The 138,660-nt window shown below is 40.3% G+C and overlaps 4 protein-coding genes and 1 long non-coding RNA gene across 6 annotated transcripts; 3 read left to right on the top strand and 2 right to left on the bottom strand.

The window, feature by feature from the left end:
• The first annotated feature begins 12,503 nt into the window (after positions 1–12,503).
• LOC135461588 (uncharacterized) lies at positions 12,504–28,573 on the top strand. Its single transcript, XR_010443375.1, has 3 exons — positions 12,504–12,621; positions 24,049–24,214; positions 28,496–28,573. It is a non-coding gene; the product is annotated as an uncharacterized LOC135461588 (long non-coding RNA).
• A 3,546-nt stretch (positions 28,574–32,119) lies between these two features.
• Positions 32,120–37,329, bottom strand: LOC135464203 (uncharacterized). Its single transcript, XM_064741710.1, has 6 exons — positions 36,576–37,329; positions 35,856–36,236; positions 34,215–35,696; positions 33,249–34,100; positions 32,515–33,134; positions 32,120–32,140 (listed from the first exon to the last, which is right to left on the bottom strand). The coding sequence occupies exons 1-6, from the start codon at positions 37,327–37,329 to the stop codon at positions 32,120–32,122; spliced, it is 4,110 nt and encodes a 1,369-aa protein (XP_064597780.1).
• Positions 37,330–37,420: 91 nt separating this feature from the next.
• LOC135464213 (mucin-2-like) lies at positions 37,421–51,635 on the top strand (the record flags this gene model as incomplete). The annotated part of the gene is made up of 10 exons (XM_064741720.1): positions 37,421–38,267; positions 38,448–39,617; positions 39,888–40,286; positions 41,367–41,552; positions 42,093–42,407; positions 43,527–44,898; positions 45,399–45,436; positions 45,597–46,090; positions 46,166–51,280; positions 51,576–51,635. Coding segments are annotated over 10 exons (9,996 nt in total), but the record flags the coding sequence as incomplete, so codon positions are not given.
• A 2,904-nt stretch (positions 51,636–54,539) lies between these two features.
• Positions 54,540–107,007, top strand: LOC135464224 (uncharacterized). The gene is given in 68 exon segments (XM_064741731.1): positions 54,540–55,970; positions 57,052–57,170; positions 57,588–57,911; positions 58,171–58,375; positions 59,903–60,162; positions 61,539–61,749; positions 62,119–62,373; positions 62,623–62,754; positions 63,527–63,546; positions 63,608–63,659; positions 63,662–63,724; positions 64,440–64,685; positions 65,083–65,293; positions 65,739–65,926; positions 66,390–66,551; positions 68,574–68,684; positions 70,116–70,247; positions 70,699–70,818; positions 71,450–71,569; positions 72,358–72,603; positions 72,823–72,951; positions 73,424–73,549; positions 74,181–74,300; positions 75,258–75,377; positions 75,622–75,876; positions 76,264–76,389; positions 77,381–77,500; positions 77,876–78,004; positions 78,289–78,401; positions 79,483–79,541; positions 80,076–80,257; positions 81,382–81,469; positions 82,197–84,385; positions 85,483–85,591; positions 85,871–86,055; positions 86,619–86,825; positions 87,175–87,434; positions 87,812–88,031; positions 88,397–88,651; positions 88,874–88,999; positions 89,387–89,590; positions 90,535–90,780; positions 91,365–91,581; positions 91,697–91,869; positions 92,100–92,261; positions 92,815–92,928; positions 93,179–93,304; positions 93,761–93,889; positions 94,330–94,446; positions 94,792–95,037; positions 95,354–95,473; positions 95,740–95,865; positions 96,507–96,617; positions 97,682–97,801; positions 98,269–98,514; positions 98,896–99,018; positions 99,606–99,728; positions 100,241–100,369; positions 100,762–100,874; positions 101,189–101,247; positions 102,025–102,206; positions 102,455–102,542; positions 102,997–103,028; positions 103,386–103,521; positions 103,706–103,947; positions 104,668–104,759; positions 105,549–105,599; positions 106,317–107,007. Coding segments are annotated over 68 exon segments (13,533 nt in total). The 5' UTR covers positions 54,540–54,604; the 3' UTR covers positions 106,362–107,007.
• A 2,076-nt stretch (positions 107,008–109,083) lies between these two features.
• Positions 109,084–137,274, bottom strand: LOC135461557 (contactin-like). 2 transcript variants are annotated; one of them, XM_064738707.1, is made up of 25 exons: positions 137,124–137,274; positions 132,664–132,737; positions 131,997–132,091; positions 130,578–130,663; positions 130,006–130,160; positions 129,385–129,492; positions 128,116–128,451; positions 127,583–127,678; positions 126,920–127,150; positions 126,131–126,236; positions 125,578–125,762; positions 125,119–125,391; positions 124,395–124,688; positions 123,660–123,823; positions 123,011–123,137; positions 115,811–115,975; positions 115,427–115,567; positions 114,054–114,148; positions 113,606–113,695; positions 113,005–113,152; positions 112,322–112,443; positions 111,965–112,151; positions 111,312–111,427; positions 110,090–110,264; positions 109,084–109,428 (listed from the first exon to the last, which is right to left on the bottom strand). In XM_064738707.1, the coding sequence occupies exons 1-25, from the start codon at positions 137,135–137,137 to the stop codon at positions 109,310–109,312; spliced, it is 3,702 nt and encodes a 1,233-aa protein (XP_064594777.1). In that variant the 5' UTR covers positions 137,138–137,274; the 3' UTR covers positions 109,084–109,309. The 2 variants fall into 2 exon arrangements, with proteins under 2 accessions (XP_064594777.1, XP_064594776.1); XM_064738706.1 differs by having other exon boundaries at positions 132,664–132,740.
• Positions 137,275–138,660: the final 1,386 nt, after the last annotated feature.

Below are 138,660 nucleotides of genomic sequence, written 5' to 3' on the forward strand. Positions count from 1 at the left end.
ATAAATTTTTAAATTAAAGAGCAAAAAAGATTTGACACATTTCCATCGCTTTCCCAAACATTTAAACTAACGAAGTAAAAGAGTCGTCAGTTAGCTTTCAGTATTATTTCGGTAATATGGTGTTAATGTCTACCTATAAGTTTATATTTCTGTCCTACTTATAGCATGTGCAGCCCAACTGGATCATAATGCCATAATATGATACTAAACATGACACCTCAACGGACACCTAGAACATAAAATAATTCCAGTGAATGCTGAGCTTTATGCTTAGAAGGCCAGGGTGGTATTTTGAGTATTTTAAAATCAGTCGTTAAATTTCGCTCTTTAACTTAAGGCAATTGCTGTAACTACAAGACCATTGGTATGACCGGCGTTATACCGTAGGCTGTTAGTCCCACTCTTGTGATAAGACGCCGTGGTGGTGCAAATAAATCGTGCGTGGCCTGTTACAAATCCTTTTGTTAAAAATGCGTGGCAGACAAGCTAAAATGCCAACTAGTTTTTAAGTTTTTAGGTTATATAAAATTCGATATAAACTTATATATTTGGGACAAAGAATTTCTGAATACTTCGCCCTTATTGCTTATGGTGAGCGTGGTGACTAAATGAATAAAGGATCTACACCCTGGCGGGGTGGTTCGTACCACACGACTTTTCGATATGGCAATATGACATTTCAATACTGTCGTGAGGAAGTTTGCCAGTATCTTGCCAGTTAAACTCATGAAACTACATTGGAAAAGTGAGCTTATCATGAAAAAAGTTAGCGTATCATGAAATGTAAAACCTTGAAAGATAAACTCACGCGCATTACTAGATAAAAAAATATGACGAAAAGCTGCCAAGAACAACACTAGAACTTCAACAGAAATGCTGCTTGTTTTTTTTATTATTTGGTGGTTAAAGGTCAGTTGTGTGACGGTACTGTGAGGAGCCGTGGCACCCGAGCCTATCAGCATATAGATATGTGGACCTACCAGTGCGTGCTGGTCACAAAGGCAAAGAGACATGATATCTTGAAAAAAATTATATATATGTCATAGCGTTTAGGCGCGTGACACAAACATTATCTCTCGGTAGGCTGCGAACAGAAAGCAAAAAAAAATCGTTTGAGTGGGCCTGGTGAATATTTGATTAATCATGTTGTGTAATGTATTGGGTGCACTCACAATGCGAATATTTGCTTTCAGAGGGGCGTGCTCCATATCTGACTCACACAGTTTGCCTTATCATAAAAAAAACTTACAGGTAACGCTGTTTGAAAGACTAAATCCTCAAAACATTACACAAATAACCAAACCTCCGCTGAAATGCGCTGAACTCGTTACACAAGTTTGGGCGTGAACGATAAAGGGGGCCATGTTGCAAATCTCGACAAAACACAGTGTGTTTAGGCTATAGCATCATTTATCCATCATGTGGCACGGACAGGCCAGCACTTACCATGATTATGTGACCCAGAGCTAGCATTAGTAGGGCTATCTTTTCATCACCTTTTCACGCAAATTGGGTGGTTAGACGTGCTTGCTTTTCAACCGGCCTTGGACAGAAAATGTGTAGATTCTATCCTTCTCACTGCTTAAGCTGTCTTGGTTCCAATAAGCAGCCGACGGCATTCGTGTAACCTTTTTCGCAGCATAACGTTTGTTGAAGACCACTTGTCTTCCACGAATTTGGTGCACATATCTGTATGTCTCGTGGGAAAATACGTCAGTAACTTGCCAAAAGTCATTGGTTTCCACTCATTAAACTGACCGACATTGTAGTGAGAAAATGGAAAAATCCTAAGTAATTGCGTGAAACAATAGTCACATACAAAGTAGGCATAGATAAATAAATTTGATCCAGCTTCGTATTAAACATCAAACACAACGTGCCATGGTACCCATCGAACTGTAAAACCTGGTAAAACGTGGTAGAAAACAAAACCTCTGATATTGTCTCAGTTAACTATACCCCATCGTCTCAGCTAACTATACCCCATTGTTTCACATTATGATACAATCCCATAATTCAAACACTGTCGACTTGTATATCACAGAACATGAGGACATTTCTAGTATGTTCAGTGGGAGTGGTTAGGCAGTTGGGTTGAAAATTTACAATGTATCCAGTACTATAATCTACGTTCAAAATGGCATTCCCAGATACAGAGATGTGACTGTCGTTGTAAAAAGGCTTATTGGCTTATTAAGAAACTATTATAACTTATGGCTACTGGCACATAGACAGCGATATGAACTGAGGGCATGCCAAATAGACAAATATTGCGTAATCATCCGTGAGATGCTCTATACAGACGACTGCTTAAATATATGTGAACTCACCGGAAACTCTGCAGGACGATCAGCCAAACACACAGATATTTCCAGTACTGATTGACTGGGCTTTAAGGAAAACACATTTTAACTAAAAAATAATAACATTTATTGTCGAAATAATATATTTATGAAATATTAAAGGGGGCCTCCGTAGCTCAGTTGGTTAGCGCGCTAGCGCTGCGTAATAACCCAGAAGCCTCTCACCAATGCAATTGCTATGGCTTCAAGTCCAGCTCATGCTGGCTTCCTCTCCGGCCGTAAGTGGGAAGGTCTTTCAGCAACCTGCGGATAATCGTGGGTTTCCCCCGGCTCTGTCCGGTTTCCTCCCACAATAACCGCCTATTTTCGTATAAGTGAAATATTCTTGAGTGCGGCGTAAAACACCAATCAAATAAATAAATAAATGAAATATAAAAAAAATCCGTTGGAACCAAAAATGTATTATCAGGAATCAACCTGTCCTACCAAAATTACGAAATACATTCTTTTAGAGGCAAACAAATTACAGATTGACGAGGCAGATGATATCTTTTGTGTGCATATAACAAAGCACACAAAAGCTGGTATCTACTTATCCAAATCTAAACAGCTTTATGCTTGATTTTCCAGACTAACGGCCGACTTTCTACCGGTTTCTCTGAGAGACAACCCTTTTGTCCGGAATTACTCAAAAGATATAATTATCTAAAGATAAGAAACGCTGATGGCAATGACAGGCAAAATACTTTATGTACAATAATAAACGACAAAATTGTCGTGTTTTTTCATAATAACGATTTTACTGGTTAACCTGTGAAAATACCCTTAAATGATAAAGAATATCTCTTTTGTTGTAAGCTATGTGTAATTTAATTACCGGAGAATCAGGTACAGCTAACGTAATAACAGAGCATGTTCTTCGTCTAGACGAAGATTGTTTGCTCGTAAATAAAGAACAATCAAACAAGACACGTGAAAGCATTTTGTTGTTTATCTGGATATAAAATCTTCCCATTTGAATCAATGATGAGGTTCATAAAAAGAGCGTTCATATTGCCCTGGTTGTGTGCGCGAACCACTTATTGCCCTAAAAAATCCGACCAAATGTTTGAAGCACTTTTTAAAAGGAGTTTTAGAAAAGACTCATCATGAGTCATAAGAATGCAAGAATGATTTACATAAAATGTTCTGATTGCTCCATCTGTCTAGGTAAAAATATCATTCTTTGCTCAATGCTTTGTGATATAATCATAACAACTTTGATTTAATCTTCGGTAAGTTGCGCCAAAATAACCCTGTTTGGACGCTCTCTTCCAGCATAGATATTCCCACTACAGCGGAATTTAGGTCGTTAATCACAGTCTTTGGCAGAGACAACGGAGAAAATCGTTCTAAATTAACTGAGCTTTTAACATTGTGGATTTTTCCTTTTTGCTGGGCCCTACAAAAAGTTCTGTTTACTTGCATACCCTTTTTGTTACATTTAACGGTACCCCAGGCATGGCGAATACGTTTGACTTCGGCTTGACATTCGACAGCTGAGAATGCACGTAAACAAGTGCCAACAGAATTACACCGAAATTTGTTCAGTCAAAATCCACGGTGTAAATTCAGCATGTCGGAGAACTATAAATTCACCATGTCGGAGAACCACAGATTCACTATTCAGGCTTTAGATACCTAATATACGCCCTTATAAAGAAGATCTCCTAGGTGCATCAAAGACATGTCCTACAGTCAAAACATTTAATAATGCAGATCTAATACATCCTTGTCGTATGGAGTTACACATAGACAAATATTTTGTAACATGTCCATTACATTTTATTTCATGTCTGATGTCACGGTATAAACTGCCATTGATTCATTTCTAAACGTTTATCTCAACACAAAATTCGCACAAATCTTTTTGACTCCCCAAAAAACCCTTTCGTTACACCTTACTATTTTGTAACCTACAAAACATGTCTGAAACGACATAGAGTATCGGCTATACCACTATCAGGAAGGAATACAGCACCGTCGATTTCCGTGAACAACAAGTTCATTAACCAATCAGTGCACTTGCCATAGTGACATGTCCCTTGAGTATAAGTTACTATGGACGTTCCGCTTGGCAATTGTGACCTAGGGCTTGTTAGTCGCAACGGTGCATCAAACATATTTATGAGGTCAAGCACTCTGTGCCGGGACATGAAATCGTTCTGAATATTTACTATTTTTCTTCCGTTTTCTTGAAAGCATTTTGAAAGCTTTAAGAGGTGTAAAGGGAAAAGTTTTCACTGGATGTTGTTGAAATTTGGTGATTTTAAGATCAAGGTTATGAGGCAAATTTGGGCTGTTTTTGGTTAACTTTGGAAACGTCAAATGGCGGTCAAGACGTTGTGGTGGTCTTCAGCGCTGGACGCATTGTATATTATATCTGGTAGTGTGGGGTTCAAAACCATTTGATTATTTTTCATTTTTGTCATGCTTTTTCTGCATAAGTTGGAGGAATACTGTTACAGTTCGTACATGCATGTCGAATTTGTTGAATTGCCCATTGTCTATGTACTTCTGCCGTTAAATCGAGCTATTCGTAGTGTAGCGGTTCAGATGTTGTTGGTATTTGTCTTATGTGCTTTTGTTTCTTATGATGTCTTCTCAAGCATGCAGGTACCTATGAGTGCGACACCATTCAATCACTTTAATCCTGTTTGATATTCAACGTGGCGAGCGAAGCTTGTTAAATGAACAAACCAATCAGGATTCTTTCCCCTGAACTCGGAGACGCCGCTACTATTTGGATCCGATTTCATAACATTCCCTGAACTCGGGCTATTATCCAGTATGACTTACGCATGAGATTTGAAATTCCTGTACGAAATGAAAGTTCTCCAACAACAGATTTTCATTGAATCAGATGATAAATATTTATTATGACGAGGGAGGAACCAGCACTTGACACAAGTACCAAACAGTTGAGTGTCATATGGTACAGAGTCTCAGTTAAGTGTCATATGAGACAGAATCTCAGTTAAGTGTCATATGGGACAGAATCTCAGTTAAGTGTCATATGGGACAAAGTCTTACAAGACTCTTGTCTCAAATTATGATGCCAAAGTTCAATTGATTTATTCTGGCATATAATCCACTGTGGTCCACTTTTGATATCTCAGATAATTTCTACTTGCATGGCACTGGAGCTGGATTCTCAGTTATCGTGAGACTGATGAGTCCCAGAATTTTGGGACTGGGAAAATTCCCAGATTTTTGACACTGTATTCCCGGCGTCCTGGGACTGATTCCCACCAAGTGTCAACTGTCAACTGTCTCTGAATTCTCAAACTGGATCACAAATCACTTTTGCCGATACTGGGACTATTTCCCAATTCACGGTACAAGAATTTTCCCACTCTTAATAAAATAGCTACTTACTGCGAATGCTTATCAGCAATTTGGTGACTACTCTCGGCAAATTCCAAGGCCATCTGCAGACGCTGAAAAATTCGCCTATTTATAGATTTCCACATGGTGTAGGAGGAGCCATGAACCGAATCAGGAGACTCGGATTGGTCACAAGAGACACTTTTGACAGTTTATAAACACAGATGACACGATGATCATCGCGATCGCAGCCAAGAACTCCAAAAAAATGGCTTTGTTTGGAGCCAAAATGTAAATGTCAGTGTCTGAAAAGTCCATATTTTTATCCATATTACTCAAAAAGTATAAGCAATTTCCACACAAGGGTATTAAATGATAAATTCGTTTTCAAACTGTGGTGGGAAAATCCTGGTCCGCTTTCTAAAAGCCTCTAAGTTCGGGTTCTACAGACATCCTAATGACCATAAATGTACAAAAATGGCGGCAACACAAACTTCTGCTTTCGAGGTTGAACTGAGGACAATGCATGTCATATTTTATGTCTGAAACAAGAACGAAAATAGAAGGTAAATATTTTCCAGATAAGGCAGTGGCATAGAATTTCGTAACTTCTACATTACCATCATTACATTGCTGAAAAATACTTATAATTATCCCAAATATGTAGGAACGCCCATAAAATAACAACATCACTCGTCCATGAAACAAATAAACGTAAGTTTAAAACTTCCCACAAGAATAAATGAACGCTATATTGTCAAAATATTGACTTTGTAAATTAATTAGTATAGCCTCAGATGACGATCTTAACAAAGCTTCCGTGAAAATTCATTAAGAAATGAATATATGAAACTTCCCTGCGTTAAATTTATTTCCTAAATCCTACTTCCTTAAATTCCGCTACAGTAGTCATCTGTTCATAAACAGATGTTTGCCAAAGCCAAATTTCTCCGGTCGTGGCAAATTTGTTTAGTGTATTACTTTCATAGTGTTTTCTTATTTGACATTCAGTTCGGCGTTGATGCTTTGTCACTGGTATCGCCGTAAGGAAGGTGACAGCTTTAATTACTTTTTGTTACGGTGACATAAAAAATTTAATTAGCTGATTTAAAGTGTCAATTTGTTCAATTTTTTAAATATACCAAATTATATATCCAGGCCACACGGGATGTATACATGACCATGTAAAAAGTGGCATGGGATAATGCTCTATATTTAAACATTAGTAAAAGTCGGAGCCCCAAGCTGAATTTTATATGTTTTTGCGAGTTCATTTTTTTTAGAACAATACCGAGAGTAGGACAGTCTGTCCTGCAGCAACTGGGAGTTACGTGGTGTAAAACACGGTGGTGTAATTGGAATTGATTAAAGAAATTCTGTTTTGTGACGTACAGCTAGTTTAAGTGTCTATAGCTCGACCTACACCGGTCATGCGACTTTGGAACATTATATCAACATTCTGTTTAAGCACCAATGCATTGGCACGAACCGTTCAACGCAATCAAACCGCCTTTCAGATACATGCATTGGATAGTATTTCAGGTTTCGAGTTTTAACCCAGGAGCTTCTCGCCAATGCGGTCCGCACGAGTTCAAGTCCAGCTCATGCTGAATTCCTCTCCGGTCATACGTGGTAAGGTCTGTTAGCAGCCTACGGATGGCCCAGGGTGTGCCCCGCTCTCTGCTCGATTTCCTCTCACCATAATGCTCGCCGCCGTCGTATAAGTGAAATATTTCTGAGTAATGCGAAAAGCACCAAACAAATAAATAAATGAAAATATTTCGAGTTTAAAGAATAATTTTGTTTTTATGCCTGCAATTTCTAACCCTTCATTCTGATGTCACTGATAATTGATATCTGCTTCTCTTTGCTCTCTCAGATATCATTAAAACCTTATGGCTCTTCACTTTGTTCTTTCAGATATCATTGAAAATTGATGGCTCCCACTCCTTGTTTTCTCTAATATCACTGAAAACTTTTCTTCTTTTTCCCCAGTAAAATTCTTGAGTATGACGTTAAATACCCAGCTGTAAAAGTGACATGCTGAAAAAAAAATTTGGGATAGAAAAAAAAATTATGTGGTGAAAGAACGTGGTTTTTTAACGAAAATCGAGGCCCCAAGTTTACAAGTTCACATAATTGACCAGTCATAAGGGTTACGCTATGATCTCATCTATATATAGGGGCTATACTGTTTGTGTGTCAGTGCCATTGTGCTTTTGCGAATTAACTTTTATCGTTTGCAAATTATACGTTCTCAGTCCAAAAATATTCATTTAGACGACGAGGAACGCCAACACGACTTATAGTATAACCTTCAACAATCTGGGATTATTATTTGTAAAGTTAACCAAATAATACAATAAGATTAAAGCTACATGTATTCAAATAGTGTCTGACATATAACTGTAGCAGTTGAGATGAAAAGGGCGGGGCTGCACGCTATATTTTGTATTTCACTTTTTATTTTAACCGGTTACAGCAACCACATCTTTGATAATGGGGTCAGTAGTACCTTGAAAGAAATATAGAGAATGAAAATGTATACACTTGTACCGGTTGTTCTTTACGTAGTGAATTTAGTGAAACCACTCCATACTAGAGTTTATACGCAAAAATGTTTCACTTATACGGCGGGAAGAAATCGCGCAGGGCCCGAGGGAAACCCACAACAATCCTTAGGTTATATATGGTGTTAAAAAGAATGTTGCTCATAATTCACTGGTGTTCACATGCCACATTAGCCATCATGGTTCATAACTAACGACGCAGATACGCTAAGTCTTTATAGCTGGTTTCTATAGATGTTACCAGGTCACACGATGTCAGAACAGATATATCAAAAATTAATCAGTTGTCTCATATAGAGTTACAATATTACAGTTGGGTGAAATATAACCTTCCTTACTTCAACAATAGTACCAGAATAGCTCAGTATATAAAGACTGCTTCCATTAGACCGTGCACATTCATCGTGGATCTGCAAGGGAAAACCGCACGTATTATCTGTGGCAGGAATTTGCGTTTGATAAGTTAACTTGTGGCGACGTAATGCCTACAATGCTGGTTGTCATGGTAGTTAAGTACTCTTAACGGTAAGAGGGTTTCTTCCAAGTGGACCCTGTTCTTTACCGTCGGAAACATGTGTTTGGCGAACCTTAAAAGTTAAAAATTGTGAATGGTTGGATAATATTAGAAGTTTGCCGATTCCAGCTACATTAATATGGCTACTCGTGCCTTAATCGTTGTAAACGATCTCAAAATGGTGTCTTGCTTGTAGTTACTAGTTCAAGCTTATGAGCTCTTCCTTCGTGGCGATAAAGAACACCTTGCAGCCTACTGGCATGCAGTCTAATACAGTAACGTGTCAGATATTTTTCTAAGATGGTTAACTGGAATTGAACCAACAGTTTTTTCGGTATTGCCAGTTTAATGTCACATCTTTTTGGATGAAATAACAGAAAAAAATGAAGTATGATTTTTTTGATTATTTTGAACGGTTCATTTAAATATGTTTGAACGAGGTGATGTCTCTTCCTCGGTCATAACGATCTAAAGCTATGTGCTCGCTTGCACTTTACTGTACATCCTTTATTTATTTATTTATTTGACTGGAGTTTTATGCTGTACTCAAGAATATTTCCTGCCGTACGACAGACAAGTAAGCTGATAACACATTTATGTAGTACGCGTGTACTGCAGCTTGACAGTAATGAAAACGGTCTATTTGACCGCGATTTGGGTGTCATTGAGAGGCCCGTTAGTACGTCCACCATGCATTGTGAAACTGCAGTGGAATGGTAACAAGTTGATAACGTTGAGTAGTGTGTGCCCAGCCCTCGGCTGGGACAGGCCATCAGCTCTAAACCTGGTCACTCTAGTGTATAAGTTAATAGATCTTCTGTTCTGCGATAAGCACCAACTGAAGTTAACGAAAATAAAGACTTTCTTACATATGAAACGACTGAAAATGGTAGCAGAAAAATAGACTACATATGTTTGCTTTTTGGTCCCATCTTGTCTTCTTCAATAAAAAATTCGTTCATGCTAAGGAAATGCATTCATGCCATGACAATTATCTTCAATTTTAGTTCTGTTCATTTCTTTAAAGCTTGATCAACACCGACATGGTTTGATGTACCTTGTGGCAAACTCTCCAAAGCTCTGATGAAAAATAATTTCCACAGGAGCCGAATTCAGTTAGGGTAATTTACCATCTTAACCGAGGCGTACATATCAGTCCAAAAACAACGCACTGAGGGTGAGAAAGAAATAGGCACATTGATCAACAATCTTATCTATTACCACAGCTAGCACAGCTAGTCGCCGGTACTGTCTGCACCTTTCCAGACAGTTACATTCATATGTTTAATTCCTGTATTTCGTATCCGGGTTCCGTTTTCTCTGTCCCATTGATCAGTCAAATAAAGGATAAACATATTACAGTTGGGGTTAAGTGTTAGATAGTTTAATTTTCCCTATAGCAGAGCCAGCTTGGCTCTAAAGTAAATGTCGCGAGATTTAAGTGAAATGTTCAAGAGCGTGAAATCATGGTGAGGTCATATGACCTCCTCCTGCCTCAGTCGCACTAACTAAGTCACAGTGTGAAGTTAACTTCACAGTTGGTTGTGTAAGACCTTCTGAATCTCGACAATTCACTTGACAATGCACGCATTTATATAGCACTTCATCATACAATCTACGCTGGGCTCACACAGCGAAGGGTGGCGATTAGCTTACGGCTTGAAGTGTTAAAAAGAAAGAAACCCCCGCAAGAATTTCCCTGGGTCAAGAGGCGATGAGAGCCTCTTTAAGCCTGTTTAATTTTATGGTTAGTTGTCCCCTTCGGTTATCTCCGTCTGAGAAAGTCTCACACTGCTTCAGTTACGAACCACTGGGCACACCTCTGGAAAATGCGATAACTGTCGTGGTTCAAATTACACACCTTAAGGCTATTTAAACGTGCTCACTAAAAACACCGTCTACTTTGTCCTGGGCCTTATTCAAAATTGAGGTATTCTTACCATTCAGACTTAACGCGTGACATAATTTCTGTTCTAGAACTGGTTCATTTTAAGCTGAGCGTGCATGATGAAAACCTAGGTCAAGCCATGCGCACAAAACACTAGTTATTTGTCTTCCGGTTTGGATATAATGCACTCAAACGCTCAGCATCAGTCTATGGTGACCTGAATGGACCATACTATAATGTTATATCGTAAACCGAATTTTTTAACTTTTATTTTGAACTTTGGATGAAACTGCTTTTTCTACTGCCTAGTCATGTAAGTAACAGAGCTATTCTAACATCGTTTCTCCTACCATAATGCTACCAGCTGTCGTATAGGTGAAATATTCTTGAGTTATATATATTAATATTAATATTTATTTATTTATTAAATACATTGTTATGATAAACCGTTTGTCATTGACTTTTGAAGTGCTTAAGTGGGCCCTGACCCAAAGGAAAGAAAATGAAACCAAATTGGAGAGAGTTTGTGCGAAACAATGGTGTTTTTTCTGAACTGAGTGACACCCAGACACGATGTTATTTGTTCAGCACATGTTGAGGCTGAAAACACTTTAGATAAGCTAAGCAGTGTAGTTATCACACTACCATGTGACGTCAGATTCCTTTGGTCACTGTGTACCTATTAAGAAAAATATGACTTGTGTAATGTTATTCAACATCACGTTACGCGTGGACTACAGGTCGACAGTGTAACCTGTGTTGATGAAGTTATTAAAATATAAAGCTAAGTTACATTTTGGGCTAAATAACTATACCTGAGTCAAGGTGCGATATGAATTATAATTTAGTCCCCTTGAATTCAGAAATTACATTCTTTTGTGCCATGTAATGGCCGCCAGGTTTTGCAAGACCATGGTAACCCGATCAGATTTTGAGTACACTTACTTTCACTCCGCAAACATCTGTGAACAGAAAATCTAAATACTGTAGGTAAATATCAACATGAATAGTCCTCCATGGCTGTACATTTCTTCGTGTAGCTGACAAAATCGCTTTGTTGGCTTTTTCATAAATGTCTACGCTTTCATTCATTCGAGTGAGAAATGCCATCACTGGATAAGAGGACAACTGCAATTTTCATCAGATTCGGAGAAGAGTACAAGCAGTGTTTGTATATAAGTGAACATATGGGAAAAAAACAAGAGTATATTATCATCTTAAGGACAATGAATATGTTTCCTTCCTTGCCATTAAATCATAGCAACAATTCTCTGAGAATAACTTTCAATCAGTCTTTTACAGGTTAAGCGGACATGTCTCCATTCACCCTTGGAAATTTGATATTGCCGAACACTTTCTTGAGTAGCTGCCGAGTTGTCTAAGGAAGCAACTTTTTGTCAGTTTTATCCGTTGTCTGACTTAGTAGGGGAGTTGTTAAGCAGTAGTTCATGCCGGGAATATATAAAGCAGTTTTGTTAGCAGCAATATTGTCTAAGTACATGTTTAAGCTACGATATTTGTAAGTAATGCTTACTGAATCGCTTCAACACAGTTACCTACAAACCTACAGGCCAATTCAAACAAGCATTAGACTTGATATAACGCATGCCTGCTTCAACTTATACTGGATATTAGCTAGGACGTTCAGGTCTTTATAATCATAGTTGTTGGACATAAATTGTCCATGTAGGCCTATATTGGTAGATCACTGGTATCGAATTCCCTACCGAAAAAGGTCTTCTCCGTGCTTGACTTGTCGCTCAGCCTTCATGTCAGCGATAACCCTCGAAGCGAGACTTTGGTTTTGACATGTACATGAACGCACCGGATATACCCATAACTGTATATGATATCCTGTGTCATTCATTTATGTGCATATGTCACCTTCCAATCCAGAGCTAACTAGGCCAAGGCTTATTCTTCGAATCACATTTTGAATTTTGTCCGTTAAACAACCGGAAAGGTATAACAGCATGAAAGGTAAGAAAACTACAAACAATTCATAACGCTTGTTTTAGTTGCGCCATGACATATTTTGCTGGAATGACCAAATCCACATATAGTTATCTAAAATATTTGATTTACTCAAATGCCTGCAAATTTGCTACCTCAAATACGAACATTTAGGCATACGTGGTTTCTTATTGTTGTTATCATCTATAGGCTTTACTTACTGTAAAGACCGAGACGTTGTTCTGGTAGTGCTCATGTCTTTTTCGGTGTTTGCCTGGACGTTTTCTCACAGGTATACACCACATAAACGAAACTCATTGGCGTATTATTTGTAAACATCATTTGAAACATTGCTGGTAAAGAGATGAAGGATTAGCAATGTGAACTTCTTTTAGTTTTATTTTTTGTACGGAAGCACGCTTAAAATGAAACGTACAAACTGCATCTGAAGTGTACAACGAATAATAATACTGAGCTCTTATGTACAGAATTATTTCAACGTAAATTCGCACTTCAAAAATACGAATTCACACTATTTCAAAGACTACATATATCCAATATGCTTTGTTTGTGATTTAATTCCGATCGCCGTTTCGTTATTAATTGTTGGTGTATGTTCGTACTTCCTATAGGTGATTAGTACAAGAGCAATTATTGCTTCCATATTTGTGAAAGACGAATGGTCTTAAACTATTGATAGATTGTGTAAATGACCAACGTCGACCGCACATTGTCACGAAGTAGTGAGACCAGTGAAATGTAAAAAAAGCCTTTGGCCAAGCCCGTTTGTTTTAATCTAACCTCAAGTGACCTAACGATGTGAACGCAAACTCTTCTAACCTTTAGCTCACGGCACACTCCATTTAGGTGAGATGTGAACAGCGGTTGTCCCTGTTGCGTTTATACCTGACTGTCAAGTGCGTACGTGTGATGTGAACAGTAGATGTGCCACTTGTTGTATGTACGTGTGATGTGACCAGTAGATATGCCGCGTTTGTCCATAACTGACTGTCATGTGTGTACGTGTGATGTAAACAGCAGTTGTGACCTTTGTATCAATAACTGACTGTCGTCTGTGTATGTGTGATGTGACCAGCAGTTGTGACACTTGTGTCTATAGCTCACTGCCATGTATGTAAGTGTGTTGTGAACAGTACATGTGGCATTTGTGTTTATAGCTAACCGCCATGTATGCACGTGTGATGTGACCAGCAGTTGTGCAACTTGTGGCTATCGTTGACTGTCACGGATGTACGTGTGATGTGATCAGCAGTTGTGACACTTGTGTCTATAGCTCACTGCCATGTATGTAAGTGTGTTGTGAACAGTACATGTGGCATTTTTGTCTATAGCTAACCGCCATGTATGCACGTGTGATGTGACCAGCAGTTGTGCAACTTGTGGCTATCGTTGACTGTCATGGATGTACGTGTGATGTGACCACCAGTTGTGACACTTGTGTCCATAGCTCACTGCCATGTATGTAAGTGTGTTGTGAACAGTACATGTGGCATTTGTGTCTATAGCTGACTGTCGTCTGTGTATGTGTGATGTGACCAACAGTTGTGACACTTGTGTCTATAGCTCACTGCCGTGTATGTAAGTGTGTTGTGAACAGTACATGTGGCATTTGTGCCTATAGCTGACTGTCGTCTGTGTATGTGTGATGTGACCAACAGTTGTGACACTTGTGTCTATAGCTCACTGCCATGTATGTAAGTGTGTTGTGAACAGTACATGTGGCATTTGTGTCTATAGCTGACTGTCGTCTGTGTATGTGTGATGTGACCAACAGTTGTGACACTTGTGTCCATAGCTCACTGCCATGTATGTAAGTGTGTTGTGAACAGTACATGTGGCATTTGTGTCTATAGCTGACTGTCGTCTGTGTATGTGTGATGTGACCAACAGTTGTGACACTTGTGTCTATAGCTCACTGCCGTGTATGTAAGTGTGATGTGACCAGTAGATGTGCCACATGTGTCTACAGCTGACCGCCATGTATGCACGTGTGATGTGACCAGCAGTTGTGCAACTTGTGGCTATCGTTGACTGTCACGGATATACGTGTGATGTGATCAATAGTTGTGACACTTGTGTATGTGTACGTGTGATGTGACCAGTGCGTGTGGCATTTGTGTCAATAGCTGACTATGATGTATGTACCTGTGATGTAAGCAGCAGTTGTGACACTTGTGCCTATAGCTGACTGTCGTCTGTGTATGTGTGATGTGACCAGCAGTTGTGACACTTGTGCCTATAGCTGACTGTCATGTATGTACGCGTGTTGTGACCAGTACGTGTGGCATTTTTGTCTATAGCTGACTGTCATGTATGTTCCTGTGATGTGAACAGCAGTTGTGACCTTTGTTTCTATAGCTGATTGTCGTGTGTGTAAGTGTGATGTGACTAGCAGTTGTGACATTTGTGTCTATAGCTGACTGTCATCTATGTAGGTACGTGTGATGTGACCAGTGCGTGTGGCATTTGTGTCCATAGCTGACTATCATGTATGTACGTGTGATGTGACCAGCAGGTGTGACACTTGTGCCTATAGCTGACTGTCATGTATGTACGCGTGTTGTGACCAGTACGTGTGGCATTTTTGTCTATAGCTGACTGTCATGTATGTTCCTGTGATGTGAACAGCAGTTGTGACCTTTGTTTCTATAGCTGATTGTCGTGTGTGTAAGTGTGATGTGACTAGCAGTTGTGACATTTGTGTCTATAGCTGACTGTCATCTATGTAGGTACGTGTGATGTGACCAGTGCGTGTGGCATTTGTGTCCATAGCTGACTATCATGTATGCACGTGTGATGTGACCAGCAGTTGTGCAACTTGTGGCTATCGTTGACTGTCACGGATATACGTGTGATGTGATCAATAGTTGTGACACTTGTGTATGTGTACGTGTGATGTGACCAGTGCGTGTGGCATTTGTGTCAATAGCTGACTATGATGTATGTACCTGTGATGTAAGCAGCAGTTGTGACACTTGTGCCTATAGCTGACTGTCGTCTGTGTATGTGTGATGTGACCAGCAGTTGTGACACTTGTGCCTATAGCTGACTGTCATGTATGTACGCGTGTTGTGACCAGTACGTGTGGCATTTTTGTCTATAGCTGACTGTCATGTATGTTCCTGTGATGTGAACAGCAGTTGTGACCTTTGTTTCTATAGCTGATTGTCGTGTGTGTAAGTGTGATGTGACTAGCAGTTGTGACATTTGTGTCTATAGCTGACTGTCATCTATGTAGGTACGTGTGATGTGACCAGTGCGTGTGGCATTTGTGTCCATAGCTGACTATCATGTATGTACGTGTGATGTGACCAGCAGGTGTGACACTTGTGCCTATAGCTGACTATCATGTATGTACGTGTGATGTGACCAGCAGTTGTTACACATGTCTATAGCTAACTGTCATGTGTGTACGTTTGATGTGACCATTTCCTCTGACGTTTGTGTCTATAGCTGACTGTTATGTAAGTACGCGTGATGTGACCAGTGCATGTGACATCTGTGTCTATAGCTGACTGCCATGTATGTACGTGTGATGTGACAAGCAGTTGTGACGCTTGTGTGTATAGCTGACTGTCATATGTGTATCTGTGATGTGGCCAGTACATGTGGCATTTGTGTTCATAGCTGACTGTCTGTGTACGTGTGGTGTGAATAGCAGTTGTGACACTTTTGTCTACAGCTGACTGTTTTGTGTGTACGTGTGATGTGACCAGCATTTGTGACACTTGTGTTTATAGCTGAATGTCATCTGTGTACGTGTGATGTGACCAGCAGGTGTGACACTTGTGTTTATAGCTGACTATCATGTATGTACGTGTGATGTGACCAGTACGTGTTGCATTTGTGTCAACAGCTGACTATCATGTATGTACCTGTGATGTAAGCAGCAGTTGTGACACTTGTGTCTATAGCTGATTGTCATGTGTGTACGTGTGATGTGACAAGCAGTTATGACACTATTTCTATAGTTGACTGTCATGTGTGTACGTGATTTATTTATTGATTTGATTGGTGTTTTACGCCGTACTCAAGAATATTTTACTTATACGACGGCGGCCAGCATTTTGGTAGGAGGAAAGCGGACACAGCCCGGGGAAACCCACGGCCAAGCGCAGGTTGCTGGAAGGCCTTTCCACATATGGTGGGAGAGGAACCCAGCATGAGCTGGACTTGAAGTCACAGCGACCGCATTGGTCAGAGGCTCCTGGGTCATTACGCTGCGCTAGGGCGCTAACCAACTGAGCAATGGAGGCCCCTGGGTGTACGTGTGATGGGACCAGTAGATGTACCAGTGTGCTCTTGTAAAGTGTAATGTTTTGTAATGCTTAATGAAAGAGCGGGCCACTGCAGAAAGATTAAGATGTTTTTCTTCAGTTCTTCGGAAAGACGAGTCGACTGTTCGAACCGGGAATAGAACATTTTGACTTTTGTTTCTCCCGCTCTCATTCTTGACTCGGCTTTAGTGACAATAATTGCCGACATTGCTTCGTGGCCTTTTGTACAGTCATAAGGTCGCTATACACTGCGTGTTTTGCCACTCGATCCGACACGACTGTGACCGACTCAGAAATCCCTCCAAATCGACGACAAATTTCCTACTGTTTATGTCACCAGGACCATCATCGAAGAAGCCGGCTTTTGTTGACCCAGTGTAAACCGCTTCATCGAGACAAACACGACCCAACGTGACCTGGCTCGACGTAGCAGCCAGAGTCGAATTGGGTTGGGCCAGTGTGACCGTTACGTTCATGTGTAAATGAAAAATTCTGGAATACGATGTCAACCTACCAGATTAGATTAGTGTACCGGTTTGTGCAGCGTGATTATTAGAGGAGACGGATGTCTGGCTTGTGCACTTGTCATCTGATAGTGATTTGTTTGTCCACAAAGTCAGATAAAATTGCTTAACGCTTTCACATTTACTATTTTCAAGGACATGCACTGAAGCCGGACAAGCCCTTTATCGCCATGTTACAATATGACTTACAGTATTGCTTTCCGATACTGGTATAGTATCGGGGGCGATATAAAGTGACACTTAGGATTGATGAGATCATTAGAAAACATAGCTGTATTAACCTCTATCTCTCAGTTCTTGTCGACCTCCATTGTGACACTTGCGTTGCCCCCTGACTAGTATATGATGGCGATGGAACAATCTTGCTATGTTACGATGTTGGCTTAATCCGGCATCTGTGAACAAGACGTGTTTCGTTGAGACAAAGGATTCAAGATATGTACAGCAGTCCCTCGTCAGCAGACGCCCGTAATAATTATGGGTAGGCTTAACCCAGTGCATTCTGTCCATCATGTAGTATGTGTTACACTGTAACTAGGCCTGACCCATGCATGTTTCTGAGCATTGCATCGAGGTGCCCATGATGTAACACACCTGTTTTTATGCGTAATCAATGTACCTTCAAATCAGTTATTTGCCTCTACCCCTCTGTCTTATCAGAGATGACCCACTGGGAAGAAAACCTTTTGTTTTCTATTGAAAACAACTGGCATTTTTACCCATAAAGCTTTATTCTCTCAACCTAGATCTTTTAATGCAAATGAATTTTTTCAAACCTCGCAGGCACAAAACTTTACCAAAATGAATCAGTCTTCGCTATACCCATGTAAGTTTTGAAAAATTACCAATGTCAAGAGCCTATGTATTAACAAATCTGTACTACTTAAAGTACTAAAAGGCTTTTAAAATTTGAAAAACTTATCATGCGCCCCGCATTATAATATTTTAGGGACTTTTTAACCATATCTCATGCACAGGCAAGGATAATATTTTGCGAAAGGTAAGTATTTAGTCTAATGTAAGATAGTAGCAAAACTTCGATCGGATTTGTGCCGACTGCTTTTTGCCAATAATGTCCAGTATAGTATATAATGAATTCTAGGTCGCAAAAACATATATTAGATACTATATTATATGATATCCAGCGACGATGTGACATAACTGTAGTATATAGGAAGTCCACATGTACAATCGACTACAACATTCCAAATGCCTAATGAGGCATCCCATGGTATACTTCGTGGGATCAGGCCTTCCATGGTATACTTCGTGGGATCAGGCCTTCAAGGGTATACTTCGTGGGATCAGGCCTTCCATGGTATACTTCGTGGGATCAGGCCTTCCAGGGTATACTTCGTGGGATCAGGCCTTCCAGGGTATACTTCGTGGGATCAGGCCTTCCAGGGTATACTTCGTGGGATCAGGCCTTCCATGGTATACTTCGTGGGATCAGGCCTTCCATGGTATACTTCGTGGGATCAGGCCTTCCATGGTATACTTCGTGGGATCAGGCCTTCTATGGTATACTTCATGGGATCAGGCCTCCCATGGTATACTTCGTGGGATCAGGCCTTCCATGGTATACTTCGTGGGATCAGGCCTTCCAGGGTATACTTCGTGGGATCAGGCCTTCCATGGTATACTTCGTGGGATCAGGCCTTCCATGATATACTTCGTGGGATAAGCCTAAAACCATGCTATAAGCCAAAATGCCCCTGCACGGCACCTCGATTACAAACCTTCATCCTTTTGAGTTGAAATGCATCGAGATTTGGAAATCGTTCACAATATCGGAGAATAAGGCTCTCGATATAATTGAAATTACGAATGCAAATAAAAACATGGGACAATATCTGAACAGTAATCTAATGTTAAATGATGTTCTCCATTTGTAAAGCTTTTGTCTTGTTAATTTGTCTTGTTAAAGGCCAACAGCCTGATCGGAAACATAGTAAACCTATCTGAGGGCATTGTTTTCACAAATATATGCACCCATCTCGAGTCAGCTGGTCTCCCACATTCGTCCTCATTGGTCAAGACTGAAGATCACGGTTTTAATTGTCTGATCCCCTGACCAACTGGTTGAAATCTACCACAGCCATTGCAAAATCCCACACAATGCGCATGGCCTTAATGGACTTCTGGAAAGCTTTGCGGCATCGAGGATAACTCTTCAAACTAAAATAACATTGTGTTGTTGTTGGTCAGTTTGCTTCTTCTCTGGAAGCTCTGGCGCGGGTATTCCCCAGGACTTTGTCTTAGATCCGCTTCTCTTTTTCTAGGATATATAAGTGACATGGATTCTTTCCATCTCTTAACATAAAATCAAAGACTTACAACGAAAAGAGTAAAAATAATGAAGCAAATGGTCACACATGAGCGGTGAAATACGGCCCCATGTCAATGTACCTCAGTTAGGGCTTTATTCTACTGGTTCCCCTAAATGCATAAATAGTGGCAAATTGCACATCCCGTAAAAGCAGAATTAGATTTAAAAAGAGCATTGATGTTAATTGCCATTTATTAGACGTCAGTGGTTTTGAATTACTCATTTAATTACACATTCAATATACAACAACATTAAAACAACGCAGACCAGGCCTCTGGGATGCACAGTACACCAGCAGAATCCACATTTAATGCTGTAGAAACAGAAATAATTATGGACCATGTTCTTAAAAAGCTGTCTGAATGGTCAAAGCAATTGTTCTTGAGCTAAAATCCTCTTGAGATAAAAACGTTCATCAACGCCATTACAAATCAAGTAGAAAACCTGCGCTTGATTCTGGAAGGGGGTCTCATTCCGTGAGACCCACAAACACCTTGGGCTCACGTTTCAAAGCAATCTTAAATGACGTAGCCATTAATATGAAATACATGTACATAGCTCTGCTGGTAGAAATTCTGAGGAAATTAAAATATAATTCAGACAGAATTGTAGTATATAAAATTCGCTTCAGCTTTATTAACATAGTAGGCTACTGGAATATATAATCTGTATATCCCCAATTCTGTCTGCTTGTAATCCCCATGTGACAATAAGCTTTCGACAACACTCGTCTGACCGTTTGCGAAGTCTAACATTTGTTGCAGACAACTTGTCCTCCACCAATATAGTGCACATATCTGTACGTCACATATGGTAAAGTTCGTCAGCAACTTGTCAAAAGTCGGTGGTTTATAATGCGAAAGCCTTCCTGAAATGTTGACTTTATGATGGAGGACATTTATCGCTAAATATCTTCAAAAACAAGCTCTGCAAAGCAAAAGTTGTACTGAGAGTCCAGAGTGTATATACGCACTCATCTAGGCCAAAGTGACCCAGTGACAAGCTCTTTCTTTTGGTGTTTAGTAAATTTTTTTTACCATATTTCAGACCGAAGACAACAATAAAACATGTTTGGAAATACAGTATAAATGTAAAAAAGTAGTGAGGTCATTTCGCATCGCGAAGCCCGTAAATACTCTGTGGACTCCCAGTACAATTTTCACTTTGCAGCGTGGCTTATTTTCGAAGATATTTACCGACAAAGGTTCTCAATCAGGAAGTCCATATTTAGGAGGGCATTCGCATTGTAACTCTCCTGGCTGCGCCGCTCAGTAGATAGATGAATTACATAGATTGCAACTAATGTGTGAGCAAATGTGGTATAATCTCACTGTGAATATTTATACTGTGACAGTAAGGCGCGGCAAAAGACAAATGAGATCCATGCAAACAGCTTCCAAAAAGCACTGTAATATATAGGCTATAGATAATGAATATACCAAACGCTGTGAGGCGTTTGATCGTCCTAGGTCGAGTCAGAACTGCTCACAGCCTGTTTGTCGACGTCAGTGAAAAATTACTGACAGCTTATCTGACAAACTGCCATTCGAATTTCAATGCGTATATGTTAAACAGATCATGCTAGTAAATTTCTCACAAGACAAGTCTCTGGGAGTCTGATTTGGTCACATGTCGATGACCATCGATGACAGGAATTTCAAACTAGGCGTGAGTAAAACTACTAAATACATGCAAACCTCTAACTTAATGGGGTAAATTTATTTTATGTCCAAATAATCTATTCAAGCTTTTTTTCTTGTAAAGCTGTGCACATGCCAAGCCTTCACTGCGTGTCAAATTTTCGCATTCTCTAACCAATGACTTTTTGGGGTAAATGTACATAAATCACAATAATTGTTTACTGTAGTCTTATATACAACATGTCGGTGTAAATGAAATGTCAAACCAAAATTTAGGACCATAACGACCCATGCAGAAATTTACCATCTTGAGACCTTTTACACAAATCATCTTTAGTTCAAAATCCTCGTTTCTCTTTCTGGTAGGACTTAGGTTATAACTCCGTTGGGTAAAATTCTAGTATGTCTTTTGGAGATGTTTAGACAATGAGGCCAAAGGTTCACATTTCACTAATGCTAAATGTTACAAATACAACTTTGTCGAAAAATTAAAACTTAGACAATGTGACTGTTCAGCGCCTATATGCTTTTGCATTATGTCAAATCTGTACAGTTTAAATGCAATAGGGGAACCTCTGGGTGGTTAACGTGCTAGCGCAGCACAATGACCCAGGAGACTCTCACCAATAACTATGAGTTCCAGTCTAAGTCTTCCTCTCCGGTCGTTCGTGGAAAGTTTTGGCAGCAAAATGAACCACTGATCACATAAATAAATGTACTCAATGGTTTTTAGAACAAGATCACTGAGATTAGCATCTTTGGTGGAGCTGTCGAATATGGAATAACAGAAGTGTTACGTAAGCCATAAAAAAGACATCTTGACAGATTGATGTATCTTCAGCGGTAATTTTATACGGTAAATATAACCCCCCTATGGCGCGGAGAGCAGTAAATCTTCTCCTCTGTCTTCACTCACATAATATATACAGAATCCAACCGTTTTCGTTCAAAAGCTTTGGGCGTTTAATTATTGCGTTTTTCTCACAATCATATAGAGATCATGAACTGTAAGGTAATGTAAACACATTTTTGTTCCACAGGAATGAGCCGCGCACGATGTTGTTTGTATGGTAATAGTTCACTCTGAGGTAGATATCTTCCTGTATGGTCTGTAGTAACGTACTTAATACGCTTTACAAAATGATTAGAAACCTCTCCATAGTACAGCGAATCTGTGGTAGATATCTTCCTGTATGGTCTGTAGTAATGTGCTTAATAGGCTTTACAAAGTAATTAGAAACCTTATCTTCCCTATGGTATGTAGCAATGTACTTAGTACGCTTTACAAAGTGATTAGACACCTCTCCATAGTAGAGCGAATCTGCGGTAGAGATCTTCCTGTATGGTCTGTAGTAATGTACTTAATACGCTTTACAAAATGATTAGAAACCTCTCCATAGTACAGCGAATCTGTGGTAGATATCTTCCTGTATGGTCTGTAGTAATGTACTTAATACGCTTTACAAAATGATTAGAAACCTCTCCATGATACAACGAATCTGTGACAGATATCTTCCTGTATGGTTTGTAGTAATGTACTTAATACTCTTTACAAAGTGATTAGACACCTCTCCATAGTACAGCGAATGCGTGGTAAATATCTTCTTGTATGATCTGTAGCAATGTGCGCTTCACAAAATGATTAGACACTATGGTATGTAGCAATGTACTTAATATGCTTTACAAAGTGATTAGACACCTCTCCATAGTAGAGCGAATCTGCGGTAGATATTTTCCTGTATGGTCTGTATCAATGTGCTTGATACGCTTCATAAAATGATTAAAAACCTCTCCATAGGAGAGCGAATCTGCGATAGATATCTTCCTGTATGGTCTGTAGCAGTGTACTTAATACGCTTCACAAAGTGATTAGAAACCTTTTCATAGGAGAGCGAATCTGCGATAGATATCTTCCTGTATGGTCTGTAGCAGTGTACTTAATACGCTTCACAAAGTGATTAGAAACCTTTTCATAGGAGAGCGAATCTGCGATAGATATCTTCCTGTATGGTCTGTAGCAGTGTACTTAATACGCTTCACGAAGTGATGAGAAACCTTTTCATAGGAGATCGAATCTGCGATAGATATCTTCCTGTATGGTCTGTAGCAGTGTACTTAATACGCTTCACGAAGTGATGAGAAACCTTTTCATAGGAGAGCGAATCTGCGATAGATATCTTCCTGTATGGTCTGTAGCAATGTACTTAATACGCCTCACGAAGTGATGAGAAACCTTTTCATAGGAGAGCGAATCTGCGATAGATATTTTCCTGTATGGTCTGTAGCAGTGTTCTTAATACGCTTCACGAAGTGATTAGAAACCTTTTCATAGGAGAGCGAATCTGCGATAGATATCTTCCTGTATGGTCTGTAGCAGTGTACCTAATACGCTTCACAAGTGATTAGAAACCTCACCATATTAGGATATGTACTTAATAAATACTGAAATTTTGTAGACAGGATTTTAGCATAGATCGTTCAAAAATATCTCAAATACCACGGGCTAATACCTGTTTTAATGCAAGTACCAACGCTCCCACCGGCATAATGTATTACTCAATACTACAAACAATGTTATCGTGTGAAAATTTTACTATATGTGAACTTTGGCATATCCTGTATAGTGCCTAGCATAAATGTCACGTACTTATTTTATATTACAGATAGGTGGACTTCTGAGAAGTAATCAAGGCCTAGATTTAGCACCTGAAGTGTGCAAAGTCTGCCCATGCGCAAATAACGGAATCTAAACAAGATACAAGTTACGGTGCTCTTACTGACACAGTACTAGGCTTGTACCAAAACCAACACATTATGATTTCGATAAAGGTGAGTTATCTGCGTATTGATTAGATCGGTAATAGTTATCTCGCTCCCTGTCGAAGTTTGAGATTCAAAATTTGTCACTCCCTTTTTTCAGTCTCGGATATTTGTCGAACACAATCCATATCTAAAACCATGACTCACTGACGTGCCAGTAATGGAGTCCTATTATATATTACAGTACTCACCAAATGAACAGGATTGTGTTACCAACCGCTGAATTGATTCTCAGGCCACACCCAACTTCTTTTCACGTACAATTCATGATCTATGCTCGTTGTCGAATAGAGGAGAAACCACAGTGGGTGTATATTAGAATGCAAACAAAGAACTCAGTATGAGCAGTTGTGTAATCTGATAGCCTTATACCCTGTCTACACAAGTCGATAGTTAACAGCCGTTTGTTTGACAATTCCAGGACACATGAAATACAAGTGAATAAGTCTTACAGTTTGCCCCTTGAAAAACGGCATGCTTCAAACCCTGACTGTTCATTCATGGAAGCTTTATTAAATTGAAGATCAGGTTTTTGAGGGCATGTAGCATTAGAGGAATGCTAGTCGTATACAATAGCATGTACATTCATAAAGTAAATCGATTAATGATATAAACTAGAAGTTGTTCCGAGAGCGTAAAACAATGCCAAAGCTAAATGTGCAAATTCCCTCATTACAACTTGACCCTCATCGACCGCATGACAAATTCCCTCATTACAACTTGACCCTCATCGACCGCATGACAAATTCCCTCATTCAACCCGGCCGTCATTGACCGCATGACAAATTCCCTCATTACACCCAGCCGTCATCGACCGCATGACAAATTCGCTCATTCAACCCGGCCGTCATCGACCGCATGACAAATTCCGTCATTACACCCAGCCGTCATCGACCGCATGACAAATTCGCTCATTCAACCCGGCCGTCATCGACCGCATGACAAATTCCCTCATTACACCCGGCCGTCATCGACCGCATGACAAATTCCCTCATTACAACTCGGCCCTAAAATTCGATTAAAATTCTTTAATTTTGGATCCAGATCTGGACCACCAACAAAATATAATACATTAGTACTTGACGAGGCCAAGTTTGGCACAAAATTAATTTATAGCGCATAGCGTTTTATGTAAAGTTGCCAGCAGACAGACGGACCGACAACAAATAAATGCCATTGGAAGAATAACCTCCTGCGTGGAGGTAAGGAATGAAATATAAAATACTCGATCTTACCCCAGAAGTTATATTGTAACCATTTTATTTCTTGAAATCATTATAATTTACAAATGGATCATTGTCATTGCTGACTGACTTCCACAGGTCAGCTTCTTTATATATAAAATGTTTCTTTTCACAATTCCTACCAAATACATGCAATAAATATATAGTCCATGTTTTGATGGTCCACAGTAGATTGATTATTACAATTATGTATAATCAAATTTTTAAGGTAGGTTCTGAGATAATTCAGTTTTGAAAGCGGGGCGCTTTTAGATGTTGAAAATCAGGCTCCGATAGAGACCAAATGAGATTTTAAAACATTTAGACTGTGTTAACTGAACATCTTTCTTTAGTGTGAAAATAACATTCAGCGGCTTCAACTTTTATTAAAACAAAAGACAAAAAACCAATTTCACATTTTAAACGAAAACTTGAATTTTATGCAACACATCTGAAGAAATCTAAAGCCAGATTTGCTGGAAATAAGCAACATTTAATGGTTGGAATTGTTCTTCTAAAGAATCTGACTAAGTGTGCAGGATATAGTGGTATGGTGCATTGATTTGTTCTTGCTTGGTTAAATGTTCTGATTTCAAGTTGTTTTATTCGTGGTTTAGTCCAGCTTTTCGTTACCATGGCAACTTGCGTTTTCAGCAGTTTTCACCAGTAATGTACACGTAACAAGAAAGCGCTAAAGCCCTACACGCTGCTGTATAGACTTTATGAAAGGCAGTAGGTCTAGTGTCTCTCCCTCACGTACATCCCAAGATGAAGTACGATGACTTGCTAAGAATGGACGTATTATAATGCGTATATCTAGCGGAGGTAAGCATGAATACAGAAGCCACTCATGTGCATTACAAATGTGCGTCAGTAAATTACCGATAACACTTTATAATGTTGAAGGCTTACAGGGTAGAGTAAACCAGGGAAGCGGCGACAGTGTGATAACTAACAAATGGTCACGCATACATGTCTCGGAAATACGGCCTCTTGGCAATTTACCTCAGTTATAGGGTTTTATTCTAAACGTTCATGTAAATGCTTACAGAGAAGAAAATTACACGCCTCCTAGCACCATAGCTTAAGCTGGTGTAACTTGAACTTATTAGACGTCACTAGTCCAGAAGTACTCATGATTTTTTCTAATTACATTTCGTAAGCATCGATACGGAAAACAATGTCAAGGGACCAGCCCCCCGGGGTGCTCTATCCACCCAGTGTATGGTTTATTCACCGCCCTTGTTTATGCATGGATGCAATATAAAAGACTTATAGGGTGGAGAGTAAAAGTGATATTACTAACAATTTATCAGCCGTCACGAGCCTAAAGTTATTCAAAATGCTGTGTGGTTACCACATTTATTATACAATCACATTTATATATTGGAACGGTTATCCAGCAGAATCCTTGTTTCGGTGGGAATACAACATAAAGTCAGTAATTATATAACTTGTTCCTTTTTCATCTGACACTGTATTCTTGTGTTATATTGGTGAACAAAACTGAAAATGAAAAGTAATACTACAATACCTGTACCACTATTGTAAACTTATTATTATTATTGGTCGACTCTCTCTGAACATCAGGATCTAGCATTTGTACTGTGGGATTCTTCTCCAGTACCGGCACTTTAAAGGTGAAGAAAACATAAAAATTACATAAAATTCAGATGAAAGAGTGGAAAAAGTTAGTTGTAAATGTGGTCTACAATATTTTTTTCGATGTTTCTTTGAAGACAAAAAAGACACTTCAAAATATTTTCTGTCTGGCGGGTAGTTGGGCCACCTTGGTTTATATAGCATTTGTGTAATAATGTTAAAAATCAGTATGTAATAAATGCACTAGAATTTGGTCTTTTCAGCTAACAAATATGTTCAACCTGGATCTTTGTCATATTTATATTTTCAATATGTTCATAAATATTATCATAATTCAGCTTAAATACATATGTTTAGATATTAACAACAAATTTACATTGAAATAAATTTGTGAGAAATGCATCACATCCTTATTTAGAACATTATTACGCAATGACAAGAAATACCTAAAGGTGGTTCCAAATACCCACTATACAAAAATATTTTCAAATACAATTTTCTCTGGGAAAAAATATAAAAAAATATTAAGAACCATATTTGCAAGTGATTTTTGACGCTCTTTCATGCTATCATTTTTGTGTATTCTTCTCCTAAAATGATTTCCGTTGATACTGATTCTGCCGAACGGAATACTTTTTACCTTACATTTACAGTCCTCAGCTTTATTTATTTAAAACACTAGGTTTAGAAATTCGCGGATCATAATTTTTAACAATGTGACGGTATATAAAGTCACACAACGTGAAATCACAGCCGTAGTCACCCCAAATGCACACAGACTAATCGTTTCCACTTTTTTTCATAACTTCAGAGTACTTGAAATTTTTGGAAGCGCAAGGACCTTTTTGTGCTCAGTGGCTGATGTATATAAAGCGTCACCCTTGTCATATTCATATTCATATACGATAGGCCGGTGTTCAGTGATGCCACTTACTCAAATCACTCCTCCCCCCAAAGCCAGCATATTCCATTCAAGCTCAACGTAAGGTTTCACTTACAGCGTTAAACCCCAATAAAACAAATAAAATACAGACCTTTATCCAAATATTTTAGTATCAGGAACAGTCAGGCTTTTCACCGAGCATAACAGGAGAATAAATTAAATCTTTGAACACGCTTTCAGAATGAGCAGGCATTTTTTTACCTATTTATTTATGTATTGTGAGGCATATCTGGGGTGTTTATAGGCTGTAGTGCTACCCAAATGGATGGAAATGAAAAGTGGTATTGATGGACATACAGTCACTTCTGATAATGAGTAACCGTGATCTAGATGCCACTGTCAATCAACTGACCGTTCAACTTTCTCTTCGCTGTATCATCTTCAAAGCTAATAAAACATGATTATCCTGAACATTTCTTTACATTATTGATTGATTCTTTACATTAAAATTGAAGTGAAATACTCAATATAATATGCAATAACTGAAACTGTAATATTTGTCACATGATCATTTATTTTTAGGTTCGAGACGGAATCGGCTGGATTCACCCCCCAAGCACACGACCAGGTAATTTGCAACTTCCTGTTTTGGCAAGATAATTTTAGCCCCTCGCTCTTATCTGGTTTGGATGCGTTGTCATGTGTTAGACCTTACACTATACAAAATATCAGTATGTATACATATACGTAATATTTTGCTGTACTTTAGGACAGGCGAAAGTATTCAAAATACTTTATGAAGACAAGACTACAAAATTACTTTGCAAATGTCACTGCCTGACGCAGATTTCCAGAAAAGGCTTACCATTTAGTTGCGCACACTCATTTTAACTCTAGAACTCTTTGGCTAGTTCTTGCACGTTTACTCCAATTTAGCTGCGCCAAAAACAAGAGAGGATGATGTACTTTCACGACAGCCTGACTATCTAACTACGCAACAGACTGTAAATTGTATCAGAAAAGTACTGTTAATCTATGGGAAAATGCACTTTATCCCAACTAGCAGAAAATTTGACTGTAAAAATACACTGTTAGTTATAGCACATATGACATTTACACTTTGTGACTATGTGTAGGTATTGATCCTCTCATCTTCACAAAGATCTACAAATAATGTAGACCTACTCTCATTCCCTATATGCACTGTTAGACATTGTGACTATGTGTGGGTATTGATCCTCTCATCTTCACAAAGATCTACAGATAATGAAGACCTACTCTCATTCCCTATATGCACTGTTAGACATTGTGACTATGTGTGGGTATTGATCCTCTCGTCTTCACAAAGATCTACAGATAATGTAGACCTACTCTCATTCCCTATACGCACTGTTAGACATTGTCACTATGTGCGGGTATTGATCCTTTCATTTTCACTAAGATCTACAGATAATGTAGACCTACTCTCATTCCCTATATGCACTGTTATACATTGTCACTATGTGCGGGTATTAATCCTCTCGTCTTTACAAAGATCTACGGATAATGTAGACTTACTCTCATTCCATATATGCACTGTTAGACATTGTGACTATGTGTGGGTATTGATCCTCTCGTCTTTACAAAGATCTACAGATAATGTAGACCTACTCTCATTCCCTATATGCACTGTTATACATTGTAACTAAGTGCGGGTATTGATCCCCTCATCTTCACAAAGATCTACGCATCATGTAGACCAACCCTCATTCCCTATATGCAAAGTTAGACATTGTAACTATGTGTGGGTATTGATTCTCTTATCTTCACAAAGATCTCTGCATAATGTAGACCAACTCTCATTCCCTATATGCTATGTTAAACACTGTGACTTTGTGTAGGAACTGATCCTCTTATCTTATTCCCTACTTTGTGTAGGAACTGATCCTCTCAACTTCAACAAGATCTGCAAATAATGTAGACCTACTCTCATTCCCTATACGCACTGTTAGACATTGTGACTATATGTGGATATTGATCCTCTCATCTTCTTAAAGATCTGCAGATAATATAGGCCTACACTCATTCCCTATATGCACTGTTAAACATTGTGACTATATGTGGATATTGATCCTCTCATCTTCACAAAGATCTGCAGATAATAAAGGCCTACACTCATTCCCTATATGCACTGTTAGACATTGTAACTATGTGCCGGTATTGATCCTCTCATTTTCACTAAGATCTACAGATAATGTAGACTTCCTCTCATTCCCTATATGCACTGTTATACATTGTAACTATGTGCGGGTATTGATCCTCTTATCTTCACAAAGATCTGCACATAATGTTTTCCTACTCTCATTCCCTATATACACTGTTAGACATTGTAACTATGTGTGGGTATTGATCCTCTCGTCTTCACAAAGATCTGCAGATAATGTAGACCTACTCTCATTCCCTATACGCACTGTTAGACATTGTAACTATGTGCCGGTATTGATCCTCTCATCTTCACAAAGATCTGCCCATAATGTAGACCTACTCTCATTCCATATATGTACTGTTAGACATTGTGACTTTGTGTGGGTATTGACCCTCTCATCTTCACAAAGATCTGCAGATAATGTTTTCCTACTCTCATTCCCTATATGCACTGTTAGACATTGTAACTATATGCGGGTATTGATCTTCTCATCTTCACAAAGATCTGCACATAATGAAGACCCACTCTTTTTCCCTATATGTACTGTTAGACACTGTGACTATGTGTCCTCTCATCTGCAGATAACGTAGGCCCACTCCCATTCCCTGTATGCAATGTTAATTACGTCAGCCCTTTTAAGTTAACTTTTGCTTGTTTTACTTTTTTTTGCTGTCTTGAAGACATAGTACATAGATATAGCTAAAAACATAATTGTTTATATTTATTAAATATTTGACGGATATTGTTATCATTTTTGTGACATACATTGTACACCTGCCGTCTGTTTTCCCTTTTACTGCAGTTTAACTGTACCGGATCCCATATGACAGATACTTTGACAGTCATTCTATTTATTGATTTATTTATTTGATTGGTGTTTTACGCCGTACTCAAGAATGCTTTACTTATGCGACGGCGGCCTGCATTATGGTGGGAGGAAACCGGGCAGTGTCAAGGGGAAATCCACGACCATCAGCAGGTTGCTGGTACGTACGGCTGGAGAGGAAGCCAGCATGAGCTGGACTTAAACTCACAACGACAGCTTTGGTGAGAGGCTCCTGGGTCATTACTCTGCGCTAACGCCCTAGCCAAGTGAGCCATGGAGGCCCCCGACAGCCACTCTTGTTATTGACGTTATACACCTCCCATCCTCCAGTCGACACTTAGATGACTGTTGGGTCGAATTGTTACGACATATGATTCGTATTGCATGGTGTGGTAATAGGTAAATTGGTGTGAATTTCACGACAGGCCTTCGACAGTCACGAACAAGTTGCAATAACGTCACGAAACCGTTTATGACATTCTTTGAGTTTTTGAAGACCTTCCCGTTTGACAGACTTACGAATAATTAAGAGTGCGTTACCACACTGTCTATGGTAAACTGTTATTCATTCGTAATCATTTCAAATCTATTCTGGCCAAACTTCTCCAGCACGGCGCAGTGACTTAGGAGCCTACCACTTATGCGCCCGCTGTGAGTTCAAATCTAGCTCATGTTGGCTTTCCATCCGGCCGTTCGTGAGAAGGTCTTCCAGCAACCTGTGGATGGCCGTGGGTTTCCCCCGCGCTCTGCCCGTTTTCCTCCCAGCATAATAGTGGCCGCCGTCGAAGAAGTGAAGACCTTATCGAAAGTATTTATTTATGGTGGGGGGAAACCGTTTAGAGCCCGGGAGGAAAATGAAAGTAGGCCTATCATATATACAGGTCTTTGTGAAGTTGAGAACACATTATCGCCATGTCTGTTAAACAGTCATAACTGCTATAACTAACAGTATATTTTAACTCTAAAGTTTGCTCGTAGCTTGAGAAAAAGTGCATTTTCCTGTAGGCAGCCACCACAACGCCTGCAGCAGACAGCTCAGCCAAACATAAGCGTTACTTACCCCATGTATCTCTGTATACTTTCACTATTAAAGTAACCTTGTAAATAATAGCATAGTCCCCGTTGTCATCTACAGTTTATGTGTATCATTGTAGTTACCTACCTAAACACTCATTGCGCTTATGTACTGTAGTTTCTAATCTGTTATTACGAAATCCTGTGAAATAAAAATTAAAACAAATTTTTACAGCACCTAAGTTAATACCCAATGTACACTTGTTATTCCAGTGTCAGTAAATCTCCCAGAAATGTTCAGAATATACTAAAGTCACTAAATTGTTATTGTTGTCTTAAAATATTTCTACTTAAATTATGATGAGTTGTACCAACCGGCGTTTATTCACAAACAACAACCATAGCCAAACAAAAACATGTAATTTGAATAAGTCTACTGGCTAATCACTTATTTTACACGTGTTTTTATTTTTCAGGATTTATATCTCAGGTTGTATTCATATCAAAACTGTTAATAATACTCAGTGTAATAACAACAACTGTGGCTGACACAACCACAAAATTAACTACACATACCACAACAACTGTGACTGAATTATCGACAAAATCAGATACAGATACCACAACAACTGTCCCTGACACATCCACAAAATCAGCTAGAGGTACCTCAACAACTGTGCCTGACACATCCACACCATCGGCTACAGATACTACAACAACTGAGCCTGACACATCCACCAAATCAGCTACAGATACCACAACAAGTGTGCCTGACACATCCACCAAATCAGCCACAGATACCACAACAGCTGTGCCTGATACATCCACAAAATTAGCTACAGACACGACAATAACTGTGCCTGACACATCCACACCATCGGCTACAGATTCCACAACAACTGTGCCTGACACATCTACAAAATCAGCTACCGATACCACAACAACTGTGCCTGACACATCCTCTAAACTAGCTACAGACACGACAACAACTGTGCCTGACACATCTACAAAATCACCTACAGATACCACAACAACTGTGCCTGCCACATCCACAAAATCAGCTACAGACACCACATCAGCTGTGCCTGACACATCCACAAAAATAGCTACAGATACCACAACAACTCTGACTGATTTATCGACAATATCAGCTACAGATACCACAACAACTGTGCCTGACACATCCTCAATATCAGCTACAGTCACCACAACAACTGTGCCTGACACATCCACAAAAGTGGCCACAGGTACCACAACAACTGTATCTAAAACATCCACAATATCAGCTACACATACCACAACAACTGTGCCTGACACATCCTCAATATCAGCTACGGATACCACAACAACTGTGCCTGACAAATCCACAAAACTTTCTACAGACACAACAACTACTGTGCCCGACACATCCACAAAAATAGCTACAGATACCACAACAACTGTGCCTGACACATCCACAAAATCAGCTACAGGTACCTCAAAAACTGTGGCTGAAACATCCACATTATCAGCTACAGATACTACAACAACTGAGCCTGACACATCCACCAAATCAGCTACAGATACCACAAAAAGTGTGGCTGACACATCCAACAAATCAGCCACAGATACCACAACAGCTGTGCCTGACACATCCACAAAATCAGCTACAGACACGACAATAACTGTGCCTGACACATCCACAGCATCGGCTACAGATTCCACAACAACTGTGCCTGCCACATCTAGAAAATCATCTACAGACACCACAACAACTGTGCCTGACACATCCTCAAAACTAGCTACAGACACGACAACAACTGTGCCTGACACATCAACAATATCAGCTACAGATACCACAACAACTGTGCCCGAATCATCCACAAAATCAGCTACAGACACCACATCAACTGTGGCTAACACCACATCAACTGTGGCTGACACATCCACAAAATCAGCTACAGATACCACAACAACTGTGCCTGACACATCCACAATATCAGCTACAGATACCACAACAACTGTGCTTGACACATCCACAAAACTGGCTACAGACACCACAACAAGTGTGGCTGATATATCCACAAAATTAAATACAGTCACCACAACAACTTTGCCTAAAACATCCACAATATCAGCTACAGATACCACAACAACTGTGCCTGACACATCCTCAATATCAGCTACAGTCACCACAACAACTGTGCCTGACACATCCACAAAAGTGGCCACAGGTACCACAACAACTGTATCTAAAACATCCACAATATCAGCTACACATACCACAACAACTGTGCCTGACACATCCTCAATATCAGCTACGGATACCACAACAACTGTGCCTGACAAATCCACAAAACTTTCTACATACACAACAACTACTGTGCCCGACACATCCACAAAAATAGCTACAGATACCACAACAACTGTGCCTGACACATCCACAAAATCAGCTACAGGTACCTCAAAAACTGTGGCTAAAACATCCACATTATCAGCTACAGATACTACAACAACTGAGCCTGACACATCCACCAAATCAGCTACAGATACAACAAAAAGTGTGGCTGACACATCCAACAAATCAGCCACAGATACCACAACAGCTGTGCCTGACACATCCACAAAATCAGCTACAGACACGACAATAACTGTGCCTGACACATCCACACCATCGGCTACAGATTCCACAACAACTGTGCCTACCACATCTAGAAAATCATCTACAGACACCACAACAACTGTGTCTGACACATCCTCAAAACTAGCTACAGACACGACAACAACTGTGCCTGACACATCAACAATATCAGCTACAGATACCACAACAAATGTGCCCGAATCATCCACAAAATCAGCTACAGACACCACTTCAACTGTGGCTGACACAACATCAACTGTGGCTGACACATCCACAAAATCAGCTACAGATACCACAACAACTGTGCCTGACACATCCACAATATCAACTACAGATACCACAACAACTGTGCTTGACACATCCACAAAACTGGCTACAGACACCACAACAAGTGTGGCTGATATATCCACAAAATTAAATACAGTCACCACAACAACTTTGCCTGAAACATCCACAATATCAGCTACAGATACCACAACAACTGTGCCTGACACATCCATAATATCAGCTACAGTTACCACAACAACTGTGCCTGACACATCCACAAAAATAGCTACAGATACAACAACAACTGTGCCTGACAAATCCTCAATATCAGCTACGGATACCACAACAACTGTGCCTGACACATCCACCAAACTGGCCACAGGTACCACAAAAACTGTCTCTAAAACATCCACAATATCAGCTACACATACCAAAACAACTGTGCCTGACACATCCTCAATATCAGCTACAGATACCACAACAACTCTTACTGACTTATCGACAATATCAGCTACAGATACCACAACAACTGTGCCTGACACATCCACAACATCAGCTACAGGTACCTCAACAACTGTGGCTGACACATCCACATTATCAGCTACAGATACTACAACAACTGTGCCTGAAACATCCACAAAATCACCTACAGATACCACAACAACTGTGCCTGACACATCAACAAAAGTGGCCACAGGTACCACAACAACTGTCTCTAAAACATTTACAATATCAGCTACACATACCACAACAACTATGCCTAACACATCCTCAATATCAGCTACGGATACCACAACAACTGTGGCTGACACATCCACAAAATCAGCTATAGATACCACAACAACTGTGCCTGACACATCCTCAATATCAGCTACAGATACCACAACAACTCAGACTGACTTATCGACAATATCAGCCACAGATACCACAACAACTGTGTCTGACACATCCACGAAATCAGCTACAGGTACCTCAACAACTGTGGCTGACACATCCACATTATCAGCTACACATACTACAACAACTGAGCCTGACACATCCAAAAAATCAGCCACAGATACCACAACAGCTATGCCTGACACATCCACAAAATCAGCTACAGACACGACAATAACTGTGCCTGACACATCCACACCATCGGCTACAGATTCCACAACAACTGTGCCTGACACATCTACAAAATCAGCTACAGATACCACAACAACTGTGCCTGACACATCCTCAAAACTAGCTACAGACACGACAACAACTGTGCCTGACACATCAACAATATCAGCTACAGATACAACAACAACTGTGCCTGACACATCCACAAAATCAGCTACAGACACCACATCAACTGTGGCTGACACATTCACAAAATCAGCTACAGATACCACAACAACTGTGCCTGACACATCCACAATAACAGCTACAGATACCACAACATCTGTGGCTGACACATCCACAATATCAGCTACAGACACCACAACAGCTGTGGCTGACACATCCACAATATCAGCTACACATACTACAACAACTGTGCCTGATACATCCATAAAACTGGCTACAGACACCACAACAAGTGTACCTGATATATCCACAAAATTAAATACAGTCACCACAACAACTGTGCCTTACACATCCACAATATCAACTACAGATCCCACAACAACTGTGCCTGACACATCCTCAATATCAGCTACACATACCACAACAACTGTGCCTGAAACATCCACAAAACTGTCTACAGATACCACAATAACTGTGCCTGACACATCCACAATATCAGCTACACATACCACAACAACTGTGCCTGAAACATCCTCAGTATCAGCTATAGATACCACAACAACTGTGCCTGACACATCCACAAAAATAGCTACAGATACCACAAAAACTGTGGCTGACACATCCACAATACCAGCTACAAATACCACAACAACTGTGCCTGACACATCCACAAAAATAGCTACAGATACCACAACAACTTTGCCTGACACATACTCAATATTAGCTACGGATACTACAACAACTGTGCCTAACACATCTACAAAATCACCTACAGATACCACAACAACTGTGCCTGACACATCCACAAAATCAGCTACAGACACGACAGTAACTGTGCCTGACACATCCACACCATCGGCTACAGATTCCACAACAACTGTGCCTGACACATCTACAAAATCAGCTACAGATACCACAACAACTGTGCCTGACACATCCTCAAAACTAGCTACAGACACGACAACAACTGAGCCTGACACATCAACAATATCAGCTACAAATACAACAAAAACTGTGCCTGACACATCCTCAATATCAACTATACAAACTACAACAATTGTGCCTGATACATCCACAAAACTGGCTACAGACACCACAACAACTGTGGCTGATATATCCACAAAATCAGCTACAGTCACCACAACAACTGTGCCTGACACATCCACAATATCAGCTACAGATACCACAACAACTGTGCTGGACACATCCACAATATCAGCTACGGATACCATAACAACTGTGCCTGAGACATCCACAAAAGCAGCTATAGATACCACAACAACTGTTTCTGACACATCCACTAAATCAGCTACAAACACCACAACAACTGTGCCTGACACATCCACAAAACTAGCTATAGATACCACAACAACTGTGCCAGACACATCCACAATATCGGCTACATATACCACAACAGCTGTGCCTGACACATCTACAAAATCAGCTACAGACACCACATCAACTGTGCCTGAAACATCCAAAAAATCAGCTACAGACACTACATCAACTGTGCTTGACACATCCACAAAAGCGGCCACAGGTACCACAACAACTGTCTCTAAAACATCCACAATATCAGCTACACATACCACAACAACTGTGCCTGACACATCCTCAATATCAGCTACGGATACCACAACAACTGTGGCTGACACATCCACAAAATCAGCTATAGATACCACAACAACTGTGCCTGACACATCCAGAAAATCAGCTACAGACACCACAACAACTGTGCCTGACACATCCACAAAACTAGCTACAGGGACCACAACAGCTGTGCCTGACACATCCACAAAATCAGCTACAGATACCACAACAACTGAGCCTGACACATCCACAAAACTGTCTACAGTCACCACAACATCTGTGCCCGAAAAATCCACAAAATCAGCTACAGATACCACAACAACTGTGCCTGACACATCCACAAAATCAGCCACAGACACCACAACAACTGTTCCTGATACATCCACAAAGTTAGCTACAGATACCACAACAACTGTGCCTGACACATCCTCAATATCAACTTCACATACCACAACAACTTTGCCTGATACATCCACAAAACTGGCTACAGACACCACAACAATTGTGGCTGATATATCCACAAAATCAGCTACAGTAACGACAACAACTGTGCCTGACACATCCACAATATCAGCTACAGGTACCACAACAACTGTGCCTGACACATCCACAAAACCAGCTACAGATACCACAACAACTGTGCCTGACACATCCACAATAATAGCTACAGATACCACAACAACTGTGCCTGACACATCCTCAATATCAGCTACAGATACCACAACAACTGTGCCTGACACATCCACAATGTCAGTTACAGACACCACAACAACTGTGCCTGACACATCCACAAAAATAGCTACAGATACCACAACAACTGTGCCTGACACACCCTCAATATTAGCTACAGTCACCACAACAACTGTGCCTGACACATCCACAAAAGTGGCCACAGGTACCACAACAACTGTCTCTAAAACATCCACAACATCAGCTACACATACCGCAACAACTGTGCCTGATACATTCTCAATATCAGCTACAGATACCACAACAACTGTGCCTGACACATCCACAAAATCAGCTATAGATACCACAACAACTGTGATAGACACATCCACAAAACTAGCTACAGGGACCACAACAGCTGTGGCTGACACATCCACAATATCAGCTACAGATACCACAACAACTGTGCCTGACACATCCACAATATCAGCTACGGATACCACAACAGCTGTGGCTAAGACATCCACAAAACCAGCTACAGATACCACAACAACTGTTCCTGATACATCCACAAAATCAGCTACAAACACCACAACAACTGTGCCTGACACATCCACAAAACTAGCTATAGATACCACAACAACTGTGCCAGACACATCCACAATATCGGCTACATATACCACAAAAGCTGTGCCTGACACATCTACAAAATCAGCTACAGACACCACAATAGCTCCTCCTGACACATCTGCAATGTCAGCTACAGATACCACAACAACTGTGGCTGACACATCCACAATGTCAGTTACAGACACCACAACAACTGTGCCTGACACATCCACAAAAATAGCTACAGATACCACAACAACTGTCCCTGACACATCCACAAAATCAGGTACAGGTACCACAACATCTGTGGCTGACACATCCACAATATCAGCTACACATACCACAACAACTGTGCCTGACACATCCACAAAACTGTCTAGAGACACCACAACATCTGTGCCCGACAAATCCACAAAATCAGCTACAGATACCACAACAACTGTACCTGACACATCCACAAAATCAGCCACAGACACCACAACAACTTTTCCTGACACATCCACAAAATCAGCTACAGACACCACAACAGGTCCTCCTGACACATCTGCAATGTCAGCTACAGATACCACAACAATTGTGCCTGACACATCCTCAATATCAGCTACAGTAACCACAACAACTGTGCCTGACACATCCACAAAAGTGGCCACAGGTACCACAACAACTGTCTCTAAAACATCCTCAATATCAGCTACACATACCACAACAACTGTGGCTGACACATCCACAAAATCAGCTATAGACACCACAACAACTGTGCCTGACACATCCAAAAAATCAGCTACAGATACCACAACAACTGTGCCTGACACATTCACAATATCAGCTACAGATACCACAACAACTGTGCTTGACACATCCACAATATCGGCTACAGATACCACAACAACTGTGCCTGACACATCAACAATATCAGCTACAGATACCACAACAACTGTGCCTGACACATCCACAATATCAGCTACGGATACCATAACAACTGTGGCTAAGACATCCACAAAAGCAGCTATAGATACCACAACAACTGTTCCTGACTCATCCACAAATCTAGCTATAGATACCACAACAACTGTGCCAGACACATCCACAATATCGGCTACATATACCACAACAGCTGTGCCTGACACATCTACAAAATCAGCTACAGACACCACAACAGCTCCTCCTGACACATCTGCAATGTCAGCTACAAATACCACAACAACTGTGCCTGACACATCCACAAAATCAGCTACAGATACCACAACAACTGTGCCTGACACATCCACCAAATCAGCTTCAGATACCACAACAACTGTCCCTGACACATCCACAAAATCAGGTACAGGTACCACAACATCTGTGGCTGACACATCCACAATATCAGCTACAGATACCACAACAGTTGTGCCTGACACATCCACAAAATCAGCTATAGATACCACAACAACTGTGCCTGACACATCCACAAAATCAGCTACAGATACCACAACAACTGTGCCATACACATCCACAAAACTAGCTACAGGGACCACAACAGCTGTGGCTGACACATCCACAATATCAGCTACAGATACCACAACAACTGTGCTGGACACATCCACAATATCAGCTACAGATACCACAACAACTGTGGCTGAGACATCCACAAAATCAGCTACAGATACAACAACAACTGTTCCTAACACATCCACAAAATCAGCTACAGACACCACAACAACTGTGCCTGACACATCCACAAAACTAGCTATAGATACCACAACAACTGTGCCTGACACATCCACAATATCAGCTACGGATACCACAACAACTGTGGCTGAGACATCCACAAAACCAGCTACAGATACCACAACAACTATTCCTGACACATCCACAAAATCAGCTACAGAAAACACAACAACTGTGCCTGACACATCCACAAAACTGTCTACAGACACCACAACATCTGTGCCCGACAAATCCACAAAATCAGCTACAGATACCACAACAACTCCGCCTGACACATCCACAAAATCAACTATACTTACCACAACACCTATGCCTGACACATCCACCAAGTTAGCAACAGGTTCCGCAACAACTGTGCCTGACACATCTACAAAACCATCTACAGATTCCACAACACCTGTAACTGAGACATCAACAAAATTAGCTACAGATACCACAACACCTGTGGCTGAGATATCCACAAAATCAGCTGCAGATACCACACCAAGTGTGCCTGACACATCCACCAAGTTAGCTACAGGTTCCGCAACAACTGTGCCTGACACATCCCCAAAATCAGCTACAGATACCACAACCGCTGTGCCTGACACATCCACAAAATCATTCCCAGACACCACAACAACTGTGCCTGACACATCCACAAAAATAGCTACAGATACCACAATTACTGTGCCTGACACATCCTCAAAATCAGCTACGGAAACCACAACAACTGTGCCTGACACATCTACAATGTCAGCTACAGACACCACACCAACTGTGCCTGACACATCCACAAAATCAGCTACAGATACCACAACAACTGTGCCTGACACATCCTCAATATCAGGTACAGTCACCACAACAACTGTGCCTGACACATCCACAAAAGTAGCCACAGGTACCACAACAACTGTCTTGAAAACATCCACAATATCAGCTACACGTACCACAACAACTGTGCCTGATACATCCACAAAACTGGCTACAGACACCACAACAACTGTGGCTGATATATCCACAAAATCAGCTACAGACACCACAACAGCTCCTCCTGACACATCTGCAATGTCAGCTACAAATACCACAACAACTGTGCCTGACACATCCACAAAGTCAGCTACAGATACCACAACAACTGTGCCTGACACATCCACAATATCAGCTACACATACCACAACAACTGTGCCTAAAACATCCACAATATCAGCTACACATACCACAACAACTGTTCCTGAAACATCCACAAAATCAGCTACAGACACCACAACAGCTTCCTCTGACACATCTGCAATGTCAGCTACAGATACCACAACAACTGTGCCTGAAACATCCACAAAAACAGGTACAGGTACCAGAACATCTGTGCCCGACACATCCACAATATCAGCTACACATACCACAACAACTGTGCCTGACACATCCACAATACTGTCTACAGACACCACAACATCTGTGCCCGACAAATCCACAAAATCAGCTACAGATACCACACCAACTGTGCCTGACACATCCACCAAGTTAGCTATAGGTTCTGCAACAACTGTGCCTGACACATCCGCAAAATTAGCTACAGATACCACAACAGCTGTGCCTGACATATCCACAAAATCATTCACAGATACCACAACAACTGTGCCTGACACATCCACAAAAATAGCTACAGATACCACAACAACTGTGCTTGACACATCCTCAATATCAGCTACAGTCACCACAACAACTGTGCCTGACACATCTGCAAAAATGGCCACAGGTACCACAACAACTGTCTCTAAAACATCAGCATTATCAGCTACACATACCACAACAACTGTGCCTGACACATCCTCAATATCAGCTACGGATACCACAACAACTGTGGCTGACACATCCACAAAATCAGCTATAGATACCACAACAACTGTGCCTGACACATCCAGGAAATCAGTTACAGATACCACAACAACTGTGCCTGACACATCCACAAAACTAGCTACAGGGACCACAACAGCTGTGGCTGACACATCCACAATATCAGCTACAGATACCAAAACAACTGTGCTTGACACATCCACAATATCGGCTACAGATTCCACAACAACTGTGCCTGACACATCTACAAAATCAGCTACAGATACCACAACAACTGTGCCTGACACATCAACAAAATCAGCTACAGATACCACAACAACTGTGCCTGACACATCCTCAATATCAGCTACACATATTACAACAACTGTGCCTGATACATCCACAAAACTGTCTACAGACACCACAACAACTGTGGCTAATATATTCACAAAATCATCTACGGTAACCACAACAACTGTGCCTGACACATCCACAATATCAACTACAGATACCACAACAACTGTGCTGGACACATCCACAATACCAGCTACGGATACCATAACAACTGTGGCTGAGACATCCACAAAACCAGCTATAGATACCACAACAACTATTCCTGACACATCCACAAAACCAGCTTCAGACACCACAACAACTGTGCCTGACACATCCACAAAACTAGCTATAGATACCACAACAACTGTGCCTGACACATCCACAATATCGGCTACATTTACCACAACAGCTGTGCCTGACACATCTACAAAATCAGCTACAGACACCACAACAGCTCCTCCTGACACATCTGCAATATCAGCTACAGATACCACAACAACTGTGCCTGACACATCCACAAAATCAGCTACAGATACCACAACAACTGTGCCGGACACATCCACAAAAATAGCTACGGATACCACAACAACTGTGCCTGACACATCCAGAAAATCAGCTACAGATACCACAACAACTGTGCCTGACACATCCACAAAACAAGCTACAGATACCACAACAACTGTGCCTGACACATCCTCAATATCAGCAATAGATACCTCAACCACTGTGCCTGACACATCCGCAAAAGCAGCTACAGATACCACAACAACTGTTCCTGACATATCCACAAAATCAGCTACAGATACCACAACAACTGTGCCTGACACATCCACAATATCGGTTACATATACCACAACAACTGTGCCTGACACATCCACAAAACTAGCTATAGATACCACAACAACTGTGCCTGAGACAACCACAAAATCAGGTACAGACACCACAACAGCTCCTCCTGACACATCTGCAATGTCAGCTACACATACCACAACAACTGTGCCTGACACATCCACAAAATCAGCTACAGATACCACAACAACTGTGCCTGACACATCCACCAAATCAGCTACAGATACCACAACAACTGTCCCTGACACATCCACAAAATCAGGTACAGGTACCACAACATCTGTGGCTGACACATCCACAATATCAGCTACAGATACCACAACAACTGTGGCTGAGACATCCACAAAACCAGTTACAGATACCACAACAACTATTCCTGACACAACCACAAAGTTAGCTACAGATACCACAACAACTCCGCCTAACACATCTACAAAATCAACCATACTTACCACAACACCTATGCCTGACACATCCACCAAGTTAGCAACAGGTTCCGCAACAACTGTGCCTGACACATCTACAAGATCATCTACAGATTCCACAACACCTGTGACTGAGACATCCACAAAGTTAGCTACAGATACCACAACACCTGTGGCTGAGATATCCTCAAAATCAGCTACAGATGCCACACCAACTGTGCCTGACACATCCACCAAGTTAGCTACAGGTTCCGCAACAACTGTGCCTGACACATCCCCAAAATCAGCTACAGATACCACAACAGCTGTGCCTGACACATCCACAAAATCATTCTCAGATATCACAACAAATGTGCCCGACACATCCACAAAAATAGCTACAGATACCACATCTACTGTGCCTGACACATCCTCAATATCAGCTACGGATACCACAACAACTGTGCCTGACACATCTACAATGTCAGCTACAGAAACCACAACAACTGTGCCTGACACATCCACAAAAATAGCTACAGACACGACAATAACTGTGCATGACACATCCACACCATCGGCTACAGATTCCACAACAACTGTGCCTGACACATCTACAAAATCAGCTACAGATACCACAACAACTGTGCCTGACTCATCCTCAAAACCAGCTACAGACACGGCAACAACTATGCCTGACACATCAACAATATCAGCTACAGATACCACAACAACTGTGCCTGACACATCCACAAAATCAGCTACAGACACCACATCAACTGTGGCTGACACATCCACAAAATCAGCTACAGATACCACAACAACTGTGTCTGACACATCCACAATATCAGCTACAGATACCACATCAACTGTGCCTGACACATCCACAATATCGGCTACAGATACCACAACAACTGTGACTGACAAATCAACAAAATCAGCTACAGATCCCACAACAACTGTGCCTGACACATCCTCAATATTAGCTACACATACTACAACAACTGTGCCTGATACATCCATAAAACTGGCTACAGACACCACAACTAGTGTGGCTGATTTATCCACAAAATTAAATACAGTCACCACAACAACTGTGCCTGACACATCCACAATATCAGCTACACATACCACAACAACTGTGCCTGACACATCCACAATATCAACTACACATACCACAACAACTGTGCCTGACACATCCACAAAAATAGCTACAGATACCACAACAACTGTGACTGACACATCCACCATATCAGCTACACATACCACAACAACTGTGCCTGACACATCAACAAAAATAGCTACAGATACCAAAACAATTGTGGCAGACACATCCACAATATCAGCTACAAATACCACAACGACTGTGCTTGACACATCCACAATATCAGCAACGGATACCACAACAACTGTGGCTGAGACATCCACAAAAGCAGCTAAAGATACCACAACAACTGTGGCTGACACATCCACAAAATCAGCTACAGACACCACAACAACTGTGCCTGACACATCCACAATATCAGCTACACATACCACAACAACTGTTCCTGACACATCCACAAAATCAGCTACAGACACCACAACAGCTTCTCCTGACACATCTGCAATGTCAGCTACAGATACCACAACAACTGTGCCTGACACATCCACAAAATCAGGTACAGGTACCACAACATCTGTGCCCGACACATCCACAATATCAGCTATAGATACCACAACAACTGTGCCTGACACATCCACAAAACTGTCTACAGACACCACAACATCTGTGCCCGACAAATCCACAAAATCAGCTACAGATACCACAACAACTGTGCCTGACACATCCACAAAATTAGCTATAGATACCACAACAACTGTGCCTGACACATCCAGAAAATCAGCTACAGATACCACAACAACTGTGCCTGACACACCCACAAAACTAGCTACAGATACCACAACAACTGTTCCTGACACATCCTCAATATCAGCTACAGATACCACAACAACTGTGCCTGACACATCCACAATGTCAGCTACAGACACCACATCAACTGTGCCTGACACATCCACAAAACTAGCTATAGATACCACAACAACTGTGCCTGAGACATCCACAAAATCAGGTACAGACACCACAACAGCTCCTCCTGACACATCTGCAATGTCAGCTACAGATACCACAACAACTGTGCCTGACACATCCACAAAATTAGCTACAGATACCACAGCAACTGTGCCTGACACATCCACCAAATCAGCTACAGATACCACAACTGTCCCTGACACATCCACAAAATCAGGTACAGGTACCACAACATCTGTGGCTGACACATCCACAATATTAGCTACAGATACCACATCATCTGTGCCTGACACATCCACAAATTTGTCTACAGACACCACAACATCTGTGGCTGACAAATCCTCAAAATCAGCTACAGATACCACAACAACTGTGCCTGACACATCCACAAAATCAGCCACAGACACCACAAAAACTGTTCCTGATACATCCACAAAGTTAGCTACAGATACCACAACAACTCCGCCTGACACATCCACAAAATCAACTATACTTACCACAACACCTATGCCGGACACATCCACCAAGGTAGCAATAGGTTCCGCAACAACTGTGCCTGACACATCTACAAAATCATCTACAGATTCCACAACACCTGTGACTGAGACAACCACAAAATTAGCTACAGATACCACAACACCTGTGGCTGAGATATCCTCAAAATCAGCTACAGATACCACACCAACTGTGCCTGACACATCCACCAAGTTAGCTACAGGTTCCGCAACAACTGTGCCTGACACATCCCCAAAATCAGCTACAGATACCACAACAGCTGTGCCTGACATATCCACAAAATCATTCACAGATACCACAACAACTGTGCCTGACACATCCACAAAAATAGCTACAGATACCACAACTACTGTGCCTGACACATCCTCAATATCAGCTACAGAAACCACAACAACTGTGCCTGACACATCTACAATGTCAGCTACAGACACCACACCAACTGTACCTGACACATCCACAAAATCAGCTACAGATACCACAACAACTGTGCCTGACACATCCTCAATATCAGCTACAGTCACCACAACAACTGTGCCTGACACATCCACAAAAGTGGCCACAGGTTCCACAACAACTGTCTCTAAAACATCCACACTATCAGCTACACATACCACAACAACTGCGCCTGATACATCCACAAAACTGGCTACAGACACCACAACAACTGTGGCTGATATATCCACAAAATCAGCTACAGTCACCACAACAACTGTGCCTGACACATCCACAATATCAGCTACAGTTACCACAACAACTGTTCTGGACACATCCACAATATCAGCTACGGATACCATAACAACTGTGGCTGAGACATCCACAAAAGCAGCTATAGATACCACAACAACTGTTCCTGACACATCGACAAAATCAGTTACAGACACCACAACAACTGTGCCTGACACATCCACAAAACTAGCTATAGATACCACAACAACTGTGCCAGACACATCCACAATATCGGCTACATATACCACAACAGCTGTGCCTGACACATCTACAAAATCAGCTATAGACACCACAGCAGCTTTTCCTGACACATCTGGAATGTCAGCTACGGATACCACAACAACTGTGCCTGACACATCCACAAAATCAGCTACAGATACCACAACAACTGTGCCTGACACATCCACCAAATCAGCTACAGATACCACAACAACTGTCCCTGACACATCCACAAAATCAGGTACAGGTACCACAACATCTGTGCCTGACACATCCACAATATCAGCTACAGATACCACATCAACTCTGCCTGACACATCCACAAATTTGTCTACAGACACCACAACATCTGTGCCCGACAAATCCACAAATTCAGCTACAGATACCACAACAACTGTGCCTGACACATCCACAAAATCAGCCACAGACACCACAACAACTGTTCCTGATACATCCACAAAGTTAGCTACAGATACCACAACAACTCCGCCTAACACATCCACAAAATCAACTATACTTACCACAACACCTATGCCTGACACATCCACCAAGTTAGCAACAGGTTCCGCAACAACTGTGCCTGACACATCTACAAAATCATCTACAGATTCCACAACACCTGTGACTGAGACATCCACAAAGTTAGCTACAGATACCACAACACCTGTGGCTGAGATATCCTCAAAATCAGCTACAGATGCCACACCAACTGTGCCTGACACATCCACCAAGTTAGCTACAGGTTCCGCAACAACTGTGCCTAACACATCCCCAAAATCAGCTACAGATACCACAACAGCTGTGCCTGACACATCCACAAAATCATTCACAGATATCACAACAACTGTGCCCGACACATCCACAAAAATAGCTACAGATACCACATCTACTGTGCCTGACACATCCACAATATCAGCTACGGATACCACAACAACTGTCCCTGACACATCTACAATGTCAGCTACAGACACCACAACAACTGTGCCTGACACATCCACAAAAATAGCTACAGACACGACAATAACTGTGCCTGACACATCCACACCATCGGCTACAGATTCCACAACAACTGTGCCTGACACATCTACAAAATCAGCTACAGATACCACAACAACTGTGCCTGACTCATCCTCAAAACCAGCTGCAGACACGACAACAACTATGCCTGACACATCAACAATATCAGCTACACATACCACAACAACTGTGCCTGACACATCCACAAAATCAGCTACAGACACCACATCAACTGTGGCTGACACATCAAGAAAATCAGCTACAGATACCACAACAACTGTGCCTGACACATCCACAATATCAGCTACAGATACCACAACAACTGTGGCTGAGACATCCACAAAACCAGCTACAGATACCACAACAACTATTCCTGACACAACCACAAAATCATCTACAGACACCACAACAACTGTGCCTGACACATCCACAAAACTGTCTACAGACACCACAACATCTGTGCCCGACAAATCCACAAAATCAGCTACAGATACCACAACAACTCCGCCTGACACATCCACAAAATCAACTATACTTACCACAACACCTATGCCTGACACATCCACCAAGTTAGCAACAGGTTCCGCAACAACTGTACCTGACACATCTACAAAACCATCTACAGATTCCACAACACCTGTGATTGAGACATCCACAAAAATAGCTACATATACCACAACACCTGTGGCTGAGATATCCACAAAATCAGCTACAGATACCACACCAAGTGTGCCTGACACATCCACCAAGTTAGCTACAGGTTCCGCAACAACTGTGCCTGACACATCCCCAAAATCAGCTACAGATACCACAACAGCTGTGCCTGACATATCCACAAAATCATTCACAGATACCACAACAACTGTGCCTGACACATCCACAAAAATAGCTACAGATACCACAACTACTGTGCCTGACACATCCTCAATATCAGCTACGGAAACCACAACAACTGTGCCTGACACATCTACAATGTCAGCTACAGACACCACACCAACGGTGACTGACACATCCACAAAATCAGCTACAAATACCACAACAACTGTGCCTGACACATCCTCAATATCAGCTACAGTCACCACAACAACTGTGCCTGACACATCCACAAAAGTGGCCACAGGTTCCACAACAATTTTCTCTAAAACATCCACAATATCAGCTACACATACCACAACAACTGTGCCTGATACGTCCACAAAACTGGCTACAAACACCACAACAACTGTGGCTGATATATCCACAAAATCAGCTACAGTCACCACAACAACTGTGCCTGACACATCCACAATATCAGCTACAGTTACCACAACAACTGTTCTGGACACATCCACAAAATCAGCTACGGATACCATAACAACTGAGGCTGAGACATCCACAAAAGCAGCTTTAGATACCACAACAACTGTTCCTGACACATCCACAAAATCAGTTACAGACACCACAACAGCTGTGCCTGACACATCTACAAAATCAGCTATAGACACCACAGCAGCTCCTCCTGACACATCTGGAATGTCAGCTACGGATACCACAACAACTGTGCCTGACACATCCACAAAATCAGCTACAGATACCACAACTGTGCCTGACACATCCACCAAATCAGCTACAGATACCACAACAACTGTGCCTGACACATCCACAAAAATAGCTACAGACACGACAATAACTGTGCCTGAAACATCCACACCATCGGCTACAGATTCCACAACAACTGTGCCTGACACATCTACAAAATCAGCCACAGATACCACAACAACTGTGCCTGACTCATCCTCAAAACCAGCTACAGACACGACAACAACTATGCCTGACACATCAACAATATCAGCTACAGATACCAAAACAACTGTGCCTGACACATCCATAAAATCAGCTACAGACACTACATCAACAGTGGCTGACACATCCACAAAATCAGCTACAGATACCACAACAACTGTGCCTGACACATCCACAATATCAGCTACAGATACCACAACAACTGTGGCTGAGACATCCACAAAACCAGTTACAGATACCACAACAACTATTCCTGACACAACCACAAAATCATCTACAGACACCACAACAACTGTGCCTGACACATCCACAAAACTGTCTACAGACACCACAACATCTGTGCCCGACAAATCCACAAAATCAGCTATAGATACCACAACAACTCCGCCTGACACATCCACAAAATCAACTATACTTACCACAACACCTATGCCTGACACATCCACCAAGTTAGCAACAGGTTCCGCAACAACTGTGTTTGACACATCTACAAAACCATCTACAGGTTCCACAACACCTGTAACTGAGACATCCACAAAATTAGCTACAGATACCACAACACCTGTGGCTGAGATATCCACAAAATCAGCTACAGATACCACACCAAGTGTGCCTGACACATCCACCAAGTTAGCTACAGGTTCCGCAACAACTGTGCCTGACACATCCCCAAAATCAGCTACAGATACCACAACAGCTGTGAATGACATACCCACAAAATCATTCACAGATACCACAACAACTGTGCCTGACACATCCACAAAAATAGCTACAGATACCACAACTACTGTGCCTGACACATCCTCAATATCAGCTACGGAAACCACAACAACTGTGCCTGACACATCCACAATGTCAGCTACAGACACCACACCAACTGTGCCTGACACATCCACAAAATCAGCTACAGACACCACAACAACTGTGCCTGACACATCCTCAATATCAGCTACAGTCACCACAACAACTGTGCCTGACACATCCACAAAAGTGGCCACAGGTTCCACAACAACTGTCTCTAAAACATCCACAATATCAGCTACACATACCACAACAACTCTGCCTGATACATCCACAAAACTGGCTACAGACACCACAACAACTGTGGCTGATATATCCACAAAATCAGCTACAGTCACCACAACAACTGTGCCTGACACATCCCCAATATCAGCTACAGTTACCACAACAACTGTTCTGGACACATCCACAATATCAGCTACGGATACCATAACAACTGTGGCTGAGACATCCACAAAAGCAGCTATAGATACCACAACAACTGTTCCTGACACATCCACAAAATCAGTAACAGATACCACAACAACTGTGCCTGACACATCCACAAAATTAGCTACAGATACCACAGCAACTGTGCCTGACACATCCACCAAATCAGCTACAGATACCACAACTGTCCCTGACACATCCACAAAATCAGGTACAGGTACCACAACATCTGTGGCTGACACATCCACAATATTAGCTACAGATACCACATCATCTGTGCCTGACACATCCACAAATTTGTCTACAGACACCACAACAACTGTGCCCGACAAATCCACAAATTCAGCTACAGATACCACAACAACTGTGCCTGACACATCCACAAAATTAGCCACAGACACCACAACAACTGTGCCTGACACATCCACAATGTCAGCTACAGACACCACAACAACTGTGCCTGACACATCCACAAAACTAGCTATAGATACCACAACAACTGTGCCTGAGACATCCACAAAATCAGGTACAGACACCACAACAGCTCCTCCTGACACATCTGCAATGTCAGCTACAGATACCACAACAACTGTGCCTGACACATTCACAAAATTAGCTACAGATACCACAGCAACTGTGCCTGACACATCCACCAAATCAGCTACAGATACCACAACAACTGTCCCTGACACATCCACAAAATCAGGTACAGGTACCACAACATCTGTGGCTGACACATCCACAATATTAGCTACAGATACCACATCATCTGTGCCTGACACATCCACAAATTTGTCTACAGACACCACAACATCTGTGGCTGACAAATCCTCAAAATCAGCTACAGATACCACAACAACTGTGCCTGACACATCCACAAAATCAGCCACAGACACCACAAAAACTGTTCCTGATACATCCACAAAGTTAGCTACAGATACCACAACAACTGTGCCTGACACATCCACAAAATCAACTATACTTACCACAACACCTATGCCTGACACATCCACCAAGGTAGCAATAGGTTCCGCAACAACTGTGCCTGACACATCCACAAAATTAGCTACAGATACCACAACACCTGTGGCTGAGATATCCTCAAAATCAGCTACAGATACCACACCAACTGTGCCTGACACATCCACCAAGTTAGCTACAGGTTCCGCAACAACTGTGCCTGACACATCCCCAAAATCAGCTACAGATAGCACAACAGCTTTGCCTGACACATCCACAAAATCATTCACAGATACCACAACAACTGTGCCTGACACATCCACAAAATCAGCTACAGATACCACAACAACTGTGCCTGACACATCTACAATGTTAGCTACAGACACCACAACAACTGTGCCTGACACATCCACAAATAAAGCTACAGATACCACAACAACTGTGCCTGACACATCCACAATATCAGCTACAGTCACCACAACAACTGTGCCTGACACAACCACAAAAGTGGGCACAGGTACCACAACTGTCTCTAAAACATCCACAATATCAGCTACACATACCACAACAACTGTGCCTGACACATCCACAAAATTAGCTATAGATACCACAACAACTGTGCCTGACACATCCAGAAAATTAGCTACAGATACCACAACAACTGTGCCTGACACATCCACAAAACTAGCTACAGATACCACAACAACTGTGCCTGACACATCCAAAATATCAGCTACAGATACCACAACAACTGTGCCTGACACATCCACAATGTCAGCTACAGACACCACAACAACTGTGCCTGACACATCCACAAGAAAAGCTACAGATACCACAACAACTGTGCCTGACACATCCTCAATATCAGCTACAGTTACCACAACAACTGTGCCTGACACATCCACAAAAGTGGCCATAGGTACCACAACAACTGTCTCTAAAGCATCCAGAATATCAGCTACACATACCACAACAACTGTGCCTGACACATCCTCAATATTAGCTATAGATACCACAACAACTGTGCCTGACACATCCACAAAAGCAGCTACAGATACCACAACAACTGTTCCTGACATATCCACAAAATCAGCTACAGATACCACAACAACTGTGTCTGACACATCCACAATATCGGTTACATATACCACAACAACTGTGCCTGACACATCCACAAAACTAGCTATAGATACCACAACAACTGTGCCTGAGACATCCACAAAATCAGGTACAGACACCACAACACCTCCTCCTGACACATCGGCAATGTCAGCTACAGATACCACAACAACTGTGCCTGACACATCCACAAAATCAGCTACAGATACCACAACAACTGTGCCTGACACATCCACAAAATCAGCTACAGATACCAAAATATCTGTCCCTGACACATCCACAAAATCAGGTACAGGTACCACAACATCTGTTTATGACACATCCACAATATCAGCTACAGATACCACAACAACTGTGCCTGACACATCCACAAATGTGTCTACAGACACCACAACATCTGTGCCCGACAAATCCACAAAATCAGCTACAGATACCACAACAACTGAGCCCGACACATCCACAAAATCAGCTATTGATACTACAACAACTGTGCCTGACACATCCACCAAATCAGCTACAGATACCACAACAACTGAGGCTGACACATCCACAATATCAGCTACACATACCACAACAACTGTACCAGACACATCCACAAAGTCAGGTACAGGTACCACAACATCTGTGGCTGACACATCCACAATATCAGCTACACATACCACATCAACTGTGCCTGACACATCCACAAAACTGTCTACAGAGACTACAACAGTTGTGCCTGACACATCCACAAAATCAGCTACAGATACCACAACAACTGTGCCTGACACATCCACAAAATCAGCCACAGACACCACAACAACTGTTCCTGTTACATCCACAAAGTTAGCTACAGATACCACAACAACTCCGCCTGACACATCCACAAAATCAACTATACTTACCACAACACCTATGCCTGACACATCCACCAAGTTAGCAACAGGTTCCGCAACAACTGTGCCTGACACATCTACAAAATCATCTACAGATTCCACAACACCTGTGATTGAGACATCCACAAAATTAGCTACAGATACCACAACACCTGTGGCTGAGATATCCACAAAATCAGCTACAGATACCACAACAACTGTGCCTGACACATCCACCAAGTTAGCTACAGGTTCCGCAACAACTGTGCGTGACACATCCCCAAAATCAGCTACAGATGCCACAACAGCTGTGCCTGACACATCCACAAAATCATTCACAGATACCACAACAACTGTGCCTGACACATCCACAAAATCCGACAACACCAGTACCACTTCAGGAATAATCACCACGAGAACTGTCGCAGAAACCACATCGACTTCTGTGGACACCACCACAATGAGAACAGTAGCCACTACAACATCAGCTCGGATAGGCAACAGCACAACTAACGCGTACACCACCACAAAATCCGCCCCGGAAACCACCACAACCACAGCTACACCTGCGGACACCATCACAAAGACTGCTGTGGACACCACAACAACTTTCGCCGGCACCACCCAAAAATTTGTAGCAGAAACCACCTCAACGACTGTGTCAGACACAAGTGTATCTGGTGAGGACACCACAACAACTCATGTACCTGATACTGTCACAACAGCTTTGCCAGACACATCCACAACATCGGCTAGGAATACTACTGCAACGGCAGTTGCGCCCACTACTACAACACCACCTGTGTACTCCTCCGCAACAACTTCCGTGCTCAGCACCACACTTATTACCTCAATGGGTGCTGCCAAGACCACCACAGCTGCAGTGGACGTTACATCGACGGTAGCAGACACCACAGCAACAAGTGCAGGAGTCATCACTACAACGACTGCCGCCACGACGACTACTGCGGACACCACCAGGACAACAAGAGCGGACACCTCCACAACATCTGCAGCTGTCACTACTACAACAGTTGTTCAGCCCTCCACAATAATAATAACACCTGTAGCCACCACAACAACAGGCCTTGCAGACATCACCGCAACGACTGATGCGGACACAACCGTAACTGATGAGGACACCACATCAACGACGATGGTGGACACTTCTGCAACGATTGCTGTGGATGCCACCACAACTACTGTCGTCGACACAGCAACTACCGCTGGAGAGACCACAACTACTGTGGTAGACAAAGCAAGTACTACTTTAGAGACCACACGAACAGCTGTGGCGGACATCACAACGACTGCAACTATTGTTGCAGACACCACCAAAACGACTGCAAGAAGCACAATTACAACTGCAACAGACACCACAACAACCACTGTGGCCAACACGATAGGTTTGTGTTGAAGTCTTTCTAATTCTTTTTTCAAATTCATTTGACATTTCATTCATAATTAATATTTATTTATTTGCATATTTCCTTTGAGATGTCTTTAAACATTTTAAATTAGATTGTGCATGATAATGTGAGCACCTCTGTAACGCCGTGACACCTACTTAATTATTCTATTATTGTTTTCGAAGAAAATATCACTCTATTGACCTGTAACAGAGGGTAGTTTTAGATGCAGAGTGGCGATTGTGTATTTTCCTGCTGTGTTTTCATACGTGTACATGATCTACACATGACGCTGGTTGGGCAACATAATGATGACGACATCGAACAGACCATGACTGAGAAGCTGATATTATGGTTGGTGGATTTACTCTGTGGGTCACAATTGGATTTAAACATGGATAGCTTGGTCCAAAATCTAGCAATCTACGCTGTGAGCTACTGTGCAATTCCCACTGGATATTAATTGTGTATGCATTGGAAAGATGATACCATTGTTACACTTGAGCAAGTGGAATACATTTTTATTGGAATGATGCAGGAAAAAACCATCGCCGCAGTGAATGTGTCTCTGATATGATGGCAATGACACGAAAAGCATGACAACATTGGTGTTGGGCGTTCATTCATTTTTCAAGCATACTTATCCCTGGAGAAAATAGCTTACCTGACTTATGTTCTACGTACGGTACCACTACTTGAAATGAATACTAATATAATTCACCATTGTAAAATAATGATACGTTTTATTATCAGCTGTTGTATAACTTCTAAATGTATGAAAAAAGTGCCGAAAATGCGAAATGTAAATGTGTACCAATTGTTTTAACCAGCGATTCCTCGAACCTAAAGAAGTAAGTGGAAATTATAGAGAAGGAGACATTGAATTGGTTCTGTTTATCCAGGAGCATTGCCATATAAAGTCGGGGATAATATATAACAGCTCTGAATTTTTGTATTAGGTCATGTCCATGATCTGATTAGCAAATTATCTGTCTACTTGAAACATTCATACAAGAGGTATAGATCGAGCTGTATAAATTACACAGATGGACCGAAAAACTCGTCTTGAATTTTGCAGCCTTAAGGGCATTCGGCGTTGAAAACGGAGATGCTACCCTCACTGGGGATGACCAACTGGCGATGGTATCCGTCAAAGACAGCTTGCCAACTTACGATTCGTCAGTTAACCGGGTGTACGTAAGTATTACAACGCCTGGCCAAGACAGCAAAAAAAAATAAGCAAACACTTTGAACCAAAGGTCGACTTAAAGTCCTTCCTTGAAGGTTTTCGTATCTTTATAAAATGTTGCCCGAATCAGGGAATTTGTGCATACCCCCGCTGTCATTGTTCGCATAAGGTGAGATGGTAACAAAAAGCGGCCGACAGCGCAAGTGTGCGTCAAGCCTTCTCGTCGCCATAATGTTAGTGAACAATTCTTAAGTATGTTGTTAATCAACAAGCAAACGAAGTAGAACTGAAATTTTATTTCAAACGATTACCAGATATTCTTATTCTTTTCTTTTACACTGTTTGTGAAAGGCAAATAAAGATCAATCCATTCACAGTATAATTTGTATCTGTATGTTTTATCTGAACCTTTTGCCACATTACAGATCTCGACGAACGGCTATATGTCGTTGGGTACAGCGTTTAACGGCTTCACCCCTCAGCCTCTGGATACCGTTACTGCACGTGACATAATCTGCCCTTTTTGGGCGGACGCAATGACTATTCCCGAAGGCAATTCAGCCGTGTATTACAGAGTTTTAAACAAATCGTTCAAAGTGAAAGGCTACAGTTTCACTCAAGGTGACATCTTTAAATTTGTGGACAGTGAAATTAGGGCCAGGAGAAACGTGACGGATTTCGAGGCTCGATGGCTGTTAATAACAACATGGTATAGAATGATTCCATATGGAGCCACTCACCGTGTCGAGGTGAGCGATCTTTATTGTTGACATAAATGTTTTTTTTAGCAAAATACACCGTGTGTCTCATTAGGGCTGTTCCTTCAAACAATACTGGGTGTATATGTAACTTACAGAGCTGATATACAAAGCACCTTTTGGTGAAGAGCCAAAATAAAAATTACGATTTTTTGGTTTTGTTTAAACAGTTTATTAATGTACATTTTGCTTTAAACACCGGTGTGTGGCTTTGTTTTAACAACCCATGTTTATGCTGCGTACATTGCAGACAACCACGTTTCAGTCCATGGTTGTAACAGATCATGTCAGATCGTTCGTGTTCTTTCTTTACCCTAACGGCGAGATGAAATGGCCAGAGAACAACATAGACGGCCTTCCAGTCGTCGGAACGCGCTCATCCATCAACATTATCAAGAACTTCTATTCGCAGAAAATAAGAGCCTTGCGAATAAGCGATTATCCTGGAAACACGGGTAAGTTGTATAGCGTCAGAATTTGCCGCATTCTGATTTCAGTTGGGGACAGAAAAGATTTTACCTCATGTCACTGAACGTTAGGGACATACAGACGCCTAGATCTTTCTTATTTTCTTGTTAAATAAAAATTATTTGATATGACACAGTGGAAGCAATTTTAAGTCTTCTCACCACAGAGTTCAGTAATCGGTTAGGGCGTTTATAAAATGTTGCATATTACCATCCGATATTTCTTTCCCTGATACGGTCAAAATGAAGCCAACAGGGAAAATGACATGGAGACAAACGTAGCTTGAGAACACAATGCCTGACTTGGGGCGAGAGTATCGTTTTGCCGACAATGCTTGCTTAGGATAGAAGAAGGAGATAAATCGGAAAAACGTTGTTGAAATATCCCAAACTTTATTCAAAGAGGTTGAATCAAACAAGCATTAATTTTTGAGTAACGGTAAATATGCAATTTACTGCGTACAGTCCTCATACAGTGTAGTTCGATATAAGACTTTAAATACCTATGCTTTACTGTGGGTGTTTTAACTCGTGTTTGAACATGCATTGATCTGTTATTTCATACTGAGTGATTGCAAGTGTGTAAAAAAATTTGCGTTCAATATGGTAAACTGGACTTAACAAATATGAGATATTTACTTTCTAATTGTGAGAGCATGCATTTTTATAGCTTCCATGTTTTCCTCATGAGTTAGCGTGATGTGAGAACTACGTGTATTTATATGGACCGCAACTTCCAGTTTATCGGTTTGTAGAAGTATCAAACTAAGTTGTTCTCCACATTATACAAACTTGCTGGTATTAGCCTGTCAGCTTATAAAGACGATAACTATGTGTGACATAATGTCTTGTTGCTTAGGTGTCATGTACAAACTTGGTGATATTAGACTGTCAGCTTATAAAGACGATAACTAAGTGTGCCATAATGTCTTGTTGCTTAGGTATCATGTACAAACACGGTGATATTATACTGTCAGCTTATAAAGACGATAACTATGTGTGTCATAATGTGTTGTTGCTTAGGTGTCATGTACAAACTTGTTGATATTAGACTGTCAGCTTATAAAGACGATAACTATGTGTGTCATAATGTGTTGTTGCTTAGGTGTCATGTACAAACACGGTGATATCAGCCTGTCAGCTTATAAAGACGATAACTAAGTGTGCCATAATGTCTTGTTGCTTAGGTATCATGTACAAACTTGGTGATATTAGACTGTCAGCTTACAAAGACGATAACTATGTGTGCCATAATGTCTTGTTGCTTAGGTATCATGTACAAACCCGCTGGTATTAGCCTGTCAGCTTATAAAGACGATAACTAAGTGTGCCATAATGTCTTGTTGCTTAGGTATCATGTACAAACTTGGTGATATTAGACTGTCAGCTTACAAAGACGATAACTAAGTGTGCCATAATGTCTTGTTGCTTTGGTATCATGTACAAACACGGTGATATCAGCCTGTCAGCTTATAAAGACGATAACTATGTGTGTCATAATGTCTATTTGCTCAGGCATCAATGGGTATTACCTCCACCGCCTGGACTCCGGACAAGCCGCTGCTGTCTCCGGGCCAGCCTCGAGCTGTACGCAGTGGTACGCTAACGAGTACCAGTACCGCGACGTGGCGATCACTCTGGACCGATTCCTACCAGTCTGCCCCTGCTCTCTGTTCATGGCTCGGAGGGACTGGCGCTTTGGGTTGGACCCCGTGCTAAGCCTGCGCAACGGTGGTGTCTGCTTTTTCACTAACTTTGCCGCTGCCGGATCTAGGGTATGGAAAGTTGCGTACCTTAATAGGGAAGATAACCCACCTGATAAAAGTCGGCCCAAGCTGTGTAAGATTTTATTCTTGCCTGCAATACGACTCAGTTTTCGTGCCCTCCTAAAACAAAGAGGTACATGTAGTTCAAAAGCGATGCCGTGTGGCAGCAGAGAAAAGCGTGTTTTCACACAGCTTGGAATCGACTTGTTTTGGCGGGGAGTGTTCCTGTAACAACTGCGGTTTTTAAATTTGGCATCACATATATTTCATTTTTTATTTCATACTGGTGACTTACGCAATGCTCAAGACATTTCATTACTGAATTAACATGCCGATTTTCCGCCTCGCGCGGTTAGTTTACAAGAAAGAATAGAATAAGATTGATGGAACCATTGTATAACCGAGGCCATCCAAAACTCGTTTTCAGAATTTAGTGGATAGCTTTGCCACAAATGGACAGGATTTTATTTCTTTTTACTGAAATTTTGGTACATGCCAATGTCTACAAATGTATGTATGAATGTATATCTGGATTTTTACGTCGTGCTTTACAGTTTTTCAGTCTTATGACGATTAGATGTGTGTACATATAAGAGTCTTCTTATGGCACGGTGATGTCGCCACTGAAGTGTCATGCCGAAGACACCAGACATGACACCCCACCCAGTGAAATTATACTCACACCGGCCAACCAGTCTTGTTTCCGTGCTTTAACCTTTCAATGCTGGGAAAGGGGGTGCTCCGTGGCTCAGTTGGTTAGCGCGCTACCGTAGCGTAATGCCCCAGGAATCTTCGGGAGCGGTAGATCCAGGGCCAGCCTTGGGTCGAGTCACACCTAAGACTTTAAAAGGGCAAGTTGTAGCTTACTCGCTTGGCGTTCAGCATGAAGTTGACAGTGCAGCTACTGGTTTACCCGTATCAGTATAATGGCTCGGGCGGGGCGACTTACTTGTCTTCAGTACGGCGTCTCAGTGAAGCAGCACTAGATAAAAGAGTGTTAGAAATCCGTCCTGCAACAAGGAGGCACATTACATACACTCTAAGGACCCCTTCGTCGTCATATGACTGAAAAATTGTTAAGTACGACGTTATACCCCAAGCTCACTCACTCGAAGCAGACGCTCTAGCCATTAAGCCAATAATCAATATATAGCCTGTTCATCACAGGTTAAATCAATCTAAAAATCAGTTTACTGTTGGAATTCAAACAGCTATTTCGTTTGTTATTATTTTTTTTAGTGATATCGATATTTTAGATTTTACAATTCAAACATTGCATGGGGGTGATTTAACGCTGACTTAGTTACAAGCCTGACCTAATACGAAATGCCATATTCCATGCGTTCCCCCGTCTTTCATGCAGTTCGTATATTGTTTTATTGCAGAGATGCTGCTATTTCTGGAGCGGGGCTCTTGACGCCTCGCCCATATCGGGAGGCTCTGTGTCCCGCTTCCACCCCACACTCCACCCACAGATATACTACACCCAGGAAGTACTACCGAGGCTTTGGTGTTGCGAGCAATCGAATCTCTGCGATTACTACAGGCAACTCAGGCCATCCGACAACTGCGCTTTTTACTCACCATTGGTAACAGGTGTGCTACACGAATTTCAAACTGAAATTAAATCACTTATAAAATTCAATGAAACATATTGGAACATTGCACAAGGCCCCATTTTCTCCAGAACGCAATCTAAAAATTCCAACCCACTATATACTTTATCTGTAGTATCGTTTCTACATTCAGAGTTCTTGTCCCTGTCATCTAGCTTAAACGAATTAGTTATTATCCATAAATAAAGTCACGTACAGGGTCAAACAGCGTGAAGCTGCCATTTTTAAAATCAGTTGTCGCCTTTATGTCATTATTTGGATTAGGCTCACTTCCTTACACATTTTTTGCACTAGTGAAATATTTTTCAAGCAAACTCCTAGTATAAGATTCTCCATGCTCTTGCTTCAGCTCTGTTCTGGGGCGATCCACACATACTTACCATTGACGGACTCGCCTACACGTTTAACGGTTGGGGCGAGTACACTCTACTGGAAATACGCAGCAAGAGCGACAACTCTCTTCAGCTTGGTGTACAAGCGCGCACTGATCGGATTATAGACAGCTCTGGCAACTATACTGAGGCCACCATTTTTACCGCGTTTGCAGCCAGAGATTTCAAGAGTAGTTCGTCAGTGCACATTGAACTAAATGGCAATAAAGACGGTAAAAAAATTCTGTTCAGTTTAAGTGGTAGATACTGAGATATTATACTGACTGTTTGGAAAGTAACTTTACAACCACATACAAATGAAAAAAATAACAGTGATATTTATTAACTCTTAAATGTGTTACTGTGTAAAGTGTGATGCGCCAGTTTGATTTATTACTTATTCGCCAGGTCATAATTTGAAGAAATGTATGACAGAAATTTGCCATCACATAAATGCATTACAAAAGCTGACCTATCCACAGGTTTGAACGTGTACGGCAATGGTGTGGATTACTCATTGGCTTACAAGGATGATTCGAGTTTTGCTGTCCCACTTGACGGCCTAACACTCAGAAAAGTTGGAAATAACAGTCTTATTGCGTCGTTTGGCATAGGTAAAGCTTTGGAATTCTCTTTCACTATAGACAGAAAGACCTTTAGATGATTTGCGGATGTGTCAAAAATTAGGAAACATTTGTTTTTTATTTCGTTTAAGAAATAAATGCATTCTTTCATCTGTAGTGTTACTTTGCAATATTGTATTCTTGTCTTCACTATTTACGCCCCTCAGCTATAGTTTTACTTTGCAATATTGTCTTCTTGCCTTCACTATTTATGTCCTTTAAATGTAGTTTTACTTTGAAATATTGTCTCGTTGCATTCACTCGTTCTATAGTTTTACATTACAATATTGTCTCCTTGTCTTCACTGTTTACATCCTTCAGCTTTACATTGCCATATTGCCTCCTTGCCTTTAATGTTTACGTCCTTCAGCTGTATTTTTTACTCTGTAAAGTTGTCTCCAAGGCTTCGTCTTTTACGCCCTTCATCTATAGTTTTACCTTGCAACATTGTCTCCGTGCCTTCACTATTTACGCCCTTCAGCTATAGTTTTACTTTACAATATTGTCATTCCGAATTCATTGTTTACTTACGCCCTTCAGGCTATAGTGTTTCTCCACAAAACTTTCAAATTGCCTTTCCTATTTACTTTTACCCTGTAAACTGTAGTGTTAATTTACGATGTTGTCACATCTCCCTCTGTTCTTTCCCGCACCTGTAACTCCTTGTGTTTTACAGGATTCTGATCGTATAAGTGAAAAATTCTTGAGTGTCGCGTTTAAACAAGCACATTTATAGGATTCTATGTCCCATGTTGTCTTGCAGGTGTCAGTCTCAATGTTACAGTAGATCAACAGCTGTTATTCGTGACGGTGGCCATCCCCCCGTCTCTCCTGGTTGAATTCCACCACCCGGGGTCTGCTGGGTGTCGTGGACAAGAACCCCTCAAATGACTTCACCGTCCCAACGGAACGGTTTTCCCAGCTAACATGACAGAGTCTGAGATATTTCACAACTTTGGGGGTCCAGTGTGAGTACTTTTAAAAACAATAACAGTTGTCTGTGATGCAGCAATGTGACGGGGATGTTAGCGAGTGCTTGCGCCAATCATGTGGGATTAATCCACACACATTTCTCCTATCTTCTCCTACCTGTATATATGGCCACTTGTACATTTTGCAACACTTTTTTTGACTTTTCAAACTGCATATCTGGAGTTGTGATCTGATTATTTCAACCTTTTTATTAACCTTTGGTATTTTTCGCCAGGAATTTTATGCCAGGTTTTAGCCCGTTAAACATAGTCTGTTTTGTTTGTGATGTGACTTGATTTGTACCTATATATTCTGAGGATACAATACTACTTATGTGTTATTAAGATATAATGACTTTATTCATTTTAGTACGTATATTCTGGCCATGATGTATTAATATTATTCATGCGAAATTATTCATATTTATCCCTTTATTCCAAATTATTTTACTTTATAGTTAGGCCTAACTCTTGTATGGATTCCGTCATTTACATTGGTTGATTACTTGGTTTTCGTAATTAAAGACCTTGGGATACTAGAACATAAGGGAACTGTTCTGCTGGTTTTCAGTATTGAAGTTATATAAGGCCAGAATCGTCCAGTCGTGTAATCAAGTGCTGTAGCAGCAGCCTACATATCGCCATGGATACATGAAAGTGAAAACCTCTTCATCCAGTCAATCGCTTTTGATTTGTCTTCACCAGGGGCCATCGATCCGAACAGGTCGTATTTTTTCTATCGGAACGGCCAGGGACCAGCAAACTTCACCCACCCAGAATTCATTCCCATGTTCCTAACGGATTTCCCAGAAGAGCGCCAGAGAGAGGCTGAGAGGCGTTGTGGCAACAATACAGAGTGCCAGTTTGACTTCCTGGCAACCGGAAACGAACAAATCGCTCTGAACACCAAGATCGTGAAGGAAGACGAGGACGCAGTATCTGTGGTTTTAGGTAAGACAAAGTCAATCATGAATATTCTTAGCCTTAGCCTCGGGCACGATAGAAATAGAGTACAAGTTACCCTCAACGTATTGACTGTCGTCTTGCCTGGCGTGACATAAATATTACGTAACTACTTAAACAGTTAACCGCCCAGACGAGAATTATAAATTTAGTGTGGTTAACATGCCGTGTTATACCACTTATACGGATGGCAAGTCGTTGTGTCACTAATACAGAGGACATTCGATGCTGTACCATCCATACGAATGACACGTCGTTGTGTCACTAATACAGATGACATTCGGTGCAGTGCCCACTAATACGGATTAATCGTGCCATTCATACGGCTTGCCAACTCTCATATTAGGCATATCGAATAAGGAAGCCCATCCATTTTCTCTTTCAGCTAACAACATTCCCGTTGTGTCTGCTGACGCAGTGGTTGGAGTGACCCTCAATGAGTCAATTACAATCTCGGTAAATACCACTGATCAGGATGGTGACAATGTGACAGTGTATCTCCTGTCCGACCCAGGTACGGCTACTGTGGAGCGTGTTGGTGACAACAGGGCTGTGGTACGCTTCACACCAATATCTCTTCAGCCCAAGCCCCTCAGGTGAGATTTGCTTTTTTTTCAGTCTTACCCTCTGCTGATTTACCCTTTTGTCGATCAACTTTCGGCTTCGCTTCGTGAGTTACTTGCCATTCGTCGTTTTTCCTCGTGCACTACAGTTTAACCCATCTATAATACTTACCGACGTGACATAAGTGAACAATTCCTGATCATGGCGTTAAACAAGACTCCTTTAAATAAAGAGCAGGCGTTTCCACTTACGCATGATCTTCACAGAGACCGCAGAGAGGCTCCTGGGTCACTGCGCCGCGCTGGCGTGCTAACCCCTCTCGACCACTTAGACCCCGAATGCGCGTAAATCACCAAATAAATAAATGGGTTTCTTCTTGCACTACATGAACCGGGGAATCTTCACAGCTGATGAAAATATTTCATTTTAATACATTTTCAAAAGGGTTCATAACAGTTAAGTTATTATATTTTACAGTATCGGTGCCACTGACGGGAGAGGCGGAGAAGCCCCGCCGATTGTTATCGAGATCCATATCTGTAGTGGCTGTAGCAATCATGGCAAGTGTGATTTCACGGAAGTCCCCAGGACGGAAGTGGATGCGAACGGAAATGACACGATCAGCTACATTGAACTTCTCTGTGAATGTGACGCGGGTTGGACAGGTACTACTAAACTTAGAGTTTGATGATGTCACTGACACATTATTGGCACTCAATTCAGAAGTTGCCATTATCGTATTTTGATTTTTGCGGGCAGATGACATATTAATATAATGTCACACAGCGCTTATTTAAAAACACTCAATTCATTGGACTCATTATGTTTTGTAGCGTCTAGACCAGATATTGTTATAATGATGCGCTAAGCCACAGTCGTACTTTCCTTTACTGGCTCAGATCGTGTGGCGTCTTCGATACATTTACAGTGTGTATTAACAACGCTCGGTTTTCTCCTACACTGTAAAATCTACCGTCAAAGGGAACACAACACAAAAAATCCCATGTCACAGATAAAATTAACAGAGTGGATAGATATGTATGGTGGGTTGAAATTTCTTCTCGATTCCGTTCTTAACCTCATTCATTAGCTACTTTCGCAAAACGCCTGAAGTCAATTTTTTTCAAGGAAACGACTGCAGCGAGGACATGGATGCTTGTAGTCAACTGCCCTGCCCTACGGGCACAACATGCACCGACTTGACACCGGCGGAAGAAGCGTCTCTGGGGGTCGGGTATAACTGTAGCCAGTGCCCACAAGGATTTGTGCTTAACGGCAGTAAATGTACAGGTAAAGTTTTACCCCACCTTAACGGACGTTGTCCAAGTAATCATGGTGTAGCGTCCTTGGTAATTCATTCTGTAAAAGGTTAAATGTAATTGTGTTGTGGCAAAAATGCATCTCGATATACTTTTGGTTGTAGATATTGACAGACGTGTGATCTCTAATATGAATCTTTCGATCAAGAAATTTTACTTTAAGAGTAAATATGGATGACTTTCACAATGTTTGTTGTAAAGAATACAAGAAAAACAAACTTAGGCCTAAAATATTATTGCTTTTATGCATATTTTCAAGTTTTCGGGAGTGACGCTCTCCATCATCGTATAAGCGCGCGACAAGCTTTGAAGTGCTGCATGAAGACTTATCACAATTCAGAGGAAAATTCTATTGATTTGATTAGTTAAAAAATTCCAAACATACACGACCGAATATGACGGGACAGCGGGAGAACATCAGTTCCATATAGGCCTACACCCGGAGTGAAGGCCTCACGCGCGAATACATCCCCGGAGTCAAGGCGAGACGCACAGATGCAAAATGTAAACAAAAAGACAACTTTGCTTGAACAAATTAACACTTTGTGGTCTGCTTTAATCATTGCCTACGTCGGAAAAAAGGGAGACATTTTTTGTCTCGCACTAATAAAAAGAATGTGGCAAAATGGGCAATTGTTATGCAGGAAATACAAACAAAATCTAATGGGCGTACTGCCATCATTTTTGTTCCTACAGTGATAACAATGAAAAGGACAGTTGAAATCTTTTGAAGAGTTTCCTCCAGAAAGATCGGGTAACGTCCTAGGACATTTGGTTTGAGGCCTGAAAACAGAATAGGATTACATAAACTTTTATCCTTTGAATGTCTTCATCATTCCTACATGTAGTTAAATCACCGTCCAGAAGCTCCTGTGACCGGACCCATATCAATCAGTTTCGTCCCTGCTTTTTTATCACAACGCCACCGTGTTGATCGTGAACGAGAGAAATTTGACCAGGGCAAAGACTGAATGTTGAGTGCAGAGATTTCCACCTGCTGAGTACAGTATCATCTGAATCCTTATCCAAATTCAAATTTTCTCTCCAAAATCAAAATCGCCAGAAGCACACCCATCACAGATTTCTGTCGTCTCATCTTCTTCGTGCGATTCACTCGATTAGCACTAATACTGACCTTGATTGACCAAATTCAGCTGAATAGAGACTATGCCCTATGATGACGTAATTCCGCCAAGGGAGACAACGCTTGGTAAGCAGTCGGGCGGGCCAAGTCAGCGCCAGTTTTACGTCTCAAAAATGCTCTTTATGGTGATCAATATCACGACATTCCGGGGGAATACGGGTGAATATTTGGCTTCGCCCGTTAATATCTTTCCTCCGCTTCGCTTGGGATAAATATTATCGACTTCAGCCAAATATCTACCCGTATACCTAAAGAGTTGAATTAATATTATATGCAAATTTACGTATAGCGATACAGTGATCTGTACATATTTTAATACACATGTTAAAAAGTTATACTAAACTAGGCTAATGATTGGTAAGTGGAAATAAGATGACAAACTGATACAAGAAATCATGCAAGTCATCCCACAATCCATTAAATAGAAAATACCTGACTCTCAAACGATTTGGGTTTTACTCCAAACTGGAGAAAACCAACGGCCTTCGGGACAAGTATGACAATTCCCGTGACTTAAATACGCATTCAGGATCCCCAGTGTTTCTTTTAAAGAGTCAGTTTTGGGATATTTAGTCCAAAATTTTAATCTTGTTTACTATCTCACTAAGTTGTACTATCTCAGCACAGACTCAAAATGAAATGATGAATATTTTTAAAGTTTATTTTTGATTCAGTTTTAGGTTAAAGCCCTAAATCATTTTGTGAAACTGTTCCCTGGATTCGAGTAAACAGCATTATTAGGCATGGGGTGAAGACGAGAGAGATTCTTGAACATTAACGTAACAAATACAAATACAAATTTACCCAGTTAAATGTGTGAATGTATCAGTGTATTTTTTGCCTTTGTAGATGTAAACGAGTGTGACAGATCGCCATGTGAGCAGTCGTGTACGAACACAAGGGGCAGTTTTACGTGTTCCTGCGTGGAAGGCTACATCTCCTTTAACACTACGTGCCTGGGTAAATCAGTAGCAAACCTTGCATTGAAAAACCCCGCTAAGGGGATCATGGATGACATGTTCTCAATCATTCATTGTTTTTGTCTGTTTTTTGTTTTGTTGTTTGTTTGTTTTTGTTTTTGTTTTTTCAAGTAAAATAGGCGTCATGAAAGCACAAGCGCAAATGTCTGAAAAGAAGAATCGCAACTTCTTAAAAATTAGAATCGCAGATATTAGTCGCTCATCGTTGTAACACCATTACGTTATCATGCAAACGTTCTACAGGACATCTACAGGACAAAGAAAACCACGTAGCTACAGGGATTATTATCTTCTTTTTTGCAATTCTAAGCGACTAACACTGGAAAGGATCTGACATGGTAAGGCAGAGAATCGACCACAGAGAGGTACGATAAGAAAGTGCAAATTTCAAAATCCTAGCACAATTTTGTAAATTTCCGAATCAGAAATATAAAACTTGTTCGAAGCACTCATGAAAGTTATATGGCCATAAAAGAGAGGGCTGTTTAGTAATAACATACCGAAAATGCACTCTCGATCAAAAACGCCAATGTTTCGTTCAATCGAGGCACTGTGGTTTTGATTACAGTTCGAAGATCAACGTTAACCTGACAAATATCTTTACCGAAAGTTTCCAGTGTATATTTCTACGTGCTGTCAAAGTTTTGTTTTGGTTAACGTTTATCTTCATACATAAAACAAAGATTTTATAATCTGATCAGTTTTGTCATATTTCAGCAAGTTTGAAATCTGTAATTCTGCCGTTTCTTCTCCGGCATTCTCCATAGTACTGTGGACTAACGAAGTCGTTATGAAGAACACATAACACCTCGAGGATGAGTTCAAATTTTTGTGGATCTTCTGTTTACTTTTGAAGCATACTTTTGTGGGAGTAAAGATAAAGGCTGCCTTGTAAGCTATGGTACTGTGTAACTTCTGGCAACTGGCGACATCATACGTGAATCCTGGTTAAGAGCACACGTGGTCCTTAACATTAACATGTTATGCGTCGCGGAAGTATAATGCTGAAAGTTACATTTGTTATGTCTTCATTTAATTGATTGGTGCATAACTGTGTGGTGAAGAATTTTTTAGAAAGGTACATTTGTGATGCCATGATTTTCATTACTCCACAGTGTCAGCAGCTGTGGCTCACAGCGATAGTCAGTTTCACTTCTTTAGGTGCACAGTTTCTTGCACTGGAGCCGATTCCCTGCCTTACCATACCAGGTCCTTTTCGAAAAAAGGTCGAAAGGTTTTAAGGGTGCATAAAATAATGTTCCCATATTTCTAACAGGATGAATAGCTGGTCAAGTTCATCACCAGAGCCGAATAACCTGGTTTAAAACGCCTTACTCTATGTTATAATCGTTGTGATGATCATATTTCTTCCATTTATCGTCACCAAAACAATTTTCTGTAATGTTTGTAGATATAAATGAATGTGCCGAGGAGACAAGCGGATGTGAGCATATCTGTATGAACAACAAGGGCACTTTTATTTGTCAGTGTTTCGAGGGATTCCGTCTCAACTCAGATAAGAAGACTTGTGAAAAGATCCCTGGTAAATCTGAGTCAATCTGTAGTCTAGCAGCTAGGAACTGTAGTTTTATACAGTGAAGTGATTTAAGGGCTTTTTTTCTCACGGATCCAAAATAGAACAAGTAATGTTTTCTTTGTTGCAATGCTGCAGCGCTTACGTGAAATCCTGTCTCGCTCTGTTACGGGTAAATTTAGGTACTGAATGTGAAGAGTCACAAAAGAAGCCCGGAGTTTTTACGTTAAAGGCTTATATAGCCTCGATGAGTTTCCTATCAACCTAGTTTTGCACAACAAAATGTACACAATTAGCCTAATCTTAAAACGTTTTTTTAAAATAAGGTAATTATCTGGTAACCCAGGCTATATAAGCATTTCATTACACTACATAACAACGTGAGTGATAAAGTCTACTCCAGTGTCGGGTTTTATATTGTGCCGGAAATGTCACTAGCGATTGTTTGGAATTTTTCCAGATGTAGACCCTTGTGCTTCGGCCGACATCAGCTGTGACTACGCTTGTCGTGTAAACGACGGAAATGCCACTTGTATCTGCAGGAACGGTGAAGCTCTGGGAGCAAATGGAACATGTCACGGTAAACAAATCCCAAGATCTTCTCACATCTTATATTTATTTGCCACATTATGTGTTTGTTTGATTAGGGTTTAATGCTGTTTTATGCAGTATGTCTCTTATACAACAGTCAGAGACATCTGGTTTTTGTGCGACGAATATGAATGCTCGACTCCATGTACTTGACAAAGCCCCTGTTTGATAACGCCAGAGACTAGCTGGATTCGTCCTCTCGACCGTGCTGTAAAGCCGAATGAACCAACGAAATCTCAGTATTAATTGTTTCCAAAAACATGCTAAGATCACGTGTATGAATCCACATCTCGCTGTTTCGGCTTTGTCAAAAAGCTTTTCAGGTACCTGGCGAAGGTCGGTGGTTTACTCCGGGAACTCTGGTTTTCATCCACCCATAAAGCTATCCACCATCATATAAGTGAAAATACACGCCAATAAAATCCAAAAACTTGGTAAAAATGTATGAAACATCAAGCTAAATGTATATCTATGAACACAGTACTCGATTTAGCTTCGTCAAAATTAGGAGTTGGAATCAAAGATGAATATGATGTAGGTCACAACAACGTAACATCAACTCATGTTCATGTCTCTTTTTTCCACTCTTCAATGATGTCATGAATTCGGTGTACACGCAGATGTCGATGAGTGTGTGACGAGTGCGCCGTGCGCACAGGGATGTATAAACACCCCGGGCAGTTTCCGGTGCTCGTGTAACCCTGGTTACCAGCTGAAGTACGACAGCAGGAGTTGCCAAGGTCGGTTCTCTATAATGAGACATTGCTCTCGTTCATACACTTACCCTAAACCAGTAACAACGACATTCGAACGACATTGCGAGATTTAGTGAGATTAAGTCGAGATCAGGACAACATTGCAACGAGACTCCAACGAGACTCCAGCGACATTTTCATTCGAGAATCTTATGTAAATCTTGCGCCTGCTTCTGAATCTAATTTTGGCGACCAAATATCGCGCCCTCGTTCGAATCTCCCCTGCTCGTTCATTTCTCCACCAAATCTCGTCTAAATCTTTTGTCGCCTATATTCTTAATCTTGTCAGAATGTTGCGATATCCTCGAAATAATTCAACTGTTTGTCAAGCTTATCAGCATAAGTGTTACACTTGTAACACTTATTGAAACAATGATTTGAATAGGAGTAATTTATTTCAATTAGAGTTGATAACACTGCTAGCGAATACTTGTGACACCCTAATGCAAATGCTAATAACAAAACTTTCAACACCCCGCATTGCGTTTAATGTTGAATTACTTCTGTGATGATGATCTAGTAAAGTAATATATTTTCATGCCTGGGTATGACGGCCATCATCGTACTATCATGCTATGGTTCCATCGCACGATGATGGAACGATACAGAGAAGCACCTAGGAGTTTCTGTACCATAACGTAGTCAATTCCACCGTTAAGATTCACTTCGTAATGTTGCTATGATCATTTAAACAAAGTTAATGTATCCATCTTTTGTCTCCCTCTTCTTATAGCACTGTATTAATAATAATACGTATTCATTCTGTGATTTAGCCTGTGACGACTTCCACTGGGGTGAAGGGTGTAGAGAAGAGTGTGGGTGCCTAGCGCACACTGTGCGTTGTGACCCTGTTATAGGATGCGTGTGTGAGCCTGGGTTTAGCGGCCGGTACTGTGACCAGGATGTGAATGAGTGTCTCAGCGTTCATTGTGGTGTCAACGAGATTTGTGTCAACACTGTGGGCAGTTACAGGTGCGATTGCAAGCCAGGGTATAGCAATGGAAGCGGAACGTGCAAAGGTAGGTTAAGACTAGTGACACAGAAAGCAACAAAATATATATTAATCGTAAGCTCAGCATTTCTACCAGTTCCACCGCTAATTTATCATTTATCAGATAAGCATTGATATTCAACGTTCACAAGAACATGAATATCATTAATTATAACTCCTTGCAATGTGATAAAAGCAATATTAGAGCTAAACATTCCTGCAGTTTTATCTCCAATACATTTTACAGATATAGATGAATGTGAGAGGCTTGACCTGAACACCTGCGACCAGAAGAAAGCTGTTTGTGTGAACACCTTGGGAAACTTTACCTGTAGGTGTAAACCCACTTACACTGGTCCCGGAGATAACTGTACAGGTGAGATTGTCTTAACAATAGATTTACTTAAAAACTTTAGTCTTACCACACTTCCTTAGCACAACAGCAATATCTTGTGTGTCAAGACACACACGTGGAAAGACTGTCTAGACCTGAAGGCGTCAGTTTACTTACACTTATACGTAAATGGAGAATAATGTATTATTATATAATGCATCCATGTATCGTCTATTTAGAATGTTGCCTGTTCACACCTGATGTTAACGAATGTGACAATGGGAAACAATACATTTCTATTTAGTTATTTTATTGACTGGTTTTTAAAACAGGACATAAGAATTGTTATGTTCTGTGACGACGGACAAACTTTTGTCTGGTGGATAGATTTGAACACGTGCCCTCATTGTTGATAGCGTTCCAAATTCAATGTGCGATATTAGGTGGTGGCCCATTTTTTTCTCTCCGAGTTTTTGAAACCATATTGCAAATTTTTGTGCTAATTTAATTTCAGATATAGATGAATGTGAATTGAACATCCACAGTTGCCAGCAAGTCTGCGAGAATACAGAAGATGGGTATAACTGCAAATGTCACCAAGGGTTCGTTCTGAATGATGACAGGAGGTCGTGTACCAACGGTTGGTACAACTACAGAGACATCTGATCGATTTCATCCATCTGATGCTCGCTTTATTTCAGGAGCACACACATTTGTTCCAAATACTTACTTTTCTCAACCATTTTTGCATTAATCATATTAAATTTGAATGTAGAATTGGAAACATTTGGCCAGTTTAACTAGATTCGGGCAAGGCAAGCACAGATCTCCACCTTTGACTTTATCTTTAAAATGTTGATCGAAGTCTATCTTGTAAACTTTTTGAAGTTCTTAATCTTTTGAGGCTCATGTGACAGTTCTGTTTCTCTCTGAGCTTCGTTACATGGGCGTAAATTATCGTTCAAATTTTGGATGTTTTGTTTGTATTTACTTTGATATCAGCCTTGTGTGAAACTTACAAAACGCTGCTACCTTGTTCACTTCCTGATATCTTGATATAGGTTTATTCTTAAGAAACAACAAAATGAAATGTCGCATAAAGCAAATGTCCTGAGTAAAGTTTACATAAACCGACCGAGGACTAATAATCTGACGTCATCTGGACAGTACTAATAATTACTGTCATGGTAGACGGAGTATTCAAAGTTACCGTTGAAAGCATACTCTTTTTCTTTCCTGTAAGTCTTTGTCTTTATTTTGCTCTGTAACAGTGGATAATTTGTGTGGAGATCGCGCAGACTCGTGTGAGCACTTCTGTTTGGTGCAAGATGGACAGACCTTTTGCCAGTGTACTAAGGGTTATAAACTCTTCAACGATACTGCTTGTGAGGGTAAGCATAGAAAGACTGTAACCGATTTACTTTGTCAGCACTGTTGCAACTCTTACTGAAATAAATTACGTCTATTGAAATAATTGGTTTAGTAAACGTTACAAAAGCAACCTACCACTGATTGGTGAGTGGGCAGGTTTGAGTAACGAAAAGAATTCAGTGTTATGTCAGACTTCAAGTAATAAAAATCAGGCTGGAACAGGCAGCTGGAACAAACTTCAACGTCAAAAGAAAGCACAACAGGGCTACAATCTCCGTCCTTACCCAAACTAACAACCCAACCACTCGAAAACCCACGCACCCAAAAAAGCCTAAATACCAACCTTAGCACCAAACACACGTCTCTCATAGCTCTGTTAATTGAGAAAATGAAACCTACATCCGCAGGAAGACGTCCTGAATCTATCAACATGATGTAAAAAATGCACTTTATGTACCTTGCCATACTGATCTTCTTGATATACATATTTCACTAAATGATGCAAATGTAATCCCTGTTGAAATATCATCTCAGTAAGGGTTGAAAGTCCAACGCTTGTTGAAATAACTAATCATCAATAGTTACGTTTTGTAACGCTTATGCAACAATTATTTCAATAGGGGTAATCTATTTCAAATATGATTTGCGTTATGGCTCAAATATTTCATATCTGTCTATGATGATCAGACCTGGCTTGCCCTAAATGTGTTTGTTAAATCCATATATATGCGATAATTCTGTATACATGAGAAGCGCCAATAAATTAAACCGATTTTTGCCTTTGATCGAATGTGTAACGAAATGAACTCGACTGAAGTGAGAAAAGAATTGTTTGCTTTTTTAACCATGACAGTACAATTTATTTGGAATAATGCTTGGTGGCACCAGACGTAAAACATACTCCCATTCTCAATGGCTAGACATCGGGTTAGACCGTCGCATACCAGTGTTTATCTATTGTGTTTACTTTAATGCAGATGTCAATGAATGCCTGTATAATGGAACTTGTAGTGGAGGTTGTGAAAACAATGTCGGGAGCTACAAATGTACCTGTCCAGTGGGTTTTCGGTTGGAAAATGACCGCACAACTTGCACAGGTGGGTAGATATTGAACACATTTTTAGACCGGAAGTAGTTCGGTACAAGTTTTCTGTGGTGTTTTTTCATTCCTGTTTCGCTTATGTCAGGCGACTAAGAGGCTCACTTGAATTGCTGTATCCTGTACTACCCTGTATGACTAATTCTAGAATCCACCAGTTTACAGTGGAAAACCAGGTGCCTGAAGACTAGTACCCTGATGAAGACCATATAACCTCTACAAGTTCTCATGTTTCATTACAGAGTGTGACGCGTTCCACTGGGGTGTTGGTTGTCAGAACCTGTGTAACTGTGGTCAGGGACAGGACTTCTGTAACAGTACCACTGGCTGCGTGTGTCTTGGCGGCTGGGAGGGAGAGTTGTGTGATGTGGACATAAGAGAATGCGATACCAACCCGTGTGCCTCACTCCAGATATGTCAGGAAGTTCCTGGCTCGTACAGGTGCAACTGTCCGACAGGATTCACTGTCAATACCACTGACCCCACTGGATGCTCAGGTAAATACAACTGTATAATGTGGTTTGACGCAACAAGCTTTGGCACATTAACTTTTGCAGCACATTTTAATATATTTAATTAAGAACAGCCTAAACTGAAGAAGTCTGATATTTATTTAAATACTTCGTTGGTATGATAATAACAATAAAACTTTCTTGAAGCGTGTTTTATATACACTTCTGTGAACCGATTTAACAAAATTAGTCACAATTTGAAGTGAATCTTTACCTCCTACTGTTGAATAATAGAGAGGTTCAAAATGATGGTACTAAACAGGTATTATGCTGATACAGATCTATCACTACTTGAACTTGAGGGACAATGACGTACGCACTATTTGGAAATTTCAAGTTCAGATTTAGTTATAACAATACTTCTTACTGCAGATGTTGACGAATGCACCCGTGGCCTGCACACCTGTGCACAGATCTGTGTCAACACTGACGGCGGTTATGAGTGTAGCTGTACACCTGGATTCCATGATGTCAATCATGACGGCAGAATCTGTGAAGGTGAGTATCGACAGGTGTGTGTGTGTGTGTGTGTGTGTGTGTGTGTGTGTGTGTGTGTGTGTGTGTGTGTGTGTGTGTGTGTGTGTGTGTGTGTGTGTGTGTGTGTGTGTGTTGGTGGGGGGGGGGAGGCTCCGTGGCACAGTTGGTTAGCGCGAATTTGGTCGCGGTGAGTTCGGTCATGCTGGCTTCCTCTCCGGCCTTACGTGAAAAGACCTGCAGCAACCTGCGGATGGTTGTGAGTTTTCCCCGGGCTCTGACCGGTTTCCTCCCAACATAATGCTGGCCGCCGTCCTATAAGTGAAATATTCTTGAGTACTGAGTAAATAAATATATAAATAAATCAAAATGTGTGCATAACTAAAATGTAAACAGATTCAGGTCTCGGTTTGCAATCTGAATCAGGATGTAATCTGAAACTTTTTTGGCCTTCAACCCTTTCTCACTTCTGCATATTTTAATCTGCGTAATTTTTCCAATTCTATACATCCCTTGCGATCATCAGTCCAACTAATCTACATTCTAATCTAGATTTTTCTTGTCCTTTCAATAACTTTACTGTCTTTAATTTACTTTTCTGTCCGATTTTTACTCCGTTTTAGTTACATTATATTCTACTCTGCAATACTCCAGGCCTTTTCTGCAACATTAGCATAGCCCCAAAATCTTATATTATTAATAATAGTGAAAATGGCACAGTGTTTAGGCCTATGTAGATAGACGAAGTGATTTTATTTGGCATTTCGTTTCGCCTATTCTGGATAGTCTCCATTTCCATTTAATCACCATAACTTTTGAAATAACTACTTGAATATACATTTGGAATAACGCATATAGGACTAATACAGCGCTCATAAGATATGCTTTTCCGTATTTTCATCCGAAGTGGAGATTTAGACAGACGAAAGCCTTACTTTGCCTAGGGTTGTAAAGATTCATTCTTATGTCGGACATACTTACACATTCATTTCATTTCTTACCGCTACTGTTTCAGATGTTGATGAGTGTGTTCAAGGGAACAACTGTGAACAGCTTTGTACCAATACCCCAGGTCGATATAGGTGTAACTGTTTCGAAGGGTTCACTGTGAAAGACCTGAACAAATGCGTGCCAGGTAAGCTACTAACAATATAATCGTATATTTTACTAAAATATCGAATGCTCGCTTTCAGAAACCGTGACTGTATAAACTGTCAGAAAAGGTCCCGCCAAATATATATTGAATTAAGTAAACAGGTCAACGGGAATAACCCAGTTGCGGACAAATTCGAGCTGGTGACGTTTTCTCCTGGTTCAAGCAAAGTTTTATTTTTCTCCACGAAAATGGCAATAAATCTTTCTCTCGCGCTTTAAGAAGCTGTCAGAAATCATCAAATGACTGTACTTTCTAAGATATGTGTCCTGTAAAGAGTAGTTTTACTGTTGGAGATATACATATAGATTGTGGTTTTGTCTCGGTACTTACATGATTTTTTCTTCAAATTTCCAGATCTTGCGATTGGTCAATGTAACAACTTTACCCACACTTGTAGTTACGGATGTCGACTTGTTGGCGGAAACACGACGTGCTTTTGTAGCTCAACCCAACTTCTTCTTGACGATGGACTGTCTTGCCAAGGTAAACAGCCTTACCTTACCTAACCTTCTAAAAAGGAGAGTAAAACTTGTTAGACCCCATTATGGCCAGTGATGTTCCACAGCGTGCACACAGGGACGCCCAAGGAATGTCCATCAAATAGGCATATTCTTCCACGGAAAACCGCTATAATGCCGGTGACTTACGTGACCTGTAAGCAGCGTATCGTTCCAAAGATTATCGCTTTACAGTACCGTTGAGATACGTTAACTTTCAGAAGTATTCTGTTCCACATATGTTAATCGCCCTGACGTTTTGTTCTGCAGAGAACCGCTTCAGAGTACAGGCCCTTCTTAGCGTGAACGGTTCATACAGAGAAGATTACAACGACCCATTTTCCACAGTTTATCTGAAAAAAGTAACAGAGTACGAACAAGCGGTGAGGTTATAAAATTGTTGTGTTGTAATAAGTAAGATATGAATAAAAGAGTATCTTTCCAAATGTAAAAGACTACAGCATGGAGAGTAAAATCAGAACAGCGCTGACAGTGTTATACTTGGTGAATGGCCACACGTAAGCCGTGAAATTCAACAACTTATACTCCCCTAGCACCATGATTTAAGGGGAATTAGGAGAAAGAAAAAGGCCGTGATGTTAAAGGAGAAGAAAATTTTTTAAAATGACACTATAGGCTGAAAAGAGCACTTTTTTCTATCTGGTGGTGCCTGTTGCATAATTTTTGCGATTTTTCCTCGCCATACGCGTGAAAACGGCAATCTGGCATAAATCGCGTCGTCCATCTTTAATTTATGCTGGGGGTGTGTTGCCTCTCAGTCAATGAGAGTTATTAAAACTACCGGTTTGGTCGTGTAAACTCGGAACCAACGTCCAACATTCCGGTTTCCGATCGTCAAGCGGAAAACGAACTGTACTGTTCGCTACCATCTGGGAAGAAGAATTCTAGTGGAAATGTACGAACTGCACTTCGGCGGTTTACAACGGCAATTCTCCTCCTAACACAGGAGACTTCAGGACTAGTTCTTAGGCTAAATGTAGTCGCCCACAGCGGATTTTGGCGCTGACTTTATTTATAATTTATCCACTTGAGGTACATATTAGAATTTTTATGGCATGCACCTGTGAGGAAATGCATACTCTTTTCAATGGTATTCGATTGATATTTAAATTTCCTTCTCCTTTAATGGCCATTTTGTTAGAGTTCACAGGTCTAGAATTAGCCATACTGCTTTTCTGTTGTCACATTTAATACGTAAAGATAATATAATTTAAGACGAACAGCATAGAGAGTAAAACCAGAGTAGCGACGACAGTGTGATAGCTGGCAAAAGTTCACACGAATCCGATGAAATACGGCCTCTTGTCAATTTACCTCAGTCAGGATTTTATTCTGACTGTTCATGTGAACCCTGTCATAACGTTTATTGCTTCCAGTTATTGTTGTTAACCTCAGAACATTAACAACAACAACAACTTTCCTGGTTTGCTATGTTTTTTTCAGCTATTAAAGGTGTACTCGTGGATATCCGATGTCGTTGGTGTTGTTGTAAGCAGTTTAAGGTGAGTCCCACGACACATATATACCCAGGTTTTAATATTCGACAGCTCTGTCATGTCATCAGTTCTCCATTTATTTTCGGTTGCTCATTTGTTCATTTAATCTGATAGATGGTTTAACGTACTGAACCTCTCCACATATCAAATCACTTATTGTCCTTTACTAATTATTAAAATTAACAGCCACTGAATAAGTCAGATAATCTTTAATAAACGAATAATAAATATACAATCGGTATATTCTGCTGACCTCTTCACTGAATTTGTCTTTTAACTGGACCTCCATTCTTTTATCCAGTATCTTAAACATCAGCAGATAAAGCATGTGCCGTAACAAAATGAGATCACCAATGCTCATACAAACCTTGTGTTATAGGCCTATGCAACTGGGCAAAAAATGCACATGTCATATACAAGGTTTCTCATATATTACTATGTATAAATATCAATCAGCGTTCCTTCCTTTAAAGGTATATCCAAAAAGGATCAAAAAATTTCCTATGATATCACAATTTAACCCTGGTCGTGTTTTTGAAGGAATGGCTCTTTAGATATCGAACACGAAGTTGTGTTCAAATCTCCTGTCAGTGCAAACCAGACCGAGTCAGTCAGGATGGCTCTTCTGACGGCTTACGTGGAGAAGGCTACCATAACTGTAGATAGAACCACGGAGACGATCACCGAAGTTCCCAGACTAGTGGCTAGCGATGGCTCAGAGTGTAAGCAGACACTGTCTTTAAACTTTTCGACCTTTATTCCTAACTGACATGTAATACACTCATACTCTACAGTTGGTGGGAACGGATAATGGTCGAGCAGTAAACACGTTCGTCTTTTTCTTATTGGACGACACATGAGTAGCAGATCCCGGCAGTGGGCATGGATTTTCTATGTTCTGTCGTTTTCTCTGTTTATGAGACCTTTGGGACAATATGGCGCAATCTGACGTTCCTTGAAGCTAACTTGTCTTTAATCAGTGTGGTGTACATATCTGTACGTCATACGCAAGGTTCTCCAGTAAGTTGGTGAAAGTTGATGTTTTATCCCGGGCACTCCGGTTTCCTCTACCCATAAAACTGACATCGTACGCCATCGTACGCCATCGTATACGTAAATGGAATGTTCTTGAGCAAAGCGTTAAACATTGAGATCAAATCCTCTTCAACTGATGGGTGAAAACGGGAGAAAGACACTTCTCAACATCTTCCGGTTTATCGAAATGAATTTTCAGTCAATAAATTTATTTTATTGATACTATATATTATTATCATACGTTTCTAAAGAACACTTGTATGAATGAAATATAAACCTGATATAAACAGCCGATAAACAGCCTTGATTCATACATTTCACGCTCAGTGTTTCGCATCTCATAGCTGCTGACTTCTCCTGTATTAAACAACCGTGCATGAATTATGGCCATAGTACTTTCATTTCAATATATTTCGCTTCATCTTTATTTGACTGTTTCATCCGTCAATAAGATTTTACCATTGTGTGTAGTGAAATATTCTATCGTAGTAATGAATTTTTATACCTTTATGTCACATCTACTGTATGAATGATTAAACCTTTACGTCACATGTGCTGTGTGAATGATTATACCTTTATGTCTCATCTGCTGTATGAATGATTATACCTTTATGTCAAATGTGCTGTATAAATGATTATACCTTTATGTCACATCTGCTGTATGAATGATTATACCTTTATGTCACATCTGCTGTACTGCAGACATATCGTGGCTGTTAACACGTCAGTGGAATGTCACTCTTCTTACATTATAGAGATACAAGAATGTCGTATGGCAGGTTAAGAATACTTGTTTTCCTCGTTAATTCAGACCCAGTCCAAGATGATTTGACGTGTAATGTAAACCCGTGTAATCTGTTTGAAAGCTGCACAAACACGACTGATGGGGTAATATGCATGTGAGTGTTCCTAGCAATTAGTCATATTATGTCTTCCCTAACCTATATTTCATGCTGGTTTTCTCTCCGGCCGTACGTGGGAAGGTCATCCAGCAACCTTCGGACGATCGTAGTTTTCCTCCCGGGCTCTGCCCTGTTTCTTCCCACCATAAAGCCGTCGTATAAGTGAAGTATTCTTGAGTACACTCAAAAATTAATTTGATGATTGTTAACAGAAAGTCTGAGCGGTTTGTACTGTTTAGCATTTCTCATAGGCTACAGAATATATGCAAGATATTTCCTGAATTTCCTGATATTTCATATAAAAAGCTGTATTTTAGAACCTCTCAGTGTTTTTTCCCATTTGTTGATATACTGACTCACGGTTACACCGTTACAGAGTTAGTTCTACATATTCAGCCATGAGTTGCTATTTGTTATCCTGTAAATTATTTGTCTATTTAATACTTGATTGGTATTTTAGGCTGTAGTTAAAAATATTTACTTATATGACTGTCAAGAGGTTATTAGATAGAGAAAACCACAGGAAATGAACACATCTCATAGTGAAGTCGAAAAAAAGCATTTTTGTAAACCATGTGTAAGCTGTGAGGTAACCTAACGTCAATAGGATCCTATAAAAAACCGGTTTAATTATAATATGATTTAGTTGGAGTGGCCGGGCAATATACGAAACTTTGGATTTCACTTTTATTCCTGTTTTTATTTTATGATCCTTTTACTTCAGATATACTCCAGTTGTGACTTCAAGCTCAACCGTTACCACAACAACACCTAGTACGAGTTATCGTACAACAACAACCCAGTCTTTCAGTATGAAACCCTCTTTACTCACTTCCGCCTCTTCGCCACTAACCCTGCCTTTTACAACCCAAATTACCAGTGTGTCAACTGACTCACCATTTTCATTAACGCCCACTAGTACTGTTGAAACTCCCTCTGCCTCTAAGACTACCTCTCAGTCAATTGTCGGGCGTACCACAACTACTACGGCATCACCAATGTTTGGGTCGACTTCAACTCGCAAGACATCGACTTCCCAATCAACTGTTGGACGTACTACCACAGCTGCTTCTTCCCAAACAAATGTGGGACGTACCACAGCTACTCCTCTGATGACATCTTTCACTTCCAAGCTATCAACCTCCAAAGCAACTGCCGGGCGTACCACAGCTACGTCTGAACCCACAGATACATCTGGATCAACCTCAACTCCCAAGCCGTCTATTTCCCAATCAACTGCCGGACGTACCACAGCTACCTCTGTAGTGACCTCCACATCTGGGTCAGCTTCAACTTCCAAGCCATCAATTTCCCAATCAACTGCCAGACGTACCACATCTACCCGTGTAATGACATCCACGTCTGGAACAACTTCTACTCCCAAGTTATCAACCTCCAAATCAACTGCCGGACGTACCACAACAGCTTCTGTAATAACATCCACATCTGGGTCAGCTTCAACTCCCAAGCAGTCGACTTCCCAATCAACTGTCGGACGTAGAACAGCTACATCTCTAATGACATCCACGTCTGGAACAACTTCTACTCCCAAGTTATCAACCTCCAAACCAACTGTCCGACGTACCACAACAACTTCTGTATTGACATCCACATCTGGGTCAGCTTCAACTCCCAAGCAATCGACTTCCCAATCAACTGTCGGACGTAGCACAGCTACATCTCTATTGACATCCACGTCTGGAACAACTTCTACTCCCAAGTTATCAACTTCCAAACCAACTGTCGGGCGTACCACAGCTACATCTTTACTGACATCCACATCTGGGTCAGCTTCAACTCCCAAGCAATCGACTTCGCATTCAACTGTCGGACTTAGCACAGCTACATCTGTATTGACATCTACATCTGGATCAACTTTTACTCCCAAGTTATCAACTTCCAAAACAACTGTCGGATCTACCACAACAACTTCTGCAATAACATCCGCATCTGTGTCAGCTTCAACTCCCAAGCAATCGACTTCCCAATCAACTGTCGGACGTAGCACAGCTACATCTCTATTGACATCCACGTCTGGAACAACTTCTACTCCCAAGTTATCAACTTCCAAACCAACTGTCGGACGTACCACAGCTACATCTTTACTGACATCCACATCTGGGTCAGCTTCAACTCCCAAGCAATCGACTTCGCATTCAACTGTCGGACTTAGCACAGCTACATCTCTATTGACATCTACATCTGGATCAACTTTTACTCCCAAGTTATCAACTTCCAAAACAACTGTCGGATCTACCACAACAACTTCTGTAATAACATCCGCATCTGTGTCAGCTTCAACTCCCAAGCAATCGACTTCCCAATCAACTGTCGGACGTAGCACAGCTACATCTCTATTGACATCCACGTCTGGAACAACTTCTACTCCCAAGTTATCAACTTCCAAACCAACTGTCGGACGTACCACAGCTACATCTTTACTGACATCCACATCTGGGTCAGCTTCAACTCCCAAGCAATCGACTTCGCATTCAACTGTCGGACTTAGCACAGCTACATCTCTATTGACATCTACATCTGGATCAACTTTTACTCCCAAGTTATCAACTTCCAAAACAACTGTCGGATCTACCACAACAACTTCTGTAATAACATCCGCATCTGTGTCAGCTTCAACTCCCAAGCAATCGACTTCCCAATCAACTGTCGGACGTAGCACAGCTACATCTCTATTGACATCCACGTCTGGAACAACTTCTACTCCCAAGTTATCAACTTCCAAAACAACTGTCGGACGTACCACAACAACTTCTGTATTGACATCCACATCTGGATCTGAATCAGTTGCCACTCCCAACTCTTTCACTTCCCAAGCCACTCCCGGACCTACCACTGTCGCTTTTGTATCAACAGCTACATCTGGGTCAATGTCTACATCAACATCGGCGCCAAGTAAAAGCATATATTTTGCAAATAAGACAATGTTTTTTCGTATATTAAACAAATTTCCTACTACATATTTTCGGTTAAAGGCGATAGATACGAATTCTCCGGTAAACAGTAATTTTTAAACAGGTAGATGCTAATAATTTCCTTTAGATCGTTGGCTATATCCAGTTATTCATGAATCGCGCGTGTTTGTGCCGTGCATATGTGACTGTGCTGATTGCTTAACTGGCGATTTCTGAACGAATGGTTTCTTAATTGAATTCTATATCAGTTTATCGCTATTTTTCTCGTGCTCAGCATTGACGTTGAAAGCATCTACATTTGTGCTTTTCTATATAACAGTTTGTAACAATGTTATTCTGTCATGTTTTTAGAGTGTGTTACTTCAGTTTCTCTTACAGTGTAAAAGTCAATAAATCCAGAGCGACGACGACACTATGATAGTTGGGAAATGATCACATGTTACCTGTGAAATTCAACTTTTTGTCAGTTTACCTCGTTAAGGCTTTTATTCTAACTGTTTATGTGCTTTCGTAAATATGTATTCCAAGTGATGGTGTTATTAAAAGATCTTGTTATTCCTCCTCCTATAAGGGTGCGCAAGTGGTACCTACTTGGATGGTGAAAGTAGACGGTGTACATTGTGTCCATTTGGCTCGTATCAACCTAACGAGGGTGCAACGGACTGTATCACCTGCCCGGATGGAAGATGGACATCAGACACAGGCGCCAACTCACTAGACGAATGCGTTTGTATGTATTTATAAATTGATGAGTAGTTTTTCTGTCTTTATCTAAACAGACATCTCTAATCTGTCACCAGATTAATTACTTTTACTCTCGATATCTTATCTACATCCAAACGCATAGATATTATCATGCTTTGTCGCATTTCCAATCTTTAAAACTTTCGCCAAATTGCTGAATGTATCCTTAAATTTATGTTATTTAGGACGAAGTAAAGTGCAAAAGTAATACCCTGGGCACTTAAAAGTAATGTAGCAAATTTTATTTATCTGTAAAGCCCCTGGCTTTTCAAAAGAAAATTTAAAATTAAATGTTTGCTGAAATTTCGACCAAGATCCATTTGATTGTCTCAGGGCTGTACGACGTGAGCGGTGGCGACTCTGTATACGGTGACGATGTTCTAAGTCCAGCAATAGAAGTTCCCTTAGGATTTGTGACAGAAGACACAAGAGAGACAAATCTGTTCGTAAGTTAAGACGTCACGACCATCCGCAGGTTGTTGGCAGACCTTCCCACGTACTGAATATGAAAGAGTTAAGTATGTGTACATAAAGGTTACCAAACTGATGCAGTTTTAATGCTCTCAACAGACATCAAGTTAGCAACAGTCAACAATAATACGTCAATAACCATCATAACTCATTTTGAACATTTCAGCTTTTTAACTCCTTGAGTTCTTGAGAAAAGGGAAGATAACTGAAGTTAGTACTGTTCTCCTTTAAATCTAATGCCTCCTTTCAGGTTTCAACAAATGGATATGTGTCCCCTGGGCTCCTCCTTCAATGGATTCAACGCAAGAACATTCCCTGTGATGGGCAGTGGGGTTAAACTGATTTGCCCCTTCTGGGCAGATGCCCAAACTTTGTCAGCCAATGATTCTCTATCTGTCGTCGTCTATCGTGTGTTTGAGAAAAACTTCAACACAAGTCAGTCTTCTACACAAACTTTGTCCAACCTGTTTCGTGTGGAAAAAGACGTACGTAGTACATTTGCGATCCGAGATATTACCATCCAGTGGGCATTGATTGTAGAATGGAGCAGCATGTACCGATACCCTCAGTTAAAATATGGCACAGAACAAGTAAGTTTATTTATTTAAAGTATTACTACTAATAAAGGTGCATAACATTAATTTCACAAGAGGCACAATTCATGCATTAATCTCATTTTGAGATATCAGATGTCACCACAAAATCCCTACGTTTAAGGCCTTTACACAGCACTGAAAGAGAATTAATAAGGTATTTAATTTCTTGGTCATTTCACACACTATATACAAGCAAGCACCAACCAGGTACCGGTTCTCGATTTGTTGAATTTCACATTCAAAACGAATAATAAAGGTAGTCTCTCTAGTCTCGCACAACGAAGATACTCGTAGAGAAATAACACGAGGTAAAATCATTATATATTGCTATACCTAAAATATTTTCATCATATGTTTAATACTCTGCTTGTAAATCTTGTGATAAGCATATTTTATTTGCAGAACAACACTTTCCAACTGGTGCTGGCCACAGACTTTTCCGCTCTTTTGCTGTATTTGTCTATGATCATGGCCGGATGTGGTGGGATGATTCGGAGCCGGAAAAAAGGCCAGTTATTGGTTATCAGCTAAGTGATTCTGTGTTCTTCACGTCGCCTTATTCTAACCTGCCTGAAGCTTACCGCATGGACCAAGTTGTAGGAAACTCAGGTCAGGTTTACTGTACACAAATACATATACTTACATCTTTTCTGGTTTTTTTCAACCATTACTCAGTTTACGGGCATAGTGGGGCGTTGGCTGTTGGCTCATATTGTACACACCTTAGCAATGCAATTTACTGTTTACAAAAGATCTCGCTTTATATGTTGTTGTGATTGGTTTTATAAACTGGAAAGAAATTTTTTGTTGAAATGAGTTGTGGACATTGAGAAACCTTGCACCTTATCTCGTCTTGTCTACTTACAACCTTTTCCGGTCTAACTGACGAACATCTGTCTCTCGGACAGCATGAAGAACGTTATAATTATTGATTTCCTTGTTATACGTTTCCTTCTAGGTTTTAAAGGCTACTGGATGTTTCAGTTGAACAACGTTAAAAATGAGCGAACGAATTACGTGGCTCTCTGCAGATCCTGGTATGATAAACAAACTGAACAAGACAGGATACATGTGACTGAATTAGACCAGTCACTGCCGGTTTGTCCTTGTGGGTTGGAAACCATTCAATGGGACAATCGCTTTGTACCGCACACGTCTTCACAAGACCGTATCTGCTATGTCAGCTTTCTGGTACCCACAGGCTTTACTGGGGCAAGGGTAAGTGGACTACACCCGATTATCCACAGGTTTTGCTTCACATTACGTTGATAACTTATCCTTGACACTTTGATAGAAAACATTGAGGTTTGCGAAAAGACATTGCATTGGGGCAGCAACAGCAACTATCTTGAGGACCGTTGAAGCAAAATAAATTATATTGTTCCTTAACGGGATGTCTACTCTTCAATTTAGGCGTCAAAACAGATATTCGTATAGCAGCCATCAACCAAAATGGAGGTTCCAAGTCAATAATCGCAAAGTCAGTTCCCGAGACGACGTTTCACATTTATGACGTTTATGACGTCAAGTAAGCTTGGTCGCAGCCAACTTTGATAGATCGACAATGTTGTACTGATGATTTTCTACCTTTGTAGGAGTGCTGTTATCACCTGTCTTCCTTTTCTCTGGACACCACTCCTGAGACAGCAGGTCATCTGGTCCTCTACCATCCCCTGGTGATGCGGTGGTCTCCCCTATACAGATCCGAGGACAGTTTACCTCGACAGTCCTGTTGTTTTTTTACCAGTCTCTGTGATCTTTACGTGAAATACCGACCAATATCAACATGCACGTCATCAAAGAACCTCACTGTGTGTACGTCGTGTTTAGTTATAATAGTGTTGTCATATTTCATAGAGTTATATTTTCAACTCTTTGTTTGAAACGTGCAATGGCTCTCCTAAGGGGATAGGGGTGGAAACAACCAATAATGTATCAGCTTTAAACTTAGCTGCCGCTAACATAGATGACTGGAAACTCATCAGGCACCAGATACCACTTTCACACACCAAAAATAATCGTAAATCAGATTTAATGTAACTTTATGCGTCGTGATTAGCTTGGGATTTATCGCCAAAAATTGATTAACATTCCTTAATAACTACACAAATGCGTTTGAAGAATAATTATACAGTCGCGAAGTGGATCTGGCCATCACAAAAAAACACTTTCTTTTTTAGCATTCCTCTACGGAGATCCGCATATTTTCACTTTTGATGGAATCGCCTACACCTTTAATGGCTGGGGAGAGTACGTTATTATGAACATGTACTCCACGAAAACTGGAAGTCTGATGCAAACTATACAAGGGCGAACTGCGCCGACGGAAAATGACGCCGGTAGCTTCTCCAGAGCTACTGTGTACACAGCTTTTGCTCTTCGAGACTTCCAAACCAACGCATCCGTACAGATCGAGCTTTCAAGAGACAAACAGAGTATGACCTTAGAATTTCTTCAGCTTACGTTTTGTTACAAACATCGTTGTATAAAAACCAAAAGTTGTCTTTTATTTACTTTCAAGATTATTACAATTGTATATATGATATGTTTCAGTATGATGTGATCGTACAAAAGTCATTGAGCATTATTCATGGTACCGATTCTATAAATATGCAAATACTTATATGTTTATAGCAATACATTGGTTCCATCCTCAGGCTTGTTGCTGGTAGGTAATGGTGTCGACTATTCACTGCAGTTTCGTCAAAATGAGCTCCAAGTTCAACACCCAAATCTTGGATTGCGAAAATACGGAAACACCTTGGCTGTAACATTCTTATCTGGTAATTGTGCTGCTGTTGAGTTTTTCCTCTGAAAGCTGGTTTTACTTCATGTGATTCATACATGTACTGTGTAATAGGTCCACAATTAAATGATAATCATAACAGACTAGTACCTGCTATCTTTCGTCATTCTTATTATTTCATAACTCCAACAACGCAGATTCTGCGGTAACATTCATCTGCTAGTTTTAGTATGTCAGCACTTTTTCAAACCGCCACTTTGATTTAACAATGCAGTTAACATTGTCGATTTGATAAAAGTATCTACATGTAGATCACAGTATTTAAAGGCAACATTTCAGTAGTTTGATAGGTGAATTAGTACTAAATGTACAGCGGGTGGTGTTTTTTTTTAAAAAATAAGTAACTTTCAATCTGTCTTTTCAGGTGTATGTGCCAACATATCAGTGTTGACACAGCTGCTATACATATCAATAGTTCTTCCCGATGATTTGATAAAAGAGGTCACTACCACAGGCCTTCTGGGTGTCCTCGATAAGAACACGTCCAATGAATTCACAACACCCACTGGGCAGGTTTTTCCTGCAAACATGTCTGAAGAGGACATCTACTACAACTTTGGCCAGACGTGTAAGTTCAAGTAATGCTGTTTATGACTAAAACATTCACACATTTGTTGAAGAAGACATGTATTTAAACCGCTTGTTCATCCACAAATTGCGAGTTTGTCTGAAATGCCAGTGTTTTAGAAACTAATTGAACTATGTATTAAGGCAAAACTCCAGCCCGCTGTTGAGTCTGAAGAGTGTAGTATCGCAGCTAATGATTATCACCTGCTCTACAGTCAGCCTGGATCGGGTCATACGAAAAACTAAAAATGGTACTTTATACTGTCTCGCTTGGCGCTCAGCACTGAGTGGTTAGAGCAAGGAAACAGGACCGGTTGGCCCGGTGTTAGTATAATGTGACTGGATAGGGCGTCATATCTGGCTCCAGGATCACGAAGCGTTCTTAAACTTGATTCAAAATTTCACAACACTTTAAAAATTTTTACCTAACATGGTCAAAATATGGTTTGAAAGCGTAAATTAAACCAAGTTTAATGATTGAAATGGTGTCTACGGCATGATACTTCAGTGACGATAGCATTTTGGCGACTCGCCCTGCCACACGAAGACACTGTATATGTAAACACACCTAGTGAATCCTTGACGTCACATGACTAAACCCAAACAAACATACATACAATACAATTCACATAATGTTTGATAAATATATTAAAATACACGCTATTGTTCGAGTATATGAGGTCCTAAAATTTTAATATATCTTTGATGTGTTCTGGTCTATTTTGGGCCGGTAATTCTAAATCTGTATTATTTTTGTCTTCGTTCGTAAGTTTAAGATGTAGTAAAAATAATTTTAATGTCTTAAAGCTATGTAATTTCAATGGGCTGTAAACCGCAATCTAACCCTAGCCGTCATATGACTGAAAAACTGTTAAGTACGACGTAAAACCTCATGTGCACATATATATGCGGTATCATGGTTAATATTTTCCATTAATCTACCAGGGGTTGTGGATGGCACGTCATCTGTGTTCCGGTACCCTTCGGGTAAAATGTGGACAGACTACAGCCATCCGCACTATGTCCCTGTCTTCACCGCCAACTTCACCACACAACAGATGAAGGATGCTCAGGGAATATGCCAGGACCACGTCCAGTGTGCTTTTGATTACCTGGTTACAGGACAGCAAAGCGTTGCTGTTACAACTAAAAACGTGTCCAAGACATTTCAGTCTGGAAGAGAAATAGCAGGTAACTGAATTAGGACCAGTATTTGTGGTAGCTCCTTGTGATCGTGATGTATCTAGTATTCTTCCGTGAATACCACGCCTTCTTGAAAGAAAAGGAAGATAACTACTAGTGTGAATTTTTGCTTGTTTTTTTTTTCTTGTTCTTGTTTTGTTTGTGTTATAGGTTTATTGTGTTTTCTTTTCCTTCTTTTTCTTTTTTCTTTTTTTTTGGAAGGGAGGTGAGGAGAGGCTTTTTTTCGGCTTTTTTCGAGATTATGAAAATTACTATAAAACTCACAAACCTCCAAATACCACGTCTTGACATATAACTTCCTTCGCAGATGAATTTTTCTTTCAATCTTTTATTTGTTTTATTTATTTATTTGATTGGTCTTGTACGCCATACTCAAGAATATTTCACTTATACGACGGCAGCCAGCATTATGGTGGAAGGAAACCGGGCACGGCTCGGGGGAAACCCACGACCATCGACAGATTGCTGGCAGACCTTGCCACATACGGCCTCTCAATCTTTTCATCACATTATTGCAGTTATTTTAATATTGAATTGTTTTGACTATCGAGCCTGTTTATATGTGTTATCAGGAAATCTGCCTCCTCAGATATTCAACATCAGCCGACTTAATGCTGTGGTCAATCAGCCGGTTGACCTGTTCGTGTTCGCTCTCGACCCCGATGGCACATCCGTAGATTTCGAAGTGCCCGAAGACATCCTAGTTCAGAAACTTGGTCCGACACAGAGTGAACAAACTAATGCGAGACTGACTTGGAACCCGACCTCTCTGACACCGTCTGATCTAAGGTATGTCAAAGGCAAAACGAATGTTGAAAGCTATAGTACAAGTGAAAATATAATGTGTGGCATTGAATAACAATTAAGTGCGTAACTGACTTCTTTTTCTTGCTGGTTGTTGCAGGGTTCATGTCACAGACAGCCTGGGTGGGGTTTCCCAAGAGTACCAGGTACCTGTCAGTCTTTGTCCGGGTTGTTCCAACCACGGCCGCTGTGACTTCAACACTACAGATCTGACCGTGAAGGGCACGCCAGGATTCCAGATCGTCATCTGTAACTGTGACACAGGATGGACAGGTACTAAAACAACCTTGTCTGTGTATGCCTAGCATAGACAATATCCAAAGAAAATTTTTGTTTCATGACAAAACTGCCATGTAAATAACATTACAGCTTTTTAATAAAGTGTGTAGCTGCAAAATTATGTCTACCCGGTTTAAAAATTATTCTCACGCTTGTTGAACAAATTTGCACAAATCTGCAGACCAACGGGCACTAATTTGTCTGTACTGCTGCCATTTCTGCAGGTGCCCGTTGTGAAGTAGACTACAACGCCTGTCTTGAATTCCCCTGCCCTGCCGGAACACAGTGTACTGACCTGACCCCTGAGGTGGAGGCACGAGATGACAAAGCCTATACCTGCAGCTCTTGTCCTATGGGGTACACATCAGCTAACAACAAATGCACAGGTAACCGTTGTCAGCTGGTTGTACTGAATATACCTGGGTAACGCAATTGGTATTGGGCCCAGTTTAATATATTGCAGTTACATGATATCTCAGTTATCATGGCAAAACCCCATAGAAAGTGTAATCAGCATACCTTATCGGCAGACGTACTGGATATAAAACATCATAGCAGAACTAGGAAGACCAAAGTAGATACGAAATTGTGATAGATCACAAATGGTATCTTGTCACTTTACCTCTGTTACGGTTTTATTCTAACTATTCATGTAAATGCTTAAATGGTGGCGACGTTGATGCCCCCTATTACTACAGCTCAAGCAGATTTCGATTAAAAGAAAATGCAGCTAATTATAATTATATACTTATTGTTAATCGTCACTTGTTTAGAAATAGTGTTTGTTATAACACCATTGTTCCAACAAAAATTGGTTGCATTCCATTCACGAATGTTACAACAAAGAAAAGATACTTTATGACAACAGTTGTGCAAACGTGCTTCTTAGATTATAAATGTCGCCATTATGTCAAATTATTGTGATTTGTATTTTTTTAGACATCAATGAATGCTTAAACCCGAACGTGTGCTCTCAGCGTTGTCTAAACACACAAGGAAGCTATGACTGTCAGTGTAACCCAGGTTACAGAAAGCAAGATCAACAGTGTATAAGTAAGTAAGATTCTGCGATTTTATGTAAAACAAAACCATTCTTGATCTGAAGAAATATTTGTAATTATTCGGCTCTTGGTATAAGTTTCGAATAAAACTTCATTTTCAATTCAGAACCACAGCTGCAGTGTCAAGATTACCTTACTTTCAATAGTGGTGAGCCCTTTACTTCATGCCTTGACTGTGGGTCTGTATCAGTTATGCTTATTATTAACGGTGGTTCTTATGTCAGGTTTCTATTTGTTACTAGATATAAATGAATGCGAGGAAAGAACCGATGGCTGTAATCAGATATGTACGGATCGCAATGGATCGTACACCTGTTCTTGTGGGACAGGATTTGGGCTGGCTAATGACGGATTTACCTGTAAGAAAGGTATGCAGCCCTACCTGTTTCTATATTTCTATATGCATACATACATACATACATACAGACATACATACATACATACATACATACATACATACATACATACATACATACATACATACGGTATCGGGCTGTATACATACATACATACATACATACATACATACATACATACATACACACACACACACACACACACACACACACACACACACACACACACATGAAACTCAAGCTTGGCTGGATATATGAATTAAATATCAAAGACAGAAGTACATACAAGTTATTATCATATGTTGTTTGAGAGGTATATTGCGAATTGTCCCCAATCCTCATCAGGTATAACAACACAAGCTGTTGGTTGGCTTTCAGATTAAACCTCTCTTCAAGCAGCACATTGTGTATGTCTGCATAAGCAGTCCATTGTTCTTGGATATTCTACCCTGACCTTGTTGTTTCCAGAACCGAACGTTGACCCATGTGGTGGCTTGGAAAACCCGTGCCAATACGGCTGTGAAGTGGGACCCAGTGGGAAAGCCGAATGCTTCTGTAGACGGGGCTTCACTCTGGCACAGGATGGCTCCTGCCAAGGTCACTTTTACTCGCAGACATTTCCACACTGTTGTTTTTGTGTGTAGAAACTGAAGCTAATAATTAATTATAAATTGGCGATACCACTTCATGCTTTCCGAATTGCGTAATTTTTTCTCGATGACAAGTGTTCTGGAAAATTTCACTCTTGTATTCGTTGCATATTTATACTCCTGATTCGTCTCTTTTCGGCTTAATCATATGACGTGATAGTAACTTAGAGGTATTATTTCTCGGCTGTCATTACATTGGCGTTTTTTTTGTTATTCAATTATCTCGATGCTGACAACACATCACTGAACATATGCCAGACTTTTAAAACCCCACTGTGTTTTTGGCATGTCGTGATACTTGACCACTGTGTATGAAGTGGATGTTCAGACCACCAGACAACCCTAATAAGGCGGTTACAATAGTTCACAATTGCTTTACTTTTTCAGATATCAACGAATGTGTGGGAAACACGTGCTCGCAGATGTGTACAAATACAGATGGTAGCTTTGTCTGTTCCTGTTTTGATGGCTACCTGTTAGCGGCAGACAAGAGGACTTGTGAAGGTAAGCACTGAAGGGAAAAGGGAATTTTAACTTGCTAATATACTTCTGGAATCCGCACACATCATTACGCCCAAAAGTGAACATTTCTCCCTGTCTTGTTTTTCAAATAGCTCTGTCAACTGTGTTTAATTTATAGAATAATATATATCTCTTCTCCAGTTACACGACAAGCTCGCTGCACGATTTTAAGCCGCAACCAAATCTACGGATGTTGACCTCATTGGCCAATGGCTCTAGACTTACGGGAATGAACCAATTAAATCTTTTAGCCTTTGCGATGTTTTACACTGAAATTATCTCATTTTTCCGGATTTATGTTGCATTTCTGTTTTGGGCGTATTTCAGTGTGTGATGCATTACACTGGGGGACCGGCTGCTCCAAACTCTGTGACTGTGGTGTACACGGGGAGAGCTGTAGCCCGGTATCGGGCTGTATCTGTAGAGAGGGGTGGACAGGCAAAAACTGTAACACCGACAACGATGAGTGTGAGACAGTGACATGTAGCCAGGCGGAAGTCTGTGAGAATTTACCTGGCACTTACAGATGTGCATGTCTACCAGGGTACAGAAGGGTAAATGGAACCTGTACAGGTAAACTGCAGACGAGATACACTTGTCGTATAATGTTAATCCGGGACGTCTTGCGTCGAGATATGAAAATATTCGGCCTTTCCAGAAAGGAAAGCGTAAGCTAAGTCATGAGCCACACTGATACTTTATTTCTTTATGCTTCATATGTGGAATTTTGTCCATTTTTGTTTTTAATATTGTTCCTAGGTAAGTCACTCTACACTCTACATTCGTGATTTTTGGTTCGTTTTCAGTAGCATTTAATGATAAAATTCAACCAATATAAATGTTTCGCACATATCGTGAACAGATATTACAAAAGTTTATTTGTTTGTAGATATTGATGAGTGTGACGTCATCGGTTTGAACACCTGTCTTCAGAAATGTACGAATGTGCCAGGTAGTTATGTCTGTCGTTGTCACAGTGATTACCAGGGTAACGGAACTGTCTGCATAGGTGAGTTTAAAATGGAACCATGTACCAGTTTGTTCTGTGGTATAAGGTCAGCAGCATTATAAAAGTATGTTTTTGCTCGAGAAGTGGTGTTGATGAATGTTAAGTGCTTTCGCTTCCGGTTACAAAATGTCAGAACTGACGGTAAGATTCATGTCACCTAAGATTTTATCAATACCGCATTTTTATTATAAACCTTCTTATTTTCTTCCTAGATATTTATAGTTTAAAGGCCAACCGCTTACTTCTAGTCATGTATCTTTTTGCAGATATTGACGAATGCTCTCTGGGAACACATAAGTGTCAGCATCTGTGTATGAACCATGATGGCGGCTACAGCTGCGCCTGTCACACTGGCTACGTGCTAGATGACGACAGAAGGACGTGTGTAGATGGTAATATATTCAGAGCGATCATGCTCATGACATGTGATTACGCTTCTCCTACAAATATGCATTAATGGATGTACACTCTGGGGAGTTTCACACATGCCCATGCTATACCATGGAAACATGCATGAATGAATGTATACTCAGGGGAGTTTCGCATATGCTCATGTTATACCATGGAAGCATGCATGAATGAATATATACTCAGGGAGTTTCACATATGCTCATGTTATACCATGGAAGCATGCATGACTGGATGTAGGCCTATAGTCTGGGGAGTTTCACATATGTCCATGCTATACCCTGGAAACATGCATAAATGGTTGTATATACTTGGGAGTTCCACATGTGATAATGGTATAAGAAGGAAATATGTATAAAGATTTCCGTAAAAGAGAGGTAACTCGTGAAAATCTTCATATACAAGTGGTTTGCCGAAACAAAAAAAAATCAGTTTCGAACAGACAGTGGTGGTCGGTACGTAGAAATGATTTCAATGAACCCCTATGTTTTAAACGATGGGAAGTCAATATTTTCTTAACATTTTGAGGACGAATTTTTGTATACAATGTATCGGATAGTAATTAACCACATTACATAAGTTTAATAGCGGTTTTATTTACTGTGACTATTTAACTGTGCTTCAGAGTCTGGACTGTGTCAAAGGAATAACCTGGACTGTGAACAGATCTGTAAGATCGACATTGTGACGTGCGCTTGCTACTCCGGATATCACTGGAACGGCACTTCATGCTTGAGTAAGTCAAAAACAGCTTGGTTTACACCACGTGTTGGAAAGCCTGCCATCAACATGCGGATGGTCGTAGGTTTCCCCCTGGCTCTGTCCGGTTTCCTCCCACCATAATGCAGGCTGCCGTGGTATAAGTGAAATATTCTTGAGTGCAGCGTAAAATACCAATTAAATAAATCAAATAAACACACCACCTGTAAATCTGACCGCTATAGTATAATGCCATTTATTGAAATCTACAATGTTATCATTTAAATAGTTGTGTCTATGCTCCCAGATATTTGTGCGTAGTGTGTTTATGAAGTAGTTACCACAGCTAGGTTTTTTGGTTCATTCAAAGATTACGTTAGATGATGTAGAAATAGACCCCTTACCTCTGTGTTGTGCTCGTGGGTTTCCCCCGGGCTGTGCCCGGTTTCCACCCACCATAATGCTGGCCACCGTCGTAGAAGTGAAATATTCTTGAGTACGGCGTAAAACACCAATCAAATAAATAAATAAATAAATAAATAAATCTGTGTTGTGCTCTGCCCGGTTTTCTCCCACCATAATGCTGGCCACCGTCGTATGAGTGAAATATTCTCATATTCTCATATCTAATATATGAGTACGGAATAAACCAGCAGTCAAATAAAATAAATAAATAAGTGTAGCTGGACATTTCCAACCTGTATTTTACTATAATCACAGTCGTCTGTAGCTATCGTAAAATACATTGCAAATATTGATTAAACAATGGAAGAACCCATTTAGGTTAGAATCCTTAACCATAATGTTCAGAATGTCACCAGGATTACGTGAGCGATTTGTGGTTCTTCTCTTCCAAAGAAACGTTTGTGTGATAAACTTATTATACTTCTATGACCAATTTCAAAAAGTCAGTTTTTACTGATGTCAGAATATCAAGTGAGGCTTATATGTCTTTTTAAACTTAGTTGTTAAAACTGTGAAGATCTAATTTTTGCTAAGTCACCTATGTCAAGACTTGAATTTTTCTCTTCAGAATATAAGGATATTGATTTTAGTCGAAGACGGTTAGCCCTGTTCCTAAATGTTAATGTGTGTCCCCAGATGTGGATGAGTGTGTACAGTCCAAACCGTGTAATCATACCTGTCGTGACACGGACGGTGGTTACCAGTGCACCTGTCCTGATGGACATTATCTGGATAATGACGGAGTCACCTGCACAGGTAAACATAATCATTTTTGTCTCTTTTCTATATTCTCCCTTTCTGTAGATTCTGGGTTAACTTGTGCCTCATTACATCGCTAACGTGTCGACATTTTTACTTACCTACTTCACATTTACCTATAACAATTATCACTTATATTTCGCATACATCAAATAAAAGCAAACTTAATTCTGTAATTATTTGAGTCTTAAGCAGCCGTGCAATACCGGTCGTTAGTCACACGAAGTGTCGCCGCTCTGCATATGAACATCTGGCCGTTTATGTGAGAAAACATGTCACTTATTGCCAAAGGTCGGTGGTCAACTGCGGGCACTTGGATTTGCTCCACTGGTGACAGAGACTGCCGTCGTCTAGAACAAATATATTTGAGTACGGCATGGAACGCCAGTCAGTTGAAATTTCACGTCTGCGATATTTATGTAGCTCTGAACATTTTTTGCACAGTCTCTATCGTTGTTTAACAGAATGTGACGATTACCATTGGGGTAGAAACTGTGAGAAGCGATGTGATTGTGGTCCGGGTGCTAAGGGTTGTCTTCCCTTGCAAGGCTGTGTTTGTAACGCTGGGTGGAGCGGTAGTCGCTGTGACACTGATCTACTGGAGTGTGACCAGGATCCATGTCCACAAGGACAAATTTGCGTGGAAACTCCGGGATCTTATAGGTGTGCTTGTCCTGATGGTTTTGTTAACAGCGAGTCAACGTGCTCGGGTAAGTCTCCTTCTGAATCTCCAAGAAACCTTTTGCATGATGTATATTTTATAAAAGAGAGGTTCGAGCTTCCTTGGCCATTTGGCCTGCAAGTCAAAATTTTGATTGACGGATATCATTTGTACAGTGGCTTAAGTGTTATGGCAGTTTATAAATAAAAAGAGCAAGTCCCAAATAACAATTATGCAAGTTTTATCTTGTCTAAGTTAAATAATTCTTAAAACGAATTTTCAAAATCACAAATTGACCATGTGGCCTGCTTCATTAGGCGAAATGGGGCTATGAGAATTGAATTTCTTGAGAAAAGGGGTGGAAGATGGCTCCAATACAACAAATGCTTTAATAAAATTTGAAACCTTATATCGTTTTGTTATATTTCAGATATTGACGAGTGTTCCAACTCTCACAGTTGTCCTCAACATTGTGTGAACACGGCTGGTAGCTACCGGTGCCAGTGTTTTGTTGGATTTAGAGATATAAATCAGAATGGAACAGCATGTATTGGTAAGGAGGAACTGGCCTTCTCAATATGAAAGTCTTATAATTCCTGGTAGACATTATTGCAGCTGATTTCTTTGTGTTTTCTCCGACTTTTTATATTCCTTCTGATCGACCATTTTAGTTTCAACTATAACAGCTAATTCCAGCTTAGTCCATTTTTCGCTTTTGCCTTTGCCCTGGCGTTTTGTGGGCAAACTGGTAACTTATCACTCAAAAGCTGCAAAAGAACAGTGATCAATTCAGCTTAGACCGAATCGCCATCGCGCGGGAAAGGTAGACCTACCTTATGTAAACTCTTTAAATCCATAGCTTATTTGAAATGTAAGTGTTGTGAAAGAGGAATATACGTAAGTGTTCCCTTTGTTTACATTTTATGGAGATTGATACCTCAGTGGTTGAAAGACCAGCTTCCTCCCACGATAGTGCCGGCCGCCTTCGTATTAGAGAAATATGGATGAGTACGGCGTAAAACACCAATCAAATAAATAAATAAATCAATGATTGAAAGAGAGAAAAACATATATATGTGAAACAAACACAACAGTTTAACACAGTTTGAAATCTTGACTTACATGTGTGTTATGTTACAGATGTGGATGAGTGTGAAGAAGTTAACAGATGCCACCAGGATTGTCTCAACAATGCCGGCAGTTATTCTTGTTCCTGTCGTCTGGGTTTTACATTAGCCTCAGATATGCTTGGCTGCGTCAAAGGTAAACTGCCTAGTTGAAATGAACCGTGAAGCATAACAAGTTATCCTCCAATTTTTATCTGTATGTAGACCGCACTATAACAATAATCCGTTATCTATTGATATATGTCAGTATGGAAGAAACAATTAGTCTTTATATGTAGTAATATAAGTCCATAGCAAGCCTATAGCATTGAGAGAGAAAACAGCGCAAACGACAATGTGATCGTTGGTAAATTGTCAAAGGTGTTACCGCTAAATATCGGCCTCTTGTCAGTTGATGTCATTGAGGGTTTTGTTCCGACTGTTTATGTAGCCTATAAACTTGAGCAGTATTAGGTAGAAAAAAGCTGATGTTAGCTGTAATTCATTAAACATCACTGAACTAGAATGACTTAAAATTCTGTGTTGTCGTTGCATTTAATATACAGTCACAGCCAAAGTGAGTCACTATGTTAAAGGTAAAGAACATACATTCTTGTGTGTTTTGTACAAGTGTGTTCTGTACGAATGTGTTTGGTTGTTCATGTGCAGATACAACCACGGACCCGTGTGCTGGCAAATCTATGAACTGCTCCTATGGCTGTAGTCTGGAGGGAGGTGAACCAAAGTGCTACTGTCCAAATACATATTTACTAGCTGATAACAACATGACGTGCACAGGTATAATTGACAATATATATTCGTGTCGTGTATCATATATTTATTACACTTTATACTCCATCAACTTCTTTATTCTGATTTAGCTAAATCTTTAACGTATACCGTTTATGTTTGATCAGAATTTCAGCTGTTATTTTGGGATTTCTTTCTGCACTGTATACAGACAGTATTTTCTTTTTGGGCCATTTTCACTAAATGTGCTGAAAAAGTTCGCTACCTATATATAAATACTAAAATATAAAGTACCGATCAAGTAAATTACTTTGTTATGAAAAGACTGAATTGGAGCAGGTCAGAATATTTTAATCTGGGAATTGTATGTAAATATGCCATCCCTGATTTGGTTTTCACCCATTGATTGGTTGAGTAAGTCATATTCTTCAATCTTACAGCACTGAGGCAAAATAGATCTGCCATTGTGTCGCTGGACTTGGACTTTCAGGATGAATGGAGAGACAAAGGTTCCACTTCGTACAAATACCAAGCTTTTACAATAAAGGAAGCGGTAAGGAGCTCTTACCTGTAGCCTCATTACAGACTTCATATACACGTTATCTGCGTGCCATTTTCCTAGCAGAATTTATACGAGGAAAAGCGTTGGCAAATTCAACAAGTGAAATGATGATCTCTATGTTTTAGCGCTTCCACCGGACACTTCTCACTGAAATCACAATGTAAGGTGTTCAACTTAAACATTATAGAAGATTTAAAAGATTATATCGTATTTAAATATTATTGTAGTATGTTCAGATAGTACATAGTTGCTGTAACAATTCTGACACTGTGAGCTGCTTTGAACACAATCTTTATTATCTTCAGCTGTCTTTGACCTTTGATGACATGGTGAATCTTGCTGGAGTCATTGTTGTAAGATTAGAGTAAGTATTTCAATCAGATTGATGGATATCATTTAGAATGCAGTTAGAGAAACCGCATAGTTGCCTGGGATTATTGCTTGATACTCTTTAAAAAAATCTGTTGTCTGAGTGATGCTTAAATGTATACCGCTATTGCAACATATTATTCTGTCAAATATAACTCACATATTCTATTAACTCAACATAAAGATTCTATTAAGGTAACATGACATCATGTTGAATATTGAAGAATATTGTGTTGTGAACACAATACATTCTAGCATCACTCAGACTTTCTGTTAAAATTAATTTTTTGAGTGTACCAAAAATATGATTTCTAAAAGTTGCTGAGAAAACTTCCGGTTTCCACGACCTCAGGATCCGTCACTTAGTAGCCTGCAATAAATATCAACTGTCTAAAGCATTATGCAAACATACCTCCCGCAAACAAATGGGTGACCGAGGGACATGGAACCAAGCATTACCCTTTTAATGATATGAGCGATGATTAACCTCCCAATAATCAGCACTAGCACCTGTGCAATACCATGAAAGAGCATTCCCAAATAACGACAACATTATGGAATTCTTCAACGGCTTCATTGTTCTCAGACGGCAAAAAGAATGAACGCTGTTTCCATGAAGCTGGCGATATGAAATTCGCCTTTGACATACGTTGTAAATTCTTTTCTCGTCATGTGTCGTAATATTACTATGGATTTTGTGAGTTGAGCGTGAATTGCCCTCAAGCGTTCATTTAAAACGCGATCGTTTCGTGTACAATTTGGTGTATTGTAGACCCGGTTCAACAGTGGCAACAATTGATGTTACGTATACTGGACCCATTGGACTGGCGGAGACCACGTCTACAGTGAAGTCACTTCAGGATCTGTACCGCCTTGGTCACCTGGTCCTAGACGGAAACAAGGTTAATCTGACGGCGATCCCGCGGGTGTTCAGTTTAAACAGAACTAGGAACTGTAAGTCTCTGAAGTTTACGTGGTAAAAAGAGATAAGCACTTATGTATTTTAGGACTGTCCATAACCAAGAATATCAAATTAATATGAAACAGGGCGTATCAAGAGTTTTGGATATTGGTTTGACAAGGTAAGTAATATTTGAAGCTAAAGAAAAGCTCTCGGTTTTATGTTCGTTTTGTCTTTGAAGATATATGTATTAGTACCTATCATGCCTCACTTCTTAGTTTTTATCTGTGGTCTATTTTAGTTTCGGTTTTCGATGAAATCACTTGTGCGTGGGATCCTTGTGCCATTGATAAGATCTGTGTTAAGACCGGAAATGGAGTAGAGTGCAGGTAAGGCGTCACTGTCCCCAGCATGAAAGAGTGATTAGGTTTTGTACTCATTTGTAAAATTGCCGTCTTCAGCTTTAAATACAAGAGAATACGCTTGACCTTGTCTCTCCATCAATATCAGTACCATGCATGTCTCTAAGCATTACATATCAGTAAGACCAAAGGAACGTTGCAGGATTTCACGATTGCATTTACATTCATGTTTATGTATGTTTCTCGTTATAATGTTATTTTTCACTCCACGCTCTTCGGACAAAAGAATGAATTCAATTATTTCAAACTGATAGGCGCTCAAAGTCATTATTGGTGTTTCTAAGGTTATCTAATCTCATATACTATCAATATGAACCACATTTATAAGCAACGGTTGTAGGCATCACGTATTGCCTATTTTCAGTGGTGACGCAACCATCATTATTTCATTCGTCTTATTTTAATTTTTGTACTTTCACAGGAATCAAACTACTGTAAAACCAATAGAGGAAGGTAAATATAATTATCATATAATGCCCATAGCGATATCTTCTGAACAAGATCTATTTTATTTTAAGCAGAAATCTTTGGGTGTCCGTCCATCGTCTATATTTTATGATATGTTTGTGATATTGTCAATGATTGGCTAAGTGTCGGAATGAAAGAATTTGAGTTTTTATCCGAATTGAAATCTTAAGCCTTATTTCAAATACCTGTAGTTCATTAATGTAACGCTTTGGCCTTCTTCAAGTATGAACGTTTTCTTTCAGGCGAGTGGTTTGAGTTTTGTATGTTTATTTTTGTTAGTCAAACGGTCGTATGAATATGCCGTTCACATACTCTTTGTGTTATAATCCACATTTCATCTAGAATCTGAAGACTGGAAGATTGGACTAGGGGTTGGCCTGTCTCTTGGACTGGCACTCATCATCGCAGCGGTGATTGTTGCATTGTATCGTCGACATGCCAAGGCATCCAAGACTCCGACAATCGTGGATAGTGACTTGTAAGTACACGTAAATGCATGTATAAAATTTATGTTCCCCGGCAATTCCACATGGATAGTTAATTTTCATTTTGTCGCACTTGATGAGCCTACACTTACAAACAGCAGACGACAATCTGCCGCAGTGAGGCATGTTTAAATTGTGTGCAATGTTTGAACTACAACAGCAGTGGTTTGTCTACAGATTCCATGTTGGCGACGCTTTCGGTTCTTGGAGTACTCAGTTTTCGTCCAAGAGAACTAAAACGACCGCGGGTGGTATGGGATTCGCTTTTAACATTCGACAATGGCAGCAGGCGAGAGACATTGTTGACAGGGACGCGGAGGGATCTGTAGACACTAACGATGTGCCTTTCTCTGCTCACCCCTACCGGAAAGACGATCTGATCCGGTTTACCCCTGGGGCCTCGGCTTCACCCCATCACTGTAAGTTCCTGTAAAGTTTGTGAATATGCCTTCTCTGTAGGAAGATATGTATAACATGTTTTCCCTTACCTTTTTGTAATTTGGATGAAAAAACAAAAGCAAAATTCTGATAAATCATTTGAAAGATCATATAAGGTTAAAATCGCCATGGTAACTTTGATGACCTTGATGAAAAAATTTATTTAGCCCTTCAGAATCTGTGTAACATGGTGTTGTCTCTTCAAAGCCATTTTTTTGAAGTAGAAATGCCTTGCGTGCATCAGTCAAAAGTGCCATCAAAATCATCTAACAAATAAGATGAATCAATGCCCACTGTCTGTTTTCCACAGAACACAGTTACACACGCTAAAACGATTGCTATGCCTAAACTACACGACACAAAGCATTGACGTGAATTTTGGGCTTATGAAATAATGTCTGGCAATTGTAGCTACATGGTTGCTTCACTTAGTTTGAATGTTAGATCATGCCAGCCATATGGCCCACATCCCAAACCCCGCAGTACCAGCCGGTCAACCATCCCAACCCTCCACCCCACCTTACTATGTCTCAGTGTATGTACATGTGCATACCACAACTTCTGACTACCTCTTCATTCCCGAAGTAAGTTTCATAAAACTGAAATAAAGAGTTTCTTGGTATTCTGACATCACTTTGCTATGTGTATATGACATTGTAAATTAATCCACTGAGTGATAATTCCGTATGGTTGTTTTCTAGGGCCGGACCCTCACGGTGATGATGCACAACCCGGCCCCAGTGGAAACTTCTCGTGGGATCACCTGTTTGAAACGCTACAGCCAGACCAAGAGGTGAATAACGAGTGATGGTATAGGGAAGAATTGGAAACAAAAACTTTCAGAATTAAAGACACTGTTTTTTGGCATTGTAAAAACACAAAGCTTTTCATAAATAAATCAGGAAAGTCTCTCGTAATTTTGCTATATTTTCGGCTATATTTGTGTACAACAGCAAAACAAACCTGTATGGCTTAGTTTTTACGTCTCCACAATACGATATAAACGTGATATTGCGCGAGTTACAGAGAGAGAATGAAAAGCACGCTATGGCTGGGGTTCCTATTGTCTGAGAGAGAATTATATTGTTGTCAGTTGCGATATCGGTGCAAGTGAGAGTTGAATGTGTTCTAGTGTTGTCCAGGGTCGAGTTGTATTGTCGAAGAGAATGTGAGAGAGAAAAGTGTGCTAGTGTTTGTGTGGTTGTTGCGTTATCGTGAAAAGTGTTAGAGAGAATTAAAAGTGTGCTAGTGTTTGTGCCGTTGTAACTTTAATCAGTGAAAAGTGTGAGAGACAATTAAAAATGTGCAAGTGTATGTGCCGTTGTCACATTACCGGTGAAAAGTGTGAGAGAGAATTAAAAATGTGCTAGTGTATGTGCCGTTGTCACATTACCGGTGAAAAGTGTGAGAGAGAATTAAAAGTGTGCTAGTGTTTGTGTGGTTTTCATTTGCGTTTTCCGTGCGAGTGTGACTGAGAGAAAGTATGAAAAGTATCCTAGTGCAGATGTCGTAGTCAGTTAAGCCGCCGCTGTATGAAAACGAATTGAGGATTCTTAAAAAAAAATTTTCACTTTGTCTTCAGTTCAAGATTAAGAGGCCTCGTGTGGAACTGGAACCCACGGCACCTTTTCAGGTATGTGATCAAATGTACCTGTTTACACTGTTCATAGTGAAGAAATAAAATGAAGAGCAGGATATTGCAAATTCTGTTATGGTGCTTGATAACAAAGAGAACCATGGCAACTTTGTGGCCAACTCGTTATTGCTAATAATCTCTAAGAAAGCTAATGGGTCCCGGCAACTTTGATGTTGTTCACTCTTAGCCATAAGGATTCCTTCGTCGTCATATGACTGAAAAGTTGTTAGGCATGACATTAAACCCCATGCACTCAATTACTCATTCTTAGCCATAAGGAGTACACAATGTTTGGCGTAAAAAAATACGGCAACTTTTCTGTAGTCAATATACAGTATTATGCAAAGGGAAGGTAATGAATCATAGTCTTGGTTCTAAGGACCAAATAAGTTAGGGGTAGAAAGAAACATGGCAACTTCACTTTAATCAAACTGTAGAATAATGCAAGGGAAGTCAGCTTTGCTCTAACAACGATATTGCTGCTGAGCTCAAAGCACGGTAGTGGGTCAGTGTATTTTAATAAATGAATAATACATTCAAACAATAAAAATGGAAATAGCGATATAAATAACAAAGAAATAGATGACCACTTCTAACCTGTCGCAGACTGGTGAAAGTATTTTCCATATAAAGCAAGCTCTTACAATCGAAGGTAATTGTAATGATTTAAATACTGGTGTGTTTTCCAATAACAAGACTAATCTCTTGTTTCAGGATCCAACTCGACATGGGCTAAGAGGGAGCGACAACTATTTTTAGACTTTCGACGTTTGAACAAGAGTTAAAATGCAATTTATGAAGTCAACTTGTTTCATGGTATTGCTATAATGGAAATTATTCCATTTTTAGTATACCTACAGAGATGACGAGTCTGAGTGGTTAGATTCCCTTATATTTGCATACTTTTATTACGAACTAAAATAGCAAACTCAAGAATATTTCAGTTATACGACGGCGCCCATCATTATGGTGGGAAGAAACCGGGCACAGCCCGGGAGAAACCCACGACCATTTACAGGTTGCTGCAAGACCTTGTAAATCTATATTGGTACATTCTTTGGAAATGTAGAATTATGTTTGTCCAGTATATCTGATGTAATAGTCGGAAATATTAGCGATAGTAGGTTTTGGGTTGTAGCCATAAATTTAGTCCTGTATTCTGTAACTATAATTAATCTAATTAATCTAATGTTAACGATGATGGTCTCTGTTTCCAATAACCTTTTCACAATTGCGTTCCATTTTTTATTTTATTATAGTAAATATATTTAAATTTAATTTGATAAATTAGATACCTTTGTATAATTTTCACTAATTTTAATATATTGGTGTGACAGTGCTCTATTTCTGATGGCTATGGGTTTTTTTTTGTTGTATGTCACTGGCAAGAGAACGAATTTTAGTGCAATGTTTTTTTGAATTCATATTTTTATATAACATTATGGTACTCAGCAATCTGGTGTACTTTACACAAATGGAGAACTTCTAAGAACAAAAAGTTTAGTTACTAGTATTACATGACTGTTAATTTAATGAAATCCACTTTTAAGTTAGGAAAATGTGATAAATGTTACACTTGGCTATATATATATATATATATATATATATATATATATATATATATATATATATATATATATATATATATATATATATATATATATATATTCATAATGTTTGTTTAAAGTACTGTATTATACTAAAGACAAAAGCAACACAATCTTCTTATTGGGACACTGATCAATCCGTTGTTCTGTGAACAATGTCCAACAATATGAATTCTGTGTAGTGTTTTTATTTTTGGTTAAGTGAAGAAAAAACACTTTAAATTTAACAATAATACTCGGTGTATTTTATATGTAAATTAGGGGATTGTCGGATGTAAATATATTTCATTATCTTGCCAAAACTTGCTTCAGCAATAATGAGGTTTAGATTCGACCTCTACAAGGTGATACATTTATATGTTCAAATCATCTAGCATCCAATAAACTGCTTTTATTATATTTTGAATAAGGAGTTTGGCCTTTCCATTCAGGTGTTTATCAAAAGTGTAATGTTGAGTAATTGTTTGATGTGTTTCCATATATGCCGCTGTATTTGTCTGTATGTTACCACGATATATTATCATCTACTGTAGTGCAGTGGTATCACGTCTGTCTTCTAAGCCTTACATCCGTGGTTCAATTCCCGTAGCTTTGGAGCTCTGCATAAGATGAATAAGCCAAGAACTTGTCGACTTAGTATAAATATTATGTGACAGGATGTGGGATCGTGACTGGTGTATCCAGTAATGCATTTCTGTCCATGAAGTAATAGAATAAATATGTCGTCATTGTGTCCAACCTGTAACCGTTGTAGTATGGTCACGCTAGAATGTAAAGCAAACATATATCTACAGAAATCATTAAACGAATTCCTCAAATCTTTTAACTATAGCACAAACTAGCTGAATGTTTGATTTTGTTGATCTGAATGCTAGTATAATCTGAAGGAAATCGCGGCTGATCTTTTCACTGCGAGACAACGAGAAGAGAAGACAATTCCAAGGTTGTATTCATCATTGCGGGAAGCATATATCTCTTTGGGGTTGAGATTACCCATACCGTCACAGCTGGGTCTTGTCCCATCTGTACTTCCCGGGGTATGTAGAACGGAGAGTCTGAAAGGTACTCATAGAAGTTCCAGATGTCAGTTTTAGGTAGGTATCTAAAGAGTAATCACTGATAAATCAGGAGCCCAAAATTTTAACAACAATATAACATATTCCAACTCCAGTAGCCATGTGGGGATGCAAACTCTGAGAATTACCTGTACAAAGGTGGTAAGAGCTGTGACAGTATACATAATAATAGCTCTACAGAACTGGTATTCACCGAGTCATTTGTTGCTATAGTTTATAAGTGATTTGACTTACACTTAACTCACAACTCATAATCTAAACCTTACATTATAAACCTGCGGGATGACGTTCAGCAATACTTCACTCAACCATTCCTATAAGCCTGTTGATGTTTTTTTTTCTTTCGCAACCTTATAAGAGGAATTTTTGATTTTGTGGGCATAGATTATCCTAAAGGTGCTTTGGTGTGAGCATTACATACAGATAATTCAGGCTAGGGAACAATGATGCTGATATTGTTGTCAAATGTAACTTCCACTGACCTAAGCTTGGTTCCGTCGATATATCTTCATTCACTAAGTCAACATTGCCAGTTTGGTTGCCCAGGTTAAGCGTGGTTGTCGTTACATAAACAAGATGACATGTTACGCGATAATGCATACTGAAATATTCTTGATTACGGCGTAAAACTCCATTCAAACAATAAATAAAGCCGTTTAGTTCAAACAGAGTTTACGAGTAAAAAGCATCATTACTATGGACGATATTTCATTGTGAAGACAATAGAACAGAGAACAAATTGCGTTCACATTTATGGCGTTAATTTATTAACAAATATACACGCAACAATGATGTGAATAGAAGAACTATTAATGAAAATGGGACATTGGAAAAATTGTGATAAACGTCAAAGGCAATGATGAAATGTCGAAATTATATGTTATGTATAAAAAACATACATAACAGATAACAGTGTCATTGTAGATTTTATCAGTGGGCAATTTATTAATATTATTAATTTATTATTAATAAGATTAATATCAGCCAATATATACAACTAATTTTTTCATCATTCGTGTTTTCATCAAAACTCAAGTGTGAGTAAAATTATTGCCATCACAAGAATGGAGAAATTCACTGAAGCCATACTACTTCCTGCTATGATTTCTGCTGTTTCTGGGTCGAGACGTACTTGTCCTCCTTCTGCAAAAATCATGAAATAGCCATAAGGCCCATAAAAGATAACTATTTGATAAGAGTCAAGGTAACTTAGCTGTGGCCTAACTATTCCTGAAAATTAGGCCTGAGAAAGCGATAACTGTGTCTGAACAAACTAATGCTGATAATTAGCCTACAGGAAGCAATGGGCCAGGCTCACTGTAACTTTGCTGTAGCCTAGCTATTGATGATAATTAGACCCAGAGAAGGCAATGGATCAGGGTCACAGTAAGCTACTGTGGCTTAGTTATCGATGTTGATTAAACCCAGAGAAGGTAACTAATTGGAGTCACAGTAACTTTGCTGTGGCCTAGCTATTGATGATAATTAGACCCAGAGAAGGCAATGGATCAGGGTCACAACAAGTTGGGTGTAGCTTAGTTATCGATGGTGATTAAACCCAGAGAAGGGGCTTGATCAGAGTGACAATAACTGTGGCTAAGTTACTAGTATATTACTGATAATTAACAGCAGAGATGGCAATGAAATAGACTCAAGCCCATTTTACTGTAGACCATTTGATTTTAACCCATTGTGTACAGAAACCTCAATGGATTTCTTAAGTAAAGGTAGGCTGAACCTGTAAACTTGTACGAAAACTGAATATATATACCAGCTCTGTATACAATGGTTCACACACACTCACCAACGGTGAAGAAGACGGACGGACTCATCTTGCCGTCTCCGCCATTGCTATAGCCGAGGACACGGAGCTCGTAAATGTAGCCTTTCTCTAAGCCATTGATCACACCGTCCATGTCCTTCCCCACCCCAATGTCACGGGCGCCACGAATGTCGTCATTGAAGAGCCAGTAGCGTAACTGCAAAACAAACACAGCTTCGCTCAAAATTAAATTAAAATTATGAAATAAGAAACAAACTCACCTATTCACGTTTAAAAATTTAGTAATTCCAAGAGCCGAAAATATCGTAGCCACTTCAGCACATTTTACTGTTGATACATGATAAAATACAGATTAGCTAGGTCGTTTCTTCAGATTATAAATAATCAACACACAGTTGTGGAGATTTATCAAACAGTTATAGAGGGCGGGGCGGGGGGGGGTGTTGTAATGACTCCGAATGCTCTCGCCAATGCGGTCGTTGTGAGATCAAATCCAACCCTTGCTGGCTTTCTCTTTGATCGCACGTGAGAAGGTCTCACAGATACTGCGGATGGTTGTGGATTTCCCCCGGGCTCTGCTTGGTTTTTTTTTGCACCATAGTGCTGGCCACTGTCGTATAAGTGAAATATTCTTCTGTACGGTGGCGGCGTAAAACACCAGTCATCTGATATAAGTAAGTCTTCGTCTTATTGAATATCACGAGAATGACGAAATTCTTGGCACGATAAATTTTTTGATATTCAAAATCCGCAGAAGTATGTTGTTATTGACAAAAAATATCTAGTTCGCAAGGAAAATTCGTGACAATTCAAAAAGACGTATACGCATATACGCAAATAATGCCCACAGGCGAATACGTCAGTTTGCCCACAGAGAATAATTTATTAATGTTATCACGTATTCGTTGGTCGCATAATTCCAAATGACGACTTTGATTCTTTATCACAAGGAATTGTCAATTAACAATTCGCAAATATACGTTCCTTGGTTTGTAGCAGATTCCCTGTGAGTTTGTGACGAAAAATGACACATGCGATCTCTAACAATAACATACCTTTTTCCACCGATTCATTTTGAATCGGAAATCACATTCAACCATTCAAACATGCAAAAGTGTTAAAACTATTCTACTTGGATGACTAGATCGAAAAACGTGTGTAAAATGCTATCAATATATTGGTTTTCAAACTGATTTTGTAGTTGAAATACATGCGCCAGTTTTATTTAGTAATGTTAAATTACCTTATAGCCTAGCAAGGGTTCCTCTCCTAGGCCGGTACTGACTCCTCTGAATGTGACACGGATGTGTTCTCCGTTAATGGAGTGGACGGCTACTTCGGTTGGATAAAGGCGTGGCGCTGAAACCAAAGGTTTGCAGTTCATATGTTCATATGTCACATATATGGTATATAATATTGAGTGCATAAAACAATTAACTTTTTGTTCCAGCGATGGATTCCACAATGTCAGTTTTGAATTAAGATGAAAATGTAAATCTGAATTTCAAGCTTGTATTCGAATGGTAAGAGTTGAAATTTGTATCGTCTTATTGGAGAATAGGTAAACTTAAATATACCTGACACAAAATTTTCTGTAAATTTACACTTGAAATGGATAGTGAAATTGGCAACATAACCATGATCTAAAAAGCCTGTGCATGGTACTTTGATTATTTATATCTTCCAGCACAAATCAACGGCGAGAGTTTTCACTGATAAATCTCTTCATCAAAAACCCCAGCATGTTTTGCTAAATTTGCTAATTTTGTTAGAAATGTCATTTTATGGGAAAGATAAAGACGATGTAAGGGAGATCTAGTCATGCACAGTTAAATTTATCACATCACTGAAGTAACCTTGTGCTGCCACCCATAAAAAGGTCAGAAACTCACTTACCGTCAGCGTAGGTCTGCTCTAAGTCCGTCTCACTCTCCGGTCCCAGCCCCGCCGTGTTGTACACCTGAACCCCCGACCAGTAGAAAGTACCCGGATATAAACCGACTATGATCCCGGATGTACTGTTGGCCGGATAGGTGCTGGAGTATTTCAGAGGGTTGTCAATGTCAGCTATATAGTAGTTTACCTGTCAAGTATCACAATTCGTTGTACTATTTTTTCTTATGGTACATTTCATAAGTCTTCGAAAGTCTTACTCACAAAAAAAAAACTCGCTGAGCTATGGTTTGTTCGTTTTTAGATGTATGTGTACTAAAACCTATGTTATTCTGGTCATGACTGAAGTTCTTAACTTACCTGATAGCCCAGAACACGTCCCTTCATAAAATCCCGGTCGTTGGGGACGGGCGTCCAGTGCACCATAATAGACGTGGAGTTATAAGGGTCACAGAACACCCCAGTAGGCATTCCTGTGGGCACTGTATACAACGGTAACTTATTGTTGATAAAGGTTTATGTAGAATCGCACATTTTTGACACCTATTAGTAACTACAGAATACCTGCTTAGTAAACAATTGTATTTACCAAGAAGTTCTTAAAAGCACAAATATATACGTTAGAGATGGATGAATATATAAATGTATATAATGTAGTGTCTGCTAGATTCGAATAATTATGGAAAGTGAATGGAAAGGACAACGTATCATGGACTTAACCTATGTGAAAAATATAAGAAAGAGAGCGTCTTACAGATTTGTGGCCGCAGCTTTGGTAACAAACTAATACCTCTTCTTCAACATACAACTGGTGTAGAATGCATAAAAGAGTCTGACAGTCTTTTAGCTTATTAGTGGTGTGTTCAGATGTATATACCACGATCTTGCGATGCATTATACTATACAACAATTGAATGTCGTTTGCTCAATAGTATAAAAACATTTGAGTTAATCTAATATTAGCTTTGTAAATTAAAAGACCTATATATAGGCTTGCCAGTCAACGATAATTTTTGCACTAGATGTATAAAGATTTTACTTACTGCCTTCGGCCGAGTATATAACAGCGATTGTTGAATTTGGCCCTGGACCATGAATATTAAATGGTTGGACCTTGATTTCGTATTCCAGATAGTAATTTGCAACACCCACCGTTGTGGCAAAGAATGTGGAGTTTCCATAGACTGTGCTCTGAAGGAGAACGGATTTTATAAACAATACTATGGTGTTTCTTGATCTGCGCACTAAGTCAAATTCGAGAAGGAAGAAAAACGTCGTAACGTTGCAATGTTCATTTATATAATGGCACATGTGGAACTAGTCTGCCTCAGAATGGCGAGAATAGGTCATGATGCTAAAATTCTCAGAATCTGATCTCGCAAAAGAAATGATACCGCTTCTGTATTCTCTTAGAGATGAAGGCATATAGAAAGTGGACTATGGTTGAAATATACTATTTTAATGTTATAAGAATTGGGATTCATTACTCAAAGAGTTTCGCAAAGTTAATTAGACACAAGAAAGCCCAGTACTGCCCCTGTCAAAACTCCACCCACTCATGCTGGTTCTTATGTATTACCGAACCTATCTGTTGAGTCTCAGCGAAATATTGGAGTCATTATGGAGTCATGCAACTTTCTGTACCTTTGACCAAGTCTGTAGATTAACACCCTTCTTCCTCCAGAACACATTGTATCCGATTCCATCCCCGTTGTGCTCAGATTCGTCTAGCGGCTGTGGGATACAATGATAGGTACACGATCGCTTTCTGGGAACAGATAATTCTAAACGGTGTAAACATTTTTACCAGAACCACATGAAAGCTGGCGTTAACGTCATCACAGGCCCGTGAGAACCACGTAATCCTAATAAAGCAGGCCCTGGAATTGTTCAAGCAGGTAGACAAATTGAACTGTACTAAGGTTTTTCTCACTTTGTTTTTGTTTTGTTTTTTTTTTCTAATAAGACATATAACTGCCGATTTTCGCTATATCTAACTACAGATTGCCAGGCACAGAAACTATCCTGACAAATTCCATCTGATGCCGTTTACGAACCATATAGTTAAACGCAATAAACAATATATTCTCACCTCCCATCTGGCTGTCAGGAGTCCCACCCTACCGCCAGCTCCCTCTACCTTCTCCGGAGCTACACTAGGGGGCGCTCCAGGGGTATGATACGCATCTGCAAGTATGTAAATAATTTAACACGTTTGTATCTTCCTTGAATCACACAGTTGGTGACACTGCGACTATGTCGTGCTTTGCACATCTTTCATAGATATAATAAATTTAAAGGAGCAGATAACTTTCTAAAAAGTGACACTATAGGCTGAAAAAAGCACATTTTTAATTTTTCTGCTAACACAGAAGACTTCAGAACTAGTTCTCAGGCAAAATGGCGTCGCCCAAAGCGGATTTTGGCGCATATTTTCTTTATAATTTATCAACTTGAGGTACATATTAGAATTTTTTACGGAATGCAGCTACGGGGAAATGCTTACTCTGTTCAATGGTACTTGTTTGATATTTACCTTTTCTTCTCCTTTAACCTTTTGTTGCATATATAGCCACTGACTTTGTCGGTGTGGAAAATGAAAGAAACTAATGACAAAACTAGGAATATTCAGAATCTCAGAATTGGGAATTCATTTGAGGTTTGTATAGGCCTCCTAAACATCCTTCTGTTTATATCGACACAATATTACACACGATCAGCTGCAATCAAACAATGGCTGCGATGCACCCATATCCACTTCACTTAGATGGTAAATGCGAGTTCTAGTTTGAAATTTGGACTTTGTGTCAAAATTATTGACCTGTGAAACACTGATGATTTTGGGAGTACCACACGTTTTTCTCTTAATCAAGTTAATATAACCGAAGCGACTTGAAAAATTACCCAAAACTGAAACGTACGTGTATTTAGCTTGGGCTATTTCCATTCAATTAGCTACATCTGACGAGTTGAGCCCATAATACCCACATTCTCAACACGGCTATTAAATATGCTTCTGTGGTTTTGTAAAGAGACAGGTCTTATATTGAACATGTGTTCAAAGTACACAAATTTGAAAAAGTAGAGCAGCGACAACAAGGTGAAAGTTAGCAAATGGTCATACGTAGCTGCATGGTCAAGTCCGGGCTCCTATCAGCATAATAAAAGAGGTACAGCATCGAGGGAAAAACCAGAGGAGATTTGATAGTTGGGAAATGATCGCAAGTAACCGTTGAAATATGGCCTCTTGTCAATTTACTTCAGTCAGGGATTTATTCTAACTGTTCACGTAAATGATTAAATAATAGCACCTTACGCACTCCTTAGCACCACAGATCTTAAGCCGAATTAAGTTAAAAATTACAGAGATGTTAATTACAATTTCCTCAAAATGCTGCGTTGTCATAACCTTTAATAAATATTGTATGACATTTAAAGTAGATCAAATGGAAAAGTGAAGGTCACCTGAGGGCCAGCTCCAGTCCCCTTGTCCCAGATTGTTGACGGCTGCCATCCGAAAATTATACATGTTACCCGGGCGCAGGCCTATAACAACATACCGCCTCATATCTTCTCCCTGCTCCACGGTCTCAGCGTCAGGGATATCTGAAATACACATCAGTATCCAATCAGTGCTGGAAAGTCCCTTCATTTTTCACAAGTGGTATACGCATGTGTAACTTTCAGCGCTTAGACTTAGATTCACAATGTTCTCAGTAGAGTATAATAATTTCATTTTGTTTGAAAAATGGTGAATTCTTAAAAATCTGCACAAAAGATTACTTTCCCCAAAAACATTCCCAAGCTGTCCAATCACAACATTTCTTTTTTGTAATGTTTGTTACATACTTCCGGTAATGTATCGCCAGGCCCTATTGAAGGCTGTCCTGGCTTGGATAACATAGGATGTGATAGATCGATGGTTATCCTCGCCCACCGTCCACCGTACTTTCATAGTGTAGGATGTGATGCTCCTTACGTCCACCTGAACACCTGCTGGGGGACCAGGCGGGCCTGGAAAGAGATTCAAAACATATGCAATGTGGAAGTTTGCGCCTTCATTGAATATCGGCTTGTCGACAATACAGAAGTTCCACAAGACAACGCCTTAACTTGTTTAAGAAAATTTATGACCATCCATGGAAACTATGCACAAAATAAAGGGTTTAGTAGGAGTATATGCCATTAAGTGAAATTTATTTTCAGATTTGTTTAGCGTGACTTTCTTCATGTCCCTTAAAACCATAATCTTTGTTTCAATGTTTATTTTCATGTATCATGTACTGAAGACTCCCATATGAAGACAATATTAGTAAATGTTTTACCAACTAAATATATTATAATCATGGAGATTAGTTAAAACATGTATATTCAAAACACAAATGTCTTCTGAAGGACCTGAAATCCGACGGTCTCGCCTACTTATACATTACGTATACAACTGTACTAATCGTTGGTGTTTTTTATTTCACTCCATAACTAGAGCAGCAGCCACCTTGTAAGAGTTTACCAATGATCACACACAACTGGTGACATCTGGCCTCTTCTCAATTTAACTCAGCTTGAGTTTAATTCTAGTTGTTCATGTAAATGGTTTCAGATAAAAGCAATTTACACGCCCACTAGAACCATGGTTTGAGAGGAAAAATGCAGGGATGTTCATAGCAATTAGTCGCAGCTGATCAAAATGCTCCGTTGTGATCACACTAAATTAATAATAACATATAAACGACGCATAGGGACCGGGCCTTGGCGATGCTTAGTCTATCAACTCAAAATCTTAAAATCTGTGCATTTTTCAGCTTTTAGAAGTGAAAAAACTTGCCAGTTTGCATTTAATAAATACCAAACTGCTACCACAGATTATGCAAAAGACCAGTGAACCACATATTAAACAATGACGGTATTCTTTTAACCGTATCCGAACGATAACACCATTTTCTCCCTGGCGGAGAGAGAGAAGGCTGACTATTGCCGAGAATTTCCAGCAACTGTCATTATCCATTTTATGCAGTTTGCCGAACAACAAGTAACGCTGAACAACAGTGATAAACATGCAGACAGGTGGACAATTCTGTAATACGGAAAGAACAAAAGAGAATTAAAACCATGAATTGTATTGGCTGTAGTGTTTGTATTACATGCAGTCAGTAGGATTTTGCTGTCAGCAACAATTCCTGAATACTAAATAAATCAGTCAAGTGAAAAGAGATGAACTACATTGTATATAACGTACAGCTCAATGTCACACCGACTTACAACACTAACGCTATAAGCCCTGAACGGAATCCAATAATTTATTTGTAATGAAATGTTTGCAAAATATACCTAATAAAGTTAATTATTCCATTAACTTCCACAAAAATATTTCCATAATATGCACGAACAATTATAATTCAAAAATAACAAAATCAAAATATTTTACCTATGTAATACAATAGTGCCTTGTATAGGTAAATGGGGAGTACTCTGCACGGCATAAACTTCTCGTACAGTTGATGGGAGGTAACTCTATTCCTAAGGCGTGACCTTAACTCGACATCAAACAAAATTCTAACTAATTACTCAAAACAACGATAAGTACATGCCAACATTAACTATAGAACAGGTCTCGTGACTAAAAAGAAATCATAATTTATTAAACCTAGACAGCAGTTATGTCTCGGAAACTGGACGCTGTATGACACAAACGAAAATAAGTTGTATGAAACGTGTGCCGATTTACTTAGTATAAATGTCTTTCAAGAGAAAAATGTCTAATACTATACCGGTAGATAAAAATAGGCGGAACGCAACAAATGAGTTATGTACCTGAAGACCGAAACTTTGTGGCAAACAAACAGCAGCAGAGCTACACAGAAGCAGCAGACACTAACACATCACGAGTACCGGTAATGGGAAATTTTCGCTCGCTACCGCAACGCTGCTACGCATGACAGGCAAAACGTTTCCATAACTGCTGAATGCATGTACACAAACCTCTTGTGCAAGTTTTTGGTTTCTTGGAACGGTCCTGGTGGAATGATGGCTCCTGCCCTACCTAACATGGTGGTTGGGTGTCAAGGACTGTGGCTCATCAGGGTTGTTTGATACGTAACCCAATGGTCTTGAATTAACAAGACAATCAACTTGTTGAGGCTCCAGGTAGTGACGAATCTTCATTTTAACCAATGGAGTGACGCAAAATCCTCAATCTGACGTTTTCCCTCCTCGACGAGTTTTCTTAACTCCTCCGTTCCAAAAAAGGATGTCTCGTTGACCGAAAAAAATCGTATTCGGCCAACCGTGATGTGCCGCACATCGACGCAGGGCGTGAAGGAAAGCTGATGTTGAGAACCCGTCCACTATTTCCAGATGTATGACACGAACTGTTGTGCAAGTGAAGATCGCTCTTCAGGCCTTCTGTGACTTATTTCTGCCGTATGTGAGACTGAATGGACCAAACAAGTCTACTCCGGTGATTGAAAATGGGGTGAGAGTTATCCTTTCTGGCGGCAAGTCTGTCGTCAGTGTGACGTGCAGGGCTTGTCGCAATTTGCGCCACACTACATAATCTCACACAATAGATCACTATATTTCGACCTTTGACGATCCAAAATCTCCCTCTGTTTTCACTTAGTGTCCTTTCAGGACCAACTTGCCTCATTTGCAAATGTATTTCGATCTTGAGATGTCATGAGACGCTGGCAGTAGGATGGGATGAATCTGCTCATACCGAAGGCCGGATTTTCTCACGCTGCCTCCTACCGGGACCATTTCATTTTCTAGGAAAGGCGACAAATCCTGACAATTCGCCTTCCAATCTCCCAAACTCTGCTGAGCAATGATAACCCAGCATCTCTCAGCGCGGTTTATTTCTTCTGGCTGCAACGCACCTGACAGTCGACTATCTGTTGTGACTGTTCTGCGTTCCTTTAAAATGCGAGCGTTGAGACAAAACCTGTGAACATAAGTTGTCACCCTGGTCAAACGTTGCCAGCAGCTGTAGTTGCTTGCATTGATCACTGGCTTCGTAACGTTCACCACAGCAACGGGTTTTGCTTTCTTCTTCTCGCTGTCATCATCCAGAGTAGTCACTACTCCGACAGGCCATTTTTCTTCTAGTTCGTGATAAAAATCAGGACCATGCTTCCGTCTTCCATCCAGGTCACACACAGACGAACCTTTTGTCAGATCGTCTGCACTTGGTACAAACTTCAAGTTATCTGATCCCCATGTTGATTGTATCTCCAACACTCGAACCCCACAAAATGCCTTGAATGCAGTTTTTTCGGACTGGATCACAATTTGAGAATCAAACCTCAGTGTAAGTCTCACTCGTTCACTTTGAACTCCATCAGTAGCGTTCTTGCGAGTCTGGAGGCTACAAGGGCTCCTATCGACTCCGGCAATGATTCTTGCGTTTGGATCTCTTTCCGATGACCACATGATAAAGTTCCCAGCGCCTGAAGCCTGAACGCTGCCATCGCAGGATAAAATGAAGTTCTAGGTTTCCAGCAGCATGTCAGCTTCAAGCTACAAGGAAATTCTACCTTATCCAGTTCCTTGATCTCTTGGAAAAGCCTTTCCCTTCTAGCCTGAATTCTTGAGGTAACTTGTCATCCCAGTCGAATGTTTTCATTCTCTGGATGTCCTGTAGCCCGATAGATGATTTAATCGAGACCCACTGAGGCAAGTCACAAGGAATCAAACATTCCCGATATTCGGGATAACACCATCCATTTTGTCAGAACACATGGGTCCACATCTTTAAATCTCTCTACAAATTCTACTTGATCACGTCTTTTTTGGGCGTTCCAGGCGACCCTCAGCCGTTGTTTGACCATCTTTCTTCAATGAAACTACATGAGACGTCTCTTTCGAAGACGGATTTTCCTCTTCCTTTCCTGGACTATGCCTTCGCCCGAACAATACCGCTTTTTCTATCCTGAAACTCCTGTGCTTAGGGTCTTGTCCAGCTGGTTCATTCTGGACACAGCATCCTGTTCCGAGGGGCAAGAATGGATCAGGCCTTCTAGATACTGACCCTGTTCAATTCCTCAAATAACTTCAATGCTCTTTTGTCGTCCTGGCACATCGGTTTTGCATCACATTTGCAATCAACATTCCTAACGTCTCCAGGGCGTAGAACCTTTCCAGATCAACTGGCTGAATGAATCCGATTGAGCATACCGCAGCAGCACGCTTTGTCGAAACTGACCCAATTACTGACGTGGTGTGAGTGCGTTCATCTGTCTATGGAACAGTTTTTCTTCGATCTGCAATCATCCAGGATATGCCCACGCACAGTACAAAAAAAACCCAGCCTGTGCCTTCTCACTATTTCTACTCGCTCATCGACTGCACAATCCACAAACTTCTGGCACACAGATAATTTTCTCACAGATATAAGACTTCAGGACTTGATTTCATATGATCTGAGTGTATCGCTTTGCGTTTATCCTTGGGTCCGATTTGTTCTGCTCTAGTGCCAGATTGTCGGTCTCCAAACTCCGCCCTTACCTGTTTTCTGATCGCATCACTCACCTGATTTATTGTCGGAACCTGCCCTCTGTCCCGTATCTCAGCTGCCATGTGCTTCCAGTTGCCTATGAGAGACAGACGTTTCTCTATGTCATAGATTCTCGCTGGCATTTTTGCCAGCCTGGTACCCAGTTCTATCGAGAACAGAATACATTTTGTTACATCCACGGACATGTCAAGCAAACCCTATCTGTCTCTGTTTGTCAACTTTTTCAAACATGCACGCGCAATGCTTTTGTTCTGGCCAAACTGATCCTTTAAGGATTTTAAAACCGTAACATACATCAAATCGCTTGCCCCTAAGCCTGAGATCGCGCGCTCCGCGTCGCCTGTGAAATGGATACCCAGCTGCGCTATTCCCATGACCTCAGGCAAATATTTTTTATCGTGTATGTAAATTTTAAATCTGTCTACAAAATCTACAAAGCTTAAGGGATCCTCGTCAAATTTATCTGACTTGAAGGGAAATCTCTGCTAGCCTCAAGCTTAAGAAGAGCTTCAGATACTGACATTCACTAACTGGCGGTGGAATTACGATTTCCTGAAATTCTACTAAAGAACCTATCCAACAGTTTAAACACTATGAACCTGGCACCACGGGCTCTGGAATCGATGGCATCTGGTACCTTGGTGAACGAGAGTCATGGCGACATCACGTCCAATTCGAGTAGCTCCCGTGACTCGTTCTTAGAATTAGACGAATCTCTGGACGACAAAGTCGACAAAGGAATCTCCGACTGCATCTCAGGCTGTGACGGACCGGGTATCGATTCGTCTGGGTTGTTGCCCGGCAGAAAAATGTCACCGAGTGAAAAAAAAACCTCCACGTCTTCTTCTATACAGTAAACATCATTGGAGAGATCGGCTTCAAACTGGTCGAGACATGCCATTTGACAGGAATGTACAAAATCGTATAACTGACTGTGAATTTCACACGCGGTTGCGTAGTCAGCTTTGATTTTCTCTATAATCTGCTTCATACGTCTCCGGTTTTGATTGATTGAACTCATCGATTTATCGCTAGCGTAATATTTGCCCATAATTGTTTTCGTTTATTTTTCCCCTAAGTTTCTTCGTCGCTAGACGAAGCTACATGGATATTGCCCTCTGCCCCGTTGTGCCTGTCACCCGGAGGGTCGTGTAATTCATAAGACGGACCACTGTCATTTTGCCTTGGCGGGCCATCGTCTAGATCCGACGGCGCTTCCCCTCTGCTGCGCCTCTCTGTGTTGCTCATCTCAGTCTTCTCCCATCTCACCAAGACCGGAACATCATATTAAAATTTGCCTCTAGGTCGGCACACTAATGCCGAGAATTTCCAGCAACTGTCATTATCCACTTTATGCAGTTTGCCGAACAACAAGTAACGCTGAACAACAGTAATAAACAGGTAGACAGGTGGACAATTCTGTAATACAGAAAGAACAAAAGAGAATTAAAACCATGAATTGCATTGACTATAGTGTTCGTATTACATGCAGTCAGTAGGATTTTGCTGTCAGCAACAATTCCTGAATACTAAATAAATCAGTCAAGTCATGTGAAAACAGATGAACTACAATGTATATTACATACAGCTCAATGTCACACCGACTTACAACACTAACGCTATAAGCCCTGAACGGTACCCAATAATTTATTTGTAATGAAATGTTTATAAATTAAATTTAATAAAGTTTAATAAAGTTTAATCTCCTTTAGCTATAGAACATGTCTCGTAAATGAAATGAAATCAAAGTTTATAAAACCTAGAAATGTCTCGGAAACTGGACTCATTATGACACAAAGGAAAATAAGTTGTATGAAACGTGTGTCGATTTACTTTGAACAAATGTTTTCAAGAGAAAAATATGTAATACTGTACCGGTATATAAAAACGGACGGAACGCAGACCTTGAGTTTTGTACCTGAAGAGTGAATCTCTGTGGCAAACAAACAGCAACACAGCTACACAGATTGCTGAAAGCACCAGCACAACCCCCTCAAGTGATATGCCAACGTTTCGCTCGCTACCGCAACGCCACGGCGCATGACAGGCAATTACGCAAAAGGAATGTATCAACCACCCCCTAACCATCAAGCCTTACCAACGCCCCTCACCCCCCCCCCCCCCCCAACCCCCACGCCTGTTCTGAAATCGTCACACTTTACCATGAACACATTAGTGCGACATCATAAGATAGAAAATTAAAACATACAAGACCTCAAACTTAGATTAAAGCCTGGATATGCAAATCAATTTGTATATTTGTGCCATTAATTCTACGTGCAATTTGCAAAGAACATTGAATGTTTGTGTCCCTCTATAGTTAAATCTACTATCCGGGAACACTGCAAATCTCCCATGGATGGGTGAACATGCATCTTCAAATATCTACGGTTCGTAGATTAGAAACGCAGAGGCGATACATGAAGTGTTGTATGACGTGAAATGCGTTAATGAAAAGGACATGACGAAATGGAGCGTTGTAAGTCAATGCAAATATTGTACTTATGTCTAACACACAATGATAGTTGGGCCCCTACCAACGACTGTAAGATAAGCAGAAGCCCGTGCCTCGTCCAGTGGAGTTTTTGCCGTGCATACATACTCCCCAGCATGTTTGAACTGAGCACCTCGAATGTACAAACCGCCAGAGTTCTCTCCCGTGCCCTGAGGAAAAACAGAGCATACACTACACACAGAAAAGCACAGAACTGGTAACGACTCGGTCACTATTCAGGGCAAACAGGGTTCATAATAGGTACAGTTCAAAACAGGCACAGTCCAGAGCAGTTACAGCTCAAATCAGACACACTCCATAGAAGTTAAAGTTCAAATCAGACAAAGTTAATAGCAGTTACAGATCTAATCAGACACAGTTTACAGCAGTTACAGAACAAATCAAATGCAGTTCATAAGCATGCAGACCGAAACAGTTCAATACAGGCACTGTCCAGAACAGACACAGCTTGCAGCAGATACAGTGTAAACCAGACACCGTAAAGAAAAACAAACTGAAGGAGGTAGAAAGAACCAGACTGCCAAATAGCCTGGGTACATTATGTCAAACTTCAGAAATAAAATCTAATAGCATTTCTTCGAGGAGCGCAGTGGCACTATTAATCTGCTGTAACTTGGCGTGTTTCCTTTTAAAGACTTTCTGACAGAATGGAAATGTACTCGGTATATTACCCATCCAAAATATGGATTGTTGGTGACGTCAATGTCTCTGCCATTCAACGTCCACAAGTACACCATGTCATATACCGGATTGTAGGATGCCTGACAGAACATGAAGGTTGTCTCGTTCAGTAGAACACTCTTAGATGAAGGAGGCCGACTGATAGTTATACCGGCTGGAAACAACGTAAGTAAAGATAAGTATACCATTTTTCTCACCAGATTACTAACACTTATGTAGCATTTGAAATATCGATGATAATTTGTTTCAAGAATATAGGCTTACGTAATACGACAGAAACACGGCAATATTTATAATGTAGTAATTTGCCATTTCTGTACAAAACATTTATCACATAACGAATGAATATGAATCACAGTATGTTAAATACCGTAAAATTAGCAAACATAGGCAAATGTATTCAATGAGATCAGGACAAGTTTCAAATGCAAAAGGGCAGCATATCACTGGACTCCAGACACATAATTATCATAATTTCGTCCCTATGTCGAGTTGAAAAACTCCAGATGTGGCGTAAATCATTCTCAGCCATGCAATTATGCATTATTACATTTGGTTAACTATACCAGTGTAACCATAAATTTTACCCAGCAGAATGGAATAAATGTTTTCAAAAGAGTAAAGATCGGCTCTTATTGGTTAACGGACAGGATGAAACTTATCACGGGTATCCAATGTACGCAATTTTCTGACAGGAACGCCTACATGTGTGACATTTTCCTTACTGGTGACTGCGAGCGCTCCTTCACTGTAGCCTGACCCAGCCTGATTTGTTGCCGTGCACCTGTACTTTCCGGCGTCAGACGACTGTACCTGTGTCATCAACAGATTCCCGTTTCGTAATAGCCGTATTCTACCCGAAGTATCCCCTGCCACGAGCCCTAAATTAGCTCCATTTTTTGACCACGTAAATTCAGGGAATGGAGCCGCTTCCGGTTCACACAAATAGGTGACATTTCCACCCAAAGCGGCTTCCTGTGATGTCCGAAGAGGGAATTTTTCAAAGGTGGGCGCCAATGCTGTTGAAAAACCCAAAAGACATTTTAACAATGGATAAACAGGTGAGTAAACAAGCTATAAACCTTCCAGTTTCGGTATTGTCCATGTGTGAATGGTGGGTCATTGAATTTGGAATCTCACAACTTTATTTACATATTCATTTCCTTACTGGCTCAAATTGTTAACACGCTGGGACGCTGGGACGCTGGGAATACCAGGCCTACCACTGTGTTCGAATCGAGCCCTCCTTGTCTGAGGCTTAAAACATGTTTTTCAGCTACCCGGCGAAGGTAAATTGTTTACCCCGTGCACTCAGGTTTCCTCCACCAATTAATATGACCCTCATCATACCAATGAAAAAAGTCGCCAATCACCGATCAGTCAGTCAGCTATGTATCATAGACGTTAATCATGGAAAATTGCTAAATGTTTTAATCCTCTTCCACTTACATAAAACTCTAAGTTGAGCACTGGACACCGATGTTCCATACAAGTTGGTAGCCGAACATTGGTACATTCCATCGTGGCGGTCTGGGTTTAAATTCTTTATAATTAATACGTTGTGGGATACCTCTATTTCCCCTGCAACAGGCTGAATCACCTGACCGTTCTTAAACCATGAGTAGGTCGGATACGGTACACCTTTTGCTCCACAACGCCATGTCAGTTGGCTTCCAATATCGACATGCTTGTGTCTCAAAGGAAAGTTAAAAAAAGGTTTTGCTGAAAAAGAAAAGGTAAACTAAACCAAAAACTTATCGCCTAACAGAGAAAAATAAGGCTTTACTCTCAATCACATTGCAGACAAAAATGATTAAGTCGAAAGTATGAATAATAAATATTTGTACGAGTATAGTTTGTGTGCCTTTACTTGGTATCACAAAAATCTGATGTTTTACAGATGCCTACCGGAAATGACGACATTGACAGTTTTCTCTGCTATGGCGGTTGAAGTCCGACGACAAGAACACTTATACTGGCCGCTGTCCTCTAGCTGAACGTTAGGGATGATCACGATTCGGTTACTGTCTATAAACACCGCCCTGTCCGTGATGGGTCCATCCACACGTGACCACGAGTATATCAGAGGTGTCCTGAGGGAGGGGACATTTTATTAAAAACATGTATTTATTTATTTGACTGATGGTTTGTCCACTACTCACTTATATGAGGCAATCAGATACCTGACACTCTATCTGACCACAGAAATAGCAGCGAAAGTTGATCATTCGGACTTACCGATACTTTTATTACATCACATTATTTTTATTTCAAGCCTATTATACCAGACATCGTTTTAGAGAGTGTAGATGTTTGAAAAGAATAATTTGATATCAAAACACACCACCCCCTCAAAAAAGGATAACGTGAAATGCGACGATAAATATATAAAATACCAGATGGCTATCTTCCATCCCGAATTTTAAACAGACGTGTTTCAAAACACTCGAAAATTCCTTACGTGCCATAAGCAAAACATTCCATGCGAAGCATTTGTCCTCTCAGTGGTGTGGCTGGGAATACAGCGATGAAGTCACTGTGGATATCCGGACCCCACTCTCGGGCCGCTGTAATCACGGAAGTGAGCTAACATTTAGAAATTTATAACTAACACACTGAAATATTGCACAAAAGTCAGTTTCACACACAACAGCGTTTCCATAAGTGAAGTTATGAAAACATTCTTTTTTCTCATTCCCTATCATAAATATGGCGTGTCTCATATAGAAAATGAAAACTGTGAAATGTGTGCAGTCAGACGAAAGTTTGGTACCAAATATAGTACTTAGCGCCAAAAGTTGTTTCAATGGCCAATAGATGTCACAAAGTTTATTACCCAGACTGAAAGCATACCATGTTACATGTTATCAACTATAAACCTGTTAGCATCATCTCAAGGAAGACTAACATTAACTTCTACTGCTTCAGTTTGAACAGTTCTTAGTTATATGGACGTTTTAGAACGTCACAGGTTGAGAACGTGTGTGCATTCTTGAATTGAAAAGCAAGGCAAAGAATGATACGTTTGAGTGAAATCGTTGAGTTAGTACTGCAGTTCGATGAATAAGGGCTTGGACTTCAAACCTAAGACTTAAAATTGACAATCTTGCAGTTTACTTACTTAGTTATGAACAAAACATGACGAGACAAACTCCTATCGACCACCAGCATAACAAAGTACAATAAAACATAGGAAATAATGTGGTCTTTAATGTCTTATCTTCATTTATCGGTATTTCAGTCCACTCACTTCCGTCCATGATCTGGAGCGGTATGGGCAGACTGGTTCTGCTGGGTGTCTGCTTTATCTCTGTGTCGCCGTAGTTGGAGGAGAGAGTGGCCACGCAGTAGTACCGTCCCTCGTCCACCCTTGTCACCTCCGAGAAATACAGCTTACCCAGGGCAGAGATGAACAGGTATGGCTGCAGACTGGGTCTCACAAAGTTACCCGCATTATCTTTGTACCATTGATAGGTCAGTGCTAAAAAAAAAACACACAAAAAAGGCTTGAAACATCATACCTTGTAACAGCGCGCTTAATGGCCACAACACCACCGATCTGTATTTAACCGAGTGGTAAAACAAATATTAAGCAGATATAAATTATCTATTTTTCTTAGACCCTTGAAGAGAGCAGATAGCTATGTCGACTTTCTAATAGCATTTGTATTATTAAAACAACGGAAAAAAATAGGATGAACATTCATTTCTCGACATTTCCTAAAAACCAACATGACAAGCAATTAGAAATTAATGACTGTTGTTTTATACCGCGTAAAAGACCCAAAAATCATAATGAAAGGCTTTCAGTCTCCGTTAATCCACTTACGATCACGCTGGTATGATAGTAGATTGATTGTATCCAAGAGTTTGAAATTGGTTAAACAGGATAGTTGTTAAATAGCAGCCTTACCCGGTTTGTGGTTTGGAGGGATACATTCTATGGCCGCTCCGTTGTACTCATACGTCCTCACCGTTTCACGAGGAACATTGGAAAATTCTCCAATGTCTGAAACACGCCAATGGATAGTAGGTTTTAGAATAAATTTACTAACTACACCAGCTTGATATAGGTAACATACCAGCAGACCAATTTTGTTGAAAGGAATAGTAAAAATCCCAATAAAATTCTGCCTAGAAGAATCTAAGACACCACATAAAATTCCTGGCGAACGTTGTCATTAAAAAGAATCGGCTTCAAAAAACGGGATTCGATTCAGAATACACGGTGAAAACCTTAAACACTGATCTCATAAACGACTGAATTGAATCTACTCTTAAAGGAATGGTTTCCCGTCTGAATTGAATTTGGTAATATTCTGGTAACTTTCTGTTATTGGTTGACTATATGTTAAATTATTCCATTGCAATATGCAATATGTATCAATATCATGGATAGCCTGGGAATGTTATCAGAAGACGTGACATAGACATGGGGCTACTTACACCCAAATGAGAGCTGAATGATGCTTCCAATGATCATTCCGAATTGATTCTCGGCTCGACATTGATAGCGACCAGAATCAGCGCCCTCTTCCGGGTGATCAATTGTCAGCCTCCCATTGGTCAGTGTGTATCTGGGGTCGAGGTCCCCCGTTATGTCAATAACATGACCCCCCTCTATCCGGCTCCAGCCGTACCTGGCCGCTGGGTTCGCTATGGCTGCACACTCCACAGATGCCTTAGTCTCCTTCTGACTGATAACAACAACGTCTGTGGCTTCCACAGAAAAAGTCGGGCCACGCAGATAATTGTTCGGATCTGTTGTCTCAGTGCCATAGTCTGTCAAGAAACAAGAGGTAATAAATACTGAAACAACGGCGAGAAACGTTTTTGGTTAAACTTTTACTTTTATCTACGAAAATACAGTGTCAGAATATATATTATCCAAGTGTTGATCACTTAGGTTCACTGAAAGACTGTGTCGTCCTAGCAGACAGACCAAGGTTTATGAAATACAAAATGTATGGCAAGTAATTTTTGTTACTTTTTGACACTTAGTTTCCTGAAATCAAACAACTGGTACATCCAGTTTGAATGAAGAAATGTAGCAGCGAGAACAGAACAGAGCTGGAAATATTTGTGTACGGTTAGAAGAGGCCAGTGTAGAATCCAATATTTTAAATGACTAGTCGAAGAAGATCTAAACACGATGAATAAAATAATAATGAAGCTTTCATTATGAAAATAGAAATAATAATTAGACTGTTATTATTATTAAGCATGTAGATGTTTAGAGGATATAAAAGAAATACACAAAGTTTCTGAGAAATCGGTGCAGTAATTTAGCAGGAGTTGCATGGACAAAATCTGTGTACATGAAAATCCATTATTGCACTAATAAATTGCCTGAACAGGAGTAACAAGGAAATAATTACCCGATTGAAATTAAACTTGAACAAGTTTAGATGATAGAAAAGATGTATGGTAATTCTCAGCAAAATTGGCTAAGTAGTTTGGGAGGATGCATGAACAATATCTTGTCTACAGACAGACGGGCGGACAGAGTGATTCCAATATAACCACTCACCACTTCTCTCAACTTCGTTGAGGGTGTAATAAAGGTAATTTTTGGTGGATTTAAAGCCTTGAATCCATCATTTTTTCACTTCGCATAAAGCTCTACTTAACTGCCTGGACTCCTTCATCAAATTGTGTTGGTAGGTCCTATTTACTTACTATTTACAAATCCCTCTTCAAACTGTAGCAACCTACCAAAATCTCTATGGTCCTGTACAATTCGATATGCCTCGACTTGTGGAATCTCACATATGTATGGCAATGACAACGTCATATGACTTCGGCTCCAACCTACAGCAGCATCTAATAAATGCACAAAAAAGGAAAACATCAGATATAGAAGGTTCACGTTTTGAATCAGTGGAACATGGGGCCGGGTCAACGATTACTATTGTCCTCCTCGTTTGGCAAGGCATATTCAAATGTATAAACCGCACTGAGCTGGCTGAGGGGCGACAGCTTTCTTAAGACATTAAAACTGGCACATTAAAATTGGCATTTTTGATACTTCCTAGCTTTGTATTAGTATTTATTATCAGTACTCTATGAGTACACCGTGTGTGTTGTCATATCTCCTGCGTTTTGACATGTCATTTTAGTGAAGCAGCACTATCAGTATGTCGACATTCAGACTGGTCAACTGCAAGGATAAACTGCCATTATATGGCTGACATAATGCTGAAATCCATGAGGAAAGATCATTGCAGGTAAATACACTTTACTGTACACCTGTACCGACATATGTTTTGGGTCAAAGTGAGAGACGCATCATTTTATCATTTAAAAGAAAGCAAAACAGCTGTGCTAAAAATATACCTTTCCACGTGTAGACAATTATCTCCCCTTGTTGGTTGCGATCGGCTTCACTCAGCCAGTAATGCGGATCATCTGGTACTGGTGAACCATCCCCTTCCCAGCGGAAGACTGGATGGTTCTTAGAAATCTGTATTCCACTGGTATACCAGCTATTCCTAGTGTAGAAAACATTTAATACTAAAACGTTCCCTTAGAAATGACAATGATCCTCATGTAGCTTGCGTAAAAACACATTTAACGTTTCAGCAGTTCATTGTTGGACAAAAACGAAATCCAAGCTTTCTGTTTGAAAGGTTGCAATAAAATTTCCTCAGGCAAGTGGGGAAATGGGAGTCAAATAATTGATCAATATCAGTGTGAATAAGTACTTCCGAGTTAAATGAAGAAAATCCAACAAATAAAGCAATCCAAACAGAAACACGGAAATGTTAAAAACAGTGCAACTTTGATGATAATTTAGACCAGTCCAGTCACAGGCAGATGCAGGCCATCATGTATTTGCATTACAGAAGTGTATCACGGTGAACGAAAATGAAGCTATTTCCAATGGTTTATTATTGTAGTACACGTACCATGTCTTGTCGAATCCCTTGATCCACTGAGTGATATAGTTGTGTTCAGAAAGGCTGTTGATGCTCACCACTCCGGCACCCTTCGTCTGACAAATGTACAAGGATCACGTTTGCTCTGAATGAAAATACACTATAGCAAAACGTGCTGGACTAATCCAGATACACGCCGTACAGTTATATTAATATAGTTATGCAACTGAATACATAAATATTCCCTGTGGGTTCTCCTTACTGTATAAGACCAAGTGCCCTTATTCCTCACCTTGTCACAACCTTCAGTGTAATTCATGCCCAAAACTACATTGGTTTGGTTGACCAGTTTCGTGGCTTCACAAAAAGCATGATTTTATTAACCAACATGGAATAATGCCTTCAGAAGATCCTTGAACAAACACTTTGCACTTCCGAAAAGTTGAACAATTACAGTATATGCCACTGAAGACGGAGATATTTACGACCCTATTGTTTTTTGGCATTAGAGTCCCAACCAAACATTTATACGTAAGCCTCTAGTTTATATATAGAAAGCCCCCTTGACAGATTTCAACTGGATGATCTCGTATCTCACTGGATAGGTCCAACAAACCGGATAACTCTAACTTTTATCACTGTGACCTTCTCCCGTTCTTGCTAAAACAAAATTTACTTCATAAACCTTCCGCCTTAGAATGAAATAAAATGCACATGTATGGATTTAATGTGTTTGAAAGTTACAGCTACATCATGTCGTGTGGAAAATGTGAGCCACTAGAATAACATCGATGCCGATACTTTGATGTGACCACGGAAGCTATACGCATATTCTTCTCAAATGTAATTATTCACTGCCAGTGTTTACTTAGTTTACATTGTGCAATTGTGTAAACGTTGCAAACAAAGTCTGCAAATTCCACAGTTGCATTTGGTCTATTTGAACAACACAGACCACTGGGATAAAAACCGAGGGAAATATCATCTTGATGGATATTGATGGTTAAACGCCACGACTATTCGGGGAAATGGTACATAGACATTAAAAGCATGGTGGAGAAAAACAAACAAAGGCATGGAGAAATCATTGTTACTGGCAAGCATGTTATCTTCGGGCGGCGCCATAACATTCTCGCTAGGAAGGTAATATGCGGTGTGCGCATCTTATACATAGTGCCCAGTAATGGGAGCAGTTAACCCTCTACATGTACACGGTAAGGTATATTTAGACTGGGAATCAATTGCACTCGCGAACATAATGGATCCCTAAAGAATGAATTTCATAGTCTAGTGCATACAGTGAAAGGTACACTGCAGCAGAGTAATGGAAATTTCTGTTTTGTTTCTTGTGCATACAGTGAAAGGCACACTGCAGCAGAGTAATGGAAATTTTTGTTTTATAGACATCCCATATGACCCTGAGTGCAAGTCATTCAATACTGGGCTTACGAGGCATGACATTTTGGCGTCTTGGTATTTCAAGGTTGGGTAGAATACGAATTTATAGCAAGATTGTTGATTCAACTCCCAGTTGTTTGGACAGCCTGAAAAATTAAAAGTAATACGTGAAGTAGTAATAATGAAGACATTTAATTCCACACGAGACATCAATGAGAATCAAACGAAATAGTATTTTGTATAACGTAATACCTTCGAAATGACTAGAGCGTTTCTATTTATGTGCTCAAAATGAAATATATCATCCTATGAAAAGCTATCAAACAAATCTCTTCAAACCAGATATATTTATTTATTGATTTAATTGGCGTTTTACGCCGTACTGAAGAATATTTTACTTGTATGACGGCGGCCAGCATCATGGTGGGAGAGAACCGGGCAGAGCCCGGGGGAAACCCAATACCATCCACAAGCTGCTGGCTGCTGGCAGACCTTCTCACGTACGACCGGAGAGGAAGTCAGCAAGAGCTGGTTTTGAACGCCGCTCTAGCGTGCTAACCACCTCTGGTGGCAAGAAGAAACATCCACCGTGCATTTAATTATGGGAAAGTAGTTTATCCTTCCAGGGAATAGACACATGTCCAAATACGACAGCATGCACCAATGTTATAATACCATTTAATAGAGCCAGTCGAGAAAAAAAACCTGTATAGTGTACCTTGAATGAGTTGGTGTACTCCAGGAAGACACGTCAGGAATGTCACGACAGTAAATATCAACTCATGGTGCCTCCTACTTAAAGTAAATCAAAACCGACTCTGTTTAAGCACTCATACGGAACCCCATAAGAGATAAAATGACAAGCCGCATTGGTCACTAATGTGGACTCTCACCTCTGAAGCATTTCAAAAAATTATAGTGCTTGAAAATTGCTGATGTCGAATCCTAGACAGTGTTTAAAACCTACACTGTAAAAAGTACGGAAGTGTGGGCAAAATAGCAGTTGTTGAAAAAGACAGAAAATAAAACGGAGACTCTCCACAAGAAATTTCGGACAATTCAATCTTTATTGCTGTGTGTCGCTTGCAGGATATAAACACCGCAAATCGCCTAACATATATATAAGGCCATCTCCATTCAAAAGTCCTGAAATAACCAAGACAGAATAAATCAATGCTTAAAGGAATCATTTTTAATTAGATTTATTTAGTTAAGTTTAAGCTATTTTGAATAATATTCCACATACTTACAGGGATGAAGGAAACCCATGAACCGGGCAAGCCCATCCCCCACCCAATACCCACCCACCCCCCACCCTCCCATATGAGGAAGTCTTCATTTGGAAGGTATAACCTTTACATGCAGTCATATGAAGAGCATATAAAACGAGGTTAGAAAGTTGTCGTACGGTGAAAACATCTGCCAACAGATGAACATTTGTCATTTGTAGGGGTTTTTTACAGCAACACACAAAATGCTTTCACTGCACTCTGATTACGATTACGAGAACAGCTCTATGGCAGATGATGTCATATCAAAATTGTTTAATGTGAAGCGGAGGGGATTGTCAGAATTTAGCATTGTGTGAGTCACGTGTTAGTTAAGATAAGAATACACTGGTACCTATGGCACCATGATTCATACATGAGTGGGCTATACGACTATATATAGAGCTTACCCTGTCAAAATGAATGTCAAAGGCAAGCGTGTTTGACAAGTCATTTGTACGATTTGAAGTACAGGATATGAGAGAGATTTTCATGTCCTAAAATAGACAGGAAAACAGTGCTGATAATTTCTTTAGCAAGAACAAAGTGAGTGAACGTTACAAACTGTTGTTTGTTTGTTTTGGAGGGTTGGGGGAGTTTGTCAGAAATATAATAAAAGACTTACAGCATAGAAAGAAAAACCAGAGAAGGGTGTTAGTTGACAAATTGGCAAGTCAGCCGTAAATGGTGAAATACGGCCTCTTGTCAATTTATCTAAGTTAGTTTTATTCTACCTGTTAATCTAAATTCTTAAATAGCAGCAAATTACACGCCCACTACCACCATAGCTTAAGAATTTGGTAGAGAAAAATACAGTGATGTTAATTGCAATTTAATAGACGTCAAAGTTCATTATCTACTAGTGTTGTTGTTTAATGTGAATTTCCCTATGGTGTATGAACTTTAACCTTACTATATGTATAAAATTCCATTTTGTGTTGTGTTAATACTGAACCAAGGATCGCCATATTTATATTGGTGCAGTGGTTTAATGGGAAGCCGTGTCAAATGTACCTGACATGATTATCGACTCATGCAAAAAGTCCAGACACGGCAATCGACTCATGCACCAATTCCAGACACGACGATCGACTCATGCACTAAGCCCAGACACGGCGATCGACTCATGCACCAAGTCCATGCACGATACTCGACTCATGCACCAAGTCCAGACACAACGATCAACTCGTGCACCAAGTCCAGGCACGGCGATCGACTCATGCAGCAAGTCCGGACACGATGCTTGACCCGTGCACCAAGTCACACTGTTCATAGCAAAGCGTCACGTGTATTTGTTGCCGGTCCACACCGTAGGCCTACACAGCAAAGCGTCCCGTGTATCTTTTGCCGGTCCACACCTCTCTTTAATATAGAATCATTCACAGAAAATTCCATGTTTCCATAATATCATATTCTTAATCTTACGTAAGATGTTACATGAGAATAAATGGAAATATGTTTCTACAGCGCACATGCGCGTAAGTATACACATGTATATACTTAATAGTTTCGAGAGGCTTTCAGAGTATCTGTATGAAGCAATAGTTTTAGTTTCAGGAAATTTCTGTTTGGTTTCTGTCATTTAACAGTTTAAAGCTTGAGCATCCAACAGCATGCAATAACATTGTACGTTACGCTTTATAGAAGCATGGCAAAAACACAGGAAGAAGCCGCTAGCTTGAACATATCAATGCTCCTGTGGACTTCAAGGACTGCCATTCCCATCGAAGTGTTTCACATATGAGACATACAGAAACCAGTTAAGACTTATAAAATTTAATACTTGCATAACAATCGTCATAATCTGGCTTCGTAAGATTGATATGTCATCTGAACATATATATTAAAATACTAGACATTAAAATATTAGATTTATATCCCATAGTATTCCTATAAATATTACAGGTGATACCACACAACACTAAAAAGGTTTTCCATGAATAAAACCAGTGTGTGGATCTTCTCATTTATCTAACCCGCGTAATCTACTAGCAGGTGAAAAACTGGTACTGTTCGAAAAAACCAGCCTAAAAAAAACAGAAAAGGAATGGCCACCCAACGCTATTTTAAATATTCCGTCGTGCATCTCAAATATGCGAAAAAGTAATTTCGTTAGATATCAAAGCTTGATCTTCTCTTCGGAAGTGTAAAGGAGAGATAATATTATTGTGATCCCTTCCTGTTCAAACATCTTGCCAGGGTCAGCTGGGCGAGTTCACGTACTGAGCTGATCAGATGATGCTAACCTGGGCTGTGGTGACACGCTCGGCTCTGTCTTATAGCTGTCTAGAACAAAGCCTGCTGGTCAAGCTGTAATCACTGGGGTTATACCCTTAACCAGACCACAGTGTAACGAGCATATGTACACACACACACACATAGACAGTGTTAAATGTAAAGAAACTCTTGTTGTCTGTGTGGTTTGAAAATAAAAAGGCTTGAGTGTTTTATGGGGAATAGATATTTTGGGTTTTAAAATCTTTTACACTTGTTGGTCATTGTATAGAATACGGCATCACATGACACCAAGTACGGTGTCACAGTGTAGAGGACGGCATTACACAACACCAAATAAGCTGTCAAGGTGCAGAATACAGCATCACGCAAAACCAAATACGGTAACACATTGCAGAGTGCCAAATAACACAACACCAAATACGGTGTCACAGTACAGAATAGGACATTACACAACACCAAATACGGTGTCACAGTGCAGAGGACGGCATTACACAACACCAATAGGGTGTCACCGTACAGAATACGTCATCACAACACCAAATACGACGTCACAGTACACAGTACGGCATTATACAACATCAAATGCAGCACCACACAAAACACCATGATGTATAACACAATACAGTATACAGTAAAATCATTCACACCATCACAACACACAACACGCTCCATCAAACAACACTATACAGGAGCTAATTCACAAAATCCATTGAGCTTAGGCTAAACTTTCAAACTCGAATTCTATTTATTAGCTTTGTTGTAAAATTTCCAATTTTTACACATTTGTCAACAAAAACACTTGTAACAGTCATGTTTATAAAACTAACTCCTCTGATCCAAAAAATAATGTTAAACCATAACCACAATTAAAATTCGGGTTGGTTACAAACTTGGCTGTGTTAAACGGCAAACGTGCCAGCGCAAGACGAAACCCACGTTGACAAATGTGTTTTCTTCACATGTACAATGTTTGAGCAGGGCGATGAGGCGGGTGTACGTATTAACCTGGATAAATTCTTACGATCCTTGTATACCTTCTTAGCACAATCCCCTCGCCTTCTGACTGTCGTATCCCCACCCCCAGTCTCATCCTCCTAGGTAACGATATAGAGAAGATTTACGGAAAGGTACCTGTTCCCACCAGTGTGTGATGATGATGGATCATAAACCACCGACTTATAACTGTGGTTTTAAGAAATGTAGGAGCTGTGAGTAGACTGTGTACAGCGAGTAGGTAGATCCACACAGAAGGTCACATGTACACATCAAATAAATTGGCGTTCTTGTAACTGTTACATAATAAACGATTTATTTAATTATTTTTTTATGTTTCGTATTATAAGTGTTTTTGTTTGACAAGTGTAGGGCTTTCGAAGAAAATAACATATAGGTTAGAGTTTTATGGGGAAATTGTACTCGTCTGGGGAACTTAATTATACAAGAAACGATAAACTAAGCCAAATTTGTAAGTATATTGTTAACGAAAAAAAAAAAAACCTGCCTAGACAGGCTACCAGAAATGTAGCCCTGACCATGTATTTGCCTAAGAGGTAGGCTCCATGAGCATACATACATCCAGCTTCAACGTTTCGCGACTTACAGCCGCAAGTCAAAGCATGATTAATCTTTAACAGTTATATCATTCAACGCCCCAACGCATTAACAAACTTACCTTTCCAAATTCATTTTGTTACAGAATCCTGTTTTAGCATACGAATTTTCTAATCCACAACGAATGTTCCAGGTTAATAGTTCAGTTCAACATGATAGTGGTGTGTCTGTGGCTATTTGGAACAGGTTAAATCCACACTTCACACGTCCTAGCCCTTGTGGCAGACTGTTGACTGGTTCGAGTCTACACTGCGTCCCGAGCTGCACGGAGAGGCAGTAAAGAGGCTCATAAACTAGACCTCGCTCGAGGAAGTGCACACACTCGTTAGTTATCATAAAGTTTTACTGCGCAATAAGAAACGATGGTGTTGTTATCTCGTAAATTTACTACAGATCCGTGAAAAGTTAGCTTTTATTTCATAGTGCAGGTGAGTAAACGACGACAAACCATATTTCACTTTTATTTATCAGCTTCTGGCCGGCCAGTTATAGGTCAACTGTCTTTTTCTATACATAGCATAACAGCATATAGAATATATATGGATGTCATGCAAATCATATTTAAGCAGTGATCGATATGTGTGCATGTACCTGTCTTTTAGATTTTCATTAGTGGATAACACATTGTTTTGAGTTATTCTACACAGTACCATTAACGCTGTTACAGTATAGTAAAATGGTGGCATGCAGCAATATGAAAATTGCAAGCATATATCGTATTCAAAAAGTGAACATACCCGAAAGCGGGACAGCCAGTTCAGAATAAAAAATATGAATTGTCAGTTTGAGATAATAAAATGCCTCTAAATTTCCCACAGAACTAAGAGTTTTCCTATGGGCACAAATCAATAATTATTGGCACAAGTTTTGCATTTCGCCGCCACTGTATGATACCAACTGAAAACTATGTCTGAATTGGCAAATTAGATAGTAAATTGTACTTAAAATGACGTACATGAATCAGAGCTGATAGATGGATAAGTATCAATATTTGAGTTACCAAAGAAACCTGAATTTGGTACATTGGCAACAAAAAAGATGGTATCCATGCAGAGATTGCATAAGCATTGATTTTGGCATTCCTATCTAGAGGCAGTTTGTAACTGGTATCTAAATTAGCCCTTTTCGCTTTACTGGTACATCTGAGATGGCTAAATGCCGTACCGGTACTAGATTCGTGGGAAAACATATAAAGGTAAGCAAAGACACAAAAACTGGCTATAGGGTACCCTTCATTCCTTCATACCCTTCGTTCCCGTAATGGTTATGAAGCAATGAACAACTACCTGCAGATGTAGGTCCAGTCATAACGCCATTTATTTATGAATAATCCGCGTACAGCTGAATAACTCGTAGAATGTGCGACTTCAAGTAATGTGCGACTTCAAGTAATGTGCAAATTCAAGTAATGTGCGATGACAATTATCCGTTCGTCTTCTTAAACAGTGTATCTGGAACCCTCTCACTGATACGCCCTCTTGCCCATGCCATTCGTATCCAGTTAATCTCCATCCAATCTGTTTGTATAATTAACGTGTTCAGTCGGTTGTGTACTCCAGGATTAGGCAGACATCTGGATAGAACCTCAATTATAAGTT

The sequence above is a fragment of the Liolophura sinensis genome, chromosome 1, assembly GCF_032854445.1.
Source record: "Liolophura sinensis isolate JHLJ2023 chromosome 1, CUHK_Ljap_v2, whole genome shotgun sequence".
In the NCBI taxonomy this organism is placed as follows: Eukaryota; Metazoa; Mollusca; class Polyplacophora; order Chitonida; family Chitonidae; genus Liolophura; species Liolophura sinensis.

Excerpts from the sequence above, each read along its gene's own strand:
- LOC135464203 (XM_064741710.1), bottom strand. The coding sequence starts at position 37,329 with ATGGTATCCGTAGCTGATATTGTGGATGTGTCCAGCACAGTTGTTGTG. Across the intron at positions 36,237-36,575 it reads TGATATTGTGGATGTGTCAG|CTGTTATTGTGGATGTGTCA; the intron begins GCACAGTTATTG and ends TGGTATCTGTAG. Across the intron at positions 32,141-32,514 it reads ATTCAGTCACAGTTGTTGTG|GATTTCGTAATAACAGATTA; the intron begins GTATGTGTAGTT and ends TTTATTTCACAG.
- LOC135461557 (XM_064738706.1), bottom strand. Across the intron at positions 123,824-124,394 it reads AGGAGCGCTCGCAGTCACCA|CCGGTATAACTATCAGTCGG; the intron begins GTAAGGAAAATG and ends CGTTGTTTCCAG. Across the intron at positions 112,444-113,004 it reads TATATACTCGGCCGAAGGCA|TGCCCACAGGAATGCCTACT; the intron begins GTAAGTAAAATC and ends CGTTGTATACAG.